Source organism: Phoca vitulina, unplaced genomic scaffold (assembly GCF_004348235.1).
Source record: "Phoca vitulina isolate PV1807 unplaced genomic scaffold, GSC_HSeal_1.0 scaffold17, whole genome shotgun sequence".
Lineage (NCBI taxonomy): Eukaryota > Metazoa > Chordata > Mammalia > Carnivora > Phocidae > Phoca > Phoca vitulina.
Window position 1 is genome coordinate 8,321,807 of NW_022589720.1, and position 135,741 is coordinate 8,457,547.

The 135,741-nt window shown below is 44.4% G+C and overlaps 1 protein-coding gene and 1 long non-coding RNA gene across 3 annotated transcripts in view; one reads left to right on the top strand and one right to left on the bottom strand.

The window, feature by feature from the left end:
• Window positions 1-14,991, bottom strand: part of DAP (death associated protein) — a 66,654-nt gene extending 51,663 nt beyond the window's left edge. Inside the window, exons 1-2 of the mRNA XM_032415246.1 lie at window positions 14,807-14,991; window positions 4,099-4,195 (exon numbers count right to left, since the gene is read on the bottom strand). Coding sequence (XP_032271137.1) covers window positions 4,099-4,195; window positions 14,807-14,861 — 152 coding nt within the window. The 5' untranslated portion in view covers window positions 14,862-14,991. The remainder of the gene's footprint in view (window positions 1-4,098; window positions 4,196-14,806) is intronic.
• A 12,759-nt stretch (window positions 14,992-27,750) lies between these two features.
• LOC116639134 lies at window positions 27,751-94,043 on the top strand. Of its 2 annotated transcripts, XR_004300772.1 has the most exons (4): window positions 27,751-27,954; window positions 29,308-29,523; window positions 37,145-37,352; window positions 93,703-94,043. It is a non-coding gene; the product is annotated as an uncharacterized LOC116639134 (long non-coding RNA). The 2 variants fall into 2 exon arrangements; XR_004300771.1 differs by lacking the exon at window positions 93,703-94,043 and having other exon boundaries at window positions 37,145-37,646.
• The last annotated feature ends 41,698 nt before the right edge of the window (window positions 94,044-135,741 follow it).

A 135,741-nucleotide genomic window follows, 5' to 3' on the forward strand; every position in this document is an offset into this window, starting at 1 on the left:
CCCTGGGATCATGACCTGAGCTGAAGGCAGACACTTAACCGACTGAGCCACCCACATACCCCGGCAGGTGAGGTTCTAAGTCAGAGCTGAAAAGAGCCACACTCAAGAAGGGCTGTGCACTCTGCATCCTTGTCACCCCATCCCTATCTCCCCCTTCTTTCCACTGCTTTCCCACCAGCCCCAGTGCACACCATCTAGCAGCCACTCAGGAAAGTACTGGCTAATAATAACAAAGCCTATTCTTCTTCTTGGAGATGAAGAGCCACAGGTAACTAGTGCTCAGCTTGACAGGAATTCTTGGGTAACACTTTCAAATTTCTTGTACTTCCTTTTGTTCCTCCTTTTTAAAATATAGCATCTCAAAACAACTTGGCAGCCTAGGAAATTATTTGTAAATATCTGGAAAATTAAGTAGCAATAATATTTGCAGGAAAAAATAATTCTGAGTAAAAGTTGTTTTTTTTGTTTTGTCTCATAATAATGCTCTCGTTGCTCATTTTCTCTGTAATCAGGATTTGATTTTAGACTAATGAGGAAGGAAGCCACCAGAGATGAGTCAGTAAACGTAAAGCCAGTTATAAAAATCTGGGAAAGAAAGCAAAGAGTTTTGCAAATGTGGACCTAAGGAGGAAATTGGCATCTGAGACTCTACACTTATTTTTATATCCAGAGGACACTTGGATCAAAACATGAAAAATAATAAAACTTTAGGATTAGGGTAATGTGGATGGTGAAGTCACATGCCATGACATTTCCAAGAGAGTAATGAAATATTTGGCAAATTCTGCAAATAAGCAGGCCTTTTTATATGCCCAGTCCTCCGAAACCTTGTAAAATGATAATCATACCACCTACTGACAGCAAAGCTGCACAGGTAGACTCACAGGCTTGAGGAATATGGAAAAGGTTATGGGTGATCCAGAATCAACAAGTTTATTTGATAAATATTTAATTTTATTGATAAATATTTGATCTGGATTTACATTCTACACCTGTCAATATATTCTCTCTATTTTGTGTCACGTCAGGGGATTCTATAGCCTGTTAGGGGCATGAGTCTCCAAGTCAAGACAGAATCGGGGCTGAATCCTGGCCTGGCCACTAACTGGCTACATATCATTGGGCCAGATAACCTCCCTAAGCTTCGGTTTCTTCATCTCTATAATGGGCACAATGATACCAACCTGTAGGTGGCGTGAACTTTGAACCCGATGTGAAAAACTTAGTAAGTGCCTGGTACAAACCAAGTGCTCCCTTGGTAAACGCAGCCTCGGGGTTAACAGTGAGGACTCTGGGCTCCACTGGAATGCTGGCTCTGCCACTCATTTGCTGTGTGACCTTGGAAAAGTCACTGAACCTTTCTGAGCTGTTGAAGAGGGAGTAGTAATCTGGAATGGGGATAATAATTAATAACCAACTCTGAATGCGATGTCAGCGATGACAACAAATGGAGTAGGTACCAGGATCCAGTGATTTAATACGGACAGAGCACAGAGAACGGGACCAGATGTACCGCACTCTAGAATACTGTCAAGGACAGTTAGCTAGGATTATTCAGTCAGCCTACCGGATGGACGAGGAGGGCACCCTGGTGGGAGCCATTTCTTACACAAGAGTACCAGGCCTGGTGCCGGGGTCTGGAAGGAGACGTGCTGGCAATGTTTGTCGGCAGCTTCGGACTGCTCAGGGGCTTACCCCATCTGTCAATGGCGTGTCTAGTGGTCTAACCCACAGTGGTCAAGAGCAAAGCTGAAGTCAAGAACACAGGAGCTGACACACTCGTAAGGAACACATTACAGCAACTTGGCTGCAGGGAAAAAAACACAAACCCTTGCTCACGGGTTATGCAAACCCTACTCTGCAGTCAGCCCGCTTCAAAATTCTGGGTTCCACAGAGAACAAATCTTTGAGGTGAGTAAGATGCTAAAATCTAGAGTGCTGGGCTTGCTCCTTTGTCTTGCAATCATTCATCTTCTGGCGTATTTATTCAAATTGCATGTCTTTGATAAAGGTTGTATTTCACCTCATGAAAAAAAATCAATAGAAAGAAAATGAGTGGGCTGTTTTGTCTTTATTTCTAAACATGCTAATAAATGATCTACTCTCACTGTACTGACACTGTGTTTCACAGGGAAACAGCTCTTTGTACCTTACTCTACTTCAAGTCACACAGAAGAGCATGTTCTATTAACTCCCCAGGCAAGGCTTTCTCTCCCACCTTCTTTCTCCCGACGGAACAACGGGATCCACAGACGGGACCTCCCAGGTTCTCTAGTAGAGGGAGTGAGTGACACAGGCCCACACCCTCTTATACTTGATACTGAGTTCAAGAATTTTCTAAAAACGGAAAGTTTCCTTATACCCTGTATGGAGGCAAAAGTCAACCTGAACTGACCCACGCCTGTAAATGTAAAGAACTTACCTCCCTTGGTGTGAATATCATACACGGATTCGGATATGATGCCCAAGGCCCTGCCATGGGCGCTGTATGGAACGTGTGCTGCTTTATTCTCATAAAACCCCCCAAAATGTCTCAATTCTGAAACAAACTGGGCCCCAAGATACAGGACTGTGGACCTCTAGGAGAGTTACAGATGCTGTTCTGTTCCAAACACAGCTGTGTGAAAAAAGCCAGTGAGAAAAGTAATTCTAGAATTTTCTTTCAACTGCCACCTTCTTTTAAAACCAGAACTTGGGGACGCCTGGGTGGCTCAGTTGGTTAAGCGACTGCCTTCGGCTCAGGTCATGATCCTGGAGTCCCGGGATCGAGTCCCGCATCAGGCTCCCTGCTTGGCGGGGAGTCTACTTCTCCCTCTGACCCTACCCCCTCTTGTGCTCTCTCAAATAAATAAATAAAATAAAATCTTTAAAAAAAATAAAAATAAAATAAAACCAGAACTTGGGCCCAACTACCACGTTGCGGATCTCATGATTTTAAACAGGCAATAATCACTCAGAAAAGACTTTGCCCCCAATTGTGTTTGCCCCTCAGGTGACCGCACCATAACTTACACTCTACAAGGTTCTACAGAAAACGCTCAGTGGTACATACATACAGGGACACACATGTCCTTTTAGGGGACGCATGCTCTCGGGAGCTACTCTTCCAGAGGGAGAAATAAATGGAATAAATAAATAAATATTTATAAATAATTATATTTATATATAATATTTATAACTCGCCCTGCGAGTTAATGGATCAGGAATTTAAACCTGGGTCCAACAGGGCGCATGGCGTGAGCAAGTTTATGGCCTCTGTGGACTTTAGTTTCCCATGCGAAAATCGGCAGACACCACCACCTACTACTCAGGGCTATTGGACTGAAACAAAATAATGCCCCCGGTCCACAGAGACACAGGTTAGCTGTTTTCCACACCCTTCTGGCACTTAGCTTCCTCCTCTGGCGGAGACACTCTCCGGGGACAAGGTGCAAGGCAGAAAGCTCGGTGGACACTTTCTCCCACGCGGGCAAGCTCAGACAGAGGGCTGTGGATATGTAAGGTGTATGCATTTGTAGCGCATGTTTACCTATGACGGGGTGGCAGGAAATGGATTTGTACGGAGGTTCTGGACCCAAACCCAGCATCAGAAGGTCCGAGGACAACAGGGAGTAAACAAAGCTGGGGGTACTTCCAGTAGATGAGCTGTTGGGGACGAGGGGAGATGTCACTTAAGGACACCTGCGCTCTCATAAGGCCATGGCCTTGCTGGTTTGGATTTGGCTGTGGAATGGAAGAGTCCAGATGTGTGTGGACAGCTTTAAATCAGTAGTTCCCTCTCTCGGCTGCAAGATGCCAGGCCCACCCCAGAGAATCAACTAGAATGGTATGTTCGAAGGTCTCAAGGTGATTTCAGTATTGTCACGGAAGACGAGGCCACTGAACACAGATGGACGGCAGGTGCTCCAGCTGCCCGGCTTCTCCCGTCGTGGGGGTGGTGGTTACAGAGCCTCACTCATTAGGAAAGGAAAAACACACAGCGCAGGGCCTCACGCAGCGAGGGGTTATCAGAAGCCCGGAGCAGAGAACAAACGCGTTAACGTTTAACCAAGTCACGGCTGCCCGCGGAACAAGCCCGACACCCGCCGGCATTCTCACCTGGGGCTCTCCCATTCCTGGTCGTCCTTGTCTTTCTCTTCTTTGGTGTCTCCCGAATGCGGGTGTTTCTGCACGATGCGCATTCCACCAGCTTTCACTAAAATGAAAACAGAAGGGGGTGTGATCAACCTGGCAGTGGACCAGGGGAACTAGCTCGAAAGCTTTCAGCAGCCCCACAGCCGCGAGCTAGTCCAGATAACCTGGCATCAACAAGGATGAACCACAGAGGTTCCTGCTCTTCCGGGGCATTCGGTAGGACGTGGCAGTGGACGCGATCTTTTACTCCAGACCCACGTAGAAACCTTCCAAGGCTGCTTGCTTTAGGTCCCTGATGCAACCGGGTCCCCCTTAGTCCCTGCCCTGTGACATTTTCTCAAACACCGATGATGCTTTTGATGGGGTGATACAGCCCCGGGGCACACAGGACAGTCCCAGAGCCCACTCAGGCAGCAGCCAGTGACATCTGTGGTAGCCTTTCCCAAACTGTGTTGGGAAGCCTCGGTGCTGGCACGTGTTAACTTTTAAAAATGCCCTTACTGACATATAATTCACATACAGTACGAGTCACCCATGTAGAGAGTGCAATGCAACAGTTTTGAATGTACTCAGGGCTGGGTAACCGTCGCCACAGTCAGTTCAAGCCCACGGTCATGACCCCAGACAGAAACCCCAACCCCGTGAAGGGTCACTCCCCAACCCCCTCCCCCAGCTCACAGCAACCCCTCTTCCGGGCTTGCCTGTTCTGCGTACTTGACCCCCTTCTTTCACGCGCATGTTTCCAAGGTTTACCCAGGCGGCAGCCCGGGTCAGGCCTTCGTTCCTTTTTTATGGCTGAATGATATTCTACTGCACGGACAGACCATATTTTATTTATCCCTTCATCTGTGGGTGGACACTTAGGCTGTTTCCACGTTCTGACTATCACGCATAAGGCAGCTGTGAACAACTTGTGTACAAGTTTTTATGTGGATACATGGACGTATACCTTCAGTTCCTTGGGTATACACTAGGAGTGGGAGAGCTGGGTTACACGGTAACTCTCTGTATATCCTTTTGAGGAGCTGCCAAATGGCTTTCAAAGCCACGGCACCATTTTGCATTCCAACCAGTCGGAGCGTTCCAATTTCTCCCCATGCTTGCCAACGTGTACTATTGTGTAATAAGTTATGGCCATCGCAGTGGGAGTGAAATGTTATCTTATTGTGGTTTGATGTGTTTCCTCAATGGCTAATATGTTAATACTGCTCTGCAAGAAAACAAACCAAATCCACGCCCCCCCATGCCCAAATGGGGATTCCAGGATCTTAGTGTGGGAAATGTGGGGTTGAACACATTAAGTGGGTTTCCCTAAGACAGATTTTCTTGGCCTTTAGCATGCATTGTAAGCTTTATGAGGGGCACAGAGTGTACCATCTTTCCCAAATTCATTTGACCCCACAACTCCCCCCCCCCCCCCCCCCCCCCCCCCCCCCAGTAATGCTGGTTATCATCCTTCAGGACTTCAGTGTTCCACACTAAATAGAGTTTGGGAATGCTGGCCTTATATCCAAAAAGCCAGCCTCACGTGGCTGTCACCAGCATGGGCTTTGGGGTCGGTAAGCTACAACATGTCCTCAGCTATAGGGTGTTGGACTATTTAGCCCCTCAAGCCTTGCTGCTTCCTCCTCCGCAGAAAGGGGTTAAGAGCTGCATCCTAAGATCTTTAAATAAGAGAAGCTGTCGAGATGCTGAATATTTATAATAAATATAATGTTTTCTTAAAAAAAAAAGAGAAGCTGTCAAAACCTTTCCCCTGTATGGTGTTTGGAGATGGGGCTCTGATCACACAGACTGCCAACCTGTCAGGCCACGTCCTCTGCCGTGACAAATTTGGGTGGACCCTGCTGCATTAAGAAAAGTCCAGGACAAGTCTCCTTCTGATGCGAAAGGAGGGAGAATGTGAAAAACGCCCCCAGGCTCTCACACTTCGAGGTTATTAGTTTTCAATGTCCCAGGGAGAGTTCGTGGGCCCCTGCCTTCAAGAAGCTGACCGTGCCCGCTGCCTGGCCAACAGTCCCTGGCAGCAGGCTGCTGGAAGACTCCAAGGCAGAGGGCAGGTAAGATAAAGGACTCTGTATAATGAGGCATCTGCTGCCGCCACTAATTCTTCTCAAGGGGACCTTCTGCTTTGGAAAGGAGGATATATAATCCTGTTTAGTAATTCTTCCAAAAATCTGCTTTTTATCCCATCTATTGATTTTTATTTCAATCATTTTATTTTCCATTTCTAGAGCTTTTATTTCCCTGTCAAATTCACCCAGTCTTTATTTGATAGTCTTATTCATTCTTCATGGTTTTAATTCTTTTCTATATTTAATCATTTTAGGCACACTTGTTTTGTAGTTGTACATTCGATTATTTTATGATCTGAGGTCCTTGGGAGTCTAATCCCACTGCTTGCTTTTGTCTGCTGCGTCTCTCTCTCGTTGCAGTGACTGCAGATTATGAGCTCTTCTTCAGTAAGGCTTTGTCTGTGGGGATCCTCTGGGGCCTGGGGTGTAGGCAGCCTCCCTTTGGAAAGATGCTGGACATACTTCTGTCAAACCAGGAGTATAGGCACCCGGAAATCCTTTTTACGTCCGATTTCTCAGAACAGGAACTGCCAAACGGTATAAATTGGAATTCAGAGCCCGTGTAAAGGCAGTCCTGCGTTGACAAATTCTTAGGGAGAATTTCTTGTCCCCCCACCCTTGCTCCACAGGCTTGGCCTCTAAGCCCCCAGCTGTCTGTTGTTAAATGAGACCAGTGGGGGTGGGCCCTAATCCAATCTACTGGTGTCTTTACATGAAGAGGAAGAGAAACCAGGTCACTCCCTGCCTCACGTGGGCCCAAGACTTGTGCTAACAGTGCTGAATTTCAGTTTCTTCGGGTGTGGTTCCTAGGGATTTTCCTCCCCTCGGGCTCAGATTTTTTCAAAAAGAAAGAACAAAAACACCATTGCAGGTGGCTTATCAAGATATTCCAGGCTGGGTAGTCAGTCAAACCTTAAGAAATAGAAACGGAAATAAAATTCTGTAGTTATGTTAAGATAATTTTCTACTCTATTGAAATGTAAGCGTATTTTTGGCCAAAGGAGGAGGCTGGAAAAATTGTCCCCCTACATGTTTGTTTGTTTTTTTTTTTTAATTCATTTCCTCCCCATCCATCCCACCCTTAGTGCACATCCATTAGAAACTCGTCAGAGGTGCTGCTATGGCCCGAGTTGTGTCCCCCAAGCTCATGGGTTGAAACCCTCACCCCTATAACCTCAGACTGTGACTGTATTTGCAGACAGGGTGTTTAAAGACTGGATGAAGTTAAAATGAGGCTGTGAGGGCAGGTCTTGAGCCAACAGGGCTGGTGTCCTTGTAAAAAGAGGAAGAGACAGGAGGGATGCCGCCACAGGAAGTCGAAGGAGGACGCAACAAGAAGGCAGCAGGTCTGCAGCCAAGGAGAAAGGCCTCAGAAGAAACCAGACCTGCGGGCACCCTGATCTGAGACCTCCAGCCTCTAGAACTGCGAGAACAGAAATTTCTGTGGTTTAAACCCCCAGTCTGGGGGATTTTGTTACAGCAGCCTGAGCAGATGAATACCCATGCCTGTTTAAAAAAGGATGTCTGAATCATTTCAACTTGGCAGACATCAAACATTAAAATGATAACTCACACGTATGCTCTGTAAAGGGACTGAAGGGAAAAGGGCTGTGTCACTAACTACAAAGAAGACTGATGATGAAGGTCAAGGTGACATTTGAAATAATCGAGCCCAAAGCCCGGCCACCCCTCCGTTGAAGTACACACGTCAAGGCTCAGTCACCTCCCATTAGCGCTTCATTCAATTCGGTTTATAAAAACAATTAACTTCATCAATCCCTCACAGTGTGTGTGGTGATTAATGCAGCAGTAAAAAGTGGCAAGAATAGTAATAACTCAACGCCGAGACAGGTTCATTTGAACTTGCAATACTGCCAAAACGTTATGATGGCACATATTTATTGCGATTGTTTTACCCCTGTCACGAGGACTCTTCGTTTGTGAAAAATACAAAGGCAGAGTTGTTTCTGCAGAAATCTTTGCAGAATTATTTGCAAATGGAAGTATTTTTACGAGACATTAGAAAAAACAAGGACTCGGATTGTTGGTGTAGTGGTTGTTACTCAAAGGAGAGCTCAGAACTGAGAAGAATACCAAATACTGTATTTAGTATTAGTAGAAGTGCTGTATGGACCACAGTGATGTGGGTCCTGGAGCCAGATCTCTGGGCTCGAGTCCCAGCCCCAACTGCTCGCGCGTGCGTGTACGTGTACTGTGTATGTGTCTTTCTGTGTGTGCGCGCGCAAGCGTGCATGTCTGGGCACATTGCTGGCACCCTCTGTGCCTCAGGGTGCTCCCTCTGTGAAGAAAGGGGGACAGCGCTCTCCTCGCCAGGGGTTCACCGAGGACTCAATGAGTTAGCACATGTGAAAGGCCTCCCACCGGGCCCGGCACCTGGCAAGTGTTCCACTGATGTGGTCAGCTAAGCATCCCTAGGACTGTCGTCGGTACATCGCCATCTAAGTATGGAAGCTTCTGGAAAATCACAGATCCTGGGTAATGCTTCAACTTTGCTCTTCTTCACCATCACTGTGTGCAGAGCTCTTTCTCACCACTGGCCACATGACATCCCACCTTAGAGTAACCCAATGGAGTGGATCCCGAGGGGCGAAGAGGGGGAGGCCAGCAGGCCCAGAGCTGGATCTGGCCCTGGCAGCCTGTACCCTTGATCACACCCTGCAGGTCCTTCTTTGCTTGGACCTTCCAGGAAACAAGAGAGCATCACTGCTTCTCAGAGGAACACAAAGTGACGGCCCAGGGCAGGCTCTGGTTACTGTGCCACCCAGGAGACGGAGAAAGTGAGTTTGACATTCAAAGCTCTTTGCAGAGCGGCTTCCTGCCTACGGGGTAAAGGGAGGGGAGGAGGCCTCCTCCGTGGTCAGACTTCGCCAGGTAAGGAGTACTGGGGAGGCAGCTGAGGACATCTCCCCCGCCCCGGGTCTGGGAGATTAGGTGGGGATGGGGCTAAGGAACAGGGTCCGTGGCAGCTCGGAGAGACAGCTGTCCAGGAGAGGGGAGGGAGAACCCGCCGGCAAGTGAAGAAGAACCTCCTGTCTGCGGGGGCTCGTGGGTCTGCGGTGGGGCTGGGTTAAGGGGAAAGTAGGGGATGAAAGTAGGGAGAGGTGCTGCCAGCTGATCTACCCCCCGCCCCCGCCCCGAGGAGAACCTGCCCCCCCAAGACACCTGCAGTCCTGACAGGGGCTTCCAGGTCCGTGGGCAGCGCGGGGAGCAATGGCTGGTGCTAAATAATGAGCTCTGATCAATTCCTGAGCTTGTGCCCCGGACGGTTTTCTCTCTAAAAGCTGAGGAAGAATGAAGGCAGACGGCTATCCTGCACTTAGAATCGTAGACCAATGCGGGAAGGCCCTTAAGTGACACAGGGCAATCCAGTCACTCTCCAGAGGTGACTGGAGGTTCAGACACATGACGTGATGGCTGGGGCCACAGAGCCCTGGTCAGAACTGGACAGGCCGGGCCCGCCTTCCACAGTGCCCATTCTACCACCGGGCTGGGATCCAGAGCACAGAGTGAGTGGTGACCGGCCCAGGACGGGGACCTTGCTGGACAGACTGGGCCAAAGCTGAGGAGGGGGTGCGGGCAGCCGCTTGGGGATCCTTCAGTTTAGGGAAGCTGATTGCCGAAAGTGCAGGGAAAAGGAGGATCCATCTTCCCCTCCCCCACCAAGATGTCTACGCCCTAGTCCCCTGGAACCCATGGATGTGTTGGGTTAGCAGGCAAGGGGGAGTTAAGGTTGCTACCCAGCTGACCTTAAAATAAGGAGATTCTTCTGGAAAAGGCGGAAAAAAAAAAAAAAAAAAAGGACTCTGCAGAACCCTCCCAGAAGGAATGAGCCATGCAGACACTTTGATTTCAGCCTGGTGGGCCCCATCTCAGACTTCTCACCTCCCGAATGATAAAATAGGAAAATTGTGTTATTTTAAGACTCTAAGTTTATCATGCTTCACCTACAGTGGCCACTGGAAAGCGATGCAGTGACAGACTAAATCCCAGGTGTCACCATAAGCCCCCACTCCCTGTCCCCTGTGCACAGGCCATGGGATGGGGGGCCTTGGCCTCTGCACTGTTCCTTGTAGGAAGGCTCCCCGGGGAAGGGAAACAGACCCCCACTTGTTCAGCCCCACCGCTGAGATTCTGGGCTGTCTGTGAACAACAGTGAGCACCACTGAACTCACTAAGGCAACTCTAACTAGTACTTTATACTTTTTTTTTTTTTAAAGATTTTATTTATTTGACAGAGAGAGACACAGCGAGAGAGGGAACAGAAGCAGGGGGAGTGGGAGAGGGAGAAGCAGGCTTCCCGCTGCGCAGGGAGCCCGATGTGGGGCTCGATCCCAGAATTCTGGGATCATGACCTGAGCCAAAGGCAGACGCCCAACGACTGAGCCACCCAGGCGCCCCAGTACTTTATACTTTTGATGTCACTGTAACTAACACAGTACTTGAAACAGCAGTGAGTGTTCCCTATATAAATGAAAAGATTTCTGAAGTTGGGAAGGGGAAACATTCCCCAAACCACAAAAGAATGCACGGGGCATCGTCTGGAATGGAAAGAGGATGAAACCAAGTACAGAAGAATGAAGTGAAATCCAAACTATGTTTTAGAAATGCTGCGTTCCACCCTGACAGGGAGTTTTTGAAAAAAATGCAGTGACTAGAAGGGTCTTTTTTTTCTTTTTTTCTTGGCATGTCGGGAGCAAAAGCAGACTTTCCTGTGCTCTTCAAGGGTTAGTCAGTGACTGGATTGAGGGCACCAGGGGTGTGCTTAGCAAATCTGTGACTGAACAGTTAATACAATAAAAGACAAATTAGTCTTCCATTGCTGGCGACAGAGTGGCCTAGATAATCTGAAAACCTTCCTGCAGGAGACGATTTAGGGAGAATTATCACCCACAACCTTTTAAATGCATCCTTAACTCATGTTTGAATGATTAATGTAACAGAGACTTGAATTATCCTCAAATTACTAAAAAAAGTAATCTGTTTTCCGTTTCACTTTAAATAAATACAATCGTGTTTATATTTCCATTGACTCAGTTCTAGAAGGGACGGAAAGTCTACTTTTCAAAGAAAACCATATGTAAAATTAGTAACGCTCAGAGCTATCACATTAGATTTACAAGAACTTTACTGACATATGGTTTTGGCTACCCTGGGAAATGGAGGGGAACGGGGCCATCAAAATGTATTTAACAGAGAGATTTTATCCACATCACCGCCACAAACTCCTGAAGATAGGCAGAAATGAGTAATAGCGTGTCTCATAATTATGTTCTCTGTGCCGCCTTGGCACCCTGGTCCTGCTATTTGATGGAACAGAACCTCGCTCGCTAATTCTAACTTTGCTAATCTGTATTTGCAATAACGCTCATAAAACAAGCCGTCTCACCCCATTTCTCCACGGATACTTTGTAGTGGAGAGCAGTGCAGGGGTCTCAAGTCATTAAGACTTCATTACTTTTACCAAGGGCCCAGATGACAGCGCCCTGCAGGGTGAGGCGGGGCCGCCAGCGCCTTTAGCTCGAGCTGGTATTCAAGCGGGTGGCTCCTGCCGCGTCAGGGAGTTACTTAGTTTCCCTCCATCTCTCCCACTAATACAGGAGGCCTACATGTTACTAAACTTGTTTGTTTTTCTCTTGTTAATCCGCCATGAATTTAGAAGGGTAGAGGGCAACACCAGCATGCTGTAACACTCAGCACACGTTAGTTACTATTTCCACTACTAAGATGCTACCCGAACTGGCTGAGAGCCCCTTTGCATGACTAGTACACACTGGAGATGGCTCAGAAGTGGAGGGACGTTGTAGATCCCGCATGCTCTGGGGGATGAGAGGTGATGAGAGGCTCGGGAGAAACTCTCTCAGGAGCTATTTATTATTTTGTGCCTGGCACTGGGCCAAGGCCCTGGGGACAATGCTATCAATAAGACCTGGCTCAGAAATGGGGTGCCTGGGTGGCTCAGTCAGTTGAGCGTCCGACTCTTGGTTTTTGCTCAGGTCATGATCTCAGGGTTGTGAGATCGAGCTCTGCACTGGGCTCCGCACTGAGCGCAGTGTCTGTTTGTCCCTCCCTCTGCTCCTACCACCTGGCCCCACCCCTTGCGCCGCGCAAGCGCGCTCTCTCTCTTTCAAATAAATAAAATCTTTAAAAAAAAAAAAAAAAAAGACTCAGCCCAGAAGTAAGAAGAGAGGCAGATAGGTGGAGTTAAGTGTGATAATAAGGAAACGGGTTGCTGTGGGAATGCACAGGGGGGCACCTGGCTCAGACAGCAGTAAAAAGAAAACACAAAAGAACATGAAGATAGTTATGGGAGAGGATTTTATTGTTTCCAATTGAGGATTTAAGCACTAGTCTTTGTTACCCAACTTAAGCACTTAATGAAAGGGTTCCCAAAGTTTTTAAGGCTGTTATTTTGATTTATGATTTACCTCTGATGATTATTCTTTATTATAGTGGGTTGTCGTTTTTTTAGTTTATTTTTTAATAACATCTACTCCACAGAACTGCCTCCTCTCTGGCCATGCCAGAGTAAGCACGGACACCCTGAGCTTTCTTGCTGGAACCTCTGGGGAATGCACTGAGGGGCACTGCTGGGAAGCAAAATACTTCAAGCAGCAAAAGGCCGCTTTCTAACCAGTACCCCTGGGTCAGGATGCCAGGCCCTTCCTCCAACTCTGGCCAAGTGTGACTGGTCTTGGAAAATGCAGAATAACAGTGACAGATCCCTAAGTAGCTCCTACTTGACTGGGGCCCCAAAGGCTGAAGGACCTGTCCTGAAGTCACTTGAGGAGTTTACCTGTGGGATTAAATGCACTTTGGCACTGGTCCTGATGGATGGAAGGAACAGAGCTGAAGAAGTAGCAAAGGAAGCCCTGTCCTGAGCCTTTCCCACAGGAAGGTCAGCTGCCCCAAACCTCCCATTTAAAAGAATAGGAAAACTGAGCCCTAGGAAAATGATGGGCCTCAAAACTTAGAACCCAAGTTCACTGCTCACCAGCACAAATAAGTTGGTTCCTTGCTCCTGGTGCATAAATAAGCTATTTAATTTGTAATTCACAAAGCTTAGCTGTTTACAATTCAAAGAAAATTAGAGCCCTTTATGAAGTTTCTCCTGGGGAGTTAATAAGTACAGTTTATATCTCTGATCTTAAAAATCTCCATATTGATATCTCTCCACGCAATTTAATTACGGCGACTTTGATTTGGTATCATTCCAACAGATACGCTTTAATGCCACTCAATAGCCAGGGACAGGGGAGTCATGGGCAGACGGCTGCCACATAGTCCAAGACCATGAGTGTAACTGGAGGTGTTCCTTCCTGCGGAACTGCCCAGGTCAGTGGGCAGCTGGACGCGGATCCCTCGCAGTAGGAACTAAAGGTCAAAGTTATCTTTAAAAGCAACCCCTTTGAGGTACTCTCTCCCTTTTTTGTAACTAAACCAATGCAAAGGGCCCCAAAGCCTATTCTCCATGATAGAGGAGCTGTTTTGTGAAATCCCATGCCTTTTCAGTCCCTACACACCAGTTAGCCATTATTCTTCTAAGTGCCAGTTACTTTTCTTGTTGAGAGCTTCTCTCACCGGTGAAAAATAATACCTACTCTGGAATGCAACTTATTTAAAAACTGCTTTGTTGCCCCTGTTGAGGGAGAGAATTAGTGCCCTAGAGTGGGAATGGCAGACAGAGATCACCGGGCTCTCCTATAACAAGAATGGGCACAAACGGGCCCCAAAAAGCAGCCATGTTTTGATAAGGCTTCTGTTAGTGGAAGACTGACTTTATCAGTAATGTGTACAGTGAAGACCCTGAAAGAAGCCCACACACTGAGGTGACTCAGTTTCTGCGACGGTGGCCTTGGGTCCTTCCATATGGATCGATTGTCATTCCAAAGGAGAAGAGAAACAGACATCGACAGGGTTCGTACAGAGTCGGAAGAACAAACGGGAACTGTGCTCGGAAAGAAGGCGGTCTGAACATAAAGCCCGCTTAGATTCGTATTTTTTGTTTGTTTTTAAGAAAGATGACTCTTTCCTGGATTTAACTTCCTTGGTTCAGAAGTTTAGGATTTGAAGGGAAAAAAAAAAAGCTCTCGGAGAAAACACTTAAGAAAAAGTTGGATGCGAAAGAAAGTCGGGCGAATGGGGAACGTCATAGTGAGTAATTAATGATAAAAATTATTTCCGCTCCTTTGGTTCTTTTGTCGGTATAAAATGCTGTCAGCCTACAATTAATCATCACCACGACACTACAAACATGGACTTTTAATCGTTCCGGCTACTCGTTTTCCTAAGACAGCTGCACATTCTAAGTGAGTACTGGGTGCAAACTTTTCCGGGGAAGTTGTGCAAGCAGGTCCTTCAAGTCATTCTGATTTGCATGCAACTCCCACCGGCTTGCGAGGTTGCGGACCCTGCGCGTCCGGGGTCTCGGCAGCGCGGGCCGAGTTAGTCTGCAGAGCCCCGGAACGGCCCCCAGAGCCCGCGCCCCGGCGCCCCCTCCGCGCCCCGCGCCCGCGCCCCTGGGTTCGAGCCCGCCCTCGCGCCCCGCGGGAGGACAGAAAATGAGAACGAGTCAGTACCGGCGGGCGGGTGTCCGGCTTTCGTCTCTAGCTTCCCCTCGGGAGGCGAAGACATGATGCGACCGCGTGTCCGAGGGGCTGGGACGGCGACGGCGAAGACAGCGGGCTCGCGGGCCGGGCTGGAGGAGCGCGCGAGCGGGAGCAGGGGCGGCGGGGCCGCGCACGGAGGCGGTGACTGCGGCCGCCGGGAGGGGCGCGGCCGGCGCGCGCCGACGTGGCGCGTCCCGCCCACCCGCGGCTGCGCGTTGTCGTCACTGCGCCTGGCTCCGCCCCTCCGGCCCCCGCGCGTGCTGTGTGGTGAGCTTGCGCAGTCGGCAGCGCCACGTTGGAAGTTGTGGCTCGGAGCGCGGGAGGAGGAAGGAAGGCGAGGGTTGGGCGTTTGTGGTGAGAGGAGGCGGGGCTGATGCTGGCAAGGGTTGCTGGCGGAGGTTGAAATGGCCCAGCAGGAGGGTGGCACCTTCCCGGGCCGCCCTCTACCAACCGCCAGATGGACGGTGACGGCGGTGGCACGCCCCCCGGGGCTGATGTAGGTGGCCTGGGGACCGGCCTGTCTGCCAGATGCCCTCGTCCAGCTCACGCTTGGAGAGATTAATCACGTGCGGAAATGAGACCCCCAGGTGGGACCGATCGGGAGCCCGAGGATTGGAGGGATTTGTTAAGAGATGCTGCAAATGGGAGTACTGCCCGTGAGAAAGCGCTGTGAAGCCAGGGACCTGGACAGAGTTCTAGGACTGTGTTGCGTCTGTGTCCCGTGTGCTGTCTTCTTGTCGCGATGGATCTCGATTCTGTCCAAAGCTGATCCTTCGCTTTCGTGTCCTGGTTCGCATCCTTCCCACTTTCTCAAGCGCTTTGCATTTACAGATACCCCTCCTGCGCCATCAATCCCGCCTTGCTGAATTAGCGTTCAAACATGCCCAGTGTCTTTAGAAAAGGAAACACTACCATCTCTCTTGGCTCTACATCTACTTTTGACAATACAACTGATCAAAGAGGTTGAGCATCTCACTCCCTCTCATCCCTCAGTCCAGTCCAATCCATCTAGTGATCCTCCAGCCGTACAGAGGCTGCCCCCAAACCGGGAAGGTTCTTTTGCCAAGGTTACTTATGACCTCCATGCTGCCCAATCCAGTGGTCGCTCTTCCACTCTCATCTTGCTTGACCTCTCAGCAGCACTTGACCTAGACGACCGTCCCCCTCCTTAGCTTCAGGGAGGCCACATCCCTGCCTTGACATCAGTGTTCTGGCTAGGTGCTTGGCTGCGAAATCTGTTAGGTATGTTGGCTTCTTTTCTAGATTTGTAAACATTTGAGTATTCTAAGGCTCAGCACCAGCCTTCTTCTCTGGACTCTGCTCTAGTGGTCACCTACATGCCCATGGGTATGACCGTCATCCATATGCTTAAGGATACCAAATCTGCAAACCCATTTCTCTACCCCTGTGCCTTCACTAAGCTTCAGGCTACTTCCTTGACCTCTGGATGTCTAAGGAGCACTGCCCAGCTCTGCATCACAGCACACATAGAAATGCACGTTCTACCCATTTGTCCCGGGCTTTCTCCCCACATTTCAACAGTATAATAGCAAGATAGCTGTTGGCCAGGCGGCAGTCATGATATAGTTGTCATCCCTTACATTCGTTCATTCACATCAAAACTCAAAGACAGGTGTCAGCAGCTTAGAAGAAAATCCAAAATAAATAGTAGAGCGCTCTTTTTTTTTTTTTTTTTTTTTTTTTTAAGGATTTTATTTATTTCTTTGACAGAGAGAGACACAGCGAGAGAGGGAACACAAGCAGGGGGAGTGGGAGAGGGAGAAGCAGGCTTCCCGCTGAGCAGGAAGCCCGATGTGGGGCTCGATCCCAGGACCCTGGGATCATGACCTGAGCCGAAGGCAGATGCTTAACGACTGAGCCACCCAGGCGCCTAGAGCGCTCTTTTTAAGAGATGCTGCATCACTGACACTCTTAATGCAGCAGAGTGAGAAAATCCACAGACAACTATTGATTTGGATTCTGAATGGAAAGAACCTTTAAGGATACCCAACCAATTAATTGTATGAATATTTTCCTTTTTATGTATGTGCGTGAGTACTATATGGTTAAAAACTCATGTCTTAATAAGCCCAAAAGAACCATTTCTAAGAAGTATAAAATTTCTAGGTTAGAAAACATTGTGTTATAGTTTAATTGGCAGCATTTTTGCCTTCATTGGTACATAAAGTTGCATGTTAAGAGTGATGATATTTTCTATCCTGTGACGTGTGGCATTCCTAGGGAATCCTAGGGTAAAAGAAGGAGGTTTCTGAGGAGGGAGTCAAGCTATCCAGGGGCCTTGGTGGCCCCACTGGGCTACCCTGAGGCGTCAGAGGATCCATATTTTTGCCTAAGCCCTGTTCTGGGACTACACTGGGACACTTCGATGTGATTGTCATGTCTAGTTTTACTTATTCAAAGCAGAATTCCTGATTCACCCACCTACCCCATAATACTTTCCTACCTAGAATAGCATCCAAACTACAGTGGGGGGTACCTGCCTAATCAATAGCATTGCTGTTGAAGAAGATGTGGTTGTGTAAGCATCTTGGCTTGGAAAAACCACCTGTGTTTCCCAGCCTCCCTTGCAGCCGGGGGTGGGGGGCAAATTCTGCCACTGGAATGTAAGTGGGAGTTTGTTGGGAGATTACTGGCAAAATTTTGCATGCTTGAGGGGCGCCTGGGTGGCTCAGTTGGTTGAGTGTCTGACTCTTGATTTCCGCTCAGGTCATGATCTCAGGGTTGTGGGATTGAGCCCCGTGTCGGGCTCTGTGCTCAGCACAGAGTCTGCTCGAGGTTCTCTCTCTCCTTTTGCCCCCCCCAAATAAAATAAATAAAATCTTAAAAAATTTTTTTTGCATGCTTGATATGAAGACTGCCCTTCCTCTCCTTGACTTCACTGTTGATACTGCCCTGAATTCAGACAAGAAGTGGAAGGCAGAGCAATCCTATTGCAACCATGAGGCGACTAAAGGTAAGCATGCCAAATGCTAAGGGTAGCAGAGCACAGAGATCAGAGGCATGTGGGATTTGAGGTTCTGGAGGCTCTGCAGAGCAATGGACCTCCCTTGTAGACTGTTGTGTTGTGTGGAAAACAAACCCCTATTAGATCAAGTCCCCGTGGTTGGTGTCTTTACATGCAGCCAAATGCAGCCCCCAACGCACATGGCCTCCCAGGCCCTGCATGATGGGGGCCATGCCCGCCTCTGGGAGCTCATGTCTCATGGCCCCTCTGGCCACCCTGGCCTTTCTGATACTCCTTTAGTGGGACAATCCAGTCCTTCCCTTTGGGCCTTACCATTAGCTGTCCCTCCACCCGGAACCATCTCCCCCAGATTCTTGCATGACTCACTCCTTCTTATTTGGAGTCAGCTTTTCCATCGGGCCTACCTTGCCCACCAAACCTGAAGAAGCCAGCCCAGGTACTTGACTCTCATCCCTTTGTGTTCACAGCACTTCATCCTCATCCAAAATTCCTCATCCATCTTCTGGGCATTAACTCTCTGTCTCCTCTGACTGTAACACCAATCGTGTGTTAGCCCCACGAGGGGAGAGACCTTGTCCAATTTGCCCACTGCATGGGCAGCATCCAAAACCAAAGTGAGCACATAAAAAGCACTCCATGGATATTCTCCCCCATAATTCCAGAGCATGGATACGTTTAATTTCTTGTGACTGTTACCAAAATGAAGAACAGCCAGTAAGGACTACACAGAGAATGAAAATCCACCTAAAGTGTAGGTACCATCAATAGAGATGGCCACGTATCCTTTCTAGCACTTACTTCCACCGTGCACACGTTTGTGTGTGCATGTGTGTATGTGTACGTGCGGGTGTGTCAAGCCTCACCAGTCCCAGATGCTGAGGATAAATGTCACGCACCACCCACTGGAAGGTTTCTATGTGGCCATGCACACCCAGATATTATTAGAATTGCCGAGTGACTAATCTCATTTGAAGCTCACTCTAATTCTGAGAGCAAGGCAGTTTCACTTCTTTTACCAAGGAGAAGGAAAGTAAGCAAAAGGGAGAAGGAAGGATTGTTGGGCTGATATGGGACACAACTCTTGAGTGCACGCTGGGACCAGAAGCTGGCTTTTTGAAGCCCCAGTCCCATTTTCTCCCACTGTTGGCTGCCTTCTAAGTAGAGTGCTGTGAGCTGTTTCCCCTTATTCTCTAAGTAGACTTGTTCAATCCCAGATGGTGCTGGAAAAAATGGTGCCGAATGTAAGATACTTCTGAATGTGAATACTGTGAGCACCGGAAAAAGTATTCGAAGAAGGAACAGAAAGTGCAGATCCTCTCCTCCACGTGTGTGTGTTGTCCCCTGGGCTCCAGCACTGAACCTCTCTCAGCCTGTGTCCTTATCTGCACGATACCTCAGAGGTGTGAACACTCACCTCCTCAGGGCTGGTGTGAATTCAGGGTTAAGTGCTGCCTACAGGCTGCTGAGCTCTTCGTGGTCACATTAGCTGTCCACAAGATCCTGAGACCCAAGGGCTTCTCCATCCTCACTGATGGAGAAACCCCGCCTGTGAAAGGCCAAGCACAGGGATCGGTGGCTGGTATGGGGGAGACCCGAGAGAACACCGTGCTTGTCACCGTCCTGCTCTGTAAACCGTAACATCCTGTATTATGTAGTGTTACTACTGTGAAGGGAGTTTTCATTAGCACTCAGGAAATAGGTGAGTTGTCCTAGGGTGGTGTATTGAAAGTACCTCACCTATCAATCAGTTTGATGAACGTTGCTTCCTTATTCCAGACTGGCCCATAAATCCTGTCTTCTTGCGCTGTTTGTCTGACAGGTGAGGATTTTTATATTCTGACTCATTACACAGCACTTCTCTTCCTTTGTTGATATTGCTCAGAAAGGGAGGGCAGCCTTCTTGACTTAGTAACATCCAAGAGATTTCTTATTATATTATGGAGGTTTTAAAGAATATTAATTTAAAGATAATTTATGTGACACCCCCACACATACATGTACAGTACTTAAGGAGAATATGCATGTCCTAGAGTCAAATAAAAATAATAGAATATCACATGTCTTACACACACACACACACACACACACACACACACACGAGGAATCCTTTGGGATTCATTGGGCTTCGACTTGTCGGTCACGTGGTAATCTAGAAGCACTTTGGGTCATTTTTCAAAAGTAATTCAATAGCTAATAAAGGACATGGAGGTCAATTTTGGTCACATAGGAGGTAATCCTTTAGCTAAGGATATTTGGAGGAAAAAAACCCAGCCTGAATCTTGGCAACACATTCTTCTTATCTGTATTTGGAAGTGAGAAATAGAAACTGCAAAAAAGATGAGTGGGCTACAGCCACGAATGCTGATTTCCCATGGAACTGCAAATGCTGTGGAGTCTGTTTATGAAAAGTGTGTTTTAGCGAGAGACATGGGGTGGGGGCAGGGATAATATTGTTTCCGGCTCTTTCACAGAGTCATGATTTGACCTTGTGCAAAGCTACATCCACATTCTGGGATTATAGTTCCATAGTGGAGGCGATAACATGAATCTCACTCAGGGATTCAAGTAGTTATTCAATATTAGTCTTAGCATTTATCTCCTTATATAAAATTCTTACAAGGGTATCTGAATTGTTCTAAGTATAAAAAATAAACATGACAAAGACATCAAGAATAAAGAGGTTTTCAGCAAGATAAAATCACCTCAAGGGAGTCTGAAATTGAAGAACAACATATATTGCTTAGATTTTTTTTTTTTTCTTAATCTATCCAGGATTCAGTGGTCCTAGGACATTATTTTACCCTTGTCCCATTAAAAAATTTGGAAGTTTCTTCAGGGGTGAGTATGTCATTTTTAGAGAACTAAAGTGAAAGACAAACAGGACATTGAGAGGCTGCTTCGGCCTTTCAGCCGTGAGCCTCTGCTCAAACTTTCCACTTGGGATTGGCCTGGGAAGGAGAATCTACAAATGGCGGAGAGCTGGTCTCGGGGTTTCCAGACCAAGTTTTGAGACCCAGCCTGATCACACAGATGTGTGACACCGGGGAAATGCCATCGTCTCTGAGTTTTGATGCCTCCCTCCCCTTAAGAAATGGGAGTAATAATGCACCCTTCTAGAAAGTTTACAAGAAGTGTATGTGATAGCATATTGAAGATGCTGGGTAAACTTTAAGGAACTAAACACAAGTCTACCCAAAGCACATTACTTGTTAGAGATTTTAGAGAAACGGCAAAGTAAACATGACAGACCATGATGACTATTCAAGACATACCTACACAAGACAGAACAATTGTCTGTCTTGTATGTAATATACAAGACAGAACATGATGGATATTCTGGAACAATACGAGGTTCCCAGTGATTTGTGGATGGGTAGGAATGGTGATAATGAACTGGTTTCAAGGGTTAGGGGACATGGAGTCGAGCTTTGCAGGTTGAGCAGAATGCCTTTCCAGTCGATGGGAGGCAGAGGAGGACATACCATATGGAGGAATAGCAGAGGAGAAGCCTGGAGGCAGGAGGCAATGGTCTGTGTGCGCAAAACAGTGATTCCTCCAGTCTGACTTGAGGGTGGGATGAGCACGGAAAGGTAACAGAGGATCAGGAGGTCCTGGATTAAGGTCTGGCTGAAGAGAAGACAGTGGGATTCTCATCTTGGCTTCTTGCATTCAGTCTCCTGCAATATCACATCTTGTAGCCTCTGGGATGCTTCCTTGTACACTCAAGAGGAAATGAAAGTGGAAAAAAGCAAAAAGCATTTAAGTATCATAAAAAAAAAAAAAAAAAAAAAAAAGCTTTGACCTTACATTTCCTCTGAATGCGTATAGGGAGCCTCCAGAGGTCCCTGGACCACATTTTGAAGATTGCTGTTCGGGATCATTGTTTAGACATATATTGATTTAAGATTAAGAATAAAAAAGAATTTGGGTTAAAGAAAAGAACCACCACACCATCGTTAGTGGGGATGTCAGCCCTACAATAGGCTTGGACTGCAATGCCATCTGGTATTCCCCAGCGGTGGTCCAGGTCAGCAGGTGGACCCTCAGGGGCTCCCTCTTCTGAGCTGATTCGCAGGTGCTGGGCCAGCCGGGTCCGATGGGAGGGTGGTGCGGGATTGTCTTCCTGAATGACAGCCGCAGCCCCCGATGTCTGGGCTTCCCTGCTTACCACAGCTGTTTCCAGATCCACAAAGCCCTCCTGCTGTGCTGCTTGCCTTCAGAAAGGCAGTTTGAGCAGTCTTAGAGTTTTGATAGTCTTATAGACACCAGTTTTCAAAAAAGCTGTTTTCACAGGCTTTTCAAAAAACCGAGATGGGTAACATTGTACAAGTACAATGTTGATTTGATACATTAATATATTGCAATATGATCACCACCTTAGCATTAACCAACATCTCTATTAGGTCACATAATTATCATTTTTGTGTGTGCAGTGGGAACAATTAAGACCTAGTCTCTTAGCAACTTTGAGATTTATGATATATTATTGACTATAATCACTGTGCTATGAATTAGATCTCCAGAATGTATTTATCTACTAGTTGCAAGTTTATACTCGTAAACATCTCCCCAATTCCTCCAACCTCCAGCTCCTAGTAACCACCAATCTACTTTCTGTTTCTATGATTCAGTTCTTTTAGATTCCACATATAAATGATACTGTACAGTTATTTGTCTTTGTCTCATTTATCTCACATAGCATAATGCCCCCAAGAACAATCCCATTCACAACAGCCTCAAAACCAATAAAAGACTCTGGAATAAATCTAAATAAGGAAGTGAAAGATCTGTGTACAATGAAAACTACAAGACTTTGATGAAAGAAATTAAAGACACAAACAAATGAAAAGATAGCCCATATTCGTAGACTGGAAGAATTAATATAGTTGAAATGTCCCCACCACTCAGAGCTATCTATAGAATCAATGCAATCCCTGTCAAAATTTGAAAGGCATTTCTCACAGAAATAGAAAAAACAATTGATAGGTTTTTAAGTGAGGAATGGTGAATGATCTCAAAGAGCTTGTTGGCTATTTCTTTCCCTTCCAAAGCTGCGTGTTATGACTTATCTCAATAGGCATAGATGTTTTGACTACTACATAGTAGATGTTTGGACTACTTTGATGTAAGAAGCACTTTTTATGAATACATTAAAAAAAATAAAATTAATATACTTTAGAAGACCTAAGTAATAGAGCAGTGTCCAAAGGTGAAAGCAATAACCCTGTCTCAATAATCCTGTCAGCATTAGAATCTACCACATATGACATCTGGCTTCCAGAAAAAAATAGATAAGGATTCTTTTTAACTACCTTATTTAGTACACTGTCCCTCAATTTATGCTTGTCTAGTGTTTCCCTCATTGTTAAATAGAGGTTATGGGTTTTTAGAAGGAAGACCATAGAAGTGAAATGCCATTCTCTTCACATAATTTCAAGGGCACATGTTATCAATATGACTTATCATAGGTGATGTTCACCTGGATTACCTTGCAGATAGAAAGGGCTTTAAGTATTGTTATTTTATGGGTTTAAGTTAATTTATTGGTGATTTCAGCTCTCAGGAATCAGCATGAACAGGGGCTTGGGTGGGTTGGCTTATTTATTGCTCCTAAGTTATTTGCATCATAACATTCAAGTGATGAGCCTGTTATCAATAAGCAAATACACGTCCATGATTCTGGAAGATACCTTTGGGCACTTCTCTCTCTCTCTCGCTAGTGAGAGGGAGTGAGTTTCATGCTCTCTCACTATTCTGAGGTTAGAGATGGCAGATAATTTCCCTAACAAACTTAAAGGCTATTTCCCTGCTGAAATTACCTGGGTTTCTTTTTAAGCTATCTTTCTTCCCAGTGAAATGATTTAAGAAAATTGATTAATTCTTTCATTCGGGCTGAAGTCTCTGTGTGTGACTGCAGGCTGAAGGAGGCTGTATATGTGTGACTGAAGGATTTCGGAGGGCGTCCTGGTTCTCACCATGTTTTGAGGAAAGCCAGTTCTGCTCTTGCTCAATTTTTAGGAAAAGGTCCGAGCTTAGGAAATACAATTGCGATTAATCCAGATAAGAACGAATCTCAAGTCCATCCTTCAGGCTTGGAGGGACCCTCTGGGGCACCATTCAGAGCTTTTTACTGACATAAATTAATAAACTGCCTTTGGCCATGGAAAAGATAAAAGAAAATATACAAGCTTCAGTAGCTTGCTTGAGACTTACAACATGACTATTCATCTTCTTAACAAAGAACCATGGAGGCTTTAGGTAAAGAAACGCTACACTTAGGCTATTCCTTGCAGGGTCCATGGAAAAGGTGAAGTTTGATGTGACATCACACCCACAAATAGCAGAGAGTAACACGCTGGGCTGGGCTTGGGTGGGTTTGGCTTATTTATTGCTCCTCATCACCTGAGGATGATATTCTCCCTTCCTCCCCTCTGCTCTTCCTTTCTCTCTTCTCTTTATTATTTTCAGAAAGATAAACCTAGTCTGAATAGTTATTGGAACATTTGTGGAATATGGCGGAGCTCATGGGATGAAGGAGAGGGCGCCAATGGCCTCTGAAAGGAGGCAAAGCAGGGAAGCTCTGGACCCACCAAGGGCTGAACTTCTGTCTGGGCTGCTGTGAGAGGACGACCCCGTGCGATGGTGCATTTTGTGTGTTAACTTGGCTAGGCTGCAGTACCCAGATATTTGGTCAAACATGATTCTAGATGTTTCTGTGAAGGTGCTTTTTATTTTATTTTATTTTATTTTATTTTATTTTATTTTATTTTATGTTTTTAAGGATTTTATTTATTTATTCATGAGAGACAGAGAGAGAGGGAGAGAGAGAGAGAGAAGCAGGCTCCCCAAGGAGCAGGGAGCCTGATGCGGGTCTCGATCCCAGGACCCTGGGATCATGACCTGAGCTGAAGGCAGATGCTTAACCATCTGAGCCACCTAGGCGCCCTTTATTTTATTTTTTTAAATGATTTTATTTTATTTATTTATTTGAAAAAGAGAGCAGAGTAAGAGAGAGGACAGGAGTGGGGATGGGGGAAGGGCAGAGCAAGAGGCAGAAACAGACTCCTCGCAGAGCAGGGAGCGCAACGCGGGGCTCGATCCCAGGACCCGGGATCATACCCTGAGCCGAAGGCAGACACTTAACCGACTGAGCCACCCAGGTGCCCGTGAAGGTGTTTTTTAGATGAGACTAACAGTTAACTCAGTAAACTGTGAGTAAAGCAGATCACCCTCCATGATGTGGATGGGCCTCATCCAAATAGCTGAAGGCTTTAATAGAAAAAAGACTGATCTCCCAGGAGGAAGAGAGAATTTTGCCAACAGACCGCCTTCAAACTCAAGCTGCAACTCATCCCTGGGTCTCTAGCCTGCTGGCCTACCCTGCAGATTTTGGACTCACCAGCCCCCATAATTGCACGTGCCAGTTTCCTAAAATAAATCTGTCTCACTCTCTGTCTTCCTGTTTCTCTCGGTCTCTATCATCTATCTATCTATCCATATATCTATTATCTATCTATGGAGAGACAGAGACATCCTATTGGTTCTGTTTCTCTGGAGAACCTTGACTCATACACTCAGCTACAACTGTTTCATTCTCAATCTCCATTTGAGATTTGATTCAGAGAACATGAAACATCCTTGGGTCTCAAGCTACTTTAATTCAGGTGCTATGTTTTAAAAGACCTTTCTGGGTGTTGTTAAATAAGGTGAAGGGGCTAGAGCATTTCCAACCCAGCGAGTTAAATAAGGAGCCCTGTTAACTGACTAATCAGGCTGAGAAGACCTTAAGTAACATTAAATTTGACTATGCCCTGTTACCTATCTTAAAATGTTACTGATCCTTCCTGACAGGTTTGTCTGGAATTTGATGTCAAGAGATAGGAACACTCCTGTTATCCATTGTTTATTCATTGTGAAGGTAACCCTTTAACCTCATACCTTCTGTAACAGCAAGAACTGCATCAGGTTCTAAACCTACCCGTTGCTGGGAATAGCGTTATTATGCCTACTGTTAATGACTCAAGCTGCAAAATGACCTCACTGACCTTGTATCAGTTTAACTCACCACCAGAGAATATATATATCTTACATAAATTCTCTTGCTTGTCAGAAGATTCTCAGACCTTGGGGTCTAGTGTTTCCTCCTTGCACACTTACAAATTGCCCATAAATAAAAAGCACTGCCTGTAATGGATTTTTTACATGATGGGAAGTCTTGCTCTCCACCCCTTTCTCCCTCCCCCCCCACCCCTCCCCCTCTTCTTACCTTGCTGTTTACTTCTGATACTAAAGTCTGTCCCATCTCATCAGACCCAAAGTTCACTGCAGGCTCTCTCCATCCACTTCCCTAGGCTCTCTGCTTTTATCCCAGGCTCCCTGGGCTTCATTTCCAACTTCTCCAACTTTCACTGAGGTGGCTGGAGAACTGAGTGTTCCTTGAGACTCTAGATAGCAAGCTGGGTCTGCTACAGTAGGTGAGAGACCGAAAGGAGCCCTGTCCTTATCATCAACTCATGTGGTGATCCTGGAAGACATCCCTCCTGGGGTCCCTGTCCCATTCCTACCATCCCAGGGGAAGCACAGTTGGGTACCAGGCTCTGAGGGTCAATCTGGAAATCTCAAGACTAGGAAGGGGTTTATTGATTTTATATACTTTATTTCACTCAACAACTATTTCTGAAGACCTACCCGATGCCAGGCACTTTTCTAGAAATTGAAGGTAAGGTCTCAGCTTTCTCAGAGCTTACACTGTAGTCCATTGGAGGCTGAAATTGTGCATAGTGACAAGCAACAGATGTAGGCTTCCGATGTTCTCCTCTAAAACAGGCTGAAATGCTGAACAACTCCCCAGTCTCTGAAGCTTTGCAATGTTAATATCCTAGGTTGTTTCTGAACAAATACTTCATAGAGTTCCTTGGAACACATTTTAAAAGACAAAATTCAGGTGTCATGTCATTCCTGGTTCTCTGTTCCTCTGCAGGTAAGATCCTTCAGGAAGAAACGTGGGGTGGGAGAGACTGTCTTTGTATACCCCTTACCCCTTCCAGGCATTGCTTAGGCCCTGGGAGCTAGGGCATGCCTGGTGGTGGGAGTCCTTCATCCTCTGGAGCAGGGATGGGCCAACTGTGGCCAACAGACCACCTCCAGCCCACCAGCTGTTTTTGTAAATAAGGTTTTACTGCAACAAAACCACCTGCATTCATCTATGTATCGTCTATGGCTGTTTTCCTGCTACAGTGGCAGAGTTCAGATATGGCTGGGTTGCAAAGCCTAAATATTCATTATTTGGCCCTTTCAGAAAGTTTGCAGACTCCTTCTCTAGAGCAGTGGTTCCCAAAGTGTGGTCCCTGTTCCAGAGGCATCGGCATCACCCGAAACCTTGTAAAGAAGTGCAAGTTCTCACCCCACCCTAAATCTACTCAATCAGAAACTCCAGTGGGGTCCAGCAACCTGTGCTTTAGTGAGCCTTCCAGGGGATTCTGATTCGAGCTAAAGTTTGAGAATCACCCAATATATAATTTTCCCCTATAATTTTAGGGAACCATACATAACCTACCAGGAAGTCAAAGCCCACAGCAGTTTTCGAATTCCTGATCTCTCCTTATTTTTTCATGTGATTGCTTAGAAAGGGAGCATTGCCTGTTGAGATGCATTGGCTGAGGCCTTTTAAGAGAAGCCATATCTAATGGTATTAATGATTAAGAATGATGTTCACCGCACAAAGGAGCATTAACTGATTTTATAACACTTAGGAGAGCTAATAGTTAGCTCATTGATTTATGAATATCACATCAGTGTTCCTTTAAAAATGAAATCTCTTCAAATTAATTTTTGATCACTGTTGAGGAGAAGATGCTGACTGATTATATGTAGCAGTGCATGGTGATTACAAACAACTCTCTGTACCATCCCAGGGGGCCACGGATGAGTCAGACTTACAGACTGCCGTGCAAGGCACAAGAAGGGCGTGCAGATGGCTGCCCTTCTTCCCTGGAGTAACAGTACCGGGTGGTGCTGCTGACTCTTGCCCACTCTTGCCCTCCTCTAAAGAGGAGAAAGTCCCGAACCAGGGGGCACGTGGAGTTTAAATGTTTGGGATTTCTGAAATGCAGTGACAATGATGAAATAGAAGGTAAGTGTTGGGAGCCCTCAGCCCATTTTTGGAATTTCTCCAGGAACGTGGATCAGTTATGGGCGAAAAAAATTTCATCCAGCTCCCTTGAACTGGTGGCTGGTCTGGCTCTAGTTTCCAGATGCTCAGACTTGAAAAATCGTCGTGAGGAAGCCTCTTCTTCCATCTTCACTTCAGGTTCAGAAATTATGTTTATGAGTTTTCCTTTCATTTAGATTACCTGTGTCCGCCCAACAGATGGGATTTTCACGGTCAGCCCAATGTTCTTTTGTTGTGTCATTAAACAAAAGAAATGAATGGAAGTGCTGTTCTAGGTGACTAGTAGAAGTTCATCATTAGGATGGCAAAATAAATATTTTAGTTCATTTCGGACCTTCCACTCTCACCCCATTGACTCAACAGCTGCACAACTACTAATATTCTAGATGACAGGAGAGCTCGCGGGTCATATGTTCTCTACTTGGATGGTGATTGCCAATATGGACTCAATATTATTTGCATGTGTTTATGATGAAGCATTTTATATATGTGTCACCTGACATGTGTCACCTGAATGCCTTTGTCAGAAATAGTAACATGCTAGTTCTGTATTTTTATTGCTAATTTCTGTTTTATTCTCAAATAGACTATAAGCTATTTTCTACTGCACACTTGGCAAACTACAAGCTGTGAGTAAAATTTTGCCTGATATCTGTTGTGTAAATAAAGTTTTATTGAAACACAGCCATGCCCATTTGCTTACATATTGCTTAATGCTACTTTTGTGCCACAATGGCAAGGTTGAGTAGTTGTGACAGAGGTCATGTGGCTTTCTAAGTCAAAAAATATTTACTGTCTGGTTCTTTGCAGTTAAGTTTGGTGAGCCCTATATACTGCAGGAAAAAAAAGTAGAAGCAAAGAGCTTTGTCACCCAGTAAATATTTTGATAATGGACCACTTTAGGATTTTCCATGATTTATTTTTAAGCCTTTATTTCTTATGTGTATAGAAACATGACATAGGTAGGTCCTTGCAGGGAGTGCCATCTTTCCTACCTGTGATGTGGTGATATGAGCTGTAAAGAACAGTTTATGATAGAATGTAGGAAGACACTGTTCTAGGGGCCATGTTGAAACTCTTCTTTGAGTCAAAATATGGGAAGCAGCCTCCCAGAAAACGCCCCCCATCCCCTGCTCCTTGGGATCATGTCCTTGTATAACACACTTCCCTTGACTGTGGGCTGGATCTGATGACTGGCTTCTACTGGACAGAATGTGGCAGAAGTGATGGATGTTGTTTCTGATATTAGGTCATAAAAAGACTGTGACTTCTGTCTCTCATTCTCTCTTGCTGCCCTGGTTTGCTTACCTTCAGGAGAGCCAGACCATGAAGCAGTCCTGTGAGGAGACCCATGGGCTAGGGACTGGGCCCTGCCAACAGCCACGTGAGTGAACTAGAAGCTGATTCATGGCCCCCACACCATATGAGAGCCCAGCCCTGGCCGACAGATTGCCTGTAAACTCCTGAGAGACTCTGAGCCCCAGGAACCCAGCTAAACCACCTTGGATTCCTACCCACCAAGATGGTGAGGTAATAAATGTTTGTTGTTTTAAGCCACTACATTTTGGGGGTAATTTGTTATGCAGCTATAGGTAACTATTACTGAGGAAAAAAACACCAGAGCTGAACTAGGAAATGATAAAACTTTTAGGTGGATATAACTTTTTCAGTCTGCTTTAAGTTAAATGAAATTGGAAAATATTACACAGGTGTTCTGAAGACAAGATTCACAGCAGCCGTACTCACAGTTTTGAAGGGAAAAACACTTTACTGATGTTATAAAAATCTAATGGAAACAGAAGAAAAGGGAAATCTGCACATAGATGAGGGCAACCATAAGCAGTAAAGAATAAGACAGAATTACATCAGATCAGGTGCTTACAACATCCAACCTCATCAGCTGGGGAAGCCCCATGGGAACCCCCTCATTAGCTGGGGAAGCCCCCCCGCCCCCCAGCCCCCTGTGGAGACAGGCAGGCTGGAGTCCCAGTTGAGAGCCTGGGTGGAGCATCCTCCCCTCAGGTGAGACTTCCAATGACCATCTCCATACGGGTCTTTTTTATAGGGCAAATGATGGGGTCTGAAGTTAAGCAATTCTTTGCCTACGTGCAGTTTGGAGCGAGCTGCATTTCTATGTTATCGTGTCTTGAGATTTTCAAGGATGATGGGCTAGGTGTGTTTGCCTTCCCTCCCAGATTCTACTCCAGGAGGCCAGAGCAGCCTGGAGCCAGAGGAGATAGAAGGCGAGATTTACACCTCTTGGCGTCCAGATCAGAAGGGCTATTTCTGACCTGGAGGCCAGCTAATGTCAGCTCACCAGGATCCCGAGGTCACTCATGCAGCACGAGTCTCACAAACAACATGCTTTAGCCTGCCTGCCTACGTGCAGATCACAGTGGTCGGTTATGCGGGACACATCACAGAAACCTCCATTCATACAATACAACCGGTAAATTAGTGCTCTTTCCAAGCGTACTGTTATTTTCCATGAATTCACATGTCCCCACCTATTAGCCTATGTGTCCTGGCATAGGTCAGCCTTCTGCTCTGGGGCCAGGCAGGATGTGGCAGGTGGATCTCCACCTATCTTTATGCACAGAGCTGATACCATAGCTCGTGTGGGAAAATGGTCTCAGTATATCCGAACTGGCCAATATGTATATAAACCAACAGGCCAGAAAAGGCTCACTTTGTATTGAGCTGCTAATTCTTTCTTGGAAAATGAACCTATGGCATACCACAAGTACAATCTGGACTTAGTAAGAATCCACACTTTGATCTGTATGCACGCTGTGGAGCAGCCCCAGTGCTCTGGTCGCTCCCAGAACCCGCTGCGGTCCGGCAGAGCAGCGGTGAGCAGCGGGCGCTGACCTGCTGTGGCTGCCCCGGCTGGTCCTGCTCGGCTGCAGCCCTGGGGCCCCGTGGCTGCTCCAGGTCGGGTGGCGGCAGCGTCCGGGGATGCTCGGAGGCTTTCAGCTGGAGCCGTGAGGGTGGCAGAGGCAGGACCGCCGCTGGGGCTACTTGGGTCTGGATGGAAGCCAATTTGGGCAAAGACAAATCCATTCGACTTGTATTCTTTACCTTTTCTCATTTACATTTGTGGACTCTTGCAATGAAGCTCCTTTCTGAATATGGACATATGCTTAGAAGGACACAGGCGTGGACACACGGACACACATAGACACACGCATGTGGGCACACACACCTTTCCTTCTCATGTTTTGCTTCATGTGGATGGCAAACGGAGCTGAAGAATACTTTGAGGCTTGTCCAACCAGAGGCTCTAAACCAAGCATCTGTTTTTGGTACCTTGGTGCTGTTTCTCAAAATGCAGATTTGGAGTCCTGTTGGGACCTAATTGAATCCAAGTCTCTGGTGGTGGGGCCCAGGAGTCTATTTATAACATGCTAATCTGGTCTAGCCCCCTCCCCCTGCAAGAGGCCGCCTCGTGCTTGGTGAGTGGAGACCTGTTTCAGTTTGCTAGGGCCGCGGTAACAAAGAACCACAGATCAGGGGACTTAAACCACAGACATTTATTTTCTCCCAGTTCCAGAGGCTGGATGTCCAAGATCAAGCTGTCCGCAGGGTGGGTCCCTTCTCAGGCTGGGAGGGAGAGTCTGCTTCAGGCTGCTTTCTGTGGGGGGTCAAAGGTCATCTTCTCCCTGTGTCTCTGCACCCCCTGTCTTCCATTTCTACGTGTCTGTGTCCAAGTTTCCCTTTTGATAAGGGCACCAGTCATATTGGATTGGGGCCCACCCTCATGACCTTAGTTTAATTGGATTACTTCTGTAAAGACCCTGTCTCCAAATAAAGTCCTAGTCTGAGACACTGGAGGTTAGAGCTCCAACGTATCCTTTTCAGGGAGACACAATTCGACCCGTAACAGCATCCGTTTCTATAATAGATGACTATGTCATGAGCATCCCATGATACTAACATGATCAGAGCTAATGTTTTGGGGTACTTACTATCCTTGCTAAGTGTTTTACATATACTATTTAATTTTATATATTTTATTTTATTTTATTTTTTTATATAAATTCAATTAGCCAACATATTCATTAGCCATCATTAGTTTCAGATGTATGTTCAATAGTTTATCAGTTGCATATAATACCCAGTATTTAATTCTAACCATCATAGCAAACTTTGAAGACGTTGTTACATTTCCCAATTTGGAGACAATAAAACTGAGGCTTACAGAAACTAGCTAACTTGCCCAAGGCCCCATCACGAGTAGGTGGAGTAGAAGACTGATGCCAAACACCATGCTTTTTTCTGCTGTGTATTCAGTTGTCAGAGGCTTTAACTGTTGCCCAAGTCTCTTTGCTTTGAGCCAGTATTTGCTCCCCTACGCCCTTGGTCTAATTCCTTTGTCCTTTTTGTGGGGGCAGAATGACTGTATTCCTCCTCTTTGTCAGAAGCTTGTAGAAGGTTTCTAGGCCCTTCCAAGCGTTCACTTTTCTGGTGTACACACCTTTGTTCTTTCCTGGGTGACACACCCTGAGTCCTCTAACCGCAGTGGCCGCCTCTACTCGGACCTCTCCAGTTTGCTGATGAGCACCTTCGTGTTGTCCCCAGTGGAGACTGGAACTGGGTTTGGACACAGTCCTGCTCCAGGTGTTGGCTTATGCTCATGGTAAACCAAAATCTCCCAGCTACATGGGTACAGTGTCTCATCAAGGCAGATGACACACAGTTTCTGTCCTTTCTGTGTAAGAGTATCAGAATAGAGGCTAAGCACACATTGTGAGCCAGAACTCTATGCCTACTTGGTGTCAACCTAAAGAGCATGTTCCCACTCTACAGACCAGGGCAAAGTTATAAACCGAGGCATGTAAGCCCTAGTGTTCCAGACAGAGTGAAGGCCCTACTGTTGGGACCCTTCCCCGCGTTTCCAGCTCACGGGACAGTGCCAACTCAAACTCCCCCCTTAGGTAGGCCTCTCATGGCGAGCAAGCCAGCAGCGAGGGTCTGTCAATGGTGTGTTGGATTTCTCCCTCCCTGCAAGGCTCTTGTGTATCTGAAACCAGAAAGGACTTTCCTTTTCTCCATCTTAGCGTCTTACTTTAGCTTATGTAGTTGCCCTTTGATAACTTCAGAATTCAAGAGATGGTTATCATCCCAGACTTGTGGTTTCACACTTGGCCTCCTGAACGACTGAAGAGATTGACATCACCGCATTGAGTGTGGCCAAACAGCCTGGCTGGTCTCAGCATTTACTATGGGACAGGTGCCTGGCTGCTGAGCCCTCCCTCCCTCCCTCACCAACAGGGATGGGCTTTTGTTCCAGGTATTGTTCTAGATCCTGGGGATCCTGAGGTTGAACTAGACAGACAAGGTTCCGGCTCGCAGGGACGTTCTATTCGTGGGTCAACTGGGCCCCACCACCAGAGACTCTGTTGACCAAGCAAGTAAACCAATGACGTACATTCAGGTTGTGATAACAGCAGTGTTCAAAGTAGACAGGACAACAAGGTGTGTGTGCATGTGCATTCACGTGTGTGTGCACGTGTGTGTGTCCATCTGCGTGTGCATATGTGCGCATAAGCCTTCTCCTCCCAGGTTCCTCCAATGCTAATCTTTCCAGTTTCTGGCTTATGCACCATAAGCAGAGCTACATTCTCTTGACACACCTTTATGTCGGCACCATGTTACCTGTGTCACCTCCCATCATTTGCCAGGTGAAGATCATGCAAAATAAATTTTGAATTTACCCCATTTGTGGAATTAGAATTAATTAAATATGCACTCAACCAACTGAAAATTATGAGTGGTTCTTGCCAGTGTTCTTGTTGAGTTGTGCATGATTGTGGATACTGGGTATGAAATGACCTGTTTGAAAGCACCTCTGTCATGTGAGCATCAGTGGAAGCAAAGTGGAGCCAGGAGAAGTTGTGGAGTTGAGCAAGGGGTCTTTCTTCCTGTATCTCTGCCCTTCATCTCCTCAGTGAGGCCCACTTTCCCCCTTCCAGCCCTCTTCATCCTTGGTCTCCTCCACTTATCCAAGGAAGAAGAGAGTGTCATTACTGGTCAGATGGAAAATTGGGGTTGGGGGTACTAGGCCTGGGACTCTATCCAGAAATGCAAGATGGTACATTTTTCTGGAGCCTCTAGAGTTCTCATTCCTGGGGACCCCGAGCTGGCCCACTGAGTCAGGGGCTCCAACAGGCCACTGCATGGGAAGAGAGGAGCTGTGGGTGAGGTTTGGAGACAGCCAGGGATGGGATCCGTATCAGAACAAACACTGTCATCCCAAGGGGCAAGAGGGCCTCAGACCCTGGGAGGAGAGATGGCGCTTACCGGGTCCCTGGTTTCCTGAAGCTCAGTAGGAAGGGGCTGATGGCCACATTCAATATCCCAACTCCTTGCGTGGAACCCTACTGAGGTGGAAAATCTTGCAGGCTCTCTTTTCTTTCCCCTTCCCTTCCCTTCCCTTCCCTTCTCTTCCCTTCCCTTCTCTTCCCTTCCCTTCCCTTCCCTTTCCTTCCTTCCTTCCTTCCCTTTCCTTCCTTCCTCCCTCCGTTCCTCCCTCCCTCCCTTCCTTCCTGGGAGGGAAGCTGGGTTCCCTCTGCTGCAGCCCAGGACTGGAGCCCACCATTTCTTTGGAGTTCTGCCCTGTGAGCTGGCCACCTCCTTCCTGGATTTCCCTCCCCTGGCTCCCTCCCTTCATTTCCATCACAGAAGCTGGGGCTCCCCTTATTAGCCTTCCTTTAGCCCCTATTCTTCCCTCCCTCTGGGTAAAGATTTCCAGCTCTGCAGAGCTCATTGCCTGTGAACCTTCTGTGCATCTTCTATCCAAGCCTCTGCCTGGGTTTCCCATCTACTCTGAGGCAGTGGTGCCAGGAGTCCATCATTCCTGCTGCTTTGGACTTTTGGCCAAAACTAAAGCAGGAAGTGGGAAGCAGGAAGCAGTTATTTGTGCTGCTTCAAGTGTCCTTCCTCTGGGGTCCAGGAAACTTCAGCCTGCCCAGGGGCAAGGGGATGAACGATGCAGAGAATCCTGCCCTTGGGGATAACCTGTAGAGAATATTCAGGAAAATTGTTGACCAGGATGCTGATTTCATCTACTAGAGAAATAACAGTGTGAGATAAGAAAAAAAATACTGAGAGCTCTTGTAGAAATAATTCCACTAACTGTGATTTGAACGAACTACTTATCACCCATGCCTATTTGTCACAGGGCAGATAAACACTCATGCACATTAAAAAAAGTCTACTTAACTTGGAGGCAAGTTTTCTTCCATTATAAATAGTCAAATCTCACTCATACGTGTGCCACCTTCCTGGTGTGTTTGGGTAATGTGGTCTAAAAAGCAGCTAGAGAGACACTGGTCGGTAATGACCGTGGAGTAGGCACCCCACTGTGGACATTTTATCAAACGGGCTACTTGTGTTTCTTCCTTTCCATAGTTGGCACATCATGGAAAAATTGAGTGCAAATAAAAACTTCTCATCATGCAGTATTTCAAATATCCTTTAAGATCTGTCTCTAAAGCATGCATTCTCAAAGGGGCAATATTGTACTCAAGAGAGCATAAAAATCATACTCCTTTATACAGTGTTTATACAGCTTTTTATGTGTAAAGCGTAGATATACATACAATACATGAATAGATATGCACTATGTCTTTAATATTAAAATTTCATTGGGAAAGGGATTTGGACAAAAATGTCTTAAAACGTCTTAAAAGGCTCATTGCGGGGCTATGGAATAAAAAGGTTGAGAAACACTGCCCAAATGGGTACTTCTCGTATTCTTCTATTTTATAGTATTTCCTTCTAATTAGTTTTTCAATAGAAAGGTGGATTTTCATATCTTGAGCTTGCTTAGAGTCAGACAGATCTATTGAAAGTCTGTTACTGCTAGAAGGCAACATTCATCCATCTTAGCCATTGTACAGCAGCCCCCAGGAGAGTCTTCTAGCTGGGAAACCTGCTGTGCTATTATAAAATAATAAGGCTGCTTATTGTCCACAGCTCGTGGAAGCAGTCTCATTATTATTTTATGATCAAATCTCTGGTGATAATAGTACTGATAATTACAATGCCGTATTTCATCAAAGCAAGACTCCATTGATTGTAAGATGTGCCATTAAGATTTGACACAATGCTAGGATGCTGTAGATAGTCAGATGCACTAAGAAATATTAAAATGTGGGAAAATGTGCATCTTAGGATCAATGAAGAGCAGAAATGATATCTGACAACCTCTGAGTCTTTACCACATGCCTGGTTTATCTCACTAAACACTTTCAATGGGGTTATGCCCGTTATAAGCAATGATACTTCTTATTATCCCCATTTTTTAGAAGAGGACAACTGAGATTCAGAGACATTAAGTAACTTGCCCAGGATTGCAGAGCTCCAAAATGTTGGGAGAAAGAATCAACTCCAGGGCCCTCACACCTCAGCATTCTGGAGAACACTACGCTGCATCTTCCTCTACCTCTCTTTTACTCCCAGTTACCCCCAAAAGCAGGTGCTCCTCAGTTCACTCAGCATACAAGTTTCTAGAGAGGGCACAAATGGGATGCTTGTATTTTTCCAATTCACAAGGGGAATTTTATTTTTTAAAGGGGTGCTATGGAAAGAATGCTTTGGTTGTGTGGTCTCCCCACACCCTCCTGATCTGGTAGAAGGAGAATTTATCTTGAAGCCAGAAGGACGAGGGTTCGGTCCTCACTCCTGCACACCCTTGCAGTGGTAACATGGCTGAAAGTTCACCTTTCTGAGTCCCAGTGTCCAGGTATGAGTCTTGAAGACTCATAAATCCAGGCTCTCATAGTCACACAGCCTCATTAATAAACTCCTGAGGATGAGATGTTAAACCCACACTCCTAATAGCTTTATAGCTTTCTGCTTGGGGGTTGCTGTGTGGGGAGTTGCTGTGTGGGGAAGGTGTCCTATTTTTATCTCTCTTTTGCCTTTGTTCTGATTGCTATTCTGTAAAGGATCTCGGTCATCCAGAGTGTATTTAGTTCATTTGGCTGGGACACTTCCTTAATGGTATAGAGATAACCAAGTGTACAGTTTATATTGGCATTGAGAATTTTGCCTCTCTCAAGAATATTATTATCTTAACTTATTGTTTGAGGCTCCATTGCTTTTGGATAAATACGAAAATGTGTTTTCTCTTTCTCTATTCCAGTGGGCAGTTTTTCAAATGGACTGTAACAGAAACTTCTCTGTTTGCATTGGGAGTCACCTCAGGTTTACATTCAGAAAACCGAATAAAAATGGGCAGCAAACAACTGAGCTAAAGCAGAGGAATGAAAAGAAGTTGTTTGATGAGGATTTTGCAGAATAATGGCACAGAGCCATTATTATGCAGAAGGACTTGGCGGCTTCTTAGGAAGGTGGGTGTTTGTGTCTCTTCGCCCCAGGTAGTCATTCCCGAAGATTCCGATGACCCTTCATCCCTCAAGCAAAACTGCACAGGTAAGGCACAGGATCCTTCCACACTGGCCTCACTTAGACTGGGGTGCATTTCCAGTAAGTTCTCCTTCCTTTCTGACTTCATGTGCTATTTGAAGTTATTTAAACCAAACACAAACAGACCAAACAAAAATTCCATAAAAGGTGATGGCTGCTAGAGCTTACCCAGTAATATTTATTCTGCCAGTTTCTGGACAGAAAGATGTTCTACATTTGTTAACTATACATTTTGCCAAAAGTCAAAAGGATGGTTCCCCCCCCCCCAATATTTCTCCATAATTTTAGTTTGTTTGAGTAAATATTGTCAAATGAACAAATAATCTTTGGCCTGTAGGTGTTTGGGTTCTGTTTTTTTCTTGGAGTTTGGTGTCCTGGTCTTGGACTGGGAAGGTAAGCCGTGCCTGTGATTCATACTGGTGCTTCCCTAGCAGCTGAGCAGCTGATGGGGCTCATCAGAGCTCACCGTGCTGCTGTCTCCCCCAACCTGGCTTTCAGCAATGCCATGTTGGTAGCTTGAAATCGGCCTTGAGGAAGTATTTACACCACAGAAATTGACAAATCCTACAAACCAGGGCCTTCTTCCTGCCCCTTTCCCACCCTGAGATCCCACTGTTTAATACTTATGCTTCTCCAGTGCCTACGACTATTGAACCTTGGTGACAAACCTTAGAAGACACGTTATAAATGTTGGACAGAAAGTCACTGTCCAGGCCTACAAGAGGCTCATTTTAGATCTGAAGACACCTGTAGATTGAAAGTGAGGGGATGGAGAACCACCTATCACTAATGGATGTCAGAAGAAAGCCAGAATAGCCATACTTTTATCAGATGAAATAGATTTTAAGATTTTATTTATTTATTTGACAGAGAGAGACAGAGAGAGGGAACACAAGCAGGGGGAGTGGGAGAGGGAGAAGCAGGCTTCCCGCCGAGCAGGGAGCCCTTATGGGGCTCGATCCCAGGACCCTGGGATCATGACCTGAGCCGAAGGCAGACGCTTAACGACTGAGCCACCCAGGCGCCCCCAGATGAACTAGATTTTAAACCAAAGATGGTAACAAGAGATGAAGAAGGGCACTATATCATAATAAAGAGGACTATCCAACCAGAAGATCTAACAATTGTAAATATTTATGCCCCTAACTTGGGAGCACCCAAATATATAAAGCAATCAATAACAAACATAAAGGAACTCATTGATAATAATACAATACTAATAGGGGACCTTAACACTCCGCTCACTGCAATGGACAGATCATCTAAGCAGATAATCAACAAGGAAACAATGGCTTTGAATGACACACAGGATCAGATGGACTTAACAGATATATTCAGAACATTTCATCCTAAAGCAGAAGAATACACATTCTTTTCAAGTGTGCTTGGGAAATTCTCCTGAATAGATCACATACTGGGTCACATATCAGGTCTCAATAAGTGTAAAAAGATTGAGGTCATACCATGCATATTTTCCAAACACAACGATATGAAACGTGAAGTCAACCACAAGAAAAAATTTGGAAAGACCACAAATACATGGAGTTTAAAGAACATCCTACTAAAGAATGAATAGGGTTGGGGGGGCACCTGGGTGACTCAGTCGGGTAAGTGTCTGACTTCAGCTCAGGTCATGATCTCAGAGTCCTGGGATGGAACCCCACATCAGGCTCCATGCTCAGCGAGGCATCTGCTTCTTGCTCTCCCTCTTCCCCTTCCACTCACATACCTCAACATCATAAAGGCCATATATGAAAGACCCACAGCTAATATCATCCTCAATGGGGAAAAACTGAGAGCTTTTCCTTTATGGTTAGGAACAAAAGAGGGATGTCCACTCTCACCATTACTATTTAACATAGTACTGGACGTCTTAGCCTCAGCAATCAGACAGAAACAACAACAACAAAAATAAAAGGCATCCAAATTGGCAAGGAAGAAGTCAAATTTTCACTATTCATAATATTGCTATAAACATCACGGTGCATGTACCCCTTCAAATGTATATTTTTGTATCCTTTGGGTAAATACCTAGTAGTGCAATTGCTGGGTCATAGAGTAGCTCTATTTTTAACTTTTTTTTTTAAAGATTTTATTTATTTATTTGACAGAGAGAGACTCAGCGAGAGAGGGAACACAGCAGGGGGAGTGGGAGAGGGAGAAGCAGGCTTCCCGCGGAGCAGGGAGCCCTTATGGGGCTCGATCCCAGGACCCTGGGATCATGACCTGAGCCGAAGCAGACGCTTAACGACTGAGCCACTCAGGCGCCCCTATTTTTAACTTTTTGAGGAACCTCCATACTATTCTCCAGAGTAGCTGTACCAGTTTGCATTCCCACCAACAGTGTAAGAGGGTTCCCCTTTATGATTTAAAGGGGGTACATGTACCCTGATGTTTGTAGCAGCATTATCAACAATAGCCAAATTATGGAAAGAGCTCAAATGTCCATCGACTGATGAATGGATGAAGAAGATGTGGTGTATATATACAATGGAATATTAGTCATAAAAAAGAATGAAATCTTGCCATTTGCAATAACGTGGATGGAGCTAGAGAGTATAATGCTAAAAGAAATAAGGCAGAGAAAGACAAATACCATATGATTTCACTCATATGTGGAATTTAAGAAACAAAACAGATGAACGTAGGGAAGGGAAAATAAAATAAGGTAAAAACAGAGAGGGAGACAAACCATGAGAGACTCTTAACTATAGAGAACACATTGAGGGTTGCTGGAGGGGAGGTGGGTGGGGATGGGCTAGATGGGTGATGGGCATTAAGGAGGGCACTTGTGATGAGCACTGGGCATTGTATGTAAGTGATGAATCACTGAATTCTACCCTTGAAACTAATATTCCGCTATATGTTAAATTTAATTTAATTGAACATAAATTTAAATAACACCTTGAAACAAAAAATAAAAATAAATATTTTTTTTAGTTGTTACTCAGAAGAATATTACTTAAATTTAGTAGCTGTAGGCTTAGATTGGAATATTTGGCTTTCTTCAGAAATATTTTTGTCACAATGATACTAATTATAAATGAGTTATATTAAAAAAGAACAAGAGAGAAAGTCACTGTCTGGGAACCTGGTCTGGGGCTTTACCAGCAGACGAGTAAGCCGGGCACTCCTATTGCCACCATCTCCACCATCAGTCACCTGGAAGTTGTTGCTGTACCTGTGTGTGAGCCTGTGTGTGTGTGTCCCTATGTGTGCATCTGTGTGATTGAGTGTGTGTATGTGCACATGTGTGTGCATTCATGCTTGCACGCGTGCATGTGTGTGATTGAGCCGGTGTGTGCACATGTGTGTGCATTCATGCTTGCATGCGTGCATGTGTGTGATTGAGCCTGTGGGTGCACGTGCGTGTGCATTCGTACAAATGTGTGCATGTGTGTATGTGTGTGATTGAGCCTGTGTGTGCACATGTGTGTGCATTCATGCTTGCATGCGTGCATGTGTGTGATTGAGCATGTGTGTGCACGTGTGTGCATTCATGCATGCACGCGTGCATGTGTGTGATTGAGCCTGTGTGTGCATTCATGCTTGCATGCGTGCATGTGTGTGATTGAGCCTGTGTGTGCACGTGTGTGCATTCATGCATGCATGCGTGCATGTGTGTGATTGAGCCTTTGTGTGCATGTGTATGTGCATTCGTACAAATGTGTGCGTGTGTATATGTGTGTGATTGAGCCTGTGTGTGCATGTGTGTGTATTCGTGCATGTGTGTGTCCCTATGTGTGCATCTGTGTGATTGAGCGTGTGTATGTGCACATGTGTGTGCATTCATGCTTGCATGCGTGCATGTGTGTGATTGAGCCTGTGTGTGCATGTGTGTGTGTATTCGTGCGTGTGTGTGTGTGTGTACATGTGTCCAGAGGCTCCTGCCAGCAAGCTCGCAAAGCAGTCCCCATTGGATGCGGCTGGGCATTTGTTAGCCGAGGCAAACAGCTGCTCAGGGCAGTACATGGCTTTGTGGGGGTGAGGAATGGCTCTCTAGGAGAATCTGAGGATGGGTGCGACTCCTATCCCATCCTTCCCTTTCTCTTGACTACTGCTCTTTCCTGTCTGTTAAACTTAACATTCAGGAACTTTTAAAGAGGAAATGGTGCCCAACGGGGTGGTTGGTGGGGTAGGACAGAGGAGGGAGCGCTAATGCTGCCTGTTTACCTGGCAACAGGGGGAGTTTGTGGGATGGCCATATGTCAGAGCCTTGGGGCTTCTCTAGAACCTTCCAGCTGGGCCTCCTCTTCCTCCCCAATGAGAACTAAGACTGAACTCAGGGACCTGTGGCTTTGTGCAGTTCTTGGTTGTTGTTTGGCCACTGTAGCTACTGTTCAGGCTATTAGGCCTGAGTGACCACCCAGAGTTAGAGATGTGGGAAGGATCCAGGGCTTCTTCTCTGTGCCCTGAGGCTGGCTTGCTCCAGCCCCTCCATGTGCTTATGGTTTGCCTCTTTGCTCTACAGTCTTTACACAGGGATCCACTGGGGTAGGTCCCTCACATTCCCATTTCACGGTTGGGCAGACTGAAATGCCAAGACATGAAGTAATTTACCCCAAGTCTAACAGCCAGCAAGTAGCAGAAGCAGAGGTGAAAGCCAAAGTTCCAGACTCTAAGTCGCATTTCTATTTTGTCTGGGGGCCAGAAGTAATTTTTCAGCTTATTTGCAGGTTTCTGTGATCTTAAACATGATTCTCCCTTCAACCCATTTTGTATGTCAAGCATAACCATTAGAATCCTTCTTTCCTAGGCCAACATGAGGGTCTTGGTGTGGAATCCATTACTCAGGGGTCTGCTTCACTGTGGGGCCTTTGCCTCTAGCTCCACTCCATGCCCCAACTTTGATGGGAGATGGTCCCCTGTTGAGACTTGACAGACAAAGCTATGGGAGGGGGTCCATCCCTCCACCCAGCCCCTGTTCTACTGTGGGGGAATCTAAAGCCAAGGGAGTGCAGAGATTTGCCCAATGTAGAATGTGGACTGCAGGCTCCACCAGGTCAACACCCTTCCTTCCACCTGAGGGTATAGACTGGACTCTGCTAGGGGCGGAGGGTGGGAGCATGGAATCCCTTGAAGGGTACAGGAGATTATTGGCATGGAAGGAACACAGGGAATGCCTGAAGAGAGGTGCAGAAATGGCCTGGTGCATGATGGGGCTGCAGAAGCCCACGTGAGTGTAGACATCATTGACATGACCCAAAAACCAGTGACCACTGGGGTGGGGGGCCTCTTGTCCTCCCCAGAGACCCTAGACCTCACACAGCTATGGCAGAGGCTAGCGAGGGATTCTTACCTCTGAGGCCATGTCCTGCAGAAAGCAGATGCTCAGAATGTGTGGTGACAGATGAATAAAGCAAAGAAGGCATGAACAGCAACACTCTTGACAGCTCATCGGTCCGGCTGCCTTCATTGGCTTTTTTCCCCAGAGCAGAGAATGCTTCCAATGAGTCTGACCCTAGCAATGATCAAATAAGGCCTTGGTTGTATTCCTTTTCTTAATGGGAATTGCTTGTTTGAGCATGACCATTTCACTGCCTGCTAGTAAAGGGGAATATGCTAAAATCTTAGAAGTTTATGAATTTCATAAATTTTTGATTTTTAGCATTAAGAGATGTCCATTTTTGGCCCACTTGTTTACTGTTCATGGATGTCACATTGAGTCTGATCTTAGGGTTCCATGAAGATTTTGACTATTGGTATTTAGATGATTACAAAAATATATTCAGAATAATGTTTCAGATATTAAATTTTTCTAATGGTTCATTTTAGGTTTGAACAGAAGAATGTCAAGCCTTAAAATATTCTATAGTTCTGAGGGGCCTGGTTGGAGATAATGATGTTCTTTTGTGGAACACAAATTATAGAAGAGAGATTCCTTTTCTCTTTGCTTCAGTAGAAGAAGTGTTCTTTTTTTTTTATTTTTTTATTTTTTAATTTTATTATGTTATGTTAGTCACCATACAATACATCATTAGTTTTTGATGTAGTGATCCACGATCCATTGTTTTCGTATAACACCCAGTGCTCCATGCAGTACGTGCCCTCCTTAATACCCATCACCGGGCTAACCAATCCCCCCTCCCCCCTCCCCTCTAAAACCCTGTTTGTTTCTCAGGTCCATAGTCTCTCATGGTACATCTCTCCCTCCAATTCCGCCCCCCCCCCCATTTTTCCCTTCCTTCTCCTAATGTCCTCCATGTTATTCCTTATGTTCCACAAATAAGTGAAACCATATGATAATTGATTTTCTCTGCTTGACTTATTTCACTTAGCATAATCTCCTCCAGTCCCATCCATGTTGATGTAAAAGTTGGGTATTCATCTTTTCTGATGGCTGAGTAATATTCCATTGTATATATGGACCACATCTTCTTTATCCATTCATCTGTTGAAGGAAGGGCATCTCGGCTCTTTCCACAGTGTGGCTATTGCGGACATTGCTGCTATGAACATTGGGGTGCATATGGCCCTTCTTTTCACTACATCTGTGTCTTTGGGGTAAATACCCAGTAGTGCAATTGCTGGGTCATAGGGTAGCTCTATTTTTAAATTTTTGAGGAACCTCCACACTGTTTTCCAAAGTGGCTGTACCAATTTGCATTCCCGCCAACAGTGTAAGAGGGTTCCCCTTTCTCCACAACCTCTCCAACATTTGTTGTTTCTTTCCCTGTCCATTTTTGCCATTCTAACTGGTGTAAGGTGGTATCTCAGTGTGGTTTTGATTTGGATTTCCCTGATGGCTAATGATGATGAACATTTTTTCATGTGTCTGTTAGCCATTTGTATGTCTTCTTCAGAGAAGTGTCTTTTCATCTCTTCTGCCCACTTTTTGACTTGATTATTTGTTTTTTGGGTGTTGAGTTTGAGAAGTTCTTTATAGATTTTGGATACCAGCCCTTTATCTGTAGTGTCATTTGCAAATATCTTCTCCCATTCTGTGGGTTGCCTCTTTGTTTTGTTGACTGTTTCCTTTGCTGTGCAGTAGCTTTTTATCTTGATGAAGTTCCCATAGTTCATTTTTGCTTTTGTTTCACTAGCTTTTGGAGATGTATCTTGAAAGAAGTTGCTGTGGGCGATGTCAAAGAGGTTACTGCCTATGTTCTCCTCTAGGATTTTGATGGATTTCTGTCTCACATTGAGGTCTTTCATCCACTTTGAGTTTATCTTTGTGAATGGTGTTAGAGAATGGTCGAGTTTCATTCTTCTGCATGTGGCTGTCCAATTTTCCCAGCACCATTTATTGAAGAGACTGTCTTTTTTCCATTGCATGTTTTTTCCTGCTTTGTCAGAGATTATTTGACCATAGAGTTGAGGGTCCATATCTGGGTTCTCTATTCTGTTCCATTGGTCTGTATGTCTGTTTTTGTGCCAGTCCCATGCTGTCTTGGTGATCACTGCTTTGTAATATAGCTTGAAATCGGGCAGCGTGATGCCCCCAGCTTTGTTTTTCTTTTTCAACATCTCCTTGGTGATTCGGGGTCTTTTCTGATTCCATACAAATTTTAGGATTGTTTGTTCCAGCATTTTGAAAAATGTCATTGGAATTTTAATCGGGATGGCATTGAAGGTATAGATTGCTCTGGGTAGCATAGACATTTTAACAATGTTTATTCTTCCGATCCATAAGCATGGAATGTTTTTCCATATTTTTGTGTCTTCTTCAATTTCTTTCATGAGTGTTTTGTAGTTCCTAGAGTATAGATCCTTTACCTCTTTGGTTAGGTTTATTCCGAGGTATCTTATGGTTTTTGGTGCTATTGTAAATGGAATCGTTTCTCTAATTTCTCTTTCTACAGTTGCATTGTTAGTGTATAAGAAAGCAACTGATTTCTGTGCATTGATTTTGTATCCTACCACATTACTGAATTGCTGGATGAGTTCTAGTGATTTGGGGGTGGAGTCTTTTGGGTTTTCCACATAAAGTATCATGTCGTCTGTGAAAAGAGAGAGTTTGACTTCTTCTTTGCCAATTTGAATGCCTTTTATTTATTTTTGTTGTCTGATTGCTGTTGCTAGGACTTCTAGTACTACGTTGAACAACAGTGGCGAGAGTGGGCACCCTTGACGTGTTCCTGATCTTAAGGGAAAGGCTCTCAGCTTTTCCCCATTGAGGATGATATTCGCTGTGGGTTTTTCATAGATGGATTTTATGAGCTTGAGGAATGTTCCCTCTATCCCTATACTCTGGAGAGTTTTAATCAGGAAAGGATGTTGTTTTTTGTCAAATGCTTTTTCTGCATCAATTGAGAGGACCATATGGTTCTTCTCCCTCCTCTTATTAATGTGTTCTATCACATTGATTGATTTGCGAATGTTGAACCACCCTTGCATCCCGGGGATAAATCCCACTTGGTCGTGGTGGATGATCCTTTTAATGTATTGTTGGATCCTATTAGCTAGGATTTTGTTGAGGATTTTGGAATCCATATTCATCAGGGATATCGGTCTGAAATTCTCCTTTTTGATGGGGTCTTTGCCTGGTTTGGGGATTAAGGTAATGCTGGCCTCATAGAATGAGTTTGGAAGTTTTCCCTCTGTTTCTCTTTTTTGAAACAGCTTCAGTAGAATAGGTATTATTTCTTCTTTGAATGTTTGGTAGAATTCCCCAGGGAATCCATCAGGCCCTGGACTCTTGTTTTTTGGGAGGTTTTTGATCACTGCTTCAATCTCGTTACTGGTTATTGGCCTATTCCGGTTGTCAATTTCTTCCTGTTTCAGTCTTGGCAGCTTATAGGTTTCCAGGAAGGCCTCCATTTCATCCAGATTGCTCAGTTTATTGGCATATAGTTGTTGATAATAATTTCTAATAATTGTTTCTATTTCCTTGGTGTTAGTCGTGATCTCTCCCCTTTCATTCATAATTTTATTAATTTGGGTCCTTTCTCTCTTCTTTTGGATAAGTCTGGCCAGTGGTTTATCGATCTTATTAATTCTTTCAAAGAACCAACTTCTAGTTTCATTGATCTGATCTACTGTGTTTCTGGTTTCTAATTCATTGATTTCTGCTCTAATTTTAATTATTTCTCTTCTAATGCGTGGCTTAGGCGTGGTTTGTTGCTTTTTCTCTAGTTCTTTAAGGTGTAGAGTTAGTTGGTGAATTTGGGATTTTTCTATTTTTTTGAGTGAGGCTTGGACGGCTATGTATTTCCCCCTTAGGACCGCCTTTGCAGTATCCCATAGGTTTTGGACCAATGTGTTTTCATTCTCATTGATTTCCATAAATTGCTTAAGTTCTTCTTTGATTTCTTGGTTGACCCAAACATTCTTGAGCAGAGTGGTCTTTAGCTTCCAAGTGTTTGAATTTCTGCCAAATTTTTTCTTGTGATTGAGTTCCAGTTTTAGAGCATTGTGGTCTGAGAATATGCAGGGAATAATCTCAATCTTTTGGTATCGGTTGAGACCTGATTTGTGACCCAGTATATGGTCTATTCTGGAGAAAGTTCCATGTGCGCTCGAGAAGAATGAGTATTCTGTTGTTTTAGGGTGGAATGTTCTGTAAATATCTATGAGGTCCATCTGGTCCAATGTATCATTCAAAGCTCTTGTTTCCTTGTTGATTTTCTGCTTAGAGGATCTGTCCATTGCTGAGAGTGGAGTATTGAGGTCTCCTACAATTAACGTATTGTTATCAATATGACTCTTTATTTTGGTTAACAGTTGGCTTATGTAGATGGCTGCTCCCATGTTGGGGGCATAGATATTTACAATTGTTAGATCTTCTTGTTGGATAGACCCTTTAAGAATGATATAGTGTCCTTCTGTGTCTCTTATTACAGACTTTAGTTTAAAATCTAATTTGTCTGATATAAGAATTGCTAGCCCAGCTTTCTTTTGAGGTCCACTGGCATGGAAGATAGATCTCCATCCCTTCACTTTCAGTCTGGATGTATCTTTAGGTTCAAAATGAGTCTCTTGTAGACAGCATATGGATGGGTCCTGTCTTTTTATCCAATCTGCAACCCTGTGCCGTTTTATGGGAGCGTTTAGGCCATTCCCGTTGAGAGTGATTATTGAAAGATATGGATTAATTGTCATCATGTTGCCTGTGAAGACGTTGTTTTTATAGATTGTCCCTGTAAATTTCTGTTGTAGATCACTCTTGGGGTCTTTCTCCTTTTATAGAAACCCCCTTAATATTTCTTGCAGGGCCGGCTTAGTGGTCACATATTCTTTCAACTTCTGCCAGTCGTGGAAGCTCTGCATCTCTCCATCCATTCTAAATGAAAACCTTGCCGGATAAAGTATTCTTGGCTGCATGGTCTTCTCATTTAGTACCCTGAATATGTCTTGCCAGGCCTTTTTGGCTTGCCAGGTCTCTGTGGATAGGTCTGACGTTATTCTGATGTTCCTCCCTCTGTACGTAAGGAATCTCTTCCCCCTAACTGCCCTTAAGATGGTTTCCTTGGTTCTAAGATTTGCAAGTTTTACTATTACATGCCGGGGTGTTGGCCTGTTTTCCTTGATCTTAGGAGGGGTCCTCTCTGCCTCTAGGACTCGAATGTTTGTTTCATTCCCCAGATTAGGGAAGTTCTCAGCTACGATTTGCTCAAATACATCTTCTAGCCCTCTCTCTCTCTCCACTCCCTCCGGGATTCCAATGATTCTGACATTGGAACGCCTCATGGTGTCACTTATTTCTCTGATTCTATTTTCATGGATTCTGAGTTGTTTTTCCATGGCCTCCTCTTTTCCCTTTTTATCTATTATACTGTCTTCCAGATCGCTTATTCTCTCTTCTGTCTCAGTTACCCTAGCTGTTAGATTATCTAGATTGGATTGGATCTCATTGATAGCATTTTTAAGTTCTGCCAATTCACCTTTTATTTCTGCCCTTAGAGACTCTATGTTGCCATTAATTGATTTCTCCATTCTAGGCATTGTCTTCACAATTGCTAGCCTGAATTCCATCTCCGACATCTTGGTTATATCTGCATCCATTTGTAAATCTGCAGCAGAAGTCATAATCTCTGAGTCTTTTCTATTTTGGGGGCTCCTCCTCCTAGTCATTCTGTTGCTGGGTGTTTGAGGGAATGTATAGAGTCCAAATTATTGACCAGAACGCAAGCAAGATGCACCTGTTTTCTTGGGACCTTAGGGTTGCTGGCCTCTTGTTTTCCCAGCCTGTCTTCTGCGGGAGGGACCTGCCGTGCTGTTACTCAGGCAACCCTGTTTGGGCGGAGTTGCCCTGCGCCCCTGTGGCGGGGGATGGGCTCGGCGGGAATCAGTCTTTGGGGCTTTTGTTCTCTGGCGCCTTTCCCTGGCGGCTTTCCGCGTCTCTTCCGCGAGTCAGAGCAGAAGAGACCGTTTCCAACCCTCTGCCTCAGAGCAGAGAGACCGCAGTCTGTTCCTCAGTGAGCTCTCCAGGCCACACCGTCTCTTTCTGTCCGTGCTGCTATAAACTGCAGCGGCCTGGGTTGTGCGCCCCTCCGCAGCGCTCCCAGTCCTGCCTCCAGGTCGGGGCACATCTCTGCCCTTTGTGCTTCTAAAACTGCCAGCCGCTCCCAGTTCGCGTGCGCGCGACTCCGCCGCTCGGGGTTTCCACCCCGGGGGTTGCAGTTCACCGGCGCGACCCCAACGCACCGGGTTTCCGTCTCGGAGGCTGCAGTTCACGTGCGCGTGACCGTCGCTCAGGTTTCTTTCCGGGGGGCTGCAGTTCGCTTACGCATGACCCCGCCGGTCTGGTTTTCCACCCCGGGGGCTGCCCTAAAGTCCTTTCCCACCGCTATCGGTCTGCGAGTCTGTGCCCCATCCCCAGAGCGCGAGGCTGTCGCTCACCGGCGGTGTAGGATCCCCACCACCAGGCTCCCTCCTGCTGCCGTTTATCCTCCGATATCTGCCCGCAGAATCACGGCTCTCCCTTCGTACCTCAAAACCAACCGCCTGCGATATTCTGTTTGTAGAGATCCAGATCTTACATCTCAGGCTGGTTTCGTGGGTGCTCAGAGTGGTCTGGTAGATATCCAGCTCAATTCCGGGGACCAGTTGAAATAGGGTCCCCTACTCCTCCGCCATCTTTCCCCCCTCTCTCTAGAAGAAGTGTTCTTGTACAATACATCTCAGATGCACCTGACATCTGCTCTCTCCATCAGAGTTCTCAGAAGTACGCTGAATAAAACTCAGTAAGAAATCGCAGAATATTCCTTACTTTTGAATGTTGTGGGGATTACACACAACAATGTGTGTAAAGCCGTCTTCAGATGGTGAGCACGAGCTATTGGATATGGTGAGTGTTCAAAACCTCCCAAATAGCATTGTCCCGGGTGGTGCTGATAGCCGTGACCTTGACGAAAGCCATTGTTCTTGGTCGGATCTTTTATTTGTAGGTGCATGGACTGCCATCTTCTCTCATGCAAAAATATCCCTTTGACCTCGTAGTCACCAACAACATCTCAAATGATGCTTTTCTAGTGGTCCTACTTGGTGTGCATTAACAGGTCATGGGATCAACCTGTAATTATTTTCCACATGGTGGAATTAAGACAAACTTATCAATGGTTTTTATCTCAGCCCTCTAAATTCAACACATGGAATAGGTCTCAATTCTTTACCTCTCCCTTTTCCCAAGCCCTTTGTCAAGTGACTGCTTATCAAGGTGTGACATCTATTTCCCCACCCCTGAGTGTGGGCTGCCTTGTGACGTGCCTTGGCCCAAAGACACAGTGGATGTGACAGGGTGGCAGGGACCTTGTGTACTTCTGCTCCCTTTCGTGCTACTCTATTTTGCCATGAGGACATGCCTAGGCTAGCCTATTGGAGGATTGTCCCAGCCAAGATCATCCCAGGGCAGCCTGTCCCCAGCCATCCTGCCCATCCCAGGGCAGCCTGTCCCCAGTCACTCTGCCCACTGATCACAGACTCACGAGCATGCCAAACCAACAACAGCCCACCTCAGATCACTGGAACCACATAGCTAACTCAGAAATGATAAATGGTTGTAGTTTTAAGGCACTGGACTTTGGGGGCAATTTGTTACTCATCAATAACTAATTGATACACTTTGAGCACAATAAGTGTTTGGTAAATGTTGCTAATATTTTCAGTTTATATCAGCTCACCAAGGAAGTCCTGGTTGCTCCACTGTGAGCCCTCCTTCCTGTGTGACTTTCCTCTCCAGTCCCCGTTTACCTCTGTTCTCTGTGCCAAGCACCAGCTTCATAGACAATGACCATCCTCCATTCCCTTTTCATTTCCCTATGTAGTGCTCAAAAAAAAACACACCAAAGAACTTCCTAGTAGAAAGAGTGGGGTATAGCACATTCCTGGAACTACATTACATTTACATGACAAATACAAAGTGAAAGGTGACTCGCTTCCAGGCACTGGTGTTTGGCATCAATTTGATCTCTTTCCCTGCCTTTTAAGCAGAGCACGGACATAGTCCTCATCCTCACGGTTGTCCCAGGCAAGCCCCAAAGTGCCAAGCACAAAGGGAAAACTGAGTAAATACCTGTGGAACAGAGTTGAATTAGATGGAGAGACACTCAGTCTAACTGGATTTGGATCCTACCTGTGCCAGCTATCTGCCAGTTGACCTTGGCCCGACCGGTCATCCTCTCTCAATGTGTTTCTCTTTCTGTCTGCTTTACTTACTTCATACCTCATTGCAAGGATTAGATTAGATGACACCTGTGGAAATAAATGCTTTGTAAACTATTGAGAACTGTGTCGTGCGATGTAAGGCACTGTTATGATGGCTACTATTTCAGGTCCAGCAAGGAGCTTGGATCTGGGGAGAATGGCAGAAAGCCCAGGGTTGCAGGGTGGAGAGGCTGAATTTTTTCTTTATCGGCAGATAAAGTAGGAAAAGCACTATGACTCATATCAGAAAAGAAGCCTGGCAAACACTAAGAACATAGTCTGGAGAAAGCTGACGAGCCCACAGTTGGAATTCTGCACTGGGGTTTAGAAACATGAGCATAGGATGCCGAAATCATTGGAAGGAGTCCAGGGAAAAGCAATGCGAGTCACTCCAGAACAGAAGGCCCAACTTGGGAGGGAGTCAGCATGAAATGTGTGAGCTTTGGCTACCAGGAATTTGTACTTATTTCCCCAGGTTCTTCCAAGAGGAAGCTGTTTCAGGGATGGGTAATCTGCTCTGGATGACTGCTGGTGTACAGAGCCCTGCCCAGGGACCTCCAGACTCTGTTCCTAGTTTGGGTGAAGGAAACAGAGATGTGCCAGATGAAGAGTAACCAAACCCTTCCACATGGACCAAAAGGAGTTATATAGATTAGGGGACTTTTGGCTGCAGGCCACAGATAAACTAACAACAAAATCAACTGGAACTCAGTTCACCCCACCTGCTCTCCCTGCTATCCTTGGTGGCTTGGCTTGTCCTATTAGGCTGGCTTCCCTCACAGTTTAAAGAAGGCTGCTACAATTCCAGCCATGCCACACAGATGGTAGCTCTGTCCTTTTTTATGAGCAGGGAATAATTTCACAGATATTTCCCGGCAGATTCCCCCTCCCGTGGCACTTGACTATGACGGCATCCTTTCCAAACCTGAATCAGTCACCTACAAGAGGTATAAAATGGTAGTGACTGGCTTAGACCAATCAAGATTCATCCTGGGACTGGAGAGAGAGCCTGGTCCTCAGAAGCACAGGGCCTTCTAACCCCTGAACACAGTTGGGATTCTGATGTAAGCGGGGGAAGAGTTTTGGGGGCATCAGAAAGGGATAGCTGTACCCTTTGGTCCATGTGACCCATGGACAAGGCTCCTTAAAGTGTGATCCATGACAGATAGGAAGCTAACAAGTATCGGGCAGTTATTCTGCCCTGGGAGGGTGCTAACAACTGTAGAGGGGTTATCCCATTCTCTCATCCCAACAGCCTGAAGCCTCCTTGTAATGAACTTTTTTGGGGGAAGACAGAGGGACCTTTAGTAACTGAATCTCCTTGGGAGAGCTCAAGACTCACCTTTCTTATATCAAATTGCTCTCTCTAACTGACTGTTTTATTGTGGTTCTGGCGAATTTCAGTTTCTCTTTCTGGAAGTTGACCTTACCTTTCGCCACTATGATTTCTTCCCTGGGTTGTTTTCTGGGATGGCATCCTGAGCATACATGCCTGGGTGTCAGGGAGAGAGTCCAGTAATATGGAAAACCAGCCCATAATGGAAAGTCCTTTGAAGTTGCACAATTATTGATTTTTCATTTTTGTTTTTAATTTTTTGAATTGATACACATAATTTTTATAAAATCCAAGCACAACAAAAGTACTGTTAAAAGTCAGTTTGCCTTCCACCCTAGTCTTCGCCCAAATGCTCTCTCTCACTATTCTATTCCCTTCCTTCCACCTCCCTCCCTCCCTCCCTCTCTCCCACTCCCTCCTCCATCTCCCTTCCTTCCTTCCTTCCTTCCTTCCTTCCTTCCTTCCTTCCTTCCTTCCTTCCTTCCTTCCTCCTTCCCCCTTCCCTCCTACTTTCCTTCTTTCCTTCCTACTTACTGATGAGTTATTATATGCAAAAGTCCATGCCAGGTTCAGGTCTACTCATAGAGATTCATGGGGTTATCTTTGGTTCCTCACCACCCTCCCCAACATTGATTTTCACAAAACCTCCTCAAGTCCTACTCCCTTGGTCCATTCATTGTTCCTCACTGACCCATTGTGCCAGCTTCCAACAGCCTCCCGTGCCCCACTGCCTTCTTGCTCTGTTTGGTCTCCATCCTCTTTAAGGGCATTTTTTTAAGTAGACTATGTCGTGGGCCGAATTGTGCCCCACCTCCATTCACATGTTGAAGCCCCCACCCCTAGTGCCCTCAGAATGTGACTGTGTTTGAAAATAAAGTCTTGAAAGAGGTGATTAAGTTAAACTGAGGCTGTTGGGGTGATCCTAATCCGATAGGTCCAGTGTCCTTATGAGAAGAGCAGATTAGGACACAGAGAGGTACACATAGGGAAGAGCATATGAGGAGACACAAGGAGAAGACAGCCATCTGGGGCAGGAGAAAGGCCAAGGAGGGAGGCCTCAGGAAAAACGAACTTTGCCCACAGCTTAATCGTCAGACCTCTAGAACTGTGAGAAAAGTTTCTGTTATTTGAACCACCCAATCTGTGGTACTTTGCTTCAGAAGCCCTAGAAAATGAACACAGACTACATATAATCAAGTCCCTCATTTGTTCAAAAAGTTTTTAATGGCTTCTAATTTCTTAACATTATGGTAAAAATTCTTCTCCCAGGCCTTTAAGGGGCCTCATGACCCGGCACTAACCTACCTTTGCTGTCTTCACTGCTTATCTATCCATCCTCTATGTTTGCTTACACTGGATCGGCTTCCATGCAGTGGACAAGGCCTGTGTCCTCCTACCTCTGGGCCTTTGAACAGGTTGTCCTTTCCGTCAAAAATATGTTTGCATTCCCCAACCATGTCCCTCCCACTTCTAACTGTTGGAATCATGGCTATTCCTCAAACCCAGCCTGAATGCCCCCAGTGGGTCACTCTCATCCACCCCTGCGTCACTTTGCAAAATTGTTGTGATAGGCATCGTATTCTGCCCCACATTCTACTGAGGTGGTTTTTGATTTGACTAAAATTCTCAGGCATAGGTTCTCCATCTTGCTTATCTTTCAGTCTTCAATCTAGGATGGTTAGACAAGTAGCATATTTTCACAAATATGAGTGGAATTACAATGACAGGCCAGATTGAAAAATAAGATCAAAATTAGGGCACAGACATGAAAATAATGTCCCTAAAAAATAAGAAATAAAAAAGATGGACTAAAATGGTGTCAATTTTGGGATGACCCAGAGGAAGAAGTGAAGAAATCCTGGTGGAGAGAAACCTCAACAGTAAAAAGACAGTTCCTTCTCCTGATATTGCAGCTGTATTTTAAAATATAGATGACTTAAGATAGAACTTTGGCTGAATATTCTGGAATGTTTTCTGAAAGGAAAACAGTTGATCTCTGGAGACAACTCCCCAGTAGCTTTGCCTTGGAAAGCTGGCTGGACGGAGGAGCTTCTGAAGTCTTTTTACTCTGGAATTGACTTGCCTTTGAGATGCTTTGCTAAAGTGTGAACAGCGGTATTCAGCGGGGAGCAGGCTTCCAAGAGCAAGCATACGCCCTCAAAACCATCTACTATGCAAACATGTGGAAGCCATCTATAAATTGTCAGTGTGGGTTGGCCTGGACCTGCTGAAACACGATCAAAGGGAAAGTGATTTATATAATCTCTCCTTTCCCATGTGATTTTGGGGCTGTACTGGAGTGAGGAACTCAATCAAAAGTTTAAAAAAAATAAGGAAAACAAAACACGAGAGTCCCACCTCTTCCCCCAGACACCTGCAAAATGAGAGAAAAATACTTTCTTCTCATTGCAAGAGAAAACTGGGAGATGAAGCTGTTAGCCATGTGAAATCTAGTGGGAAAATGGGTGGATTTTTTTTCCCTAGTGAATCTTAAAGCTGTAAGGCTTTTTCTCCCTTCCCTTTTTTTTTTCTTTCTTTCTCCCTTCATCCATTACATTAGCGAGGCTTGCTGACGAGGACTTGAGCAGCTTCTGTAATGATCCCCAGGCCTCCCCAAAACAGTGGCACATTAAAACGCATGCAGAAGCCAAGTACATGGGGAAGGAGCCCTAGCAGCAGTGGGGAATTAAATGGGCCGTTGTCCCTGGGGCTCTGCTTTGCGGCTCAGTGTAGAGAAGGGGGGACTTTGTGTCCCTGGAACATGCCTGATGGTGTTGGATTTCTGGGGTGCCCCCGTCTCCCAGCTGTCAAAGCCAGGAGGTTTCTGGGAGGAAGGAAGTCAAGCTGGAGACAAGGAAACGGGGGTGGAGTCAGGACCTGCCTCTGTGGTATGAAGTTGTGGTAGGGGCCAGAAAGATCCCCACCTACTAGACACTCTTACTCAGTTGCTAAGTGTCTAAAGTCAGGCTCTCAGAAGCGGAACCTGAGACAGGAGAACTTGTGCAAGGGGTTTATTGAAGAAGGGCTCTCAGGACAAGGGAGGGAGGGGCTGGGGAAGGGAAGGGGGGTGAAGGGACAGCTAAGAGAGGATGTGGGCTCCACTGGAGGCCAGCTTCAACCTGATCCCACAGAAGCCTCTCGAGCATGAGTCATGCCACACAGTTGCTTTCTTTTGAGGCAAGAAGGCCAGCCTTTTGTACTTCCATGTTTGGTCGCTGATCGCTGGCTGTGAGAGGGGCGGTGGTGGGGTAACATCTGCTCGGACAACAGGGATGTTCAGGAGAAGGGGCAGGAGCGAGTTACCCGCTGTGTTAGTGCGCTAGGGTTGTCACCAAAGAGCCACAGACCAGAGGGCTTAAACAACAGACATTTCTTGTCTCCCGGTTCTGGAGGCAGGAGTCCAAATCAAGGTGTCTGCAGGGTTGGTCTCTTCTGAGGGGGGTGAGGCAGGATCTGTTCCAGACTTTTCTCTGTGGTTTGTGTCTTCTCCTGCCTTTCCTCACCTCCTCTTGCCTCTCCGTGTGTCTGCGCCCAAATCTCCCCTTTCTAGAGGACACCAGTCATATGGGACTAGGGTCCACCCTAATGACTTCATTCTAACTTGATTCCCTCTGTAAGGACCCCATTTCCAATAAAGTCGCAATATAAGCTGAACTGGAGTCTGAGTAACAAGGGATCAGATCTCTCCCTGTGTGGGTAGAGCTGCCTGGGTCCCCAATTCCATCGGCTGCCTGTGCTCGGCTCCCCCTCTGGCTCCTGTCTTTGCCCAGGAACCTCGGATCCTGGGGAGGTGACCGAGAAGATGTTGGCAGCGGTCATGCGGATCCACACTTGAAGCTTTCTGATGGGCTCTGCTCAGGACAAAGTTCGTCAGCACGGGACGCCGGGAACCATGGCCACCTCTGAGGGTCTGAGGGAAGTTCTTGGGCACAGTGGGCACAAGTAGGTTTTCACAAGCTCCTTAGTTGATGCCGAGAACGTAGAAACTGCTTCTCTCTTCTTTCAGGAGAAAAAGGAGCAGCATTTCTGATTGAAGACACCTTAGTCTTGGGGATCTGATTCTTGCAGAGAAAAGACTCTCTTCGCGGGGGCCTTTCTCTGTTCCTATTTGGTGAAAAGGAGACCACAGTGGATGGGGCATGTGGGGGCAAGTGCAGGAAAGGCCAGCAGGGGACCAACGCAGACGGGGCGATGCAGTGCAGAGGTGCTCATTGCTACAATAGAGTTGGCTTCTGAGCAACTTCAATTACTAGTTAGGTGTTTAAAATAGGTAAAGTATATATGTGTGTATTGTATATCGTGTTATCATTACACCTAAATAAAAGTAATGGGAATGGCTTTGTATCAGGACTGACTTAGTATCATTAAATTCCCAGGTTGTCCTCCGTGGGTGTCCCCCCCCCCCATCCTCGTGTGTGTTATAGATGTGTGTTTCTTGTTTGTTTCAATCAGGATGCTAACAAGGCACACTGGGTGACATCTCTCTCACGTCAGTCTTAATCCGCAGGGTTTCCCTGCAGTTCTTTGCCAGTGCAACTGAGGGTTTATCCTGTAGATTCTCCAGCAGTCTGGCTTTTGCTGATTCGTCCTCCTTGGGACATTGAACACGTCCCTCTGTCTGCTGTCCTTCCTATGAAGTGGTAGGAGGATGGAGGATCAGATTCAGATTTGGTTTATTTGGCAAGGTTGCTCCTGTGTGCTGGGGTGAGCTCCCTTCCACCGGAAGTAAGCAAAAATTATTTGGCTCTCTCTGGTGTTGGACACTGTGGAGGACCACATTCTTCTTGTTTTTTTCTTTGATCACTCTCTAAAAATATAAAACCAGTCTTAGCTTGGGGGCTGTATGAAACAATCCTCAATTAACTAAATCCATTACTTTATTAGAGATTGCAAAATGGTGATGGTCTCACTCTTCACTCTTCATTTATTAGCTGGATTATTTCTATAAAGTAAAAGTTACCCCTTATCACTGACTTAATAACCCTGAGGGACAGTTCATTTAGGAAGGGCAGGATAAATGCTTGAATTTTTTCTCTTTACTTACTGATTTTAATAATAATGAGTCCCTAGACTTTTTTTCAAAGACAGTCAACACTTTTTTTAGTATCATTATGAATTTATGGGTTTAACCATATTTCACATATTTTAATCCAATGCATTGATTGTCCTTATTGGAAATCGAATTTGGTTGTCCTTGACCAGGTTGGTCCCTGAATTTTTAAAATAGTTTTATTGAGATATATAATTCACATGCCATACAATTTACCCATCTAAAGTTTATAATTCAATGGTTTTTAGTAAATTCAGAGTTGTACAACCATTATTACAATCAAGTTTAGAACATTTTTGTCACCCCAGAAAGAAGCCCTGTATCCATTCGCAATCACTCCCAGTTTTCCTCCACCTGTGTCCTCCTCCCTCACACCCCCCAGATCTAGGCAACCACTGTTTGACTTTCTGTCTCCATGGATAAGCCTATTCTGGACATTCCATATAAATAGAATGATACGATGTGTGGATTCTTTTACCTGGCAAAATGTTTTCAAAGTTCATTCATGCTGTAACAGGTATCTATACTTTGTTTCCTCTTATTGCTCAATAATATTTCATTCTATGGGTATACACGTTTTATTTACCCATCCATCCCTTGATGGACATTTGGTTGTTTTCACTTGGACCCCAAGTTATTTTGATAGAACCCTAGCAGTCTTTGATAGCTTCCTTGCTTTCTGGTATGATAAGATATTTGGACTCATAGAAGCCCCGGACTTGTAAGAGCCTATTTTCCAAGGAGCACTTATTCCCTTAAATGGGAAAATTGAGGTCAAGACCAAAAACTGGGCACTGGGGATTCTTATTGCTGTTGGGCTGGTCACTGATTCTGGGACTTGGAATACACAGAGATAGGAAATATTTTTGTGTGTTTATTTGCTGTTTAAGATAAACTCTATCCAGAGTTCATGCCGAAACTCCCAATTCAAAGTTTAGGGCCATAGTGTTTTTGGTTAGCCTCATCAATCTTACATTCAAATCTTTTCTTCTGTGTTAAAATTCAGGATCTCAGTGACACCAATGCAATTAATCATTTGCATTATCCCATAGCACACACATACACATTTCAAATCACTATATCAACATTTACAGGAGCAATTTATTTATTGAAAACAATTTAAGATTTGTTTGAAGTTATTTTTCCCTTAGAGAGTTGTCACGGGAGATGTACAGTTGGGAATGTGTTTTAACAACATACAGAATTAGTTTTTTTGTGTGGTTATACTATCTACTCAGTATCATTTAAGTTCATTTGATTCACTTTATTTTTGATTCTTAGGGATTTTTTTAAGTTAATTTTGTTTTGTAACTATGGCCTTAAGATTAAGTCTAACAAGATTTAGTCAAAGAAGTCTAGCTTTAGTCTCCATCTCCTCTATCCTATTCCTTCTTCTTTCTATAGGCAACCATTAATTTTTTTTTTATAATTTTAAGCAAATTCCTATATATAGTCATATTCCCATTTTTTCTTAGCCTATCATATTTACTATTCTCCACCTTGCTTTTTTCATTTGACCATACATCTTAGAGATCACTTCATAATGGAAATCTTCCTCATTATTTTTATTTTTTTTAATACTGCAAAGTACCCTGGAACTTTATGGATGTATCTGGTTAATTCACCTTGCATCTAACTGATGGACAATTGAGTTCCCCCAAGTTTTGTGCAATCTCACAAATAGTGCTGTAATGAATAACCTTTTGAATACAGGTTTTCAAATATTTGCCAGTGTATCATTGGGCTAGATCCTAAAAGTGGGATAGGTAGGGTACAGAAGAAGCACATATTGTCAAATTTGGGAATTTTGCCAATACATTAATTCATTAGGGGTTGCAAAAGAGTGGTATTTCAATTCCATCATTCTTCATGTATTAGCTGGGACAGTTCTGTAAAGAGAAAATTCCCGTTATCACTTCTTTGATTACACTGAACCACAGTCCATTTAGGAAAGGCAGGATAAATGCTTGATTCTTTCTCTTCACTTGCTTATTTTCCCAGTAATGAATTGCTTCTCAGGCATCCTCCAGGGAGGAACAACGAAGACTTTTTGCCTGTTTGTGTCGTTACGAACATACAGTTGTAACTATATCTGATGTGTTTCAATCCAATGGTATTTCAGTATAATTTCAATTTGCATTTCCCTTATTATGAGCAAGATTGAACATCCTTTTATCTAAGAGTCAGCCACATTTATTTTTCCATAAACTATTCATTTATATGTCTAGATTCCTTTTTGGTAGAGTCATTGCCCTTTCCCCCCCTTGTTTTTAGAACCTTTTTATATATTAGACTTACTGACTCTCTAATGTTTTTTTCTGTGTGTCATTTGTCTTTCCACTTTGCTTATGCTTATTTTTTTGCCATAAAAAGTTTTTCCTTTTATAATCAGATTAATCAATCTTTTCACTTATTGCTTCTAGATTTTAAATCATAATTAAGAAAGTTTTATTCATTCTGAGGTTAAAGAGGAATTCACCCATCTTTTCTTCTAGAGTTTTGTGTTTTTATTTTTTTAACATTTAAATAAACACCATTTGCAATTTATTCTGGTGTATGCATGAGTAGAGAATTTTTTTTCCCCATATGGCTGTGCAGTTATCCCAGCACCCTTTATGAAAAAGTCCATCTTTTTCCTACTGTCTTAAGATGTTGTCTTTATTGTATACTAAATTTTCATATTCATGTGTGTCTGTTGCTAGATTTTCTATCCTGTGTCATGTATATTTATTTAAGCACCAATAGAAAGCCTTTTATTATGTATGTATGTATTCAAGAGAGGGAGAGTGAGTGGAGGACGAGCAGAGGGAGAGGGACAAGCAGACTCTGCTGAGCACAGAGCCAGATGCAGGGCTCAATCCCAGGACCCCAAGATCATGACCTGAGCAGAAATCACGACTTGGTCGCTCAGCCAACTGAGCCACCCATGCCCCTAGAAAGCCTTTACAATCATAGAAACTTCATAGTATGTTTTAATATCTGATAGGTCCACCCTCCCCTCCCTCATTCCTGTTCTTTTTCAGAGTGTTGTGCTTGCTTCTTCGTTATTCTGTAATCAACTTGTCTCTCCATAGAAAAAAATCGGATGATTTTTCATACTTAAATCACATTAAATTTGTACATTAGTTTAGTGAAAACTGATACCTTTTTGATACCAGATCTTCCTACCCAAGAATGTAGAATGTCTTTCCATTTGTTCGAGGCTACTTTTTGTGTCTATTAGGAGTGTTTTCTAGTTTTCTTCACATGGGTTTCAGACATTCTTTTGCAGGATTTATGCCTAAATATTTTCTTCTCTTTTTGCTATCATAAATGAGCTCTTCTATATCTTTGTATTAGTTTTTGTTTATCATATCTAATGGGTATTTTTCTTTGTTAATTAAAAAAAATCACTACCTTACAAAAGTCTTTAATTGTCATAATAGCTTTTCCTTTGATTCTTTTCAGTTTTCCGGATATGTAATTATGAAGTGAACATTTTTTTTATATTAGCAACTCTGAGGAAATGTATGAAATCTGAATTCATGAGAGAGTACACCTCTTACGAACTGTGTGAGTAGCATCAGTGTAGTTTCCACAACTTGTTAGCAACTAGGAAAATTCTGCAAGGAAAAAATATAGCTTTTTAAGTGTTCAAAACTGGCATCTCAAAGTTATAAAGTTGGCTACAGCATTGCAGAAATGTGCTTTTTCCACCTCTTTGATGGCTGTTCTCCAATGGCTCTTCCTTCTCTGACGGCTCTTCCTTTTCTCTGTCCTTTACCCCATTTTCTTATATAATAACACACATCCAGGAAGGCTCTTCCTGCTCAGACCCTTACAGCTTTCTCCCATGTTAGGCTTCTTCTTGGAGCCCCTCTTTACTCTTCAGCCTGTGTCTCTGATTCTTTCTATTGCTCTCTCTCAATCTCCTTTTTGGTCTTATGCTTTTATTTTCCCTATTTTCTCCTTTATAATTCCATTGGTGAGCACATTGGAGTATAATTAGGACTAAGTAAAAAAATAAAATCCCATCCAGGAAATGAGGTCTTAATACTAATATATGAAAACTTTTTACTGTACATTTTTTTTTTTTTTTAAAGATTTCATTTATTTATTTGAGACAGAGAGAATGAGAGAGAGAGAGCACATGAGAGGGGGGAGGGTCAGAGGGAGAAGCAGGCTCCCTGCTGAGCAGGGAGCCCGATGCGGGACTCGATCCAGGGACTCCAGGATCATGACCTGAGCCGAAGGCAGTCGCTTAACCAACTGAGCCACCCAGGCGCCTTTACTGTACATGTTTAAGGTTTTGTTCCTAGAAAGGCTGCTTTTTGTGTGTAATGTAAAGCACACAGTACATAGCTTAGCTTATCCTGAAGATCCTCAATGATAAGAATAATGGTGAAAATCTCCATTTAGTGGGCATCTCCCACATGCCAGATATTGTGCTAGAAACTCATCCATCCATTTAACAAATATTTATCGAGTTCCAGGAACCATTCAAAGTGCTGTGGATAAAGTCTGAATTCTCAGTCCTCACTGAGCTTACATTGTAGGAGGAAGACAGAAAATAAATGACATAAATCAACAAAATATATAAGATCCATCTTCACCCTGCTCCTCTAGAAAGTAAAGGTTGAGGTCAGGGTGGGGAGAATATTCTCATAAGGACATTGGCTTTTGCTTGGCATGAGACAGGAAGCTGTTGGAGGGAGATCTTAGAACAGAGGAGGTGACATTAAGCTGACTTAAGTTTTTCACAGGATCAGAACAACCCTGCAAAGTCAGTGATTCAGGCTCCAGAAATGCACTAATTTCCTGATGGTCACACAGAGAGAAGGTGGTGGAGCCAGGACTGGAAACCAACTACTCTCTCGCTCGTAAGCTCTTCCTGTCTCTACTAGGGGTATTTCCTTCCAAATATTTTAGTTGCAAAGTTTTTATTCTACACGTCCCATTTATGCCTCCTTTCAGGCCCGCATATTTCTGCTTGTTGGAGAGTGAAGTTGTGTTAAGTCTGGATTCTCTCACTCCTTCCAAAAGTATTTTTTCACTTCCTGTCATGTGTTTGGCGCCATAAATTGTACTCAGGGGCATAAAAGAGGTAAAAGACAAGGTCTCTACTCACAAGATGTTTATAGACAAGCTGTAAAGAGAAGACAGATTTTGTATTTAAATTATTTAAATCCAATGATTTTTATTTGTGGGGGGGGATCTTACTCGTTTCATGTAATCACTAAAAGAAAATTGCTTCTTTTTTCAATTTTTTTTTTTGAAGAATAGCCCCATCTGAGAACTGGAAACAGACAAAATATAGGATTTCCTGTTCAATTTTATAGATTTTTACTTCCAGCTTGACTATTCAGTTAGCACATGAAAAGATGACTCCCCCCGCTCCCCAAGCCTAAGCCTCCACAAACCCAACCTGTGATCAGAAAATCCAGCTGTGCACTTGCTATTTCTCACCTCAGGGCCGGGAATAAAGATTCAGCAATCCCTGCTGAACTGACAGTGTTGCCAGTGACACCTGAGGCAAAGTAAAAACCAGCTCAGCAGTTCTGCGGCTGCTGAGCCGCGGGGCAGAGCGTGAGTCAGAGCAAGGTGCTCCCTGGGCTGGGGCCGGTGGGAAGAGCTTCAATCACAGTGGGCAAAAGTGTTCCGTATCAGAATCTGCCCTCTCACTTTGATTAGAAGATGTGACAAGGCAAGTGTTGGGTCAAATGACTGTTCTGTTTACCTTCGGCCACCGTATCAGTGGTTTTCAAGACATAAATCCATCAGTCCTGCCCCTGGCCTTCTTGCTGGAGATTCCAGAAAGCATTATGCTTTAGAGAACCAGCTCTGGATACAGATTGAGCATGCAAGGGGTTGAGGTCCACTGCTCCTGCATTCTGCCTATAAATTGTGCAATCTCTAAGAAATGACTCATGAAGTCATTCAGTTTTTTAAGGAAGTCATTCAATTTTTTAAGTAACCCACAGGAGCTCTATTTAGGTCTTGCAGAGTCCACAGTGGGCAGCCAACAGAGCTGTACTTGGGCTCTGTTGCCTCCCTGCTCTGTGTAAATGTGCACAATCTCTCTAGCTTTACAGATTAGAATACATCCATGACCTCTACTAGAAACAAACAACGATCTCCATCTTACCTAACCTGTTCTCAGATAATGTGTCCTATTAAGTAGATCTCCACACTGGTTTCTTATAGCTGGTATTTAATGTCCTATAGGCCTGGAGTTCTTTCCTTATCATAGCTGCTTCTTACATGGTTATGAAGTCATCCATCCATCCATCCATCCATCTCTCTATCCATTCAATGAATAAACATTTATTAAGAGTCTGTTACTTGCCAAGTGTTTTGAAACTTGGTGTCCATCCCTTCCCTTTGAGAAGCTGATGGTTCAGGGGATTCATACTTATGCCCTTTGCTTCCTTATTTGAATGTCTTTGCTATGGTAAGTTTACAAAAGAGGGAGTCTTCCAGGGAACTATGCTTTCTTTACCGATCAAGTTTCCATATGTTAGAAATCTCCAAGACTCAGTATTAGAAGTCATTACAATAAGGAAGTCCTGATTTATTTTGTATGGGAAAATCTACTTAGCAATGGTAAATTTTCATTCCTCCTCCCCCAAACCAAAAAAGATAGAAATGATTTCTTACAATTACTTTTAATTTTTTAAAAGATTTTATTTATTTATTTGACAGAGAGAGAGAGCGCGCACAAGCAGAGGGAGTGGCCGGCAGAGGGAGAGGGAGAAACAGGCTCATGCACGGCTCAATCCCAGGACCCTGGGATCATGACCTGAGCCGAAGGCAAGTGCTTAATTGACTGAGCCACCCAGGCTCCCTTAGTTTTTCTTTTTTTTTTTTAAAGTAAGTTGTTTAGGCAAGTTCCTCTTAGCTCCAAAAACATAAGCAATATTGGTTTCAGGTTTTGAAATAAGTCTGAAGATATGAATGTTAGAGTAACTAGTTGGAAATACACTTGAAGCATGCAGAATCGAGCCTGCCAAATAGTTTTGCACTGATTATGAAAAAATTAGATTTTTAATGTGTAGCAAATTAAATTGAATTTAAATATGGATCTACCAAAGAGTGTAGAAGCATAAGAATCTGTTTTTTTTCAATTCTCATATCACTTCCCTTTGTCATTAAAAATGTATTTTTACCGTCAATTCCAATTTAAATTAAATTGTGTGCATGTGCAAACTGTGTATTCAAATGAAAATGATATAGTAGATTGTGGTAATAGAAGGACACTGAGGCTTGGTATGAAGAGTTTAATGGGTTTCACACTATATCATACTTTCCAGTGAGAAGAGCTCCAGGTCTGCCCTGAACCAGCAAGCACTTTCAGATTTCCTATCCTGTTCCTCTGTGTGTGTCAGTGACAGTGTAGTGATAGAAGACAGACAGAGCAGGACTAAATGCAGGAAGAGTTAAAAATACCATCTCTGAAATGAGAATGTGTCTTACAATCAACGTTTCTTAGATTTGTTGAAATATGGTTATCAGTGGGCTGGAATGCAGGAGTCTTTTTTTTTTTTTTAAGTTTTTTTTTTTTTTTTTTTTTTTTATTTCAGAGAGAGAGAGAGAGAGGGGGGGGGGGGGGCAGGGGGAAAGGGAGAGTGCAATAAGCAGACTCCCTGCTGATCCCAGCACCCTGAGATCAGGACCTGAGCCGAAATCAAGAGTTGGAGGCTCAACCAACTGAGCCACCCAGGTGCCCTGGGAATGCAGGAGTCTTAATGCTGGCCAGCTGATCAAATGTAGCTACGTCTGCTTCAGCTTGGAATTCCCACTGTCCCTAGGACAGTGCCTTATACACCCATAGTAAACTCTCAAGTATTTGTTATTAAAGAAAAATATTGAAGAACTATAGCTGAAGAATACTAGACGACCCAGTTATTCTGGAGATTAGTGTTAGCTAATTTAATTAGTTCAGATAGAGAGACATTCCTAGAGTAGATTAATAGCCTCATTCAAATACTTTTATCCATAAGTGGTCCTTCATGGACTATCCACTTATGGACTCGGCATTGAATAAAATGTACTCCTAAACATGTTTCCATGTTTCCCTAACTCTGAAAGGTTTCCTTCAGGTTTCCAGGAGATTCCCAGGTATGAGGACTCCTGAGAAGCCAGTTGGTTTCTAGGACCACCCAGCAGGGAGAAAATACCTTGGATTCTCCTCCATCCGAGGATGGAGATGACTCCTCGGGGTCTTCAGGTTGCTTCCCCAAACAAATATTTTTTGCGTGCCTCCCACGTGTGCTAGGGATACAGCCCTGAGCAAGACAGATGACGTCTCTGCTGTCATAGAACTGAAGTTCCAGAATGCTGTGTAACGCACGTGAAAGGCATTCGTGCAATACCCAGTGTTGAGTAGGAATGCCAGGAATGTTAGTTGCTTTTCTTTCCAGGGAGAGCTCACAAGCTAGGAAAGGCAGTGAGCCTCCTCTCCCCATTCACACTCTCATCTAGCTCTTCAATGCCCGGGCATTGTTTTCTTGTAAAAAACGTCTGCCCTGGTGCACTGGAGAACATGTGGTTGCTGCTGATGGGAGCCTGTCTGGAAGAAGCTGCGGCAGACATCTGTACATATTAGTCTAAGAAAGTGTTCCCAGTCCTTTAAGAAAACCATTACTTGGCTCACTGCAGGCTAATTGCATTTGTTCAGTCATTGTGAAATGGATGCAGATGGGATGAGGGAGCTAAGAAATATCCTACTGTTAAATCAGAAATAAAGCCACTTGCTCAGGAGACACTATTACCTGAGATGAGCTTTTCACCAAGAAGTGGGAAATTGTTTGGTAAATTTCTTTTTTCTGCTCAAGCAACTCTTTTAATTAATTTTTACTGACCTACTCCTCCTGTAACAAAAAAAGTGTGATCATATAAAGAATTGGGCTTGTTGACCGTGCCTTACAGGGTTAAAAGGTGAAGATGAGGGAGACAAATCTGTTCCTTTAAGTCTGGGACAAAGCTTTGTTGTGTTAGGCTCTGCAACTTTCATAATGAGCCACAATGGATACAATGTTGTCTTATTATCTTATCATGGCTGTGTGGGTATGAAAAGATCTTATTTTTTAAATAAGTGCCATTATGGGAATAACAACCAAAAACGAGAGTCACGTGTTAATGGGAAGAAGGGCACAGCATTTTGATAAAAATACGTGAGATCTCTCTATTTAAAGGAGACAGGTTAATACTGTAACATAGTTTCTTCTATCCCATAAAGGCATCTTATCTATTGGTTTGGTTAAATGATGCCGTATTGTTTTCTTTTCATTAGTAATTAAACATAAAGGTGTAGTGTCATTTAGTAACTTGATTCCCTATGGTAGAAATTCTAAAAGTGTTTCAGAGTTTGGGGAGAGATGTTAATCCTATCAGGGAGTAAATGTTCTAGAAAACTGTTGTTCACTAACCTTATTGTATTGGTAGCTTGAAGAAAAATGTCCTATTGATGCTCTATATTATTGACTCATGTTGCCCAGTATCTGAGACACACAAGCTTATGAAGGTCATTAGAGAGGAGCAGGGTTAACAGCATGCAGCTGGGAGGGGATAATACAGAGAGTTGGACCCTTGGGAAAAGAACCCCAGCCCAACCTACCAGTTGGCTGGTCAACCAGTTGGCTGGTCAACCACATAGGTGAAGTTCCTTTCTCAAGGTTATGCAGTCCGTCAGAGCAGCACCAGGACAAGAACCTGTCTCCTGAACTAGCCAGGTCTGCTTCCACCTTTAAAAAAAAATGCTATGGTCACCCCTCTTAAACATCCTACAGGGCCCGTGATGAAAGAACACTTGGAAGTCTTGTTAATTCCAAGTTTGTTTGTGGGACTGGTTTACGGACAAGGTACTCTGTCTTCAATGGTTTGGCTTCCAGTTCCAAATGGAAAGTAAGCAAAGTTCTTACATCAGGATCAGGGGATGAGTGGGTTTCCATGGCTTCCTTAAGGTGCCATAGACTTATATCAAGAAAAAAAGCTCTATTGTGAGTGATGCTGTGATAGACATGGAGGTGTAGACACCTCTTCGAGACCCTGTCTTCACTTCCTTTGGGGTATACCCAGAAGTGGGATTGCTGGATCATATGGTCGTTCTATTTTTAATTTTTTGAGGGCAATGTGGATGGTCTTAGAGGGCATTATGCTAAGTGAAATAAGCCAGAGAAAGATAATTATTGTGTAGCACCACTTACCTATGGAATTTTAAAAAGCCAAACATAGAAACAGAGAGTAGAAATGGTGGCTACCAGGGGTGGCGGAAATGGGGAGACATTGGCCAAAAAGTACAAACTTTCAGTTAGAAGATCAATAAGCTCTGAAGATCTAATGCACAGCATTGTGATTATAGATGGGAATACTATATTTATATATTTGAAAGTTACTAAGAGAGTAGATCTTAGATGTTCTGACCACAAAAAGAACTAGCAATTATGTGACAGGATAGAGGTGTTAGCTATTGCTGCGGTGGTAATCACATTGCCATGTGTAAATGTATCGAATCAATACTTATGTCTATTGTATCTCAATAAAGTCGGAAAAAGAAAAGGAAAAAAGACTCTACTACCACTTATCGTAGCATCTGGAAGGGTTGAGCCAAAGGCTCCTGTGGCTCGGGTAACTATCTGTCCTGGTTTGCCTAGGATTGAGAAATTTCCCAGGAAACTGGAACTTCCCAGTGCTAAAACTGGGAAAGTTCTGAACATACTGGGATGAGGTGCTCACCCTATCTGTGGCAGGAAGGAAATCTACAGTTCGCACTGGGAATACATACACACACCCACACAGACACGCACACACGTATGATTCATGGGTCTAACCTTGGAATGTCAACCAGCTTGTTAGCATCCTAGATAACTGGATGGCAAAAACCAAAAACGATTCTAAAAATACTTTAGCCAAAATCCTGTTCAAAGTTTGCAAATACATAATAAATGTCTGTCCTCTGTATCATGATTTGAAAGTGATGAAGGTTTTCTACTGCTGGCCACATGAGACATACAGCACCCAAGTTTCTGGAGTGAAATTTTATCATTCTTGAAGCTTCTTGGAGTTTTAAAGATTCAGTAAAGGCGATGACAGACTCTCCAAATTGCAGCGTGGCTAAAAATTTGGGTAGCGAAGCCTATCTGTTTTTAAACTGTGAGGGAGCTCCTGCCACTTTATTAAGCTGTTGTTTTCCTTACATTGCAGTTATCTGAAGGGACACTTCCCCTCCACTCCTGCTTTCCAGAGCACAGTAACCATAACTACCTCTTATTTGGGAAATTGCATGTGGGTTGCTCCTCCACTTGATTAATACATGGAGTCAATATTTTTGCTCCATTTTACGGTGTCCCAGTGAGGGGCCGTGTTGCTTGAATATTCACCTTCTCCTCCTCTCTCTTTCCCTTCTCTCCTGCCATAAGAGCGGGTACACTAGACATTCTATTTCTAGCAGGAGGGAGAAACCAGTGTTAAGTGGAAGTCTTGCTTGCCGTTTATTGACAAGATATCTGGGCGCACAACCTGCAGCATCCATAGGCACATTTATCACTGCAGTTCTCAAAATGAGGCACAACAAGGGACTCTACGCTCAGTTGCTTGACTCTTTGGTGAAGAACACCTCCTCCTGAAATTTCAGCTTCCTTCCTTCCTTCTTTTTTTTTTTTTCCTGACTTTCTGGTTTTCCTGCAGATCAACCTACCTTGATCTGGGCCATGAACTTGTATCCCTCTTCTTTCCTACTTGTGCAGATGGACATTAGAAACATACACAACATGAGGGGCTTTAAATGCCATGGCGTGGCTGAGCCCCTGTGTCTAAAAGGGATACCGATTAGGGACAGTGTTCACAGGAATCATCAGATGCTAGAGTCTCAGTTTCATGCTCTTGTTACTTACTCATGTGTTTCTGTTTTAGAGATTTCCTCTGTTTACTTTTTTTTTTTTAAAGATTTTATTTATTTATTTGAGAGAGAGAGAGAGCACAAAAGGGGGGAGGGTCAGAGGGAGAAGCAGACTCCCTGCTCAGCAGGGAGCCCGATGGGGGACTCGATCCTGGAACTCCAGGATCATGACCTGAGCAGAAGGCAGTCACTTAACCAACTGAGCCACCCAGGTGCCCCGTCCTCCATCTACTTTTAACCACTGTATTCAGAAGAAAAATGAGAGACACAAAATAAACTGAGAAGTGGAGTGGCCTTGGAGGGATCAGAGAAAATGAGACACTCTGTGTCTCTGAATGTTTGGGGTCTTCTCTTCTCTCTCTTGAGCTTTCTTGTTTTCTTCTTCTTCATCTAGTAATCAAAGCCCGCACTCACTGCTGGTGGGGGACCCTCCAGGCGAGAGGATGGATAGGGAGGATGTGGGGGCAGAGTTCTGGAGATCCGGGCAGGTGAAGGGTGGGACTTGCAGGCAGAACCTGGATCATCTCATGGAGAAGATTTCCAGGAGAAGGACATGCTTGCTGCATGGAGGTAAATCCCCTGAGTGTGTTTGGGGGTGTAGGAATGCATGTCCACTGAGAAAGAGAGTGCCAGCAAAGTGAGAAGCCCCAGACTAACCAAAACTCATACAACTAAACCAATGGACTTCTTACTGTTTGTTCCTAGTTATCACAAAGCCCAAATGTCTCATAGGTGTAGTGTTTTAGATTTACCTTGCAGCAAGTTTACTTGTCTGCAGGAGAACATTCTACACACACCTAGCTCCTGCGTGTGTGGAAAAGCACACTGAGTCTCCCAGACGGGTGGACCCCAGGGATGATGGACTTTGCAGGCTCAGGGTCCAAGGGCAACAAGATTCTTCACATGTCCAGAACTTTACCCATATGTCCTATCCTCTTAAGCCTTTGGGAAGGAAGGGGGATTAAGAGAACAGAAGGGTAAGAAGGTAGGAAGAAAGGGCAGTCTTCCACATTTCCTCTTTTGACCCATCCACACAGACTTTCTGAATTGATTCCAGCCAGGTTATCCAAGTACTTGCTTAACAAGTGTTGGAAGAATGTTCTTGTTGCACATAAAATCTCCACTCTCAGCTTCAGCTGAAACTCCATTCATCTGGACTAGAGTAGACGCAAAGCCTTGTTATATAAGTATAATGGGAGACCATGGGTTGGTATAAAAGGTGCCATGCCAACGTGCAAATGATGGAATCAGATCCTATCCTGTTTTAATGGGGGAAAATAAAGGCACTGCCTGGACAGAGTGGGGGAGAAAAGGAAAGGTAGAGATGGTACGGATCTCAGTTAAACTTCAAGGATCTAGCTCTTTTCTCTTCATCTGCCCTGCTTTATTGATGTTTAAGGCAAAAAGTGACCTTAAAGGCCAGCTGGTTCAATATAGTCATTTCACAAGTGAGGATCATGTGCCCCCAGAGGTCAACACCTCACCGAGCGTTGTCAGGATGGTCAATGGCAAAGTACATCAAGGAGCAGCAATCTTGATTTGCAGTCCTGTGCTCTTTTCACAGCAATATGTCGTTTCCAATGTCCGAGGGCAAAATGAACACCAGGGGCTATGTTCCCTGCCAAAGCTGTGCACAGAGGGGATGCCCCTTCGGAGGGATGGGAGGGTGGTAGGCAATGAATTATTAGCTGTCCCCCAGCTACTTCTTCCTGAGAATTCTCCCCAGGACCCTGCATCTACAAGTTTGCTGGGGGCTTACTGTGGCCCTATTTGCAAACTTACACATTGTCAATGTTCTCATTCTGGTCTAGATTTGATAATTGGCAGATATTTGTTGTAGCCAGATTTTTTTTTTTTTTTTTAATTCTGGTTTTGTCTGGACAATTGTGTTCTGCCTATCTTCCCCATCTTCGCCCTCTTTCTTTTTTCTAAGGTGTTCTGTTAGGTCTCATTGTTCAAATTCAGCTGGAATTCACCACTTCCCCACCATCCAACCCTGTCTCTGTTGAGTAGCAGTCTCGAAATCGGGCATCGAATGAATGCAGACCTGAGCACCATGGAGCACACAGAGAAGACCCTCTCTCAGGTCAACGCACGCTCTTTGTCAAGTGATGGACGCCTCTGTTGGGGGTCACGTGGTGGCTGTCCCCTTGGCACTGTTTTACCGTGTGACCTGAGGCACTCTCTGGGCCTCAGGCTCTTCATCAAGGAATGACAATAGCTCAGATAGCTCTGTTCAACTCACAGAGTTGGGAAAATAAAATGTGGGTAACAAAACAGGGTCACACATTATAAAGCGCTGTGCAAATACTCGACACTGCATCACAGGATCCTACATGTTCATACTCTGAGAACCTCAAAGGTCTGTGGAAAAACAGTTAAATTTAACACAGATTTTATTTTAGAAAACAAGTTATTTTTTTTTAAAGAATTCATATTGTTAAAAAAATGAGATAACACATCATTTCAGGCAAAGGAGAACGGTTCTGTTTTAGAATTCTCTAGTTATCCTCTACCTTCTCCGAGTATAATTGAGTGCTATAATACTATTTATTGCTCTCTATTCCTTTGGGTGTTGCAGTATATTGAGTAAATTCATAGAGTGCTATGGAGTAGCTGTCCAATTCACCAGATTACAAATGAGAGGATGAACAAGCTGCTTCACTGACCATTTGTTCCGGGGGTTCCCATTATGGGGCCATTTTGATGAGTCCATCAAACCAGGGGCACGGTGGAGTAGGCAGCTGCAATTCGTGCCTCAGAGACGCACACCGCTTCTGGATCTCCACCCTCAACGTTATTTCCATGTTGTAAGAACACCACGTGATTTCAGAGTTGGTAGAATCATCGGATGATATCTGATCCACTTTCCTTTTAAAGCCTACAGGATGGAGGTGGAGAGAGACTCGGAGTCCTGTGGAGACCGCAGAGCCATGGTTCTCACCCCTGAGCCCGTTTCTTGATGGCTCTTTCATGGATTCAAGGAGATGGCTGTAGTCTTTAGTTTGGGGATACAGGAAAATATTCCAGGGCAGTGGTTCTCAAGCAAGGGGATTTTTTTTGCCCCCTCTACCCTCGGTAGACGTTTGTCAATGTCTAGAGACATTTCTGCCATGATTGGGTGGCGGTGCCACTGGCATCTGGGGGTCCAAGGACAGGGATGCTGTTAAACATCCCACAGTGCCCAGGACAGCCCCCACAACAAAGCAGGATCCAGCTCAAAATGCCAGTCGTGCTGAGGCTGAGACACCCTGGTGTCTAGATGGACTGGTAAGACTTAGATTCAAGCCCTGGATCTATATCCTCTGTCTTCCTAAGTAGGTTGACCAACTGCTCTGTGACTCAGTTGCCTCATCTGTAAAATGGGTATCATAATAGTGCCTATTGCATAGGATTGTCACCAGGGCTAAATAAAACACTGCACGTAAAACAGAGGGACTGTCATGTGTTGGTGCTAAGTAACTAGGCTAACTAGGTGTATGTTGGTAAAATCAAGTAGGGCCTGCGTCAATGCCCGTGGGCACTCACAGCTTGGTAGGGCAGACAGACCCTTAAATTCTGCTTCCAGTACCCCTAAGGGAGGGAGCAGCCCAGTCAGCTTGGAAACCTCTGAAGGCGAGGATTGTCTCTTTCCCCTCCCTGTCCTCAGGATCTAGCACAGGATCTCACTAACTGGTAAACAGGTAAGTGAATGAATGGAGGAATTAGGGAAGCTTCTAAAAAATGTGCTCCTTGCTTGAATCAGATAACAGTAACATAACATAAAAAATAAACACTAACACGGCATAAACAACGAACCATAGGAACATTGTCTATGTGTGAATTATCTGAGTGAGGGGAGAGGGCACTTTGGGCCAGGGCACAGCGCTCAGGAAGATCTGAGGGTAGGAAAGAGCTAGATGTCCTCAGGGAGCCTCAGGTGCCCCAAGTGTGAGCTTTCCACTCTTGAATTTTTATAGAATGGACAAAGTTGAATCCAGAAAGAAATGCCTCTGCTTTGCTGGCCTTTAGCTGGTGGCACCGGCGGCCATATGCCCGGGCCACCCAGCTCCCGGAGACCGATGGATTTAGGAATATATGCTTTTTGGAACCTAACCTGTTTTTAAGGACAAGGCCCTTGGCAGGGCAATTCTCTGAGGCTGAAGATGTACTTGTGTGGGAATTTGGGGGGTTAGGGCCAGAAGGGAGGGCAGACGGTGAAGGCTTGGGTGCCAGACCGGGGAGGTTAAATTGGACCAGAGGGTTGATGTTGTCCCATTTGCATTATAAGAATCAGCGATGGCTGACATAGAAACCGACATATATCATGTGGCGATGGCATGCTCTGTGACAGGCCCCCCTCTGATAACCTTACAAGTATTTGCTCATGTAACCCACATGACGACTTCACCAAGCAGGCACTATTTTTTCCCCTGGTTCACAGATGGGCCAACTGAGGCACAGGGGGTTCGGTAGCAGCTGGTAAGAGGTAGATCCAGGATTCGAGCTCTCACATTCTATTCCGGACTCCATGCTCTTAATCCCTATGCTGTCCATGAACTTGGTAATAGTGCCCAGTGCACATTAACGGGGCTCCTGTCAGCAATGGGGGGAGGCAGGAGAAAGGCTTGCGGAGCCAGGGACAAAGGTGAGGGGCACTGGCATTGAGACAGGGGCGTGGGGATGAGGTGGGGAGGGAGTCCAGAGCGGTTATGCAACCACTGACCCTACCTGCAGGTGGCCCGAGGCAGAGGGAGGGGTCATGGGTACTATGCCAGCTTTCAGGAAAGAAGATCCTGGTTTGCTATTTTAATTGTATTTTTCTTAAGGCTGAGAAGTTTTAAACGTTGATCCAGAAGCCAGTGTGAAAGTTCTTCAACATTTCAGTGATGAAAGGATGAAATAATCCCCAAGGGAAACCGGCTCAGCTTTATTAGGGCAATCTCTCTTCTGGGCTCACTCTCCGCAGGGCAGTCTGTGCATTTAGTTTGGAGACTGTGAGGCTAATGCCACCTGGGGCCAGGGGCGAATAGGCTGAGGGATCCCACCACGGCAAGATGCCCACAGGCAGGTCTTTTCAACGTAGAGCTCGGATGTATTTTGGCCTTTGGCTCCTACTTATTAAAAAACCAGCTTATTGTTTATGTGTGAATTATATTATTGAGTTCCCGACATGCTGGGTTTACAGTTTTATGACATCAAATCTGTGGATTGTGTTGTTGAAACTTCTTCAATTGCTTTTTCATTGACTAGAAAGCGATTCTTCATGCAGACTAATTTTTCTCCCATATTTTCTTGAGTTTCGTGTCTCTTGCATATTTAATTCTTGAAGACATCAGCAACGTATTTTTGTATGAGGGTTTCTGTACCTGATTTTCTTCTAGTTCCATTTATTGAAAAATCGATAGCCTTTGTATATTTCCAGGATTTGTTTCACGTTTACCTCTCCTTTTCCACTCATCTGTTTACTTCTTGCACCATACAATGCTTTTCAATTATTATAGCTTTAAAATATGTTTTAATATTTATTAATGAAAGCCCCTCTCCCTCCTCTTTAAAAATTTTTAATTAATAATGATCATTCTGTTGGGCTTTCGTATTTTCTATTTTTAATATTATTTGTTTATTTGTATTATATATTATTTGTAAGAACTATAACTAGGTAGATTGTAAGGATCTGATCCCCCAGCTTGGATGTGTGTTGATGAAGAAGCAGTCTGAGGAATGCCCAGGTCCCTCATTTTATGTGTCTCTAGGAGGAAGGTAGGACATTTCCAACCAAGAACAGAAAAGAGAGCAGCTTGGGGGCTGGGTGGACCCCGAGGACTGGGGAGGAGGGTGTGGGAACTTGGCTGGGGGACACAAACAATGTAGTCAGTTTGAATACTTGCTAAAACATCCAGGAAGAAGGTTTTATTGGTGAGTCCCGGACAGACATCCAGGTTTGGGAGACCCCAGCGTTCAGTGCTCATGGAAGCCCTGGGTTTGTACGGAATTCCTCCCCTGAGCACAGAGGGCTCCAGGGAAGGGGGCTGAGCAACATTTTGAAGAGGCCCGCAGAAGAAAAGGATTGAAGGAAGCAGACTGAAGAGAGCTAGGGAGAAAACTGGGAAGAGAGTGGAGGCACCAAAGCCATGGAAGACAGAGGAAGATGACGGCCAAACCCTGCCTCCAGGACAGACGAGACAAGGAAGGAAGAATGGCTGTAGTATTTATAGTTCTTTTTTTTTTTTTTTTATTATGTTATGTTAATCACCATACATTACATCATTAATTTTTGATGTAGTGTTCCATGATTCATTGTTTGCATGTAACACCCAGTGCTCCATTCAATACATGCCCTCCTTAGTACCCATCACCAGACTAACCCATCCCTCTGCCACCCCACCCCCCGCTCTAGAACCCTCAGTTTGTTTCTCAGAGTCCATAGGCTGTTGTATTTAATAGCACTGAGGCATCGGTGTGGGGTTTCAGGCGAGTGGTGCACACAGAAACAGATGTCAGTATTGCGGACAGAGGGGAGAAGGAAGAGAGACCCGGCTGGGAGTGAGGGGCAGGCTGGTCAGGCAGACACTGCAAACACTTGCTGGATTATAAATGGAGGGCATTCCCATCTCCTGGGGCTCCTGGGCGATCAATGCCTTCCGGACAGAAGTCCACCTTAAGGCTACTTTTCTGATATCATCATTGCCATGCCAACTTCCTTTTCCTTATTTTTAGCTTGGTGTGTCTTTTCCATCCCTTTCCTTTCAAACCGTCTGTATATTATATCATATATTATATTATGTTAGAGTTTCTGTATGTGCAGGCGTCTGCTGGACAAGTTCAACAATAATCTAGATCTGGTAAGCCGATGGTCTCAAGACTCCTCTTACTTGACCTTTCCACAAATTTCTACAATATTTTCCATAGTTACTCACTCCTTCATTTTTGAAACCGAGCCTGGGCGTCTGCGTGGGGAATGGAAAAAATTATAGGCCTCCTAAGAGAAAGTAAATCTTTTCCATAAAGTGGCCTGACACAGCGTCCAAACATACACTATTCATGTGGTTGAGGAATCCCAAGCCAAGAGATTAGTTTAAAACATATGCCAGGGCAGCAAACCTTCGGGATTCTCAGCAAAACAAAGGCTAAACCACTCTGCAGGGACATTTCCACAACCCAGAGAAGGTGGGAGTCCCACGGGAGACAAGCTCACGATTAAGTAAAATACAGAACACAGGGAAAGCGATCTTTTACAATATGTGCACTTGACTTCATCTTGCTGGAGAGTTGGAGAGCTTTTTTAATCCAAACGGCATGAATATCTCTAAAAACTCCCAAGTTCTTACCTAGTATCTTTTAAAATGTTATATGTGCCCCATTTTCTCTATTTCTTCTTCTGAAACTATTTTCTAGGCATGTTGGACTTTCTCATTTTATTCTTCATGAATTCTAATGATGCTTTTATATACATATGTATACACACACATATGCATGGATGCACATGTGCATATATATATGTAGTTTAAAATTCATTTTTTAAAAATTCATTTTTGTTAAAGTACTATATGTACAATATTTAAAGCAAAATGGTTCTATAAGACTCGTGACAACATAGGGAAGAGTCCCTGCCTCACAGTAGATTTCAGCTTCCAAATGCAACCATTTCCAACTCTTTTTTTTTTTTTTAAGATTTTATTTATTTATTTGACAGAGAGAGCAAGAGAGCACAAGCTGGGGGAACAGTACGTGGGTGAGGGAGAAGCAGGCTCCCCGCCAAGCAGGGAGCCCCATGCGGGGCTCGACCCCAGGACCCTGGGATCATGACCTGAGCCGAAGGCAGACGCTTAACCGACTGAGCCACCCAGGCGCGCCAACCATTTCCAACTCTTTTATTTCTTTCTTCTGATATTTGCCTCCGTATTGCTACAACACAATATCCACCTGAGGGAATTAGCTCTTTTTTAAAAAAATTAATTTCCTTGATGCCTTTCTCTTCCTTCCACTATCTTTCAAACTTGTCATGGAAGTTTTTCTTTCTACTGTCATATTTTCATTTTCCAAGAAATTATTTTTGTGCCCTGGTTGTTTCCTTTTTGATTGTGTCCCATTCTTGTTTAATGTATGTGCTGTTTTCTCTTATAACTCTGAGGATATTAGTTATAGTTGTGGGTTTTGTTTTTGCTTCTTCTTTTTCTATTTCTTCTGCTTCTGTTCATTGCTTTCTTCTTCTCTTCCCTTCCCTAGCCTTCCCTACTCTTCCCTTCCTTCCCCTGCTCTCATCCCCTCTCCTCTCCTCTTTTTGACACACAGAGCTTCTGATGAACTTTTAAACCGTCAGTCTTAAATACGAACCCAGCCAAAAATTACCAGACATTGGAGGAAAGTATCTTGTATAAAAAAGAGTAGATGCTTTTTCTGAGGCTGCTCAGTTTTTCAAAGGGCACATTGTGCACTTTCCCTTCCGAGGGGCAGACCTCCACTGTCAAGGTTCTTAACCTCAAATGTAGGTGGGGGCCTGGAGCCCATCTTGCAGTATGCAGAATTTCACTTACTCCCTCATTTATTAAGCCTGGTCCTTGCCCGAGGTGGAGCTGGGTTTTGCTGAGTCCAGAGTCTCAGAGCTTTCTGCAAAGGAATGAGAGGAGAACTGGATCCAACCTCCTCTGATTCAGTCTTCCTGCCAGTTCTATTCTGCGGTCTACACTCACCCCTGCTCTCAGAGGTACCAGAGGCTTTGCAGCAGGAACCAGCCTGCATTCAGGTTTTGCCATTGTTAGCTTAGATTTGAGTTTTCCATGGGCTAAATGTTTATTATTCATGTTTTATTACTGCATCTTCTCTCCCATTCCATTTGTCCTTTTGAATTCCTCCTTTTTTTTTATCACTACCACCTGAATGGAATTTTCAGGAAGCAGAGGTGATAAATGTTTGTATTAAAGCTGTTTATATTAAAGCTGCCATTTTCAACTAGAGATCCACTCCCCCTTCATTTCTGGAAAAGACCTCTTTATCTCTCTGTGCTGCATTCTGAATAATTTGTTCGGATCTAGAGCTTTCCGTTGGTAAATTCTATCTTCAGTTTTATCTATTTAACCTGACAACTAACTTTAATTTTAATGGTCATATTTTTTTTTCCTTTTTGCTCGGAAAAATCTACCTCTCTCCCCCCATGTTTTCCTGTGTTTTTCACTATGATTATTTTCTTTATCTTTCATCTGTCTTCTCTTTTATCCTTTTTAACAGATATGCTTTATGATCTCTTTAGGACTTTTCTAATCTCTCACGCTCTTGACTCTGCAGCTTCTGTTATCTTTCTTTCTTTTCTTCTGCTTTCGTGATTGCTGAATCACCATTATGGTGAACCAGATCCTCTTCTGTTCTTTAATTTTTGACAATGAGCTCATCTGTAGTGGAGGTTTATTTCTTTCCGTAGGAGGCCTAAGTGCCCTGAGTTATAGAAGAGCCCCTGCTGAGTATTGTAACGTTTGTTCCTGCTGGTAACCATGGGGTTCACTTTTCTGAGATTTTTGTTATTTGTTGAGATCCCTGTATTATTTGGATAGTGTACATTTAGACCCCACATCTATGCCATGTACAAAATTACTGTTTTGATTTTTCATTGGAGACTTTAATATTATTTTTCACCCAGATGCCTAGGTAGAGATAAGCCTTGCCACTTTTTATTTATTTATTTATTTATTTATTTATTTATTTATTTGAGAGAGAGAGAGAGAGCACTCTCGTGCTCGAGGCAGGGAGGGGCAGAGGGAGAGGCAGAGAATCTCAAGCAGATTCCATGTTGAGCGTGGAACCCGTGCTCAGCCTGATGCTGGGCTCGATCTCACAACACTGAGATCATGACTTGAGTCAAAAGCAAGAGTTGGATGCTTAATTGTTTGAGCCACCCTGGCGCCACAAGCCTTGCCACTTTCTTAGGCCAGTAAGAAGATATTCTTTATTGCCGTTTGTGCCGGTTATTCAGGTATGGGCTCTTGGCTTTAACCTCCTGCTTCCATACTCTGTTTCTGATGCCAGGGATGGGATTCTGCAAGCTGTAGTTCCCCTCCGCCATCTGGCTATCTTTCAGCTTTCGCCAAAGGGGCGTCACAGTGAGAATAGAAGGCAGGAGGAGAGAGAAAAGGCTTCCTGTTTGCTCGCTGTTCCTGAAGCATCATTCTGGCAATGGTTCATCATCTCAGTGATGCAGTGCTTCTAGTTTCTGGCGTCTTTTTCTACCACCAGTGCAGCATCTCCCAAGATACCAATATCAGCTGGGTAGCACTTCTTCCTTCAACCTCCGTGTCTTAGGTCTGCAAGGATCCTCCTCCAAAATTTAGGTTCTAATAACCCCACTTCTGGGCAAGAACATATGGGTCCAGACCAATAACTATGTTAAGCAGTTTCTAAGATGACTCCCAATCACCTCTGACTCCTGGTATTCACGCCCTTGTGTAATTCCCACCCCTTGAACATGAGCTGGACCTAACAAACAAACAGAATGCAGCAAAAATAATGAGATGCCACTTCTGAGATTGCTTATAGAAAGATTTCGGCTTCCATCTTGCTTCTCCTCTCTCACTCTCTTGCTTGCTTGCTCTGTTGGAAGTAGGCTGCCATGTTTCAAGCTGTCCTAAAGGGAGACCCGGGGATGAGGCCATACCCAACAATAAACTGAGGCCCTCAAGCCAACAGTGTATGAGGAACTGAATCCTGCCAACAGCCGCATGAGTGAGCTTGGAGGCAGATCTACCCCCACTTGGCACTTCAATTGCAGCTTTGTGAGGGACCCTGGGTCAGAGGGCCCAGCTAAGCCATACCCAGATGCCTGACCTACAGAAACTGTGAGATAATAAATGTTTGTTGTTTTAAGCTAAAACGTTTTGGGGAAATGTGTTAGACGCTCTACATAACTAAATCTACCCCATTTCTGATAACAGAATAACTTTTTGAGGGAGCAGAAGAGCTCCAAAGATGCTAGCACTTCCAGTTATCTCTAGCTCCCAGGTGTCCAAGGCCTCACTATTTCTCCCAACATGGTCATTAGAACCCTGACCCTCAGGTATTAGGGTCCATGTTCAAGATCCACATTACACAGTATCATGTCTCTGCAGGCTTACACTTAGTTTCTGACAGCCTGGGAAAATTTCTCTTATGTTTGAACTTGACAGTGTACTTCAAAGTATTTTGTAATATCTACCCAGGATTTCTCTGTGTTTGAGGGAGAAATGGACATCCTCCTCAGTCCAGTTCCCCCTCAGTTCAGTTCTCTATGCCAGAAGTCCCAGGTCAAGGAGAAGACTCTGGATTTTTATACATAAAATCGGGAAGTCTTTGTATCTTAATTCTTAATATTTAAACAGATTGATCTTTACCGGTTGTTAAAACACAAACTCTAGTTCATAATATGAATGGTCTCCCAGGATGAACGCCATTAGGGCAATCTGGTGGCTTAATTGCTTCCTCCCTGATGACTTACGACTTGGAACAACTACGAAAGTAGGGTATCCAAACAAATACTTGAAGGCCAAGGATAAAAAATGCTAATAATTAGTAACAGCTAGAAGCAAAGTTAATTCTCAGTGGGCCCATGATGCCAGCTATTTAATTCAAATTAACAAATGACATTTTAATGTAAAGGACTTGAAAGCTAATATTTTAATTTTCCATGTAAGATCAATAATTCAACAAACAATAATGTGTTAGAGGAAAGAATTTAAAACTACAGTGATAACTTTATTTCAGAGGTAAGTGAAATGCTATGTGAAGTTTATATTTGTGGATCCAAAATTAGAACAAATTAGGCTTAGGTGTCACATACATTGGAAAGAAGGCCTCATAAAAATGAAAAGTGCTAGCAATAGATGATCACAAAGTGATAAAATTGGTCTTATAATGCTGGATAATGAGGCAATCTCTTGTTTTTTTTGGAAGGATTATGAAGGATAATTCTGAATTAAAATGGTGTCGTTTTGAATTGTTGGGTCTTGTGCTTTAGATAAAAGTGTAGTAAGTGAATAATGGACCAGAATTCCGGTTTCTGGCACCGGGTTGCGCTGGATGGATAATTGTGACTTGAAGTACAGATGCGCCCCTGTATTCAGGCTGTAGCCTCACTATAGCCAGGAGAGGTAGTACTTTTGTGGCTGGTTTGTACAAGATGCTGAAAGAAACCACTCAAAGCTGATAACTTCCATTTGTGAAGGACCCTGCAGTTGACAAATGTCGTCCCACATTTTCTCTCATTTGATTTTTTTTTTTTTTTTTTGGAAAGAGAAAGAGAGAGAGACCATGAGTGGGAGGGGCAGGGGGAGAGAGAGAATCTCATGCAGCCTCCATGCTCAGCGTGGAGTCCCACATGGGGCTCCACCCTACTCCTCACTGAGCATGGAGCCCCATGCTGGACTTGATCCCACGACCCTGAGACCATGACCTGAGTCAAAATCAAGAGTTGAATGCTCAACCAACTGAACCACCCAGATGCCCCTCATTTAATCTTTAGAATGAGCCTGTGTGGTTGGGTATTCTTAGCCTCATTTGATTGATGAAGGAACTGAGAAATTATGATTTGCCCGGTGTCATATAATTTGCAGATGCAGAATTCCTCCCTGAACTTCAAGTGCATTATCATATTCTAACTGGATTCCAGGGCCCCTGGAATTACACTTGGTTTCTTCGGGTCTGTCCGTGCATTTTGCTCTCTATAATGGCTAGCAAAGCCACACGAATGGTCTCCATTATCATTCTTCAGTGTTTTACAGTGTCTTGGGTCCCCCAGCTATCCTAGCATTTGTTTACTGTCTTTGATTTTGAATTTGTTTTTTATAAGACAGAATTCTAAGCAACTTCAGTAACAGTAGACTGTGAACATCTTCTGTGGTGAGCTCTGCCTTCCTCTTCTTTTGGTATTATTTTATTTTATCACTCCAATTAAAGAAAGAAAAAGTTTTTCTCAAAGTGTATCCTGTATACAGAAAATTTTCACATGGCAAACTGTTAACAGTGGGGCATGCCCCTGTATTTGGGGTTCTGAGCAAAGAACAGAAAGTTTCTGGCACTTAGGAAACCCTCCTGTGTTCTCTCTCAGAAACTACTCCCTCACAGGGTAGTCACTGGCCTGATTTCTATGGCATACATTAGCTTTCCTACTTTCATACTTTGTGTAATGAAATCTCTCGTGGCTGGCTTCGCTTGCTCAATAATATGTTTGGGAGGCTCATCCATGCTGTAGAATGTAGTTGTAGAAGATTTGTTTTCAATGCTGCATAATATTCCATGGTGTGGACTTCATTATTTAGTACAATGTTATTATTATATGTAAAATAATATATTGTTGTGGAGTCCCAACTAATAGACTAGACAAATATTCTAGAATACTTATCTTCATCCATTCCACACTTGATGGGCATTTGGGTGGTTTCCTGTTTGGGCTATTATTAATAGTCCTCACCTGAACATTCTAGAACAGGTTTAATGAAGAACATAGTACACAGCTTTTTTTGGTAAATATGACCCAAGTTTTGGATCCCTGACATTCCTTTACTGGCATAACTAAAAATATATAAAGAGTATAATTTTCCTTTTATGTATTTTGTGTTAATAATTTAAATCATAATTTCTGGAAAGTTAAGATCTCTGATGGCAAACATACCTCATTTGTGTAGACTTCATCAATTTAAAATTTGTAATCATTCAGACTGGAACTCCATCCACATCTCTTATTGAGCAAGCATTTTCTTCACAGGTAATGTCAATTAATATTTCAATATGAGAAGTATATTTCAGACTCAAGATCTAGCCATCAGATACTCTAGAAACTACATTTCAATACACAACTCATAAGGTAATTGCAAACAGGTCTTATCTAGAAATAAAAGCAAGGTATCTCAGGAAATGTCCTTTACAATAATAAACTTTGTTAGTGGGTCTGAGTTGGCGGTACTTTAATATAGTTGACAATTTCTTTTATAAGAAATCTTAGATTCTGTCATTTCAAATGATTTGATTTAGATGTGGCGCTGGCCTAGAGTCATAAATCCAGCTAACATGTAAGCACAGCATACTTACCAGCATGTAGAACTTTCCCCCAATTAATCAAGAAAGACATAGGTAGTAAGGTAGCCTTACCATGTTTAAATATTCATGGAGCAATTTGTGCGTGGAAGCCACTGTGTAAACTGTGAAGAGCTCTGTTTGGGATCATTATTAGTGATCATGAGATGTCCTCTCCTCTCCTGCCACCAATTTCTTTTCTAAATCCTTCCTCTGCAGAGTGATAAACATAGATTGTGGCCGTATCCAACATTTTCTCACCAAATACCATCCCCCCTTCTGTTTTTTCGCCCTTCTTTATTACCCAGCCCCTTGGCTTAGCAGAGTTCTTTTTTTGACTAAGCCAGGCCCTCAATTCTTCTACCACCTCCTGAGAATAAAGCTTTCTCCATCTGCTACACAGTGAATTGGGAGAAGTGCTGATTCTGAAAAGTATCTGGTGCCCTGGGAGCACAGGAGAGAAGCATTAAAGTTGCTCCAGGAGGCAGGGGAGGGAGGTCATCCAGGAAGATATTTCCAGATAGAGTGATTTTTAGATCAAGAACCTAGAGAGTGGGGGGAGGCGCCTGGGTGGCTCAGTCGGTTAAGTGTCCGACTCTTGATCTCAGTTCAGGTCTTGATCTCAGGGTCAGGAGTTCGAGCCCCACATTAGGTGCCATGCTGGGCATGGAGCCCACATAAAAAAGATAAAGAAAATAGAACCTGGAGAGTTGGTATGCATGCAGTGGTGGTGGGGTATGAATTAGCCAGCGTGTTTAGGGCAGAGAAGGCTGTGTTTCGGATATTCTAGATGAACCAGGCAGGGATTCTCCCCTTTGGCTGCACCTTGGAATGCCCTGGAATGCAGTTATGTCTTGCCACAGTAATGCTGTGTAACAAATAACCACAGAGGCGTACAACAATGAATGTTGCCCACACATCTGAGGTGGTTGGAGAGGTAACTCTGTGAGACGTAGACTTAGTAAAATTAATCGTATTATGATAAATCTATGTTCATAACCTGGGAATGCAAACCTTAAAGGAGGCACAGCAGGGGACTGGATTCCCAAACATTTAAGCTCAAAGCCTGACTCGCTATCTCTGGGATGCATGGTTCTGGGTAGGGCATTTATATACCTCTTTATCCTCTTTATTTGTAAAACGGGAATGATCATAACACTCGCCTCATAGAATTTTTCATGTTTTTTTAAAAAGATTTATTTATTTATGAGAGAAAGAGAGATAGAGCAGGGGAAGGGCCAGAGGCAGAGGGAGAGAGAGAATCTCAAGCAGACTCCCTGCCGAGCTGGGAGCCCTACTTGGGGCTTGATCTTGAGACCCCGAGATCATGACCTGAGCCAGAATCAAGAGTCTAAAGCTTAACGAACTGAACCACCAGGCACCCCTCATAGAACTTTTCTGAAGGTTAACTTGAGATAATACATGAAAAAGCTGGACACAGCACCTAGTCTATTGTTAGCACTCAGCAAGTGGTGGCCTGTATTATATATATGCTGAGTTAGAGAGTGAAATTCTTAATTGCTCTTTATTAAGTTTTGCTCTGTAAGTTCTTTAGAACTTGGTCATTTAGATTGGTCATTTAGAACAATACCAATCAAGAACATTCATATAGTGCATTAAAATTCATAAAGTGCTTTCATATATCTTTTTTTTTTTTAAGATTTTATTTATTTATTTGACAGAGAGAGACAGTGCAAGTGAGGGAACAAAAGCAGGGGGAGTGGGAGAGGGAGAAGCAGGTTAACGCCCGAGCAGGGAGCCCGATGTGGGGCTTGATCCCAGGACCCCGGGATCATGACCTGAGCCGAAGGCAGACGCTTAACAACTGAGCCACCCAGGTGCCCCTCATATACCTTCTTTGATCAACATAATACTCTGGATGGTAAATAAGGATGAGAACACTGAGGTTCAGAAATTTTAAAAGTTTCACACAAGGTTATTCAGCTAATATAGCTCACAGATGGAATCCATCTCCTGACTGGATTATAATCATGCTCCAGATGTTCAAATTAGAAGTTTAGAGAACACACTGCCTTTCCCTTAATTCCCCACAGAAGGCAGGATCACACAACCTGGGCTCATACCCTGACCATCCCGTAAGATGCTGGAGGCTGAAAGGAGATAATATTTGGAGAATCGCTTTCTACATTGCACCGTACCATGCATATTAATTGTAACAATGTAGTCCTGTTTTGTTTAATAGAACGTTAACCTACTGATGTCATATGGCTCACATAGCAACTTTTAACTTCTTAAAGTTTTGCAAAGAAATTTTGAAGTTTTGTATGTAAAGAAAGGTAGATGTTAGTAATGACATAAGTTAACGAACATTTGTAATGAGTAGTTTTTCTGGCTCGAAGTATCCTTGCTTAACCATGACAAGTGTGATTTACCACAGCCACTTTAGGTTACCGTTAGGGTAGGGCCAATTAAAGACTCACAGTTTAATAGAAAATATCCTTGTCTTGGGCACCTGGGTGGCTTAGTCGGTTAAGTGTCTGCCTTTGGCTCAGGTCATGATCCTGGGGTCCCAGGATTGAGTCCCGTGTTGGTCTCCCTGCTCAGTGGGAAGTCTGCTTCTCCCTCCCCCCGTGCTCTTATTCTCTCTGTTTCTGTCTCTCTCAAATAAATAAATAAATAAAATAAAAATAAAATTTCCTTGTCGTCTTTCTTTTTTTCCTTCTTTCTCCCTTGCCTTCCTTTCCTTTCTTGAATTACTGATTGTGTGCATATGTGTGTGCATGCATGTGAATGTGTGCATCCCTTCCACATCTCTGAATTCTAACCTCCCTGCATGTGGAAAACCCAGTCCTGCCTGTCTTACCTCCCCTGTCCTCCATAGCCAGTAGGGATCTTTTCTTCCTACTGATGCCTGTCATTTCCTAGCAGAATGGCCTTCGTGGCACTTAACTGCCAGCACCAGGCAATCAGTAGGCACTGTTGTTTTAGAGAATAACCATCACAACAGCAAATGTGCATTGAGCACTTAATTTGTGCCAGATACTGTCCTAAGCACCTTACTCGAAAGAGCTCATTTAATCCTCAAAGACTCCATTAAGAAGACAATAGTTTGTAAAGGTAAATGTTTTCACTCTTCAACAATATTTTATTTGGAGCCATAACTGTGTTCTTTTGGGGTGGTGGATGGGGGGAGCAGTGAGTTGAAGCGTGGATGGGGCGGGCACAGGATAAGTGTTAAGGGACAAATTTAACAAATTTAACCACAGGAAGAAAACTTTCCCCATCTTTGCCATCCCCTTTCCTTGGCAATATTTTATTATAAAATTTTTCAAATATACAGAGAAATGGGAAGAATAGTACAATAAGATGTAAATTCTAAGCTCAGCAATTGCTAATATTCTATACGTATATACACAACTACGGTGTATATATATGTGTATGTATGGTTTTGCTGAATCATTTGCAAGTAAGTTGCTAATATCTTGATATTCTATCCCTAAGTGCTGCAGGAAGCACCTTCTTAAAATAAGGGCAATATCTTCTATAACCACAATACAGTTATCACACCTAAGAAAATTAACAATAGGGGCGCCTGGGTGGCTCAGTCGTTAAGCGTCTGCCTTTGGCTCAGGTCATGATCCCAGGGTCCTGGAATCGAGCCCCACGTGTGACTCTCTGCTCGGCGGGAAGCCTGCTTCTCCCTCTCCCACTCCCCTGCTTGTGTTCCCTCTCTCACTGTCTCTCTCTCCGTCAAATAAATAAAAAAAAAAAAAAAGAAAATTAACAATAAAATTGAATACATCTTGTCTTTTTTCTCCGTCCTTATTTGACTATTAAAAAGACCATAGAGAAAAACATTTATATATATATATATTTTTTAATTTAAATTTTACTTAGCATACAGTGCAATATTGGTTTCCAGAGTAGAATTCAATGATTCATCACTTACATAAACACTCAGTGCTCATTACAAGTGCCCTCCTGAATGCCCATGCCCCATCTAGCCCATCCCCCCACCCACCTCCCTCCAGCAACCCTTAGTCTGTTCTCTATAGTTAAAAGTCTCTATGGTTTGTTTCCTTCCCTCCTCTTCCTCCTTCTCCTCCTCCTTCTTTTTTTTTAGAGAAAAACATTTTGAATTTGAATTCTAATAATCTAGTATTCTATATTTTTTTCGTGATATGTAAATACTGTATTTAGTCTTTCTTTTTACTTGGAAAGTATTTGCTACTTTGATGGGAAGAAAGACTAGTTTTTTAATAGTTTGAAAATTGGAACTCACTCTCTTACTAAGGTAAATTGGAGCATGCCCATGGTATGACTGGGAAAATTAAGATGGAAAGTTATAGTTTCAACCTCTATGGATTAGAACTCTGGACTTTTTCCCAAACAGTCCAGCTTAATTTAGGGCTAATCAATAATTCACAGATGCAATCCCCAACCAAGAGATTTAACAGTTTAATAAAGAAGAAACCATACAAAGGTCCAAAATTTAACAGTTAATAGATGGGACTTCATCCTCCGTTTTCAAGACTGTGCACCAGTAAAGATCCAATTATATCGGTGAGCTAGTGACAGATTATGGCTTTCTTTTCCCATTTATGAAAGAAATCTCTATTTTTGCTGACAACAGAAAAATGTAACTTAAAAAATCTTTAAAAAATAATGTGTAAACTTTGCTTCATAGTTATTTCCTTCAAGCCAATTAGTGCTTCAAAACTTTTTGTGTGGATAAAGTTTTCCAACATTCTAGACTTTCTTCCAAATATTTGATGATACTTGATTAAGTTGCCTGACAATATTGCTGTTAATGACAGGATTTTCTTTAAATTACTTTTTATAATAATAATTAATATTCTCTTGTCTCTGACAGAGGTAATGTTTACTTCTTTAGTTTCAGGTTTGGAACTGTGTTTGGTCATTTCCTAGTTCTCATGGAGAGAGGAAAATGTTATGTAACATTTTATACAAGAATATCCAGATGACCCAGAAATAGCCAGTAATCATATTGTGGTAGTATTGGAAGATGTTTTGCTTTCATGGAAAGCCTCAACCATAGTGATGAGGGAACAGAAGGCTAGCTGAGGACAAAGCAGAAGCTGACACCCCACAACCCCACCCCACCCCAGGTGGGATATACGTGACATTCTTCATGAACTCCTGCCCTAAAGCTAAGGAAAGGCAAATAGTTAACTTACAGAGATCACAATCCTGCAAGACAGGAGTCTCCCTCAGCTTATAAATGTTTTAGCGATCTACAAGAACAGAGCATTTTTATCAATTACTTAGCTTCCAGAAGGAAATGTAGATACACTTAAATGTCTTATAACCTGCAGCCCATTGACAGACACTTGAAGGGAGCAGAGTGTGATGTTCCTCCAGGAACTATCCCAACTATTGTCATGTAAATGCCTTGCTGAAGGGAAAAACAACCTTGACCATGGCCAGGCCTCCGGTATCCTGTGAGTCTTCTTTAACATATGAAAATCCTTTTGAAAACCTCCCTTTTCCTTACCTCCCTCAACCCCATAGTATATAATCAGCCACCCCCCACGCAGCTCTTTCTAACCACGGGTCCTGTTCCCGTGCTTTAATAAACCACCATTTTGCACCAAAGACGTCTCAAGAATTATTTCTTGGTTGTCGGTTCCGGACCTCACCTCACCAGACCTCATCTATATTCCAAAACCCCATCAACAGCAGAAGTGTTCCAAAAGGGAATAATGGCCTTTGCTAAGATGCTACCATAAGGCATGAATTTTAGGGAGTGCCAACTGGATTTTAAGTGTTCTTAAAATACTTGATACGGAATCAGGCTTCTAGGGGTTGAATTGAGTCCCTACAACATGATATATTGAAGTACTAAGCCCCAGCACCTCAGAATGTGATCTTTTTTTTAGAAAATAGGGATCTTCAAGTGAAAATAAGGGCATCAGCATGGACCCTAATGAAATATAACTGCTTTCCTTAGAGAAAGCGGAGATTTGGACACAGAGAAACACACCTATACACTTATCACACCTAAGAAAATTAACAATAAAATTGAATGCATCTTGTCTTTTTTCTGCAACCAATTTTCATTAATAAAAAGACTACAGAGAAAAACATTTATATATATATATATTTTTTTTAATTTAAATTTTACTTAGTTAACAGACAGTGCAATATTGGTTTCCAGAGTGTAATAAAATGATTCATCACTTACATAAACACCCAGTGCTCATCACAATGCCCTCTTGAATGCCCATCCCCTATCCAGCCCATCCCCCACCCACCTCCCTCCAGCAACCCTTAGTCTGTTCTGAATGCCATGGGAAGATGAAGACAGAGATCAGGGAGATGTGTCTACAAGCCAATGAACATAAAAGATAGCCAGCAAACCACCAGAGACTCAGAGAGGTGCATGGAACCGATGCTCTCCCCCAGCCCTTGAAGGAACCAGTCTTACCAACATCTTGATCTCAGACTTCTGGCCCCCAGAACTAGAAGACAGTAAATGCCCGTTGTTTAAGCTGCCCAGCCTGTGGTACCCGGTTACTGCAGTCATGGGAAACTGATACCTGGGCCAAGTTCCTGAGCTGAAATGCATGAGAGTATGGGGTGTGATTTTTCCTCCGTGACTAGGTTACTACTAATGTAGTGTAAAATTTCCTTCGGAGCACTAAATAGTGTTCCATATATTTACTTAAGGAGCCTTTCCCTTGAGTTCTTTTTGGAGTTAAATTGATTGGCTCTTTTATTTTAAAGTGACTCCTGTAGGTAGCCACATGAAAATTTAATTAGAGAACACAAGTGATTAGCTATTGACCAGTGCAATATGGGCAATGATTACATCTTTCTGCTTTGGGCTATTTTTGGTCTGCTCCACATCTCCTCATCTGGGAAGCATTGCTGAACCACAGGATAATCTCTACTCTGTCCACGTCATGTGGGTGAAGCTGTGAGCTCCAGCTAGCCCCAGGGAGCTCCAATAAGAGTTCCTCATTTCTCTGGTCATGTGTTTAGTTCAGTTATGAGCATATAACCCATGCTAGACTAATCTGAGTGTTCCTAGGGAACTTGCCAGCATGATCAGGAAAAATGCTCTTTTTATCAGGCATTGTAAGTCCTAATGTGAGTGCAGACTGGGATGGGATGTTTTGGGTTAGAAGCTTCACTGAAAATTATGGAGCTAAGTGGGGACAAGAGATACAGTCTCAGTAGGAATTCTTATTCCCTGGAGCAAACTCTACTCAAAATCAGAAATATTCTTTCGATTTTCTGTTTATATGAGCCTATAATGTCTCTTTTGTATTTGAAGCCATTTTGAGTCGGGTATTTGACACTGACAATAAAAAGTGTCTTGATGAATCTGCAAAGTATAATCTTTAATTTTTAACCCCTCATGGCCTCTGGAAGTTTTGGATAGTTTCTGTGCTAGAATGTTCTGGAACATGGTGAGCCCTCAGTAAGAGTTGATTCCATTTTTTATCTAACTACATTATCAGAATAAAATTGATGTCCAAATTCATCAAAATGGCAGTGGGATGGTTTTCCTTATAATATGGGATAAACAAAGTCACAATTCGCCAGTGAGAGGGGGCATCTGAGTTTCTTCCTGGTGAGTCTGGGTGAGGCTTGGCTCGGGACTGCTCCAGCCAAGAGAAAATGGTGGAAGTGATGTTATATGACTTCTGAGGCTCGGTCATAAAAAGGTTGCGGCTTCCACCCGGCACTCTTTCAGATGTTTGCCTGTGGAAGTCAGTCACCATTCTGTGAGGAAGGCCAAACCAGGAGAAGAGAGGAGCTGGGCCCTCAGCCTCCAGCCAGCATCACCCACCAGACATTTGAGTGAACAGGGCTTTGCATTGCTTCAGCCGCCCAGGCTTTGGGGCCTCTGTCTGCTCTTCTGGGCTAGTGTGTGTTTAGCTCCACAACGATGGGCCAGACTTCTTCAGGACACCTGTATCATTAAGGTTAGAGGCAAAAAAGCTGACACATGGTGGGATCCAGTCTGTGCTGTGGGTTTCCTTTTATACCCCCTCCATTTGTCCCTCATGTACGAAGTCACTTGCCTCTGCTTATCACTCACAGCATCCTGCACCTGTTCCCTGTTTATATTAGTCTTGCTGCAGTCCTCGCTGATTTGAAAATCTGAATACATTTTGATGAAGTAAATAACATTTGAGTACAAGCTGTGTCTGAGAAAACTTTCCCAAGTATATATGAATAGATTTATATGCCAAGTGGACCTGGCAAATATTCATATTGAGGAAAAGGCTTGTTTGTTTATCTTCATTCTTTGGAAGACTCTTCTCCCAAATTTTTAGGCCAAGATGTCTTAGTCTGCTCAGGCTGCTATACCATAAATACCACAGACTGGAGGATTTAAACAATAGACATTTATTTCTCACAGTTCTGGAGGCTGGGGGTCCAAGATCAGGCTGCCATCATGGTTGGTTCCTAGTGTGAGCCCTCCTTCTGGCTTGTAGACTGCCACCTTCTTGATGTGTCCTCACATGGCAGAGAGAAGACTCTGAGCTCTTCCTATTCTTATGAGGACTCCAATGCCATCATGGAAGCCCCATCCTCACAACTTCATCTAAACCTAATTACCTCCTAAAGGCCCTGCCTCCAAAGACCATCCCACTGGGGAGTTAGCCTTCACCATATGAATTTGGGGGTACACAAACATTCAGTCCATAAGATAAGATAAAAAGACAAATTCTATTGACCTATGAAGACTTCTCTGGCACTATTTACATGTTTATTCATGGTTGAGTGTGTTTGGAATTTGACAATTAAAAGTATACTCTGCCTGCTATAAATGTACAGGGTGGGTCAGACTCGAGAAAGACTGTCTGCAGTTCCTCCACAGTCCCTGAGGCTGACGTAAGTTGCCTTTCCATCAGTAGTATTTAGTTGTACATAATAGGGATCCCATCACGTGCTGTGAAGCTTCTTCATGAAGGAGGCCAAGAAAGCCAAGGACACCAGTGGACAACATGCTGATGATTCAGAGTGAAACATGGCAACCTTCCAAAGAAAAACAACCCTATTCTCTGGTAGTGGAGGTGCTGTCAGAGAGACCTGTCCTTACACAACCCACTATAATATATATTATATTCTTAGCTCCAGATTAGCAAGGCTCATTGACACACTGAGAATGTAAACCAAGTAGAATTACTCTTTACCCCAGGAAAGGCCAGAGAAGACATCTAAGCATTGACACGGGATAAATTGCATATGGACTATGTTTGCCTGGCTTCCGTGGCGCCCATTCTGCTGGAACAGCTCATACCCATGATAGTATTACAAAACCCTCTGGCAACAGTTGGATAGAGCAGGTTTAGAAACATGACCCAAGCTGAGCCAAGAAAATTATTTTTTTCCTTGGAGTTTAGATTTTCATCAAGAGATACTCTAACTATGTGAGTTACTAGAATGGTGTTATGGACTGAATCATGTCCCCCCAAATTTGTATATTGAAGTCTTAACCTCCAGTGTGGCTATATTTGGAGATAGTGTCTTTACGGAGGTAATTAAAATTAAACTGGGTCCTAAGGGTGGGGACTAATCTGATAGGACTGACATCCTTGTAAGAAAAAGAAGAGAGAGTAGAGATGTCTTTGTCTGTGCCCGCACACACAGAGAAAAGTCTACTGAGGACACAGCGGGCAGGCACCTTGTGCAGAGAACAGAGGGAGGACTCACCAGAAACCATCCCACTGGCACCGTGATCTCAGATGTCTAGTCTCCAGAACTGTGAGAAATAAAAGTTTGTTGTTTCTAAGCCAGGTGGTCTATGGTATTTTGTTTTAGCAGCCCAAATGGACAGATAGAAATTGATTTGTATTACTTGTAACCACTGACATTAATTAATCCAAAGAGCTCATCAAGCTCATACTCTGTGAGGACCGTTAACAAATGGAATGTTTCCCAGCCTCAGGACAGTCTGTCCACATTGGCAGGACAGGTGACCAAACTGTGTGCCATAATCTGAGACAGAATCCTGGATGTTTGTCATTTTGGCCCCCAAGATTCTATCTTTGCCCTGTGCAACCACTGTCTCACCATTTTCCAATGCTCTATTTTGGGTCAAGTTTCCATAATGACTCCACGTGTAAGCTGATTGGCATCTTCCATCCTTGTGATCAGAATGGCTGGCTTCCTAATGGTCACAAGACACAAATCCTGCCTATCATGGCTAAGGAGATTCAATTCCCAGCCTTTTGTTGTCATCAGGGAAGCATACTTCCTTTTTTTTTTTTATTAAGATTTTATTTATTTGACAGAGAGAGCACAAGCAGAGGGAGAGAGAGAGGGAGAAGCAGGCTCCCTGCTGAGCAAGGAGCCCGATGTGGGACTCGATCCCAGGACCCTGGGATCATGACCCGGGCCGAAGGCAGCCGCTTAACCGACTGAGCCACCCAGGCATCCCAGGGAAGCATACTTCCTATTCTTGTTGGCACACAGGTGACAAGATGATGGCGCTGGAATTGTGACAACCATCTTGTGAGCACACGGGTCCCGAGTGAGGACTGAACATCAGGAAAGCAGAGCTGAGAAATCCAGAGACAGAAGCTCCATCTCAGTGAAATCATTTGAACCTGGATCAAACCATACCTGAAGCAAGAGCTCCCTCTGGATTCTTCAGTTTTGTGAGCAAAGAAATTCCTTTTCCTTTTCTTCAGCGGGTTTGAGTTAGGGTTTTTGTCACTTGCAGCAGAAAGTATCGTTAACTAATACAGTTATTGGAAGTTGGGTTTCAGGTGTCAGGCAATCTATAAACTGGGGGTAGGGGCTGAGCTACAAACAGTTCTAAAACTCCACTAGGCATGCTTTTTCCTTTCTTTGAAATCATAAAACATTTTGCTTCTACAATCGATATGGCATATATCACATATTCCCTTGAATTGCAATTACAGTTCTCATATGGTGGGTACAAATTTCACAACCATAAAACTCCGGTGTGCAGAATTGTAACTTTCTTTATTGTTTTATAATTGAGTTTAATTTAGCTCACAAACCCTCATTTCAGCTAATGACAGAGAACTTAATCTTGCTAATTCCAGGTAATTCTGTCAGTCCTTGTTTGAAACGTGGTATCTTTTGGAAGGAGTACCTAGTTAATTTAGGATTCCTAATCCCTTCACCCTATCCTTTTGCCCTGGGGGTGGTCTATGTTCTAGCAAGCGTGGTTCGGGAGGCCAAGTGTGTGGTCTGGGAGCAACCTCTGACCTGGCACAGACCTCTGTGATTGACCCAGCTGAGCTGGGCAGCCACTGCTGCTGGTTATGTCCACACTCAGCTCTCAGCTCAGCTTCTAGAAACTCGGCCATGCCGTCCATCAAGTCCCCAGTTTAGGCAGCCAACAGGTCCCTGATCCCATAGCAGTCACCTCCCTGCATGCATGCCAGCTCTCAGCTCAGCTCCTTAAGACATCTCACTGCAACACTCAAGGACCCTTGACTCCTCCACATCCTGCGGGGGTAAGGGAGACCAGGGGATGGGGATGTCTCAGCATCCCGTGTTTTTAAGCCAGCTGTGCTCCCATTTCCAGGCTACAAGAACCACCCACGTGGTAAAGAACATGTGGGAAGTAGCTTCCCCAATTCTCAGATGAGTCCACTCTGTAGTCCAGCTGCAAACCCGTTGTGGGATGGGGTAGTTTGATCTCAAGAGCAGGTACAGGGCCTCACCCTCCCCTCCTTGGCTTGCTCTCCTCTCCATGAGCTCTGCGCCCAGCTCAGGAAGGGCTGTTTGTCCTCCCCATGAGCTGCGGGTCAAGCTCTTTGCTCTGGACACCCCCAGGCTGGCTCTTGATGTTACTTGAATAATAATGAAAACCCTTTCCTCTCTCACCTGTCTGGCTCTTATAGCAGAAAACTATTGTTTCCAAGACCAGCCTCTGTTGTTGATTCCCAGAAGTTCAGCCTAGAGCTCCCCGGTGGAGAGTCCCATCACTAGTTCTGGCTGCCTCCTTGGGACCAGCTCTTCCCTGGGACCTCGCAGTGTGGTTCCAGTGGAGTAAGGGTTGCAGGGCGAAAAAAGAAAACCACAGAGCAGAGTTACCAGGAAGGAAAAGCACCTGGGGACTATTTCACAGCCTAAGCTGGTTCAGGGAGCACCATGGCTGTTCTCCACCACGGAAGTGTCCTGTCGGGCTCCCTGCCAGTCCTTCTGCTGGCACTTTGTCACCTTGGCCAGGGCCAAATGCCACCCAGTGTACTGAGAAGCACAAGCAGCAGAAGGAACTTTCTGGGCTGTGCGAGTGTTCTTTTTCCTTAGGGCAGTTGGCCTCCGGGTCATCCCTGCTCTTTCAGCTTCTGGAAGGTGGCCCTCATATTTTCCAGTAGCAGCTTCCTATTCAAGGAATCGACACTGAGTTCCCTGAAGGTCGGCTTGGGAGTGGTGGCCTGGAGGGCACTCCAAGTCACCCCCAGTGGGCTGTGGGTTGTGTCCCCCAGAAGCTATGTCCTGGCTCCTGGAACCCATGAAGGTGGCCTTATTTGGAAATTGAGTCCTTGCCGATGTACGTAGTTAAGGACCGAGATGAGATGACAGCACCTTAGAGTGGCCCCTGATTCCAATAACCGGTGTCCCTATGGGACCGGGAGAGACACTCAGAGACATGACAGGGCGAAGGCCTCGCAGTGAGCGAGGCAGAGACAGGAGTGGTGTGTGCACCAGCCCAGGAGCACCAAATGCCTGGGGCCACCAGGCAGTAGGAAGAGGCAGGACGCTCCCCTAGGGCCTTCGGAGGCAGCCTGGCCCTGCCGATCCCTTGATTTCAGACTTCTGGTCTCCAGACCGTGAGAGAGTAAGTTTCTGTTGTTTAAACAGGAACAACAGTTTGTGTTGCTTTGTCCCAGCAGCCCTGGGAAAGGAACGCACTCAGGACCCTCCCTCCTGCCCCATTTCCCTCTCCTCACTCCCAGGGTCGGATATTTTGAAGGCTGTGACATTTCAGGGATCCAGAGGAGGCTAAATAGAGAATGGTCCCCAAGCCGATCCCCTTTAGTGCGCTGGTTCCTCCCCTCCCCGCCCAGCTGCTCTGGGTCCGGGCTGCTGAAGGCTCAGAGCCATTCTGCTCTTTGAAAATTGTCCCCCACAGAACAGAAGCTGTGTCTCTCACCCAGGGGGGCTTGCACCATCCCTGGAGGGAGGTGAGTTCACAGCTGTGGCACTGATATGGGGAGCAATGCTGCGCCCCCTTGCCTCGAATGAGACTGTCTCTGCGGTGCTCTTCCTGCCCCGGGGGTCAGAGACCACGTTCCTGTTTGCTTCTCTGGCCCTGTCCTGCTGCCTTCCTCCCTCCCCTTGAGTGCAGTGTTCCAGTGCTTCTGGGCGCCGGTCCCCCATCTCAGGCGTGGCTTCCAGGGAAGTGGACCCCAGACCAGATCATGACTCCATGAGGGCGCAGACTTTCTTCCCCATGGCTCTATCCAGCATCGGGCAGTCATTCTCAAGCTGCGGCATGCAGAGGGCGCACCTGGAGAGTGGCTTAGGTCCGTGGGTTTAACCCCAGAGATTCTGATTCAGTATGTCTGGGGGGAGCCCGAGAATCAGCATTTCTGTGAAGCTCTCAGGTGCTGCTACTGCTGCGGGGGCTGATGCTGATCGAGGGACCGCTCTCCGAGGCTCATGGACCCAGGCTGTGTGGGCCGATGGACAAGACGGATGGCCTGAGAGGGCGACAGTACCAGGACAGGTTTGCAGAAATGAATTTGCACGTACGAGTTGCGAGTTGAGCAAGGGATGGAAAGAATCTGCGTGATGGGCTGAGGGCTGGGAGGAGGTGAGGAAGCCTGTCTGGTGTGGTTTGGAAGGTCTGTGCCTGGGCCCAGCCCCTTGGCCCGTGGCTACGCCCTGGAGGAGTGAGCAGCTGTGGGCAGAAGCTGAAGGTCTCTGTGAGTGCGGGGAGGTCCCCCAAACACTTCTGTTGGGCAGGAGGGACTGGCTTAACTTAGAAAAGAGGAGCTGGGCATTCCTGTGTGTGCCTGTGCATCTGCGTGTGCATGCGCGTGTGTGCGTGCGCGTGTGCGTGTGCATGCGCGTGTGTGCGTGTGCGTGCGCGTGTGTGCGTGTGCGTGTGCATCTGCGTGTGCATGCGCGTGTGTGCGTGTGCATGTGCATGCGCGTGTGTGCGTGCACACGTGCAGTCCCGGGCTGGTTGAGTCCTCTGCATCACCAGGCAAGACACATCCACCAACAGCAGCACAAAGGGCAAGACAGCCCCACCCCAAGACACACGCACCCACACCCACACCCCCTCCACACACACACACACACGCACACACGCGCTGGTCCTTCCCGTTTGAATTCTTCCTTCTGTGCAGCAATCTATTTTTGTGGGAGAGCCCTCACATCTTCATTTGCGGTTCCTGGCAATTTGGGGTTTGCTCTCTCCCACCTTGCTCTCCCCCCGCCCAGCAAAGTCCAGGGTTCCATCTGCTCTGCCTTTTCCCCTGTCGATGACACAGAGGGAAGTTTTGAATCTTCTCTGCTTTTGTTGTTCTATTCACCTCTCTGATCATTTGTTTCCTGGCTACAGATATTCCACTTCACAGAGAGGGGATTTGAATTCTTCTGATTCTTTGTTCACGGACAGACCTGGGCCCCAGCCACCACCTCTCGGCAGCCTACACATTGTCTGCTTACCAGCAGGTGGCAGAGTGTCCATCCTTCTCGTTTTTTATCACGGATTCTAAGGGTGTGCTTCAAGCGCCAGTCCATCCCTGTGTGCGCCTCTTCTCTCTCTCTGACAAATCACAAAGAAGGGGCTTTAGGTTCAGAGGTTGAGTTAATCATATTCCTATTTCCGGCATATTCTCATCGTCACTCTGAAAAGCTGCTCTTTCTTTGTCAGCCCCCTCTCTGCTCCCCCGCCCTCTAGAGGTACTTGTTCCAGTGTATTCCTTACGTGTTTGTACTGCAGTGGATGCTAATGGCACCCTCCCTGGACCCCTTCCCGGGTGGGTGACCCCCTCCGGAGGTGACTGCTGGTGGCTGACAGCTCCAGTGGCCCAGTCCCTGCGTGCTGAGAGCTGCTCTCAGGCGGGGAGCTTCCTGGCTGAGCGTTCCCACACCCCTGGGGTGGGGGGAGCCCCAGCCAATGACTGTCCCAAAGGGAGTACAAAAGGCCAGCCCCTTGCCTCAAGGGTGTGCCTGGTGCCCCAGACACCCCCCCCAATCTTTCTAGACTTTCCCCAAGCTCATATCCTCACTGAGCTTCCCCTGCTTGATCCTGCTTCCTCCCCCTCTTCTCCCAAAAGCCTCCCTCAAAGCATCACTTAAATCTGCATCCTGTCTCAGGCCCTGCATCTAGGGACCCACTTTAAGACAGTATCCACACAGACTGTGGAGTGCTCTGTGTGTGTGCATGGGTGTGTATTTTAGCTGACTTGGAGAGTGTGGCTCTTCCAGCTCACACCCTTTCCTCCTGTTCTCACCTAGCCCTCTCTATCCAAGATCTGCCCCTGGTGCTATCCATTCATTCAGCGGTGTCCTCCAAATGCTCTTGAACCAGAACTGCAGGGGCATCATGGAGATGCTGACACAGTGGTGGCTTTTCTCGGTGCTTGTGTGTGTGTGTGTGTGTGTGTGTGTGTGTTCACGTCCCCATGAGATTTGTCCTCTGGCCACTGTAGGAGAATTCTGACCACCCTGGGTGGGGCGTGGTTGGTGAGGGGAGACCCTGGTGTTGGGATTGCAGACGTTTTCCATTGACAGTATGCCCTGGGCATGTGTGAGCCTCAGTTTCCTCATCTGTAAGATGGGGCAATAGTACCTACCTCACCAGAGTGTTGTGAGGATTAAATATGAGGAAGATAGGAAAAAGAAGAGAAAGATGCTTCTTTTTGTCCCATGGAGATTCCATTGTGTGTGTCCCCACATTTTAGCCACTTCTCCAGTGAGAAACACTTCGATTGCCTCTTCTTGCGCATGGCCATAGGTGTGAGCTCAATGGACATCCTTGTATGCGGCCCCTGGGACCTGTGTGATGATTTCTCTGGATGGACGGTTGGGAGTGGATCCTGAGCAGATCCTCAGGCACCTGCAGACTTATCTGTACAGAGTCTTACACGTTACTCCCTGGAGCTGCACTAGTTCCCCAAGAGCTTGGTGACACACGAATGGTCCTGTGTCCCCACATCCTTACCAACATCAAGGATGGTCTTCCTTTCCATTTTTTTTTTTTTTTTTTTTTTGCCATTCTAATGATGGTTTTTCATCATTGCTTTGGGGCTTTAACATCTCTGCATGTGCTTGTGGCTATTGGTGTCTCCCCTTTTGCGAACCATCCATGATTTTTTTTTTCTAATTTAAAGAATTTTGTTTATTCTAGACATTAATCTCGTGTGGTTTTATACAGTGAAAGTATCTTCTTTGAGTGGGCCATCTGTCTCTTTTCCTTGTTTATGGCATCCTTCACTGAGCAGAAATCCTTAAGAGATACTGCCTTATGCTCTCATTGTCGTATGGAGATTTTGACAAAACTGCTCACAAAATATTTCACCTGCCCTCTGTCACAGCCCTCCTGCCAGGACTCGGGCATGAATCCATAAGGACCCGGGTTAAGAGATGCTTGGAGTTACAGAGACCATTTTCACACAAAATCACGGACACTTTTTATATTGACCCATAAATCCAACTTTTGTACCCTGGCCCTCTCCTCCATGAACCTGAGTTCTTTTTCTGGAGCTTTCCAGTCCCTCATGCATGGGGACCCCGATGGACCACCTCTCTGAACCCTAGAGGTTCCTCGACTCACTTGAGCTGCACAGAAAACACATGTTAGCATGCTAAGCCGGTCTCTGCTCTACAATGTAAACAATATGAGTTTAATTCCTCGACAGACCCTCCTGAGAGGAACTTTTCATTTTTGTGCGTCTCAATAGGTCCCCAGTCATACACTGTTGCTCTTATAGTAAGCAAACAATATTATAGCAAACACCCAGGTGGATATGCCATGCTGAACAGCATGATCTACATTCCGAGGGTTGAGAGGAAAGGTTTTTCCTATTTCTTATTTTGCTTTGGGGACTCCTAGTAGCAACTCAACAGATGACTGGATACACTGGTAGGTTGATGCTCTGATGAAGGAGAATTGAGAGGATGACCACAGTTTCCTACATAAATAATTGCAAGACACCCACCTACTAGGCTCTCAGGGTAGTGGGCACAGATATTGGTACCTCTTCTTCCTTTGAGCAGGTAGTTCTTCCAAGGCTTATACCTGAGAAGATCCTCTAGCTGTCCCTGACCTCTTACGCCTGAGTTACCAGTTGTAAGGAAAAGAATAAGTAGGGTATCTGGGGTCATGGAAAGGACCTTGTAGCAGTTAATCTTGACCAAAGTGGCCAATGAATGTGATGGCTCCAACCTGTTGACATAAAGCTTTCTTCTGCTCTTCATTAGCACTTTTTTGTCACTTAAGTTGGTATCTCCCATCTCGCATTTCCTATCTCCAACTGACCCTCTCCCAATATTCTCTTTTCCTGGTGTGCTGCTCTGTACCTCACTGCGTACTGGTTATTGTGGCAAATCCATGTAAATGTCAGTTATCCTCTTTATATATTCAAGGTGTTTTTGTTTGAAGGCAGGAATTTGATTACCCATATTAGAATAAGGTTTGAGTGATACTAAGGAAAGTCTATAGATCCTGGGATGCCCCCTTTTGGCTCAGAGTCACCAGAATGTTCACTCTCCTTGACTCAACATGGAAAAGTGATACTTTTATACCAGCATGATGCTCTAAAAAGTTGGGTACCAACCTTTTAGCTGTGTGGGCATATTTTATGGGTTTCTTAATGACAAAGAGAATTTTTGTCCAACTGAACCACACACTTTGCTGATCTCAGGAATTTTATTTTTTATTTAAGTAGGCTCCATGCCCAGCATGGAGCCCAACATGGGGCTTGAACTCACAATCCTAAGATCAAGACTTAGATGCTTAACCAACTGAGCCACCCAGGTGCCCCTGATCTCAGGAATTTTCAATCTACCTTTACTTTAGACGCATTACCATTAGTAAGGAATAAAGCCTGGCAGAACTCTTTTTTTCCAAAGCCACATTGATTTTTCCTCCACTTTTTAAAGTTGTTACAGAATAACTTGACAATGATTCTCCTTTTAGGATCATTCTTAACAAGTAAGTAAGTTTACACATGTGACAAAAACCAGGCTACTGAGTATGCCTGGAAGTAATGACCATGGGGTAAAGGAAGAACCTAGGGCTTTTAAGGTGAGGTCCGCTGCAAAACCCAGGAGGCATGGCTAAAATGCAGACTCCTCGGTCCTAGGTCTCCTGAGTTGGGGTGATGTGGAGGTCTATATTTTAGCAAACATCTCAGGTATGATTTGAGCACAATTAGATTAAACTGCATTCATTATCTACTGTGCTCCAGGTGTGTTCATGCATTATCTCATTTAATTCCATAACTACTATGCATGGGAGGTATTTCTAACCTTATTTCAGAGGTCTTTCTAACCTTATTTCACTGGTCTGGCAATTCAACTTTGTAATCGTGAGACTGTAGGAGGTGAAACAGTTTTTCAAATCTTTATTTGTCCATCTACAAAGCGCTGGGCTCTAAGAATAAAATCTATAGGAGAGTTGGGAAGAAAAGAAGCAGTTTGCTTTTTCTAGGCAAGAGGGAGTTTTAGGACAGCGTTGTTTCTCTTGCCTGAAACACTGAGGATTCTCATAGTGAGAGCTTTGGTTTTATTCTGTATCAGTTAGGAGAGGCTCAGTTAGCTGCTGTAACAAACACTCTTCAGAATCTTGAGATCACAAAAGTTTATTTCTCACTCATGCTACATGTCTATTGTGGGTTCGTAGGGGCACTCTGCTCAACATAGTCATTCAGGGACCTGGTCAGTATAGTGTTGTGGTCTGAAAAGCTGCCAGTTGTTGTGAGTGAGAGAAAAGCTGCCAGTTGTTGTGAGTGTTGTTGTGAGAGAGAAGAGCACTCAAGAGGGTCTTGAACTGGCAATCACATGCTTCTGCCCAAAGCTGGCAATCCTCACTTTGTTTATCGATCCAAACCTGTCACGTGGCCTTACCCATGTCCACAGGGGAGCCAGGAGCCACAATCCCACCATGTTCCCAGAAGCAATAATAACCACTTACAATCACCACAGAGTCCCTATCAGGGCAGGGACTAGGGTAGAGTAATGGGGCTGAGTTGTTAAAATTTTAATATTTTATTCATCATGAATTCTTTTTTTATATTCATTTTCATTTTTAAAAAGATTGCATTAAGACATTATTTATCTTCATTACTGAATTTTTTTGTAACCTATCAATTTTGTACCTGAGTCCCCTCCTTGCTATGCATTGAAGGAGGATTAAAAGTATCAGAGATTTAAATGAAATTTTGTTTTCATGTTAGAGCCCTAGAGAAAAGCAATATTTAGTGAGAGATAAGGATACAGCTGACATCTACATAAATATTGGCAAAATAAAGAAGGAAAAAAATAGGGAGACATACATTCTAACAGGAAAGAGAAGGCGCAACGAGGGTCAGTTTGAGATCGAGATTCCTGAGGTTCATGCTGCCCAGATTCCTTATTTTGTCAGCATTGTACAGGAAAACTTTCGTGTTTAATTTTCCCAGTGACCTTCCAAGTATATTAAGAAGACAATTAAAACCTGTATCCCAGAACCACAAAGTTTTCAGTGATTGGTCTAAGGTTAATCAGTGTGAATTGAATGAAACAGCTTGTTCAAGTAAAATTGACTGAAATCTTGATGAGCAAAAATGGAAATTTTGGCTGCTAGTTTTTGCTCTCTTTGCCTAAGAACACTGTTGTGTAAGATTTTTTAAAGTACTACTAGAATCTCATGGAAGCTTTTGTAAGATGCCTTAGAAATTGATTTGGGTAAAGATCTAGGATATTTGCCATTTATGGAACTGTAAACATACAGCAATTTAACTTATTTTGATACTTGGTATGATTTTTCCTTTAACCAATGTCTCCCAAATTTTGTACTTATGTGGATTTCATGTGGGTGTGAATCTATAAAATTGACCCAGATTCTCTCTCAGCAGTAGAATTGATCTTTTTTTTTTTCTACGTGCCTTGTAAAACATATCCATGAGCTTGCCTGATGAAATTGAGAAGAGAATTTCTTCAAAGACCTGAATTATTTGCTAAATGTGTTTCTGCTTTGAGCATCAGTGGAATGTACACCTAAATATGGAGTCAAAGTGAGTGAATCTTCTTGACCATGACATTGCTTTAATCTTTGGTATTTTATATTCTCTAGAAAACCCCAATATCCATGGAGTGTCCCCATAATGGATGTGATCACTACATAATTACCTATGAAAATAAGAAAATCTCAGGTTTTTGAGAAACTCTCTCTATAAGATTCTAGAAACACAATGTGTTATTCTCTGTAGAATGCTTTTGATATCAAGTTTTTTTTTTTAAAGGGATTTGTTCATATGGTTCCCTTCTATATCTTTAAAGAATGGCTTGGCAAACAAACTTACTATAGCTGGAGTCATTGAGCACTACATTAGTAAATCACAGCTAGTGGGCTAGCTTTTCCCCATTGCCTCCCTGGGGATAATTAGGGTCTTGGGGAGATGCATTAATATCTGCTCCCTGGGATCAGATTTACTAACAGGGATCCCTGTTGGCTCTTGGGGAAAGAATCATTAAATTGTAATGACAAGTACTACTCTAGAAGGATATTCCAGGTGTTGGAGGAGTGTAAAAGAAAAGGTCCCCCATTTGGGTTACCAGTTATCAGACAATGTATCACTAGCACTTGGACAGGGTTTTAAAGAAAGGGTAGGAGTTCTTCAGTAGGGAGCACCCCTTTCCAGCAATGTGAGCTCAATGTCTGTACCCTCGCACTTCATAGTTAAGGCTCATCTGGGATCTTCAGATGATTACCCTCTGCCCCCTCCTCTGGGCACTTGCCCTCTCTTGTCCATAAACAAAGATGGAAGCACCTGGATGTTTAAGCAGCCCCTTACCCCCCAGGCCCCAAGAGGCCCCTGGTATAAGAGCCAGTCTGCTTTGCTGAAAGGTGGGATAATTCCTGAGGCATAACATGCACTTCAAAGACCCCTTTGGAATCGGGCTGAATTGGGGGCTTTAGCTGCAATTACATATTGGCTTGGCTTGTCCTCCCTGATGGGTTCCCCCTACCCCTAATGGGTTTCTCTGGCAGCACCCCTCAATGAGTTACTTGTGCCTGAATCCTTGGCTCAGGTTGTCCTGGGAGAACCCTACCTTAGATGGTATATAGCAGAACAGGAGCTCTGGGGAGGGCTGCCGCAGCTGCATATCCCAAAATCATAAATACGACTCCAAATGAATTTATACTCCATGTGAAAACACTTTGTAAACCAGAAAGTGTTTTACTATGTTAGCAATTATATTATGTTCTCAATTTATCACTATCTTTCAAAACAGGTCTTGAGAACTTCCTCACATCTCTTCCTCCTCCTCCTGCCCATCAGCACCCTGGATAACATTCCCTGTAGCTTGAGTGAGCGGGGAAGTGGGCTGGGGCAAATAGAAGGAGATTGCTGAAATCCACATGACAAATCACCCCCTTTCTCTCTTTGATTCATAGTTTTCACTCCCGTGAAAAAAGCCTGTTGGAGCTCTTCTGGGGCTCATATCTTAGTACTTTGCTTACGATTGCAAAGTGATATGTTATAAACCTACCTCCTAAAGCCAATGAAAAGCAATTTCTCCAAGGCATTTTTTTTTTTCCATTCTGTGAATATGGAAAAAAAAAAAAGGCAGTAAATCAGGAACTTTTCGTTTTAGATAGTTATTTTATCTTTTTGGCTCTGGCCTGTGGAGATCAGGGGCCAGAATCAGATAGTGCTCCTCTACTCATTCTGGAGTCTTCTGCCACTTAGGTGACATCCTGGCTGCCATCAAACATGGCTGGGGGCTGGCCACTGGCTTGATTTAATGCTCTCCTTCACTGTGGTCTATTTGCCCCAGGCTCAATCAGCCATAAAAAAATAGATCCTGTGCCAATTTGATAGCCTCTACCTCAGAGATGTGAAGTCAGTGGGAAAACCTACAACAGGATGATTTTCCTTTTATTCTGTTTATTTGGAGGAATTATCATCCAATTTGTGATCCGTTATAAGGGAAGGTGAGTAGAAATTCAGGCCATTGATAGAATTTCCTTGGGTTTAAAATAACAATTACTCAGACTTCTATCTCTCTTCCTTCCTTCCTTTCTTCCCCCCTCCCTCCCTTTCTCCCCCACTTCTTACCCCCTCCCTTCATTTCTTCCTATTTTGGATTTGACTATAGCTTTAAAATTTGTGTGAAGTTTAGTGTGAATTCAGAAGTGAATTGGTAAAAATTTTTAAAAAATCAGTTGGAACCCCAACTCTGCAAACTCTTCCATAAAACCTGCTCCATGCCACTGCTTATCAGTGGGGAGGCAAGAGTGTTAAAGGCTCAGATTTTCAGCAGAGAGCAAGTGTTGGCCCTTTACTTGCAATCTGACTTTGGGTAAATTGAAGCCTGTGATACTCAGATACAAGAGGAGATCACTGTGCCTCCCGCAGTGGGTGGTGGAAAGGAAAGACATCATGCTCTCGCATGGAAACTAGCACCGTACTAAACTTAATAAATGATAGGCATTATTATTAGACAAACTCGCGGAAACAGAGAAGTTTGGATTGGAATGCGAAAGGGAAAGGAAAACTTTGGGGAAAAATGGGATTTAAAAATGTAGTCTTGAAGAGGCACTGAGATGGCTTCTTTGAGTCTGTTATAGGGAGAGATCAGCATATGTGGATGAGGGTGGCTGGGAGAGGAGGGGGTAGGGGTTGGGGGGGGAGGGGAGTTGGCCTGGAAGAGCCAGCTCAGTGGGTGGTGATTATTCTGCCAGCCTCTAGCATGAAGGTGTCTGGGGTCAACCGTTCGGGGGTGTTGGAGAAATCTCCCAATATACATGGATTCCCTTTTGCAATGCCCACCTGAACTGCACCGCAAGGAAGGAGTCAACATTAACAACTGTTTTCTTCTTGAACAGTCTTCTTCCAGTCCAGTTCCTCCGCCTCCTCCTTTTTTGTATCAGCCTCTAGTTCAGGGAATGATTTTAAAAAGAGTCCTCCATGTGGCAAATAGACTCTGCAAGTGCCCATTGGAGCCTGGGAAGCAGGCCATCTTCTGGAGGTCAGGATACAAGTGTTGTTGTTGTTTTGTTTCTTCGTGTGTGTGTGTGTGTGTGTGTGTGTGTGTGTGTGATCTCATTCTGTCCTGTCTGCCGTCAGAGATTGGCATCTAAAAATGCAGATTATGTGTTGTGTCCCTGTATGGGGATTTAGGGTGAGTCTTGATGTCTTGAGCTGGAGGCGAGAACAATAAAGACCCGGGAAGATGAAAGGATGAGGGAGAAGGAGATTTGTTCCAAGTGCGGAAGCTGCATTGAAATTAAAACTCTTGCACAAACACTGTTGACACATGCATGTTCTGATCCTCATGGGGGATGCCACCAGGGTATTATTGTTGGAGTGAATTCCTTGGCAAATCTCTCCTTTAACCCCACTTTATACACACCTCCCTATTTTGCTTTTATAAAAATCAGAGTCTTTCCAGAAGGGAATGCCCTGCAAACTCACATGTCCTTGTTCCTTAGGGAGAAATTTTCAAATGTTAAAATACCCATGAAAGGGAGAGAGAGAGAGAGAGAGAGAGAGAGAGAGGTGGGGGGGGGAAGGGAGGACTGAAACATGAATCATTGAGAAAAGAGTAAAAATTTACCACTGGAAAGTCTGGCCTTCTAAGCCTCTCTCTTTTCTAGATTCAACTTTTTCAAAAGAGAGGCTAAAACATGGTACTTGAAAGGAAGAATCTACAAACTAAATCAGGAGGGAAATCCTAGAGCATGTATGCACCCCCCCTCCCCACCCTTATGCTAAGCTAATGTTTCCAGTAAATGTGTGTGGGTATTGCATCTCTGGATAGCCTTATGTTAGGGGAAATGATCAATTATAGCTAGTGTCACAAACTGGACAATTCTTAGTACTCCTCAAATTGATTTAATCTATTGAATTAAGAGTAATTTTAGGAATGTACACTGCTTAATTCACACCTATTTGAAAATTTTGCCCCTTATTTTTCATTAACTTAGAGTGAAAAAGGTAATAAACCAAGGAGATCGCAGTCTGGAACACAGAGGTGATTTTAGCTGATATTAAAAAATGGCCTCATTAAGACCCACATTTATTAATGATCTACAGACGTTGGCTGAAGTTTGATCTTGAGTCATAGCGTGTATGTATTGATTTATGAACCTGTGTTGGACTGTTCCCCGAACAGAGAAATTGTATTCAGCAACAGAATTCAATCTTTGAATTCCAAAACTCTATCAAGAGTCCAGTAAATGTCAGTGGTGAAGGTAATGGGCCATAGAGATAACATCCCCATCATGGAAAAACAGGCAGCATGATCTCGAGCTAGCCTGGTTGTGAGTTTATTTCATATCGGATACTTGGATTCTTCACATGGCAAGCCTTTGCCCACATATTCTTGTCTAGAAAGAGTACTTCCTAGCATTTGAAAATTTTATCTTATGTATTTTTTTTATTTATTGAAGAATAATTGAATACAACATAGTTTCAGGTGTGTGACATAGAGATTCGGTATTTGTATACATTACGAAATGGTCACCACAATAAGTTACCATGTGTCACCATATAAAGTTGTTACGGTATTGACTATATTCTCCATGTTGTACATTACACGCCCCTATTCTCTGTTGTACATTACACGCCCCTGTCTTATTTATTTTGTAACTGGAAGGTTGCACCTCTTAATCCCCTTCATGTATTTTTCCATCACCCCACCCTTCTCCTCTCTGGCAACCATCAGGTTATTCTCTGTATCTGTAAGTCTGTTTCTGTTTTGTTTTTTAGATTCCACATGTAGGTGAATTTGTATCGTATTTGTTTTTCTTGGTCTATTTCACTCAGCATAATGCTCTCTAGGTCCATCCATGTTGTCACAGATGATTTTATTATTTATTTATTTGTTTGCGATAGAGAGAGAGAGAGCGCGCACAGCATGGGAGGGGGAGGGGCAGAGGGAGAGGGAGAGAGAATCTTAAGCAGACTCCCTGCTGAGCTCAGAGCCCGATGCCGGGGCTTGATCCCAGGACCCTGAGATCACGACCTGAGCCAAAGTCAAGAGTTGGATGCTTAACCAACTGCACCACCCAGGTGCCCCAAGATTCCATTTTTATGGCTGAGATATATATGTATAATAAATACACCACATACCACATCTTCTTCATCCACCCATCTATCAATGGACATTTAGGCTGTTTCCGTATCTTGGCTATTGTAATTACGTGATGAACATAAGGGTACGTATGTCTTTTCGAATTAGTGTCTTCATTTTTTTGGATAAATACTGCTAGTAGAAGTGGAATTGCTAGATCGTAGGGTAGTTCTGGTTTTAATTCCTTGGGGATCCCCTGTACTGTTTTCCACAGTGGCTGTACCGTTGACATTCCCACCCACAGGGCACGGGGGTTCCCCTCTGCTCCACATCCTCACCATCCCTTGTTCTTTCTTGTCATTTTGATGCTAGCCATTCTGACTCCTGTGCAGTCTTTTGTATTAATTTCCTATGAATGTTGTGACAAATTACCATCAACTGGGTGGCTTCAATTGACACAGATCTATCCCGCAGTGGTTTCAGCAGGCTGTGATCAAATTTTGGCAGGACCACACTCCCTCCGGAGGTTCTAGGTGAAAACCTGTTTCTTTGCCTTTTCCTGCTTCTATGGTCACCTGCCTTCCATCTGCTTGCAGCTCCTTCCTCCACTCGAAGGCATCGATCCAGTCCCTGCTCTGCCTTTAATTGCCTTCTCCTTGGGGTGACTTCTCATGGGATACATGAGGTTAACTTTGGAACCCACTCTGCTAACCCAGGTAATAACCTCCTCTGCAGATCCTTAACTTAATCACATCTGCAAAATCACTTTTCCATAGAAGGTAACATCTGTAGATTTGGGCGTTAGGAATTGCATAACTTTGTGGGCCATTGTTCATCTTACTCCATCTTGTAATGTAAATTATTAAACTTGACCAGGGTCACCACCATGTCCTTTTTTAAAAAAGTAATTATAGAGCATTTTGCATTTCATTTAATTAAATCTTGTAAAATAAGAAAATATCATGCTCATTATAAAAAAATCCATGGAGGGGCACCTGGATGGCTCAGTTGGTTGAGCATTCTACTCTTGATCTCAGATCAGGTCTTGATCTCAGGGTCGTGGGTTGGAGCCCCCCATTTGGGCTCCACACTGGGCATGGAGCCTACTTTATTTTTTTATTTTTATTTTTTTTTAAAGATTTTATTTATTTATTTTGACAGACAGAGATGCAGTGAGAGAAGGAACACAAGCAGGGGGAGTGGGACAGGGAGAAGCAGGCTCCCCATGGAGCAGGGAGCCTGATGCAGGGCTCGATCCCAGGACCCTGGAATCACGACTCGAGCCAAAGGCAGACGCCCAATGACTGAGCCACCCAGGCGCCCTGGAGCCTACTTTAAAAAAAAAATCCAAGCAGGACAAAAGATGTGCAATGAAAAGTGAGTGGGCCTTTCAATCCAGACTAAGTTGACTTCAGTGGCCAGTTGGTTACCCTACTCCAGCCCCAGCCCCTTCCCCAGAGCTAACTATAGTTACCTATTTCTCCGGTGTCCTTCCAGAAATTTTCCACATTATACAATGTATATTTTTAACACCAATGAAAAATGCTATACATGTTGTTTCATACTTGAACTTTCCAGTTACTTCATTTTGGTGCTCTTTCCTTATCAACACATCCAATTTTATAGCTTTTCTTTTAACTATTGGGTGGTATTGCATTGAATGGATGTACCATAATTTGTTTAAATGTTCCCTTTTAAAAACATAAACATTTAGATTTTTTCCAGGATTCCCTTTGCCATTACAATGTAATCTACATCATCATATATGTATTTTCTTTCTTTATATATATCAATAGTTTGTTGATTGCAGAATAGCATTCCATCATAACGATATACTACAATTTGCTCATTTTTCTCCTGTTGATAGACATTTGATTGTTTCCAGTTTTTAGCCATAATGAATGAGGCTGCTTTAAACATTTGAGTATAAATTTTTGTGTGAACATATTTTCACTTCCTTTGGGTAACTACTAGGAATGAAATTGGTGGGTCAAGGGGTTTGTGTGTGGTCAACTTTAGTAGATCCTGTCAAATGGTTTTCCTGAGTGGTTTATAAATTTTCTCAAATACCAGCACTGTGTGAGAATTCCAGTTGTTCCACGTTCTTGCCAACTCATGGCATTGTACCTTTTCCATATTAGCCATGCTGGAGGATGTGTGAAAGGATGTCACTGTACTTTCAATGAGCATTTCCCTGATTGCTAATGAGTTTGAGTGACTTCATATGTTTATTGGCCATTTGGTTATCCTCTTAATGAATGAGTTGCCTGTTCACATATTTTTCTTGTTGTTCTGTTGGTTTGCCCATCTTGTTCTTATTTACTTGAGAGAGTACTTTACATATTCTGGAAATAACTTCTTTATCAGATATATACATTGAAAATATTACTTTCCTCTCTTTGGGCCCCTATTCACTCTCTTAGTGGTGGATTTTCATGAACAAAAAGTTCTCAATTTTAATCTATTCCAGTTTATCAAATGTTTTCCTTGATGGTCCATGTGCTTTTGTGTTATTTTATCGAATCTTTGCCAGTTTCAAATTCAGATGGACATTCTCTTATGTGATCGTCCTTGCATATAATCACCTGGAATTGATTTTGTGTATGATGTGAGGTGATAAGATCCATTTTTTGAAAACATGACTATTCAGTTGACCCAGCACTATTTATGAAAAGGATCAACTTTTCCTCATGACTCTGTAGTGTCACCTCTGTCATAAATCAAGCAAACGCGTATCTGTGGGTCTGTTCTGTGCCCTCTACGCTGTTTCACCATATGTAATTTGATTTAGGAAAAATAAAGAATTGCGACCTTTCTCGCATGTGAGTGCCTTGGAGCAAATTTGTACCATTAGGATAACTCTGTTTTGGGTAGAACATGCCTAAGGAGTATTTTGAGTACTTTCACTTGTTCTCTTCAGTAAGTATTTTGAGTACTTTCACTTGTTCTCTTCAGTTTCAGTTAATCCTAAATAATTCCTTATCCTTTCTTCCAGGTCTTTGGAAGGAATAAGCCAGTGACAGCTTTGGGGTAGAAGGTCCTGTGAGAGGTTCTGCCAGAGGGAAATGAGGGGTGGGCCCGTTTCAACAAGGGGGTCCCTGCAGTGGCTGGTGGCCTGTTTCCACAGCATTCCTCTTGCGGCTACGCCCCCGCCTATTCCTCCCTGGCTCAAGGTAACCCCGATCGATGTTTCTCCAAGCCACCTTCAAAACCCCGTCTCATTTTCACGGTGGTCATTCCAGGCGCCTCCGCTGCGTTGGGTCTCTACAAAGCTTATCCCCCAGTTCTGATACCTTCTAGAAAGCCTCTCCTAATCATGCGGGCCCCTATTGATCTTTCTCTCCTCTGAACTCTACAGCTGCTATTATTTCTGAATCACTTGTTCTGGCCTTTGGTATCATTACTAAATATTTCAAACATGTTTGTCTTGTCTCTCAAGCTGGAAGCCCAGCTCTGCAGGAGGTCAAAGCCCCTCTATTACTCAAAGCATAGCTCGATAAATATTTCATCCTAGATGGAGGGGAGAGTGGACACGGAGGCCGCCTAGTGCAGGGCAACTGGGAGCCCCCTGCCTGGGGATGCCCAGAAGCTGAAGGGCAGCTGCCTTCTGGGGATTCCGAACCCCCCCCCCACCCATGTTGGATGCCTGGCCCTCCTGGGCTTCTCACTTGATTGTCAGCTGATTGAGAACTGCCCCAGACCCTCACTTCCTGCTCCCAAATGCTTGAATCAGAAAGACACCTATTCTCACACGGGGCCGAGTGGGGCATGATTAAGGGTGAGAGAGCAACTGGGTTCAGAGTCAGAGCTCCTTTTAGTGTTTTAGCAACGCTGACACTCTCCTTCCATCTGAGAGCAAGCCTGCGACCAGGGAAGCCATCAGCACACGGGGGCCGAGCCCACACCACCGTCAAGCCTCGCGGTCTGCGGAGACAAACGCACGCACCTGCTGGCCGGGCCGTCCTTTCAGAAGCCGTTAAACAGGATCGCTGGGACGTGCGTCCAATGTCATGTCACGATTAACTGTGTGGGCAGGTGAAGCTGGTGAGTGCAGGTGAAGTGAGACCAATATGCGAAGACATCCTGGTTGTGGGGGATTTGTGTCACTCGCTCCTGGCAGACGTGTTTAGATTTTTATCCCTGGGTCTTGACAGTTGTTCTCCACTTAATGTCCCTGAGGTTTCTTGGTGGAATGGAAAGGGCCATCTACCCGTAGTCGAGGTTCCTTTTTAAAAACATTTTCCGAGACTTGAAATGTTGAGAAAAGAACTGTTGCCACCCCCGTTTCTTCTTATTTGGTGATTTCTAGCAAGTGCGCCATGGAAAGTAAAACCCCTGGCCTGGTGTTGGGGAGCACCTGGGATCATGTGTAGTCACCCATCTGCTGAGGGCGGGTTTGCTGTTTGCTATGGGAGGATTCTAGGGAACTCTCGTTCCCTCCTGGATCTCTCTTAGGTGGCAAACAGAGACAAATGCAGTTAAGTTACATGGCGTAGCACATCCTCAGGACTCAACGGTCTGAACTCAAACTCTCCCCAGGGTTCTCTGAGGACAGGAGGATCCCAGGCTGTGCATGGCTTTCCCATCTGTCCAGATGGAGCATGTCACCCATGGGGCGGGTTGGCCAAGAGGTGGTATCAAAACATGAACAGGAAAAGTGAGCCCTCAGAGGAGGCTGCCTTCCCCTAAAAGTGGGGAAAAGGGAGGTACTATGTCCTGGTTCTTCACTCAGGCCCAAGCCTGAGGGTTTCTTCCTGGTCCTGGCTTGGAGCCCAAGTCCCAACCCCAGCTACAGGTGCCATGTGTCCCCAAGAGTGCAGATAAACTAACAGAACGGGAACTCCCCCAAAGAGTGCAGATGTGCTAACAGAGCGTGTTAGGGGTGATTTTGAGACAGATCTGGTTACTTAGGATCTTTTGTTATAAAGCAAGCATGGGAGGCTCCCGATAACCACCCTCATTGAGAAGGGAAGGTCAGATGGTGGGGGGTCCCTCAGTAACTTCCCCTGGGGGTGGAGAAGCCAGGTAGCTCTCAGCAGCCATTCCCACGTGGATGGAGGGCGCCGCCTCCCTGAAAGCTGCGCCGTGTTAGCCTGGTGATGAGGCAGAGCCCCGCATGTCACTGCAACCCTTGCACACACAGGGCTAGAGCTAGCCTGAGATGCGCGGAGGCCAAGGGCAGGGTATTCGTAAGGTTTTTACAGTTAGTTCAAGGCAGGTCTTCCAACGCCAGAAAGGGAGATGCTGATTGGCAAAATTTGTGATATCATTGTTCGGGCACGGTGGGCACAGTGAAACAGGAGTTTTGAACGAGGCTAAGAGAGTAAAGTGATGTTTGATAAGCCCAAAAAGAGTGATCTGTTTTTCTTTACTTACCTTTTTTTTTTTTTTTTTTTAATTTTTTTTATTTATTTTGGGAGAGCAAGTGCAAGCTCGAGCAGGGGGAGGAGCAGAGGGGGAGGGAGAGTCCAGCAGACTCAGTGCTGAGTGTGGAGCCTGAATGGGGCTCAATCCCACAACCCTGAGATCATGACCTGAGCCGAAATCAAGAGTCCGACACTTAACTGACTGACCCACCCAGGCATCCTGAGTGATCTGTTTTTCTGAGAAAATGCTTCCCACCCTGATGAGGGCAATTGTATAGTCTATTGTTTGGGCATATAGATTTTCAGGAAGTTCCTGAAACAAACAAGGAAATCAATTATAAACTGGTTTCCTTGGGCAAGAATTTCTTGGAAAAGTAAAGTCATAATGAGAGTGTGGAATGGTGAAATCATGTCAGTGTACGTGGGAAGGTGTGAGCTACAGATGTTTCTAATTCTCACACTCTTTAGTAACAACTCCAGGATCTAGGTGGAAGGAGAGGCTATTCGTCTGGTTCTTAGCTACATAAGAAATATGGAGGAAAGACATTTCTCAAATGGGATACGGCGAGGTGGCCGTGTGCTGATGAAAACTATTGTTTCTCTCAGGGCGCCTGGGTGGCTCAGTTGGTTAAGAGACCAACCACTCTTGATTTCCACCCAGGTCATGATCTCAGGGTCGTGAGATCAACCCCCACATCAGGCTCTGTGCTTAGCAGGGAGTCTGCTTGTGATTCTCTCTCTCCCTCTGCCCCTCCCCCAGCTCAAGCGCATACTTTCTCTCTAAAACCAAATAAATAAATAAATAAATAAATAAATCTTAAAACAAAAACAAAAACAAAAACAAAACCCAAACTACTGTTTCTCTCAAGGAGAGGTATGGGGAAGAAAGGCAAGAAAAGAATTTCTCTTAGATATCCACCATGTGACAGGCACTCTGCCCCGTACTTTGCAATTTTTTTCTCATTTTAATTTTTATAGTAATCTTATAAAATAAATATTATTCCCTTTAATTGATTGGCAAAACTGTGACTCGAAGAAGATGAGTAGCTTGTACAGACAGCAGAGAATGGCGCCCGGGCAGGAACCTGTCTGTAGACATCAAAGCCTGTGCCAGGCAGCACGCTGCCACCAGGTGGCAGAAGAGAGCCTACCGCGGGCCACGCTCCTGCCCCGCGTCCCCAGCATGGTGGTCAGCCTCCTCTCGTGCACTGCTGCGGGCCTTGAGCATGGGGCATGGCTATGTGCCTCGCTCTCTGGGGCCATTTGTCTTGCTGTTGCTGGCACTGCTCTTGAGTTGGGGTTTGCTTTTGGAAGTTCAGATCCAGTTCTCCGCAGGTCCCCCGGCCTCAAACCCTTCAGAAGCTCTCCTTATCACTGGACAAAATCCAAGGTCCTTAGTATGACTTTGGAATGGTAAAAGAGCCAGACAAGAGACATAGAAATAAAGGGACCAGAGTGGCATAAAGATTACTTTAAACTGAAAACATTTGGGTTATAGCAGATGCAGAAAGAAATCTTATCTGAATGTCCCTTATCTGACTAAATAAAGGCTTCTGAGGAATTCCGCTGCCACCCGCCCTCCTCCTGCCTTTGAGGGAGTCTACAGTCAGGGAGGCGACTGACCTTTAACGTTGTAATATTTCAAGAACATTGTGTAAAAGGGTCCAGGATCAGAACCTCCCGTACTTTCCCAGTGAGGCAGTAAGTTCCCTTTCCCCACCCACACCCTGCTAAGTGGACCTATAAACCCTTACCCCTGGCTGTTCATGGAGCCACTCCTTTTGAGCAGCTTTTCTCCTGGTAGTCTGTCTGTTGTCAATTACTTCCCAGGCTCCCGACTACTTGAACATAGTTGATATTGGAAAATTTTCTTGCCAACAGAAGGAAATGCAAAAGCTAATGGGATATCATTACAATGACAATATGGTTGTGCTGAGGTATAAAAATCCACAGAATTCATTCAAGTAGCAACGTAAGTAGCTGGTAAATCATCCTTTCCTGTACAAAACCTCATCTCTTGTTACTCTTACCCTGCGCCTCTTGTTACTCTTACCCTGCAGATGATTTGCAGATGGACTCTGGGGGCACTACCCTGGACCACTCATCACTCTGACTGCAGCTTAAATTCTGCCTTTTCTCATATTGGTTCAAACCTTTTTTGCTTCCAAGCGATCTCCTTCTGGAAACATTTAAAGGCTTTATCTTGAAGTCTTCTGCATCTGTGTTGCCTTCTGCCAGACAGAATTAAACCCTTTTGTCTCTGTTCCCTTAACCATGTAACAATTGCCCCATCTTTGTGTCTTTATCCATCATCATCCAACCAGTTAGCAACTCCATTCCTTCCTGCATCCATTGGCCCATCCATTTACTTTTTTTCCGTTCACCCATGCATTTCTTCATCCACCTTCCATCCGTACATGGAAGAAATAATTTCTTTAAAATGTTATCTGTGTCTAACCCGGATTTGATCTTTATATGGGTCAGATTGATTTCATTTGTTCCAGGGCCATAGAGTAGAGAACCAATTCCAGAAAACACCTCAAAAGTGTAGCTCTTAATCCCATGTTGAATTTTATGTTGGATTGGTGGAACCCTCCTCAGTACCAGCTCTGGTTACTTGCCCTCTTGACCAAGGGGGAGAAAAGAGGGAAATGTTCATTCTGAATTTTGGATTAAGCATCCAACAATCCTGGGTCCTGCTTCTCTTGACCTAGAGGAAACTCAGAATATATGCAGTGGACCCCAGTACCAAGAGAATGAAGTGATCAGTTACATCCACTGATTTTAGCTTTAGGATGGTTGTAAATGTAGAGAATCATGTATGTTTCACAATCATGTGTGTTTCACCATGTATTCAATTACCCTTTTTTTGTAGTCTCAAGAGAAAATGGCCTCTGGTAAGATGAAATGAGAACAAAAACTTCAGAAAGTGACACCAAGCAGACACAGAAAAAAAAAAAAAAACCCAAAGTTTGGACATTTTTAACTCATCGTTCTTCTTTAGATGTGTTCCATTGCAGAGATAAAAAGAACATGACATAGTTTTTGACTCTGCTCTAAAATCTTCTTTATAGGAAGGGGCTCCCACTCTATCTCAAAAGGTGACACGTTAATGACCATGCTCCTCATAAAACATTCACCAGCTCCTGTTAACACTTGTCAAACCAGAAAGGTCTGGCCTCAAAATAGAACTAAAATTTCTTCCCCCCGCCATTTCCAAGCTCCCTGTGGGAATTGGATGTTGCTGGTTATTATGAATTAAAGGCCCCATTTTCATAGTAACAATTTCAGCCTATATTAACAGATATCAATGTTTCTCTAAAAGGCAGATATTTTTATTTGTTGAGGAATCAGAGTCTTCTCTGGCTCTGGCACCCATTACTTACAGTCTGTGAATGGAGTGATCTACAGCTCATTCTCTTTCCTCAACTGAGTTTGACTGTCTCACTATTTTGTTCATTACATATGAAGTGGGAGAAATGCACACTTCATTTTCTTTGTGGCCACTACCTTATTTTCCCTCTTTTGGTCTGAAGGGAACCAATAAACCTTCTATCTTCAAATTTTCAGAGGAGTGCTTTCCATCTAGCTGATTCTCAAATGCTTTTAAATGGAAAAAAAGAACTGAAAACAGGCTGCTGTTTGGGTGATTTGCAAGCTCTCTGAAATGACTGTTTTTCTGCTTCGCAGACTCGGTGATTGACGGTGCCCTCACCCCAGACAGACAACTCGTTGGCGTTGGCTGGGATGGCGCCATTCAAAATTACTTGTCTTTTTTTTTTTTAAATGCCAGTTCCTACTGAATGAAAACTGGAATTAATTTTTCATGGGCCAATGGTCTTGCACAGCTACAGTGTACCTGCTGAGTTTATGGACTTTGCAAATGACATTTACTCTCTCTCTCTCTCTCTCTCTCTCTCTCTCACCATCCCTGGTCTCTCTGGAATTTGTTTTTCATGCTTTTAGCCCTTCCTCATATCTGGCTTATTTTGATAAGAGCAGATCAACTAGCCAAACTGGACTATGATTTGCAGATGAGGTCCAGGGTTATAGTCAACAACTGGTACATTGCACTGGAGCCCAAGGTTGCACAGAATCCCCCCTGCTCCCTAACTGTGTCCAGGGTGAGAAGCTACTGGCCTAAGGCCGCTGCAGCACATAGTCCTTCCCTGTAGACCACAGTTTCTCAACCTCGGCACTGTTGACATTTGGCCTTGGATAATTCTTCATTGTGGGGGGTGGTGCTGTCCTGTTCATTGTAGGATGTTTAGCAGCACCCCTGGCTTTTATTCACTGCTTCCTCAGGGGGTGACAACCCAAAATGCCTCCAGACATTGTCCAATGTCCCCTGAGGGGAAGGGATTGTTCCCATTGAAAACCACAACTATAGATACTCTGTTACTGTGCTCCTTGGGTGGAAGGAAGTTCTCAGAGAGAGTCAGGATAAATGGCAGGGAGAAAATCAGGAAGATGGACTCTGGGGGCACTACAGTCTCTGCTGAGAACCCGGACCAGTGACTTCACTGGTTGCTAGCCCTGGCTGCATGTTAAAATCACCCGGAGAGCTTTACAAAATACGCACCATCTGAGCCCAGCCCCAAGATCCTGAATTAATTTGCTTGAGGATGTGTCCTGCATCAGGGTGTTTTTTTTTTAAGCTCTTGAGATGACTAACATGTAGATGTGGTTGAGAACCCCAGATGAAGAGCACAGACAGAAGCCCACTGTGAGGGGGGCTCAGCTCTGCAGCCAGCTGTTTTGGCTTTACATTTTGCTCCACCCAAAACCTGGACTCTGTAAGCTGTGCTACTGAGGCGACCACGTCACCTTTCTTGATAAATATGCCACTGCCACCACAGTGAGAGACCAAGCCACACATGTGGCTCCCACACCTGCCCCCTTCCCTTCACTCCTCCTTGCCCTGCTCAGGAATCTCCCTTCTGCTTAGACAAATGTAACACGCACTTACCTGCCTGCAAAGAAAGTGAAGGAGACCCTCCGAGGAATACAGAAGAAGCCCATCTATGATTGTATTGGGGTCTGCTTTTCTCACTGGTTGAACATTTTTATGATTAATTGAAAGAGGTCCCTAAGTGGGAATGAAATTGGTAAAGCTCAGGGTCACAGTTTTGAGAACTAAAAGATACTTGTTGAGAAAAATTCAAGAGAAAAAAGAAAGAAAGTCACAGGATAAAGTATAAACTAAATGGAAAAGGGATGGAGAGGAGGAGGATCTAATATAATGAATTGAAGGTATGTGATTCTGTGGGACATTTCAAGAAAACTTAGACTAGAAGAGGAGGCAGAGAGACACCAACCAGGGCTTCCAGGCAAGCTGAAGTAGACACCTGGTTCCTATGAGGGAGAAAGACATGAAGCTGACTCAGTTTGGACCAGAAGCCAAGTGAGGGTTACTGAGTGAGAAAGAGGGAAGGTCACCTCTTCCAGATGTCCCTAGGAAGGCAAAGGCAATCACTTGACTAGACCTAGAGGAGAGACTAAGTTTGGCTAGTGAACAAACACTTGAATCCATGAAGGATGTTATCATTAAAGGTAGGGGACAATTGGAATCTCCTGGAAGGAAATTTTAGTGCCTTAAACTTGCTAAAGGAGAGGGACTGAATGAAAACATCCCGTGTTGTGTCATCTGCATGGAACCTAGCAGGTGTTCAGATATTTCTCAGTCTGACAAGCTGAATATATTAGATGAATTAGATTACTAGGTCATATAAAGTGTAAATCCTCAAGTTCTGATGTACTTTATGACTAGACCTAGAGAATTGTAAGAAGCAGGAAACTGGAGACAATGAGGGTGACAGGTAACCAGGGATGTCATCTATGATCATAAAAATACAGAGAGTTCTAATAAGTACCCAATTAATCTCAACAAAAATAAGAACAGAGAAACTAAAAACAGATGGAAAAAACACAAAGCAAATAGTAAGATGGTAGACCTGAATCCTACCATATAAAAAAGTACACTAAATGTAAATGTACTAAACATTCCAATTAAGAGGGATAGATTGGGGGCACCTGGGTGGCTCGTTCAGTTAAGTGTCTGAGTCTTGATTTTGCCTCAGGTCATGATCTTGGGGTCCTGAGATCGAGCCCCATGTCAGGCTCCATGCTCAGTAGTCTGCTTGAGGATTCTCTCTCTCCCTCTCTCTCTCCCCCTTTCCCTGATCGTGGACTCTCTCTCTCAAAAATAAATAAGTAAATCTTAAAAAAAAAAAAGAGGGATAGATTGTCAGAAGAGAGAGAGAAAAAAGCAAAACTCCACCCCAAAATGAAAAATGTGCTTTAAATGTAAAGACATAGATAGGTTGAAGTAATGGGTATTAAAAGATGCGCCATGTAAACAGCATAAGAACACTGGGGTAACTCTATTAATGTCAGATAATAGACATCACAACAAAAGGTATTACCAAGTTAAAGAGGGACATTTTATAATGACAAAGGGTCAATTAATCAGAAATGTGTATGCCTCCAATCATAAATGTATATGTCCAAATGACAGATCTTCAAAATAAAAATACACATTACTAATTGAAAGCAAAAATTATATCATGATATTGTGAGATTCATAATGTATATAAATGTAATGCATATGACAATTTTAGCATACAGAGATTAATCTACCCATAAGTTTGCAAGATTCTTTGTATTTTATGTAAAGTGGTATGGCATTAATAATAAGTAAGCTGTGAAAAGATAAAGATGTATGCTTTAAACCCTATAAAAACTACTTAAAATGTAAAGTGAAATAGTTTAAAAACCAATAAATAGATTAAAATAGAATTCTAAAAAATATTTTTTTTACACAGAAATACATACATACCCCCACTCATCACATGCCTTTTGCTTTTGGATGATGTATCTACCAACCTATAAGAAAGGCCATCTTTCATAAGGTAAGTGCTTTCTTAGTTTTTCTAATATAAAGTTAGTTCTAATATACAATTAGTTGTAATTTTGGCCAATTATTACTCATCATTAACTGTTGTTGTAATACAAGTGTACTCTTTCTATGGCTAGTTTAGGAAGTCTTCATAGTGTGGTTTGTTCTGGTTTGTGGGTTTTGTGGATCTGGGGGTTTTTTTGTTTTTGTTTTTTGTTTTTTAAATTCAAATTAGTTAATATATAGTGTATTATTAGTTTCAGGGTAGAGTTTAGTGACCCATCATTTGCATATTTTGTGGATTGGGTTTTTTCAGAGGGGTCCAGTTTTCATATCCAGGCCTTCACAGAAAATAACCCAGTCAAATTCTCACTTTCCTGAAGATCCTCATAAAAGTTCTTAGAATTCTGAAATTTTCTGGATGAGCCCTACCAGAGAGAAACCTAAGCAACATTAGTATTCCTAATATTTGTAAGGAAAAAAGGAGTCAGATTCATTGGGGAACAAATGCTCTCTCTCACACACACACAAATGATCTGATGCCATTTTGTGACCATGTCTTTGGATCTAGTGACCATTCCTATGAGCATTGCCCCAGGTAGTCTGAGCTTGCCATCTTGCCACTGCAGCAAGAGGGGTCACACGTTATGTTTACTCCCTTCGGGCCCCTCCGGTGGACTGCTAGAATTATGGGCTCCTTGCATCCTGCACTGGTGCAGTTGGCTTCCTTAGCCTCAGTCAAGTCCCTACATTGGTCTTACTAATGTCATCTTGAAATCTTGTCAAGAGTCATTAAAAAAAATTAGCTCTTGCCACCTAACAAATGTGCATACAATGATTGCTAAATAAATACTTGAACTGGATTTTTAAAAATCCAAACCATTAAAAAAAACCCCTTTGTCCTGGCTTCTGGATCCTGGCAAGTATAACTGAATTCAACAAGCATTTGAATGTGTACACTGCAAAGTGTGAGGCTAGGCATGGTCTTCCTGGTCCTAAAGGATGTTATAGTTCAATATGGAGTGGGCAAATGGGGATAAGAATTGACATAAAAACAACTGTTATAGTTAAATATCAAATGAAAGAAACAATTAAGAGGTGATTGGAGTAAAATGAATGAGACAGCACAACAGATAGGGAAGAGTCAGTGAGGTGTCCCAAGAGTAGATACCTCGTGAAGATTGGACAGAATTTTAACAGAGGGAGATGGATGAAGTGGAGAAAACAGCACAATCAAAGACATAGAGGGATGAACTCAAGTGACTTAGGCTCAGTAAACAATGGGGTAACACACAGGAAAGTGATCCACGCTCAGTAAGCAATGGGATAACTCATAGGAAAGTGATCCAGGATCAGTAAGCAATGGGCCTGGCTCAGCACATGGTGATAACTTTGGAGATTCGTGGGAGGTAAGGCCAGAGGGATGGGGACCATGTTCTGGAGTGGAGGGTTCTGAATACTGAGTCTGAGGATTTTTTATTTTTCTTAACATAATTTGCTCCACTAAATAAGAAAACAGTATTTTTTAGGCTGGACAGTGCCTTGTTTGGGGTTGGGCTTTAGGAAGATAAATATGGCACCAGTTTGTATTGGAAGAATTAGAGATGCTTAAAATGGAACTGAGGTTTTAATACCTAAGCTGGGCTCCTCCTCTGTCCACATGGAAGGGTTTCCAGGGCAATTACTCTTCTTCCTTGCCTGTTTTCTTGAGGAGAGGACTGCCATCTTGAACGATGGAAATGACTTGAAGACTCAGAATGTCAGATGCAGGAGCCCACAGCGGTGATGAACACTTAGGAAAGAGAGCCCAAACCGTTGCTTCCATGCTGTTCATCAGTGGATTGGGACTCCTCAAGGCTTCTTTCTTTCGTCTTTGATTCACGAAGATTTATGGAAACTTTCCATATGCCAGGCACTGTATCAGGATTTGGGATAATCTATTTAATTTTTAAGCATCCATTACCTAACATTATTATTATTATATACCCTATAATATACTCTGTAATAATCATTATTATCACTTTATTATTGAGAAAACTGAGGCTCAGGGACGTGAAGTAACTTTCTATGTCACCTAGCCAGAACAAAGCTGAGATCTGGTTTCCAGTATCCTCTCTGGATAAATGAAATACTACACAAAATGCAACTTACTATCTTCCAGTTATCAAGAAGTATCATGTCCCAGCACTTTAGAATTCATGCATTAAGTCTCACAACAACCCCATTATTAGGTATTATTATCACAAACTGAGGTGCAGAGAGGTGAAAATTTGCCTAAGGTCTCTTAACAGGTAACTGGTGAGCTGGGTTGAGACCTCAGGAAGTGGGGGAACAGGGTAGACACTGGAATTTGGGTCTATCTCATCTCAAGCCCACGTGTGCAGTGTGTTTGAAGGGGATTCTAATGATCCTCTTCTCCTCAGCCATTCATCTAAGGTCTCCAGAGCGCCTACAGAATGCTAGACACCTTACATGCTATGTAATCCTGAACCCTGTGAGGTAGGCATTCTCCTTTCACAGAGTGAGAATCCAGGCCTCAGAGCAGAGGTTATTCACCAGGATCATTTGCTAGGAAGTGACTAATGAGAAGATCAAAATCCAAGGGTGTCCGATGAGAAATACTGCCTCCTACAAAAAAATCCATCTTTCACTGAGAAGACCCGTGTCTCCCCAGAGTTACCTCAGTCCTCCATCTTGTTCCCCCAGCTGGACCAGGGAAGGAGGGGCTGTCAGCGGCTGCCTTTGTCCTCAGACCCTCCCAGGGCGGCTTCCAGAGTAGCTTTGTCCCTCTCTCACTGAGAACGTTTAATGCTTAGTGTGCCACGTTGTGCGCAAAAATATGAAACCATTGAGATTAAAATTATAGCAACTAACTTGTGAGAAAACGTTTATTATATAATGTTCAGGAGGAAAAGTGGCCTGCAAGCAGGTCTGCATAAAAATGGAAACACACATGCCCAGAATCTGGAGTGAAGTGCCCAAAAATGAAGACGGGGTTGACACCTGGGAGATGCGTTTTGTGTTACGTAAGGAGGTGCCACCAGAGATGTGTGGGAACATTTTCTTTTCATGGACTGCACTCTAGCTGATAAGGTGCTGTTATGAACTGAATTGTGTCACCCTCAAAATTCGTACTTTGAAGCCCAAAGTCCCAACATGACTGTATTCGGAATAGGGCTTTCCAGGAGGTAAGGAAGGCTAAATGAGGTAAGGAAGGCTGAATAGGATGTGGCCCTAATCCAATATGACTGGTGGCCTTCTAAGAAGAGGAAGAGACCAGGGATGCTCGCCCAGGGACAAGACCATGTGAGGACATAGTGCTAAGATGTCCGTCTGCACACCAAGGAGAGAGGCCTCACAAGAAACCAAACTTGCCCATGCTCTGAGCTTGGACTTCCAGCCTCCAGAACTGTGAGAAATAAATTTCTGTTTTTGTAACCACCCAGTCTGGGGTGTTTGGTCACGGCAGCCTGAGCTCACTAATACAGGTGCTCTGTATGTTTTTGCTACTGTTTCTAGGAGAGAACACTCTTTGGTCTTTGTCCCTTTGCTTTCATCAAGTAGATGATGGGTCCAGTGCAGTGTAACTTATCAAATTTCACCCCACCATCTTCGCATCCCACTTGTTTGGAAAAATTTAAAACTGGAGTATGATTCATTCTTGAAAGAGAAACTTTGTGATATCACAATATATGGCCCGCTCAGGCAGACCCCTGCTTAGACCTGCAGTAGACCCCTGCTTAGACCTGCAGTTTGGATAGAGGTGTTTTTTGTTTCTTGTTTTTTTTTAATGGAATAATCGAGTCATTGATCTTGAGCAGAAAACATAAGTGATTCAGAGTTCATATTTTTTAAAATATTAAAATCACTTTTTACAACAACAATGTACTCAAATCTCAGTTATTAAAATACCCTGGCTTCTTGGAATACTGGAACACCAAAAAGCCCACTTATTGGCTGTGTGATTTGGGAGGAGGCACTGAATTTCTGTGAAACCTGCTTTTCTGAGCTAGGAAACATATATATTGCAGGACTGTGATCAAGATGAGCAATATAATGTACATGAAATGTTGGGCAAAAAGCCTGGCTCGTGGAAGATGTGGGGCAGATGCCTACTGCTGTTGTCTTGAAAGAGCAGGAGATGGAGGGTTTTTCCAGGATGCAGAGATGCATGGGAGCTGTCCTGGGGCGTGGGGAGCCTTCCCTGAGGGCTTTGTCGTAGAGCCCGCCGGAAAGCAGAAGTGAGTTTGGCTGAAGCCACCTCTACCGTCTTGGGGTTCGTCTTGCCAGAGTCACTGTGGTCAGGGCTATTTCTTGTGTGATAATTTGGCTTGTCAGGGAACTGAAGGCTAAGAGCAGCTGTTTGTACAACTAAAAGTGAAAAGCAAGGTTGATCCAGTGGAGGGTTCTCAAACAATTGTGCACTAAAGCAATGCTTGTGTGAGTACACTGTGTCATTGAGGATGGGTTTGGTTCTGCTCTGACTTTATCTGCTCAGGAAATGAAGGTGGGATGGTTGGGACAGGGCCCTTGTGAGGGGGATCCAGGAAGGGAGAGTCAGAATGCTTTGCTTGTGGACCAGCTTTGTTTTAGGATTGGCCTCCAGCAGGGACAGGGTTGCTGGGAGAAAAATATTCCTGTCCATATTGGCCGACAGAGCAAGGCGGTCTCTAGGGGCCATACTGCTCAGAGGCAGGACCATAATGTAGGCGTTGTTGGATTTCGAACAACCTTATTCCTTATTTTGATGCCCCAAAGCCCAGATGCCCTCCTTGGTGTCCCCAGACCTCTTCAATAATTGTCCTATCACTTACTGGAACCTCCACTGGGTCTTTCCACCAACTCCTACTTGTGGCACGTTCTTTCATTTAACCCACCTGAGGAGTGTCTTACTCCCTTAGCATAAGGTTCCCTCTCTTGTCAATGGTCCCCAATCTGATGACACAAGGAATCACCTGGAGAGCTCACGTAAAATGCCAATGGCTGAGCCCTCCTCCAAGAGGACCTGCCTCCACGGGTCTGGGAGGTGGGGCCTGGGAGTCCACAGTTGAACCAGCACTCTGGTCCTTCTGGTTTGTATTTGGGTTGGGGAAACCACAGCTCCAGCAGACTGGAGAGATAAAGAGCTCCCATTAGGTACACCAACTGCAAAGAATGCATTAGCTAACTCATCAGCAACCTCCTTAGAAAACAAAATCTTGTACCAGTTAAGAGCTCTGAGGCCCTTCAGGAGTGGGGTAAGTTGGAGATCTCACCAGCTATGTTCCAGGCAGTGCAGGAGGGACACATGACAGACTGGAAAAGCTTTGCTTTTTCTCAAGCCACACCAATTAAGAGGGTAATCTGTGGGGTATAGATGGTGACGTGGTGGGGACGTCTGTGGTCACTTCTGGATGTAATTCTCTGTGTTCACCTCCATTTCCCTCTCCCAGGGGCCAGGGCAGGAGGAAATGGGAATTCAGGAAATCTTGGTATCTGTGGGGTGTGGGCTGGGATGAAGGGTTGGGAGCATTTTGTTGTCTATTCATTTTGGGTGGAAATGTGAGTTGAGAGTATCTCCTTTAAGAATAACTTAGGAAATTCTCATTCATAAGAACAATGACAATAATTCACAATAATAGTAGTAGTAATAAACAACTCAGTGTTTTCTACCTTACTTTCTGTGCTGAGCAGCACAGCACAACTGCGAGGCCATGAAGTGTGATTTCGTTGATCCCGGCAGCCTGCCCACCTGCAGATGGCCCTCCATCTAGGCTCACACCATGCCGGAAATGCCGCCATTAGATGCTGCGTACTGCCATAGACACTGTCCACTCATTCACTCAATTCAATCACACTGCGTCTGATTCAGGCAGCAGAAGCCCTGCGCTGGAACCTACCCTCCAGGACTGACCCCTACAGCCCTCTTCCCCATCTCTACAAGCCCCAGAAAAATCGGGGGTCCCAGCCTTGAGAATTCCCACTGTCTCTTGGACTACTCCTGGCACCTGTAAATTGCCCATAACCCTGTGTCTTGATTCTATTTTTAGAAACCATGATTACCCCAAAATTACAGAGAACAGAATCCGTATTTCTAGACTTCACCTCCTAGCCTGAAATGAGTGGTTGAAAAAAAGTTTCTGAGGTGCTTGTCCCGCTGCCGGGCAGAGGGGGCGTCCATGCTCCGCAACAGCCTTATTTGCTTTGCAAGGAGACCAGCATGTTCTTATTCCAGATAACATACATTACACTCTCCCTTCCTTAACCGATTCTCCACACTTCCCACACACTGTCTTTTTATTTACTTTTTTAACCCAAAAGAATACTGTGTTCCCTGCTCTCCTCATATTCACGTTGGAGGAACAACGGCACGCTGTTGGACAGAGAGGGCTATTAATACATTCTGGATAACAAGCACACAGCTCAACCCAAGGCTCCCTCGGGGAAATAGAAAGGAAAGAGATAATGCCATGCTGGCGAGGTCGGGGAGGAATAGCTCAGCTAACCCGTCACACAAACATTAAAAATAAAATTAGAATAGATAGCCTATGATTCCTCAGCGAGGCAGAAGCAAAAGAAATTGAAAATATTATTCCTAAGCGCTAATGGCTTGTCTCCAAAGAATGGCCTCTTTTCTTCCATCTGATTACAGCGTCCTTCCCAAAGGTCAGCCTCACGCTCGTCCAGAATCAAGATGCGCAGGGCCTCCATTCTTCTCTCTCTGGCCAAGGTGGGCAGTTCCATCAACCTGGGGGTCGGAGGTCAGTGACGAGGTGCTGGGGAGTTCTGGAATAGGTAGGATGGTTGACCTTCTAGCTGAGATATGTAGCACCAATTTGTGTTGAAGTTTCTATAATATGGTAGGCAGAGCCCAGGCCTGGGAGGCAACCTGCCTAGTTCCGAAGTCCAGCCCTACCTTTTACTAGTGCTTGTCAGTTGCCTTACCTTTTGGTGCCTCAGTTTGCTCATCTGCAGAATGGGAGTAAGGTAGACTCCAGTGTATAAATTTGTTGGGAGGCTTAGGGGAGTGGATGCATATGAAGTCCTGAAACAGTGCCGAGCACAGAGATGTTATGACTGTTAGTTGCTATTATTATGTTACCGCTTTAGAGAGCCTGAAGCTCATTTTACTAAGAAGCAACATGATTCGGTGGGAAGGGTTTTAGGGCAGCACACCGGGGATCTGCAGCCCAGCGTCTGCTCTGCCCCAGTGTTCCATGTGTGTGGAGTGTTCCCTGACCTTCTGGATCCCATGCTGTTGATCTGTAAACTGGGAGCGCAGATGCCTGGCTTATGTGTGGATTTCTCTGGATTGCGGTAAAGATGACATTAGATGCAAAATGCCCATGATCTAAGCAGAACTAACAAAGTATAATTTCTCTACTCCCGATCTCTGATTTATCTTCCTTTCCTTCCTGCAAAGTGGATCAAATCCAATTCGGGCATCAAACTGGATTATAAACGGTCAGACATAGAGATATTAACTCATTGGACTGCACCACCAGCCAGCTCCCTGGACCCTGTGTTCTCTGGATTATTAGCAATCTCATGAGTTCATTATGGAATCCTATTTCAAATTTATGTTGGTGTCTCTGATGTGACGTGTATCAAATATCAAATATACCCCTTGTCACCATCTGACACGTTGTATCCTTATGTGCTGTTTGCCAGAGAATGACAGTACACCTCCTCCTCATTCTGGAATGGCAACTTCATTTATTCCAGGGATTTCTAGGGCTGGGGTATAGGTGAGAGTCAGGCTAGAGATTAGAACTGACCCTTTCCCGGGGATGGGGAGAGGGTAGCATATTTACAGCAGGCCCATTGGCTGAGCTGAACCAAATGAAGAAAAGGAAAAAGGTAAAAAGCTACTCTGACCTCCATTGACAGGACATCTGCTCAGGGGAGGAGAGCAGGGGAAACCGCAGAGTCAGCCCGACGTGCGCTGCTCTGACCGCGGAGACTCGTATTTATTTAGAAGCAGGTTGGCTTGAGTTCATCTGGTGAGAATGACATCCCCCACTAGGGCCGGCATTGTGCCTTCTATCTCTCATTCATCAGCTAATTCCTACAAGTGCTGTGTCCTGGGCTTGTTTTGTTCCAAATACATCTTTCTCCCCCTCCGTGAAATGGAGCAGAGTTGACAAGAAATTCTGATAATTACTCCCCGAACAATAAATCACTCTGCTGCTGAACTGTGTTCACTCAACGTGGGGCATGAATGTGTTTCAAGGGAACCTCTCTCAAGACAAATGGCACCAAGTGCTGTGGTTACAACTCAAACAGAGCGTGGATGGTCAGGCTGGTGGGAGCATTCGAGAACAGCTACTGTGGCGGGTCTGGACAGAGAGAGGGAGGGACTCTGTTGCTGCTTGTCCTTGGGAGAAGCAGAGGGACAGGCACAGAAAGGAGGGTCTTAGGGGTTTGCTCATGCATTCATTCCTTCCCTGGCTCATCAGACCTGCTGCCATCCGGCCGGCACACGGCCATGTGGGTGACTGGTGTTTGTAGCCAGCGTTGGTCTGACAGGTCTGTCCTGTTGCTGTCTTTGCTTTTCCAGATGGTAATTATTGTGAGGATTGCCCCGTTAATAAAATTTTGTTGAGGGCCCACTATTTTCTAAGTACGATGGAAAGTACTGGAGGTATAAAATGAATGGCCTGGTGCTTGTCCTCAAGAAATAGACAAACCAGGGCGGGGGGCAGGTGGGTGGGTGGGTGGGGGGACATAGCTGCTTAACTTTTTTTTAAAAGCTTAAAACTGATGGTAGTAGAAGTAGCACCAAGCCCAGTGTGTGAAGAACTGAGGGAGGCTTTGAGATGAGGACACAGTGAGTGGGACCGCTGAGGAAGGAAAAGGGGACACAGAATCACAAGCGTGTGGCCCATTGGGGAAATGGCAGCGATGTAGGTGGGTCAGTGTAGGGAGCACCAGTGTGGCATGAGCTGTGTCTGGGAAAATGACAGCATAAAGGAGTTTGAATTGACTCTTGTAATTCCCTTGCTAAAATTTTAAGCAGTAGATGATGAGATGATAGTTGCAACCTAGAAAACCTTTTCCAGCTTGAGACTAGAGTAACAGAAGGACAGGAGAGGGAGACCAGTTACGGAACTCTAGTCATTCATTCATTCAACACATATTTTTTGGATGCCTGCCACATGCCAGGTGACAGCCTAGGTCCTGGGGATATAGTAGTGACCCAAACAGCTTACAACGAGAGAGTCCAGTTCAAATAAATAGACATCAAAATAAATATATATTTACAAATTGCGGTGAGTGCTCTGGGGGGAATCTCATGATGTCCCAGTTAAATATGGAGGGGGAGGGGCTCCACCTCAAGGGTGGCCAAGGGAAGGCCTCCTTAGGCAGTGACATTTATTCGGGGACCAAAGGATGAGCAGGAGTCATCCTGGCTAGTCTGCAAAGCACGTCTGGAAGCAGGGAAATCTGCTGGGAAGCTGGTTCAGTTGTCCCTGGCAAGGAAGAGGCTGTGGCATTGGAAATGTGGGCAAGACCGCTGATTTGAGATGTGCTTTGCAGACAAAGTTGGCAGAATCTCAGCAATCTGGGTGAGAAGAGATGAAGCCATGAATCAATTCAGTGGGAGGCAGTGTGGATTTGAAAGAGGTTTAGAGAGGAAGATGCAGAGAGCTTGATGATGAATGGGACGGGAGGTGGGTCATGAAGGTCAGAGCCTAGGATGCTTTCTGGTTTTCTAGCTCGGTAACTTGGGTAGAGAGAGGCACGGTGAACCATAGACAGGAGTGGGACTGACCATTGCGTCAGTCCCAAGGTGTGTCTGAGAAACGTATGACTCCTCCAGAGAGGTATGTCTGTCTATCTGGTAGGCACACAAGGCTTGGGTTGGGAATTGTAGCCTACAGGAACCAAAGTATGAGGGTAAATGAGTTCACCCAGAATGTGTATAAAATTTGGGCAACAGCACTGCTGAGCCAGGTGCTGGAATGTGAACTAGTCCTGTGGTGCTAAGTACGACCCTTTCTTGAATGTGGAGGTGAAAGCAAGACAAGAATGGTGGCAAATTAATAATTGCATCTTGATATCTTTCTTTACTTCCCAGTGACCCAAAGGTGGGGGACAGGCTTAATTTGATGCAATTTCATCCTTTTCATTGAAAGCCCATTACCTAATTAACAATGCTTCTCTCTGGGGATTGAGATTAGGAAGAGAGGGTTGAGGGGAAAACTTTACTTCTAATGTTCTAACATCCTTTTTTTTTAACTTTGTGTTGCAGCAACCAAATTTACTTACTTCTTATATACACAAAAGAATAGAGTGCTTTGAAATACTCAGTTACAATAGATTGGGCTTCCCCCTCACATGTTAAATAAAATGCACTTGCCGTGAAAACGGAAACGTGTCCATCTTTCATACACATCAATTCTTAAAGAAGGAAAGAAATGACTCCCCCACGGCATCATAGTTTGGGTTCATGAATTGGCTACTACAAATGAGGTCTGGTGAATTGGAGATGACTGGAGAAGAAAAGGCCAGGGTGCTCCAGACTCCTTGCCCACAGCCTACGGCTTGTTCAGGGGTATCTCCTCATTCCAGAAATGTACTGAAATGTGTTCCCAACATGTGGAGGGCTTTCTCTGAGGCCACAGATGGTAGAATTCTTTGGGTGACAATGGATTTCGTGGGAGTAAAGGGGAAGTAGGAAGCCTTGCAAAGAGTGGCCATCGACAAGATTCCACCTTATCTTGGACCCAGGGAGATCTGCTGCACGTCGACACTCCTGCAAAGAACATTTCCCAGCTGTCTCTGGGCATTTGAGTGGCTTGTTGAAAAACAAGAAAAGGGCCCATGGCTGCGTATGTAATGATTTCTTTCCTAACGAAATCTGGAGAACACTCAGATCTTTTCTTCTTTTATGGAGGATCATTGATTTGTTTATCACTCAGGGAAACTTCCCCACCAGACTCATTTCTCTGACTCTGCTCAAGTTGGTGGTTGTTTTCTTCTTGGGGCAGAGGGGCGTCAAAGATTGTTTTGATGATCTCATTCCTTCTACAAACTGAGGGAGAATATTCAAAGATTGTGGCTGATTACAGAGTTCCTTTTGCTATGGTTAACACTCAGTAACATTCTTAAAGAAAGACAAAATGTGCTAATGAGATTCTTTTAAACAGCAAGATAAAAGGAGTTTTTGCAGAAAGAAACTGGAGAGTTGGGTTTACCGTTGAATAAAAGAGGTAAAAGCAGCAGGTCGTCATCAGCCCAGATTCAACTGGAGTCCAGGATTCTCAGATGTGACTGTTAGTGGTGCTCTGTTTTAGTTCAATTGCACGTTTTATTCTTAAGCAAAGAAAACTGAAAGAAGCCACTTTAAAAGAAGGTCAGGGTAAGGAAAAGGGGTTCATGCCAATGAAAGCTGTCTTTTCTCTTTGCGACCTCGGCTTATCCTGCACAATTTCACTGGGCAGGCCATCGCGACTGGCCTTGTGGGTTAGCAGTGGGAAGAGCAACTGAAGAGTTAAATGAGGCAAAAGAGAAACCAGGCAATTGGTTAACTGTTTTTTCTTTTTTTTTTGTTCATCTGTGCCTTTGATTTGTCATACCTCAGATGTATGTTAATAAGTTCGCAGATCTCTACCATCTGTGTGATAGTGCGCTGGAAAACTGGGGGAAAGAGGAAAAATAAATCAAAGAAAACGTCCTTTCCTTCATCTTACAGAGAGATAATTTCACTCAAAATGACTTTTAGACATTTCTGAAACTATTTCAAATGAAGTAAGCTGCTAAGGAGTGGAAGAAGCTGAATGTAGAAGATGGGGAAGGGAGGAAATTAGACGTTCTTTATTTTATGATTACACACAGGGGTTGAGGGTCGCCCTCACTCCTAAGACATGGGCAGCTTGTGTTGAACAAGGGCAACCAAATGAATAAAGCATCGATCCCCTCTTTTTGATGATCCTGAATGAGTGCCACTTTGCATGAGCCAGAGTGACAAAAGCTTGCTCAGTCAGACAGCTGGTTCAGGAAGCCTCAAGGTCTCGGGCTTAGGTAACAGCTAGTTCTGGGGTCACCAGCCTGGGAAGTGAGGTCCATTAAGTGGCGCAAACACTTCCTGGGCGGCTCCTCTCTGGCAAGCAGTCTTTTGGATGCTGCAGATTCAGGTTTTCCTCCATGTGCGGGTCTCACTAGACCCCATGTATTTTCCAAATCAGAATCACTTGAACCCCTATTCTGCTCAGCTACAGGAAAATCCATTCTTCTCCCCAAGAATAGCTGAGAGGCCTAAGGAATTTCTTAGATGTTTCCCCATGTCTGGGGGTTGTCAGCTGCCACCCAGCTCAGGAGCATGGTGCGATCTGCTCCAACACGGTCTACACTGGGTGTACCGCAGTTTGCCTCCTTCGGTGCTGAGAGCTGCCTTCCCCGTTTCCTCAGGCTCTCATCCATTGTGACCTTTAGCCAGTATTTCTTGAAGTTGAAGGTACCTGGCCACCACACACACATACCCCAGTGACAGTGGCCACTTCTGCTCCCTTCAAAGGAATTGCCAAACCCCCCAACTGCTCTTAGAGTGTTTTTACTTCATGTTTCCCTAAAGAAATGTCAACAAAATGATATAATCCATCATCAGCATTTCCCCAAATGTATTATTTAACCTAAAATGACCCCATGAGTAGGACATCAGCCTGAATTGTTCTCAGCCAAGTCTATTTGTTTCCTTTCTGTAGACTCTCTTGGGCTGGTTCCTTCATTCCAGTATCTCTGGGCTTCAAATACTTGGAAATACATTCCAGTATTTCTTGAGCTGGAACCCTGGCACACACCGCCCTGCAGGACCAGTGATGGTTATATCAGAGAAGTCTGAATCCACACAGAGGAAAGAACTCTTCTGAAGGAGTGGTAACATCTGCTGAGATTGAGTTCAACTAACATCACGAACATGTCCATACCCAAAAGGAGCACTTGGACTTCTCCTCGTAAAGCATCTGTGCTTGAGGACTTCACAGTGATAAGTGGACAAGCTCTGTGTTGGCCTCGCCAAGAGATGTGTGGGGGCAGATAAGTACGTCAAGTTGGGATCTTCTCAGTCTTCTCATTTTGGTCTCAAGAGTTCCAACTATGAAGACTTGTCAGTGGTTGCAAATGGCCAGCCCAGCCATGGAACCCAGTGGGTTTATGTGCTTGACCAGTCCCAGCCCACTTCACCTACCCTGATGGGAGCCTGATCTGGGGGACTAAGTCATAGGTGCTGCCTTCTGGTGGCTCACAGTCAAAGAGATGGGGTCCACAGGGGAGTGGTCCACAGGGGAGTGGTCCACACGGTGCTGCCCGCTGCAGTGTTAGCCTCCAACCCTCTGGCAGATGTTGCCAAGTCTTCCTCCTTGAGCCCCTTTCTGTTCTGCTTTGGGGAGTCTTCAAACTAACAGCCCTTATGGTCGTGGCCAAGTCTTGGTTGCTTCCCCATTGCCGTCCGCCGTGGCCAAATCCTGATCCGGCCCGGGCACGTGGCCTTTGCTGCTGCTGGTACCAGCCCTACTTTCAGTCTTGCTACCGTGCCATTGTGGCCACCTGTGCTGGACTGGACAGGACTGCCCCTTGCCCAGCTCAAGATGCCTCTACTCTTCTGGGCTTTCCCTTCCCTCCACCAGAATAGGTTACAAAAGGTCTTCCTCCCCGCCATTTCAGTGTTTGCCCACTTGACTTCCCAGGAACTGGGGCACTGGGGTGTTTGTGCCCTGAGCCTGAGTAGGACAGATCTCACCCTGGTCCTTTCAGAGCTCTTGCTGCATTTATTTAGAGAATTAGGAAGATTGCCAGCACAGAGCCAAGCAGTGGTTCAGGCTGTTCCCATATTGTATGCCTCATGAGCCAACATATCAATTGCTGCCTCTTTCAAAGCATATTGTAGTCTTCTGTTTTTGGCAAGATTCTTGCCAGAGTCCTGTACCATCTCCAAACAGCTTCATGAATCACCCTGTGGCTTTGGTCCACAAAGCAGCACACGCTAATTGCTGCATTCTATGCTAACTATAGGGTACCGTATCTGAGATTTAGCTTGTATTTATGGTCCCAGAATAATTAATTTATGCAATTATTCACTCTTTGAAGGAGCACTTACTATAAATCTACTATGGACTAGGGCAAGTGTAAGGAGGGTGCAAATAGATTTGAGACATGGTTCCTATCTTCTAGTTGTTTCTGATCCGGATGGAGCAGTTCACACTGAAATACGTGAAACCATCTCTGTCTCCATCCTCACTAGCAGTGTGAACTTGGGCAGATCTTTTAAAGCATCTGGGCCTCAGTTTCCTCGGCAAAATGGAAATTAAAAACACTTATGATAGGGTACCTGGCTGGCTCAGTGGGAAGACCATGCAACTCTTGATCTCGGGTTGTGAGTTTGAGTCCCACGTTGGGTGCAGAGATTACTTGAAAAAAAAAGCTTAAAAAAGAAAAAACCCACCTGTGATGTGTGCCTCCCTGGATTATTGGGCAGAGCAGGTTTGAGGTAGTCAGCAAGAGAGCAGAACTGGACTGAATGGGGCAAAATGGCAGATTCTAGGGGACAGCCTCGGGAGGGACTTCTTAACCATCCAGGGTGACTGCCAGAAACATGCTGCTTCACCCTGCTGCGAGCTCTCATCCCTGCAGGCATTCAGGCTCAGAGCAGCTGGGTCTTGGTGAAATGCTGCAGTGAGGTTGCAGAGCTTGCCCTCATCCCCCAGGAGGCTGTAAAAAACACAACAGATGAATTCACAATGTAGAGTGGTCTTGTCTCAGTCTTTGATTGGGTGTCTTTTTAACCAGCAGACATTCCTTGGGCACCTGCTACTTCCTGAGCCCTTTGTGGTCTTTCCAGAGGGACTGAACCAGTGAGGAGAGCATTGTCCTTGTCCTCACTGTGGTGAAAACCCTGTTGAGGAGATAGACACATACATGGTGCAAGGGAGTGAATCAAAATGCAACGAAAAGTACTGAGGGGGTGGGGACACCTGGAGTCTAAAACTCTGGGCTTCCACTCTGGAGCATGGCTAATATGTTCTTCCACATTATTTTAGGGCCAAG